This window comes from Notechis scutatus, chromosome 3 (assembly GCF_049901735.1).
Source record: "Notechis scutatus isolate UNSWTSFEM ecotype Mainland chromosome 3, rNotScu1.2, whole genome shotgun sequence".
NCBI classification, from domain to species: domain Eukaryota; kingdom Metazoa; phylum Chordata; class Lepidosauria; order Squamata; family Elapidae; genus Notechis; species Notechis scutatus.
The window spans coordinates 170,184,999-170,304,577 of NC_142011.1; the positions used below are offsets into that span (position 1 = coordinate 170,184,999).

Here is a 119,579-nt window from a genome sequence, read left to right on the forward strand (position 1 = left end):
CTCCTAGCCATATTTTATCTAATTCTTGTGGGATGATATTAAAGCCAAATTGTTCTCTTTCTTTTTTATAATGGGTTTGTATTTGTGCAAAGGGCCACTATGCTATCTCCTTTCCTTGAATTTGTATTTGGTTCCTATTTTTAAGCTCTCCAGTATCATATAGTAAATCTTTATACCTGACAATATTTTCATAATCCAATAGACTGCTTCCAATGTAGATAGCCACAGTGGAACCTTTGGGTAGTGTTTTTTTAAAAATCTTTCCCCAGATATTGAACAACACATTTCTTACATGGTGCCTTTGGAAATATGAATGTTGTTTAGACTTTCCATCCCACATGAAGGCGTGCCAGCCAAGTTGGAGATCAAAACCTTCTAATACTAATAACCTCTAATACTAAAAACTTACATTCGAGTCCTGTTAAGCCATAGAAACTAATTGAGTGATAGACAACACTATCCCTCAACCCAGAGTTCTTTTGTGGGAGAAAAAATTATGGAATAAATGCAACCCTGAACGCACCCCAAAACCAAACAAATAGGATATAAAGGTAAAAAAATAGGTTGGTAAAAATGAATACTAATATCCTGACATATTAATATATAAATAGAGGAAAAAATAATTCACATTTCTAGGGAAGTTAAGCACTAGACTTTATTTTTTTTTTTAAATTAAGTTTTTATTCAAGAAAAAATATTTTAAAAAGAGAATCACGTTCTCACATTTTACAGTGTTTTCATAACAGTGTACATCTCGATTAGTGTTAATTGAAATCATTTACTACAATAATATCTTAAATCTAATTCCTAATTTCTTACTTATCTATGTTATTAATACGTCGTGATACATTGTTCGTTTTTCTATGTTACTACACTACTACACCTATATACATAGCTATACATTTATCCTTATTTCTGTTCCATAATATCTCTTTAATCATTTTCAATATACATCTTTATTTCCTTTTCATTTAACCATTTGTACCATGTATTCCATGTTGTAAAAAATTCTCCCTCTTCCTTGTTTTTTAATATTATAGTTAATCTAATCATTTCTGCGCATTGGTAAATTTTGTTGATTACTGCTAGATCTGTGGGTACCATTGTTAATTTCCAATTTTGGGCAAAGGCTATTCTTGCTGCTGTGATGAAGTGTAGTATTAGATGCTGTTGTTTTTTTACTCCATGACAGTTCTGATATTCCCAATAAAAAGATCTCTGGATTGAGTTTGATCTTTAATTTTGTCATCTCTAGACATTTTTAAACTAACTTTTAACTAACAAGTGTTGTGATTTTATTTTATCCTTTAGAAAGGGCAATCTTTTACTCAAGAATTGAACATAATGACAATTTACTGTAGATCTTCAGATAATGTAATATTTTAAGAGACTGAAACACTATAGAACTTTATAAATGAAGCTTAATTTTTCACAGCTGTGCCCTGTTGCAGCAGATTTTATTTTTAAATACCAAAGCAATGCCTTTTCATTTTCTTTTTTGCTAAATGCAGCCTCAGAAGAAAAGGCCAATTGCTGTGCCAATTGTTCAATGATCAATACACATCCTCTTCAATGTTTTCAGAGGATTGTGGCATTAGAATTATTATTCAGCAACTTGTTTTCTTCTGTTGAGAAGACTAGTCATCAAAAAGATATTCTGTGTCAGAGCCCCAGAACCTAATTTATCTTACATAAATGCATTTATGAAACAATGAATATCAGTTAGATCCATTACAACGAAGAGAACACTATCTGTTAGATTTTACTAGGCAGAATAATGCATACAATTCAACATTCAAGAGTTCTTTCTCCATTCAGATCGACTATCTGAAGATGCCAACGAAGAGCCATTTCCTCACACACAGTGCTATTGTCTGCAATATTTCCATTCCTCTTCAGAAGTATTTATTTATTTATTTATTTGATTTGCCAATTGTTTACAAGATAATAAGTATAAGTGTATACATAGTTGTGAATACATGAAATGGGTACATATAAGAAAAATAAAAGAAGAATAAGAGAAACAATAGGACAGGGACGGTAGGCACGTTGGTGCGCTTATGCACGCCCCCTACAGACCTCTTAGGAAAGGGGTGAGGTCAGGCATGAAGACTGGCTTTTCACGGAGTCACCAGTGCAATTTGGAAAAACCAAACCACACACAAATATTGGTGATATCTCCTACCCAGGAGATGTCAAATAAATCATGCTTCTGAATATTGTACATTTTATTAATCTCATTCAAGCCTTATTTTTTTGAAATAATTTCTAAAATCAAATAATTTCTTTTATGTAGTAAATTTCTACATATTTACTGTTTTTTCGAACCATGTAATCTGGTGAGATCTAGAAGAGTTGGTTTTCTTGAATTACTGCCATCTACAAAGGATTGAGTAGCTAAGGTTGACCCTTCCTATAATAGCACCCCTTTTTTGCAAAAGCTTGCTCCGATTATCCAAATCTCACTCATATTCTGAAAGACTGTAAATACATGGTTCTTCAGAAGAATATTTGGACATATATTATGCTTTTTATTACTTTTTCTTTCATTGCTGAAATTCATTGTCTTTTTAATTTAATGTATTATTTATTTGTGAACATAAGTTGCTCATAGCCTTTGGAAATTGAGTGACATCAATTTATATTTAGTGCAGTAAATAACATCTATTATAATACTGAATATCTTTCTCATTAAATAGTGAGTTTTTCTATCTCTGGTTTGATTTGGCACAAGTGCAATCCATTGAACTTACCCAGTGCAGGAAATTCATTACCATTAAATCCCCAAGAATCTCTCCTTCAGTCTCTACATAAAAATATTCAACAAAGGCCACTCCTATTTATTTATTTAATACATTTATATGGTGACCCAATTCACACACATTGACTCTAACATCTCCTGCCATAGTGTTTTCATTGTTAAACAGCTGTTACTCTGACAAAAAGTTTCCTAGCATTCAGCCAAAATCTCTTTCCCCTGGAAGAATTCAGAACAATCTTTCTTTTTTTTTCTATGTGAGCCATTTGAATATTAGAAGACTTCTATCATTTCTCTTCACTGTCTTTCATTCTTCAAGCTGAAATTATTCAGTGCCTCCAACTATCTCTCAAAAGTTTCTTTTCTGTAGGCCTTTTGGGGTGGGGTTGCTCTCCTTTTTGACATACTCCAATTTGTAAATATCCATCCTAAAATGTTACAAAAGAACATAGACAATATTCTAGGTATTGTCTGCTCAACTCATAATGAATCTTGATCTTGACATTATAATGTGATTGATTCAGTCTAACATGCCCTTGGCTTTTCTGCAGCTGCATTATACTGCCGGCTCATTTCATCTTGTGATCAAGAGTCTCAGATAATTTTTTCACTAATCTTCATTCATTCCTATTATTACTACTATCCAGATGCAGGATATTGTATTTGTCCCCTTTGAATTTTATCTTGTTTTTTTACCAATTTTCTGGCTCATGTTGATATTTTCTTCTTAATTTTTTGATAGAATGACTATCTTTTGTGTCATCTGAAAATTTGTTAATCATATTGTATAATTTCTCATTGAACAGCATAAGTGTAACTCAATTTCACAGTACGCCACAGTGCGCCACATAAAATTTCATATAGCTTGATGTTGAGTGATCTACATTTACTAGGAATCAGAGGTGGTACTCCATCGTTCACACCTAATCAGGCGAACCAGTAGTGGTTATTTGGTATGGGTCGCCGAACCAGTGGCGAACCCTGGCTGGCCATGCCCCCAACCTGGTCGCCCGGTCGCTCACTTGCGATTGCTCTCCCAGCTTTTCATTCCCCACATCCTCATTCTCCCTGGGGGAAAGGAAGAAAGCATGGATGCTGCAAGTATGTGAGTAAAGTGCCTGGAGTGAGAAAGAGTGCGGTCTGACAGAGGGGGTGGGCTGAATTGAGCCTTGGAGCACTTTTGCAACGTAAAAGAAATGCATTTTGGAAGCAGGTCCTTTAAAAACTTCTCCAAGGATTCCCCATGGACACTGCAAGTATCGCTTTCCCCTTGTGAGTTAAAGTGCTGGAGTGAGAAGGAGTGCAGTCTGACAGAGGGGGTGGGGGAATCCACTCCAGTCTTGGAGAAATTTAAAGGAGCTGCTTCCAAAATGCTTGTCTGTTAAGTGCTGTGTGTGTGTGTGTGTGTGTGTGTGTGAGAGAGAGAGAGAGAGAGAGAGAGAGAGAGAGAGAATAGGAAGAGAGAGAGAGAGATAAAACTCTGTCCTATTATTTTTAATTGTTCCATTATTTATCATGTGTTAATATTTCACACTGTCCCTACACCTAGAGTGATTTTTCTGCCTTTCTTTTGTTCAGGGCTACCACATATTTTTCAGGGTTTACATGCATTCAATGTCAATAGTCCAGAGCATAACATACACATGTGTTTACCAAGAGTTGAAAGGGACCTTGGAGGTCTTCTAGTCCAACCCCAAGCTCAGGCAAGAAAACTGAGGATGCCAAAATCTGAGTAGAAATCCTGGAAAAGGTGTCAGAATAATACTTAGAAGGGACCTTGGGGTGAACCCTATACCGTTTCAGAGAAATGGCTGTCCAGTCTTTTCTTAAAACTCCCATTGAGCACCCAGAACTTCTGGAGACAGGCAGTTCCACTGGTTAATTGTTCTCACTGTCAGGAAGTTTCTCCTTAGTTTTAGGTTGCTTCTCTCTGTTCAGTTTCCATCCATTGCTTCTTGTTTGCATTCTGCTTCTTTGGAAAATACATTGTCCCCCTTTCTTTGTGGCAGCCCCTTAAAAGCCTGTTGCCTATCACACCCTTGGGCAAAGCATGTGAGCCATTTCCTCCTTTCAGTGGTCCATGAAAGTACATCTATAGTATGCAGATAATAAAGTCAAACTTGAATTTTTACAGAACATAAATTGAGGCTGGGTGACAAGGAATGGCTGGGAGGGGAGGGGCCAGGTGAGGCACCCTTTGATGTGAGTGACATTGAGTTGGCCACGCCCACCCAGTCACATGACCACCAAGCCATGCCCACCTAGTCACATGACCACCAAGCCATGCCCACCCAGTCACATGGCCACCAAGCCACGCCCACCAAATAAGCCACGCCCACAGAACCGGTAGTAAAAAAAATTGAATTCCACTGCTGCTGGGAATGGCAGAGAGCTTTGTATCCATCTAATGGCAGCATAGGCCAATCCATAATTTGTCATCTTCTCTAATAAAATCCCATGGAATAATTTGTTGAATGCTTTGCTGAACGTGAGGTACACCATGTTCATCATTTTCCCATAGCAAGATCAATTGGTCTTTCTATGCAAAAGATCAAATTGGTTCGACATGGTTTATTTTTCATAAGCCCATAGTGGCTCTTGTCATTCTTTTATACCCATACTTACTATTTGTTAATCTGCTTCAGAGTTTTGCATGGTATTGAAGCCAAGCTCATAATCTGTAATAACTTGGTCTTCTTGTTTTCCTTATTGACTATAGGAATAACATTTATTTTTCTCCCAAGTTCTGGTATTATGCCCATTCTACTTGATTTCTCAAAGATCATAAAAAGAGGCTCCAAGAGAATAACCATAAGTTCTTTCATAACTCTTGGATGCTGGATCAGAGTCTTAATGCATGATAGGCAAATAATACTTGATACCTGATTCCCTAACTTTGGATTCCACTTTTTTCTTTTTTCAGTGTATTAATCTTAGGTTCATCCAAACACATTCTCCTGTGAGAGAGGAGACAAAGCAAAGTAGGAATTAACAATCTCTGTCTTCTTCGCAAAAACTCCTACCATTGGCTCATACTTTCCTTTCTTTATCCTTCTTTTTCTTTTGAGCTAGCCAAAGAAGCTCTTTTTATTATTGTTGGTCTTCCTTGAAAGCCTAGGTGAGCCTAGCTAGACCCCCTTGTCTCTGTTGCAAATGGAACACTCAACAATACAATGAAGATTCTGGATACATTGGTTTTTCAACCAATGTCTAAGTAGTTAATCTATCCTATTATTACTTTTGTCTCTTTTCCAATAACTTGTAATGCCCAAGAAGGCATTATCCAAATCTTAGGATAACCTTATCAATTTATAGAATATCTTCACAATAATATTCCTTGTATTTATATCCACATATTCTTGACTGAACCTTCATACTTAGATTTTTGAATCTCCATACTAGTGTACCCTTTGTTCACATATTATTCCTTGTATGTTTTCATTGGAATAAATTATGTTTTTCAATTGCAACATTCATTAGTTTTATCCCAATATACTAGTAATTTTTGCTAAATCAGAGTTGATATCCTTCATTCAGTCTTGTTCTTTCTCCTGTTTATCCCCATAGTATATGTATTTGTACAAAGAGATTGAATTCTTGGATCACATAATATGATCTATCTTTCCTGTATTTACATTCCAGTGGTTGGATCTCCACATTCTGTACACTCCTTCTCACCCAATTCTTTATATTTGGTACCATATCATTTCTACATTCTTTTCTTCCTTCCATACAAGGTCCAGAACTACATGAACATATTTTTCTAGTTGTCATGAGAGGCAGTCTATCTCTTGCCAGTAGTTCCTGATCTCAGATCTTGGCCTAGAGTTGATAGGTGTTCTCTTATTTATTTATTTATTTTTGCCTATTTTGACTTGTACGCCTAGTAGTACGGTATTGATAGATTGAACAGTTTTTTTCCTTTTGTATATAGATGCAAACAATGAATCAAGCAGTTCCACTTTCTCCCTTCTACCCATCAACTCATCCCGTTAGTGGACTGATCATTTGCCTGATTTTTTTTTCCTTGCTTCTTAATATGTTAAAAAACTTTTTAAAATTGTTTTTGGCATTTGTTGCATCTAAACTGCACCATCTGTGTAATCTGTTGTCCAATGCCGTTATTTTATTATTTTTATTATTTTTCTTCTTTCTTCATGGAGTGCAGCTTTCAACAGAAAAAAAGAGAACATGTTCTAAATGTTCTACAGGTACTGTCAGTGCTTTCACCCCTGCCCAATTCTTTATAGACCCTTGCAGTATTCTCCAGACTATGTATGCTTGGAGCATTCATTTCCACATGGATGAACAGAAAGGGATATCTGCCAATAGGCTTAAACTATCATTGGAATCTCTCTCCATCACTTTACAAAATGTGTTCCCCAGAAAGGCTTCTCTAGAAAGGCTGTGTGGATTATGAATTGCTATTTTAATTCCTCTCAGGGTGGTCTCTGATCAGCATCACCCATCACTGCTTCTTCAATGCAAAGGCAGGAATCCTTTCCTTTCCAGGAGGACTCTTTGAAATAGAATCTTCTTCCTTGGTCACCTGCATCTGTACCAGCTATTTTTTTATCCAGAAATCCCTAAACATCTTCAAGGTATTGTCTTCAAGATGCCGCTTTAGTCTTTGAAGTCCTGGAAAGCCTGTTCCAAAAGACAATTAGGAAATATTTGTAAGTTAAATTTGTAAGGGTGGTAAATTGGAACTGTTTTTTTTTTTAATTTAATAACTGATTTTAGAGGTTGCTTGGCTTAAAATATGCATACATTTCTGAATGCCATCTCTCTCTCTCTATTAATGAGATCCACCTTCAAAAACATTATTGTCTTCTGGGACAAGTATATATTGCCAACAAGAGAGTATATATTACATGAAGTGCAAGTATAAAAGAACCATCTAGTTTTCTTTGGATTAATTTTCAGGTAGTATAGACCTGATAAAAGGGGTTCCAGTTATATAGTAAGGGAATCAATGCAGTTTTATTTCAGATTCAAAAATCAATACGTTGAGAAATTGAAGATTCCTTTAGTGCAATACAAAAGCAGAAAAACTACTTAGCTGTGAGCAGATTTTGGTTTCTGATGTGATTAACTTTTGTGTTACTAATGTCTGTAATTTTTGCTGGCCAAGGAATGTACATGAAAAACAGATACAATAAACTGTCTATCTCTTCTCTTTCAAATAGCAGAGCTATCCAGATCCTGATCCACAATATATATGACTTTAACCACTTTCTCCCTTGAAATGAAGCTGGAAGCTAATTGGTAGCCATAAGAGCCACCTTAATTTACATGAGCAAATTTTGCCAACTGTTAGTTATTGCATATTGGACCAGATGAAGCTTCCAAGTGGTTTTAAAGAGCAGTCCTATATAGAGTAAACTGCAGTAGTTGATACACAAGATAATAATAATTAGACATAAGATTGATACTCTTTAAGTTACAAATCTTTTAGTTATCAATGTTTTGTTTAAACTAACAATGCTTAATTTCTTACTTTTTTAAAAAAACCTATCCTTTTTTCTGTTCTGTAAGAAACAATTTTGTTTTCCATTTACATTCTATTTTTATTTTTAAACGTGATCTGTCTCTGTAACAAAGATCCAGCAGAACTAAAGAAAGAGCTTGGTCCTTTCTTTGAAAATGTGGTTTTAATTTTATTTTCACCAGAATCTTGCACCATAATGAAAGCTATGGAAGAAAATGTCAATAAAGATTTTGAGCCATGTGTAGCCATATTCTTTACATCTCTGTGCACCTGCTGAAGATGATGTCTTTAACAGAGTGGCATTGCTTCAGATTTCTATTATGTAAGTGAATGGAGAAAAATCTTTATTGGCTTTCCATTCATTGATTCCAGATGGGAGTTCAGAGGACATATAATGGAAAGAGCTGAACTGATATCAAAACATTTGTTAGCTTAAAAATCAAAGAAATGACAGCCAGAACCTTACAATGCAAAGCTGATTGCAGACAACAAGCTCTGCTAAGTGCTGCCAAAAGTATGGGTTTGTCAGCATTTTAATTCCTAGTTAGTGTTCAGTCACATCTAGCATCTGTTTGTTTGGGATGTTTAGAAATGTCTTCTTAATAGAGATGAAGGAAACAGAGGGTCTGAAGCTTAGACTTCTATATTTTAATTTCATACATTGAAAAGAAAAGGAAGGAGGAAATTAAAACTATTGTTCCTACATCATCATTTTTTCCCAACCACCAGGCTGTATATCATTTATACTAAAATCGTGTCATTCAAAGAGGAAAGCTAAAATAGTTAAGCAAATCCCACGAAGAAACTTGATATTATACTTATGATATGTAATAAATCAATAAGAAATAATGGCTACAGAAATGACAAATATGTTCATTCAACAGCAAAACTGACATATTTTCCCTTTTGTGCATGTAAAAAAAGAGGGATATATTTCATTACACAAAAATGAACAAAAGCAATTCCAAGATGTAAAGCAAATACATGTATTTAATCAATAAAATTAATATTAAAATTAGTATTAATTTAAGATTTAAAAGTTTTACAATGATAAAAATAACATTATAAAAATTCAAAAGGTGAAAAATTCCAAGATGGGGGATTAGCAGTTGTCAATACCAGTGCGGGTTCTCATAGGGGCTGGCTAGCCCCACAGTTGTGTGGGCCAGTGTGTTGCTCAGGCAAAGCTGCACAGCCAAGTTCTGATCCCTTTGTGAAAGACCAAGAGATTTGGGGCTTTCCTCATCTCTAAGGACAGAGCTAGCAGCAGAGAAGGCCCTCTTCCTAGACCCCACCAGTTGATATTCTTTGACCAACAGGGTCTGCAGCATATTTTCCCTGCCTGAATAAATAGGATGGGCTGATAATATAGGGTGAAGCTGGTTCTATAGGTAACTGACCCTATGCCATGTAGGGATTTATAGATTATGACCAATACATTAAACTGCATCCAGAACCAAACTGGCACCCAGTGCAGTTTGAAGAACAAAGGTGTTATATGTGCCTTTCTTTGGACATCTAATATGGTTTGTGCAGCCACATTCTGTACCTGCTGAAGCTGGTTGGGTTGGCTTTCAAATAGGACTAGTTGTACATAATATCAATAAATGTCAGATATTTCTGAATATATTAAACCTGCAAGACTAACCTCTGTCTGTCTGTCTGTCTCTGTGTGTGTTTATGTGTTGTGGAGAAGTATTATTCGTACGCTCTTTCAACATATGCTGATGTAATTTGTTCTCTATCCTGTATTGTATTTCTAACTATTTTCATAAAAGTCTGAAAAAGACATCTGCCAGTTTTATCCACTTGATCTTTGCTTAGTTAATTTCATTATTCATCCTAAAATCTCAGAGATCCTCACTTAGTCATTGCACATGAGAATATATTTGTAATCTGAAAAAATGTTCCAAGACAGGCCAGAAGATCAGATTGCTTCTGATGTGTCAGTGAAATGAGTTAAATGGCATGTTATGAGATACAGCTTTTTGGAAGGAAACTTAAGGAATATAACTGGTGAGATAAGGTCAAATTTAGAAGACATTCCCCTACTGTGGCTTCATCCAAATGGAAAACTTTCCAGGCTTCTGATTTCTGCTTTGAGTTCCTGTTTTGTCTTTTTATGATTCATAGTTTGTTACAGAGAAATGAGGGCAATTCTAACTTCTGAGCAAAATCTTTATCAGCCTCAAATGTCACCATCAAATATCTGGCCATGAAGCAAAACCCATCAATTGCAAATAACTCTTCAAATAAAACATTTAACAGCAGCAATCTTTGTTGCCCTAAAGAATTGCTCATTCATATTAGGAATAGGAGTAATTATATTTTTGGGTACTTGCGCTATGATAGAAGCCCTTTTAGTTTTCCTTGATTTAATCTGATTTACATATATATTAAAGAGGCCAATTGTACTAGTTAAGACATCAGGTTGGAAATCCAGAGACTGAGTTTTAGTCTTGCCTTAGCCATGAAGCCAGCTGGGTGACTTTGGGCCCATCACTCTCTTTCTGTCTCAGGAAGACTAGAAGCCACTTCCAAAAATTTCTGTCACAAAAGCTTCAGAGAGCAGTTGCCACATGTCAAAACTGACTTGAAACACTAATTGTGGTTATGGTAGTGGTATACTGAATCAGACAAGCAAGTAGAATTCAAGTGAAAACTTGGCTTCTTATCCAGAATATTATTTATTCATAAATAATGTAGCAAATCAAAATACTGTCTTTATTTTTATTACATTGTAAATAACCATATTTGGTGAATTCTTCATGTCTCTGTCTATATGTAAAAGCTGGCACTAAATTATGTTTAAATATGAGACATGTGTGATGTAGTAGTTGACATTATGCATTACAGCCTACTAGGAAAAGAAGCCAAGTGACTCACTAGATATAAATTTTAAAATTCCAATATGGTAGAAATGGAATTTAAGAAGGGGAGGACTTTAGAAAATGATTGTATGTCATTTTACAGTAAATTGGCATATCTGCTAGCTATCATTCATCATTTTATGAACAACTAACATCTATACTTAGCTGTTCTAAGGTAATGAAATGGTCAAGTAAGAATCATGCACAAAATGAAAAATGTTACATTACATATTTTTGGAATTAGACTGGATTATTTTAGGCAGATTATATTTTGCACAACCATCCCACCATCCCAATGGCTATTTCAGGAGACAAACTGTATTAAATATTAATACACGAGATCATTATCATGGTGTCTTAATGTTAATCAAAATGAATCTTTTAATTTGTGCCATATATGGCAAGCTATTTTATTATGAGATTAAAATCACTTTAAAATCTATGTTAAATGTTAAAAATAATGTGAAATGTTCTATTTTTTTAAAGGACAACTTTTCACTTCTTTTTTAACTGTTCTTATTAACATAATACATTATCTTAGTGTCTGGTTGCCAGAATTCAGAATTTTTGTAACTTTACCTTTACACGTTATGACACTTCATTCTAACATATGGTGAGAATTGACTATTTAATACTGAGTCATTAGTCACTATCACTTATATATATTCTCATTAGCACCAAAAACTATGTTCCTATGTGAATTAGCTCCTGGTAATGTTACAAAGTGAGAAATCAGTTTTAGCTTTAGTATAGCACCTGTATCACATTTAGCATTCCAAATAAGATTTATTTGCTATGTGTTAAAATGACTTGATCTAATTGTATTCATTCTATATGCCAGATTCTATTCAACATTGAAGAGCATGAAATAAACTTTATAACCACCACTATTTATCCATGCAGTAAATGGTCATTTCCATATCTAACAATAAGAATAGAAAATATTGCCAGATACACACTGCAATATATTTTAAACATTGGCACTTGCATTAAACAACTCTTGAGTATGTTTTAAATATTGAGTAAATTTCAGTAAACATGCAGCTAACTATATGTTTTGTCAAAAAGTAGATCAAATATAGTCAGTTTGAGTTTTACATCAAATCAAGTGTGTAATTTTAAGGTACATCAGAACTTGAATATATAAATCTATCTTTCCAAAGCCAAAGGGAATTAAATGGAAATTTTAGAATTATACAGGATGATAAGCAGTGGTGGGATTCAATTTTTTTTACTACTGGTTCTGTGGGCATGGCAGGGGAAGGATACTGTAAAATCTCCACTCAGAGGTGGTATTTGCCAGTTCTCCAAACTACTCAAAATTTCTGCTACTGGTTCTCCAGAACTGGTCAGAACCTGCTGAATACCACCTCTGATGATAAGGCCACATTTAAGAACAGCAGTCCCCAACCTTTGCAGCTTGGTGGCCCATCTGGGGAGAGGGGAACTGGGCCACGCAAATGGCGGGCCAGTACGTGCATGTGCGTACACATGCAACCCATGCACAAGTGGCAGGCTGGCATGCACACAGGCAGTTCAACCTGTATGAGCAGTAGGCTGGCACGCACACATGCGAGTGGTCACCGGCCCACTTCTTCAGCAAGTAGAGCTTGCATGCATAGACACTTACCAGCCAATCACTCATGCAACCCATTTCTGAATAGACCATGGCCTGGTAGTGGGCTTTGGCCTGGGGAGTTGGAGACCCCTGCTTTAGAAGACTTAGCAAAATTAGTGCTATCTGGAGTTATTGGAAAGTTTCCATGTCAGGCAATTGACACTGATCCATAACTTTGGATCCCAAATCTAGACACTTCCAGAAGTTGAAAATAGAAGATGTTTGGGGGTTGATGTCAAATACTCCCTAGGATGCATGTTTTTATAAAGTTTCAGTAAGTATTTCAGTAAATATTAGAGAAAGAAATCCTATTCTCTTCCATTTCATTGGATGTAGTGCAAAAGCATTGGCCTAAAAACCAGCAGGGAGTAGGTTCCTTAGCCATGAAGGCCAGCTGGGTGACATTGAGACAATCACTCTCTCTCAATCCAACTCACCTCAGAGGGTTATTGTTGTAGGGAAAATTAGCTGTGCTCAGGGGTGGGATTCAAAAAATTTTAACAACCGGTTCTGTGGACGTGGCTTAGGTGGTGGGCGTGGCTTGGTGGTCATGTGACTGGGTGGACATGGCTTGGTGGTCATGTTATTGGCTGGGTGTGGCCAACTCAATATCACTCACATCGAGGCATGCATCTCCTTGCCTGGCTTCTCATGACTGCAGTGATGCTGCAACAGTCATAAGTGTGAAAAATGGTCATAAGTCACTTTTTTCAATGCCATTGTCACTTTAAATGGTCACTCCACACAAGCAAAGTACCAGCAAAGGAGGGAAAAAAAACCTCCAGAGAAGTTCCTGAGACAGAAAGTCTAGTCCTGCCAAGAATGTAATAAGGGTTAATGGAGAGGCAGTTTCTGTAAGCAACACCAGAAAGCTTCCTTCCTGCCTTCCTTACAGGATTAGGCTAGTAATTTCTTCTAACAGCCGGTTCTCTGAACTGCTTAGAATGTTATCGACCGGTTCTAGCGAATAGGTGTGAACTGGTAGAATCCCACCCCTGGCTGTGCTCTCTACCTATGAGTTGACCAAATAAATAAGCAGAATAAAAATCTAATCATCTTCATTGTCATTATCTTCATTTTTAACAATCATCATTTCTTTCTTTCCCTTCCCACTCTCTTTCTTAAACCACTTATAATGTGAATTGCATTTTACCACTCATTTTTATTTATTTGGATGAGAATACCAGATAGAATCATCCCTTATGCTTTGGATGCACTAGAAATAAATTTGCCACAACTGGCAAATATAATTTATTTAATCAATTTCTGACCCTAATTAATTTATAGGTACTGAGCTCTTGCTTCCAAGCAGATGTCGAAAAGCAAACACAAAGAAGTATACTAATGCTTGGAAAATTGCTTGCTCCAGATTTTATTTCTAAAAGTAATAATGATAATTTTAAGCCAGTACCTTTCAAAATGCTTGTATAAATTCAGATTGGTTTTAACTAATTCTTTTGAATTTTCTTTGAATTAACTTTCAGAATAATAGTAAAGATAGATTTGTCTTTTACTGGAAAGGAAAACAGTGATGATGAACACAAAAAGACCCCCAATATGGCATAACAAAAGGAGAAAGCCTTGGGATTCACAACCTTGGGATATGCACAACGAAGCTTTCTGCTCACTATCTGCTGTGATATTCTTGTGCAAACAAACATGTAAATATGTGCTATGATATTTCCAGAATTTATATAGCATTGAATCATAAAACTGAAAAAGTAATACATCTGATGTTGCATGTACTTTGACCTTTATTGTTTAGACCATAAAACCTTGTTAATATCCTGACTTATGTTCAGTGAAATTTTGGAATGAGAATGCTTTACTTCAGGCTTATCTTATCTTCAGGTCAAGATAAATTTGGGGTATTTCAATGAGATAAAAATATAATAATATATTAAAATAAATCCTTATTTCTGAGTGAAGGAATCACAGGTGAACTTTAGAAATAGGCACAAAAATATCTTTACATTTTAAGTGCTAAATAATCTCCCTTCAATTTTTTAAAAAAAGAATAACTGTAAAGTCTATTTGCTGCATATAGCTTTCCACAATACTTGACATACTTTATGAATTAAGTTTTTCAGTAGTGAACAATTATTACAATGAAAACAAGAAAATATGAATAATTGAATGGTCTGTTACAAGGCTCTATCACAAGTAGGTAACCATTTTAATTTGCTTAAACAAGTGGTGGAAAATAAAAGAATTGCAAAACTCTTGTGAAATGAAAAAGAAATATTAATTTCTATGGCCATATCTAGATATTACTAGAAAGCTTTATAGTTGGCATTTATTTCTCAATTGCATCCTCAGGTTTATTCTTTAAGGTCCCAATACTATATTGACTGCTTCTTCCAATTATTTGATTGCTTTGACTGTATTTGACTGAAATGTTGTTACCTATTTAAGCAATTCTACATGGATTAGAAAGTGTAGAATACACGTATTAAACAGCACCAGCAACATGCCTCCTCTACCAGATCCGATGGGACAGGCAGATATAATCGAGGAGAGGTGGCCAACAGATAACCTGGCCCAATGCCATGAAGGGCTTTAAAGCTTAAAACCAACAACTTTCCCCCCCTCTTTTTAATATATTTCTTTATTGTGTAGTTGTATAAGTTTACTTGTTTAATATAATCTTTTAATAAAATTATTGGGGGGCAAATCAGCACAATGAATTTGACCTGGAAGCAAATTGGCAACCAATGCATCTTGCGTAGGAGAAGTATATCACCTTCTGTTCTAGAAGTACACATACCTGCCTGCACCGCTACATTCTGCATCAGAGGAATCCAGATTCTCTGCCAGGGCATTCTGTGTGAAGCACATTTATATTGGTAGAATTGGGAGGTGACTAGAACATGTGTGACTGTGAAAAGAGCCCCCTGATCTGGGAAGGGACACAATCGTACACAACACAAAGATATGCAAAAGGTCCAACTGTCACCTGCTCTTTGAGAAGGTTCCCCAGATTTTGCATTGGGTCTGTCTGGACATTGCAAACCCATCCAGCACCAAAGATGGCATAGCCCTAGAAGTGGCAGACAAAACCTCCTTATCACTCAGGTTCAATCTGTTGTTTCCCATCCAGACCCTCAAAGACTCCACACACCAGGATACGATATTCACAGCATTGTTTAAGTTATTACGAGCAGCCATGTATAGCTGGGTATCATTAAGGTACTGATGAAACCTCACCCATGGAGGCAAATAAGCTCACCCACCTCACATTAGATGTGGAATAGGAGAGTGCACCAAACTTTGCAGTACTCAACATAGCAGGGGCCAAAGATGGGACCCACCCCCCAAAAAAAGCAATAATAACTGGATAAACACTGGAAAAAGGATACCAACCACACAACACTGTGCCACCCATCCCCAATCCTCTGAGTCAATCGAAAAGGCTAACATGATCAATAATATTGAAAGCTGCAGAGAGGTCAAGTAGGACAAGGATGGTGCACAGCCCAATCCCACCCTCACTAGAGTTCATCCAAAAGTGTGACCAATGCTGTTTTTGTCCCATATTTAGGTCTTCGTACCTACTGAAAAGATCCAGATAATCTTCTCTTTTCAAGGCCCTGCAAACCTGCTCTGCAACCACTTTCTCAACCACATGTATGCATTCTACATACAAGAATTTAACTAAGAAAACATAACAAGTTGTTTTCACAATTTCAAAGACACTTAATCTCTACTATCATGTCCTATTCATGTAGGCCTGTTAATAGGATAGCTGAGAAATTGCCTATTGTAGCAAATTTACAGCCAAAAGCAAAACAGACTAAAAAAACATTAAATTGTGCTGCAGTGCCACCTAATGGACTATATATATTGTGAATTGTATGAATATTTTTTTTGTATTTTAACAAATTACATGTAAGTGATATATACCCTACCTTAGCAAAAACAGTTAGCAAAATACTCATGCATATTTTTAGTACTTCAGCATCTGCATAGTTGTTTGAATTTTAATTAAAAAAACACAATAGCAACATTAATTTAAACTGCTTTGCCATGTCACGTTTTAGTGCATCCTTCCAAGATTTTTGGATAACAGTGCTTTCTCTTTTCTGGGAAAATAGTAATTACTTGGGATTGTGGTGGGATTGGGGATGAGGGAAGAGAAAAATAAAAACCCTTCAGTTATTTTTGGGGAAACTCACAACCTGACCAATTTTCTTGCTCTTCTTTGTATTTAATCAGAACTGTCTTGCTATATGGTTTAACAGAATAATACAATATTTCAACAGAAGTGTCTTATATTCAGCCTGTTTGACTATAAAATTAATTCAAAAGGACATTAAAAAGGGAAATAATTCCATATAATTCTTTCAAATAGTGGTACAGATAAAAATATTTGGTTATTATAGACTGTATCAAAAGAATTCTAGTATATCTTGTAGTGCATCTTAAAGAGGTGACATCAATCATGAAAGCCTGATAGTGTTTCTCTTTTTCTCCTCCTGATACTGAGAAGAATCAAGGCAAAGCACCGAGAAAAAGTAATTATTAAAGCTGAAAATCTTAAGTTTAAAGGAAACCAAGGCAAACAAGCAAACAATGATAAATATAATTATCATTGGCACTCAAGATGAGTAAGAGTTCCTTAAAATGACTTAATAAAGACACAGTTATAATCAATCTGATCATAGAAAAAGGTACAAGAATGGTAGTTGATCACGAATATGATCCAATGAGCTACATGGCTGTAAAAAAAGGCAAATTCAGGTGTCATAAAGACAAACATAATTCCCAAACAATTCTAACTTATTCTGCTTTGATTTAGTCTGGGATGTAATGTTAGGTTTCATGTACTGTACTTTCAGGGGAAACTAGAGAAATTGTAACAGTCTCAGAGATGGTAAATAACAATGATCAATACTAAAAACAAAGTTCTATAAAAAGAGACTGAAGAGTTTTATGTTTTAGCCTTGAAAAAAGCTCGCTGAGGGTGTCAAAATGATGCTTTCTTCAAATACCTGAAAAGATGCTGCTAGAAGAAAGATAAAATCTGTTCCTATACATTGAATAATAGAGAATATGAAATAATGGTTATAAGAAGGCAGATTATGACTGAATATTAGAAAAAACTTTTCAACAGTAGGAATAGTAGAACCACCAATCCTGAAAAGTGGCAAATACTAGTCAGCCATTTATTAGGCTGTTCACCTTGAATTCCTGCATTGAGCAGAAAGTTGGACTAGATCTTTCCAAATGTTTGTTCGTGTTCAGTATATATTTGAGTATATATGTATATCAGTCCATTATTATTTTGATTTTATAAATCTTAACCAAATATTAAATATATTGTCCAGAATCACTAGGACATTGGATTTGAATTTATAAGATAAAGCATTTTTCACTTGAACAAGTAGGCAAACAAGGAATATGGATCGAATATAATAACACCGGCATAATAAGGCCATCAAAATTGGGAATTTAGCTAAATTTATGCCCATGTTGAAATATGAATGTTTTAAACAAATTTTCATCTTAATCTTCAGATTTTTTCCATAAAATGTTCTAGTTCTCCCACAATTCATCTGTTGAAGGGTAGCACATAGTGTGTCTTTAATTGAATTCTGAGTCTTTGGGGATTGAGGTGTGTGTGTGTGTGTGTGTGTGTGTGTGTGTGTGTGTGTGTGTGTGTATTTCAAGCTGTTATATAATATTGTTGTCTTATCTTACTGCTAATATACCACTACAGTTTCTGCCTGTAGGATAATTTTTTGTCTTGTAAGTTTTAATCAGTTCATTACAGTTATGTTTGTTAAATAAATATTTTCAATAGTTAAAAGTTCCCCTGGGTCTTTAGATTCCTGTTACAAAAAGTTATTTATCATATTGCAATATTCTAGCATAATTCTTTGTTTGATAGATCCACTGGAAGAAAACATACACAGGATTGCACATAATGTGGGCCTTTCTAGTAGAAGTGTAATGAGATTATGCATGTTTTTTTTCAAAAGTGTCCATCTTCATTAATGGCATGTCCTATATTTATTGTCCTTCCTTTTCCTGTAGGTCTTACTGCAGCAGCATCTCTAGTATCCTTGGCATGGGCACTGGCTTCATATCAAAAAGCTCTTCGTGACTCCCGGGATGACAAGAAACCTATCAGCTACATGGCTGTAATTATTCAATTCTGTTGGCATTTTTTCACAATCGCAGCCAGGGTGATTACTTTTGCTCTCTTTGCCTCTGTTTTTCAACTGTACTTTGGGATCTTCATAGTCCTTCATTGGTGTATCATGACTTTCTGGATTGTCCATTGTGAAACAGAATTCTGCATTACAAAGTGGGAAGAGATTGTGTTTGACATGGTTGTTGGAATTATTTACATCTTTAGTTGGTTCAACGTCAAGGAGGGAAGAACACGTTGTAGGCTTTTCATTTACTATTTTGTGATCCTTTTGGAAAACACCGCCTTGAGTGCTCTTTGGTATCTGTACAAGGCTCCTATGATTTCTGATGCATTTGCCATACCGGCACTATGTGTGGTGTTCAGCAGCTTTTTAACTGGCATTGTTTTTATGCTGATGTACTATGCCTTCTTTCATCCTAATGGACCACGCTTTGGGCAGTCACCAAGCTGTGCTTGTGAGGATACTGTAGCTACCTTCACTCTTCCTGCTGAAGTAGCATCAAGTACTTTAAGGTCTATTTCTAATAATCGGAGTGTCACAAGTGACCGGGATCAAAAATTTGCTGAGAGAGACGGGTGTGTACCTGTCTTTCAAGTGAGGCCAACTGCACCTTCAACCCCTTCATCCCGACCACCAAGGATTGAAGAATCCGTCATTAAAATTGATTTGTTCAGGAATAGGTATCCAGCATGGGAAAGACATGTATTGGACAGGAGCCTCAGAAAGGCCATTTTAGCTTTTGAATGTTCTCCTGCTCCCCCACGACTACAGTATAAAGATGACGCCCTTATACAGGAGCGATTGGAATATGAAACAACACTATAAATACAATGAATAAAGAAAACTCAGTGCAACGGCTCTGATGCATCCAAATAAAAGGGTAATAATAGGGCCGTGGCAATAACTTAATTTCATTCTACAGCAGATCAGGAAGCTATAGCAGTGTCCTTAGTCTGACTACCATCATGATTATCATTTGATCCACTGTACCACAGTCTATCTCAGTAAGCCTAAAAGAAGCAGCATGCAAAAACCTCAAAGAATCATTATTTTTGACTGAGAAATAGACTTAGTCTGATTATTCTGATTTTAAAGTGCATTATACGGAATTTAAAAATAAGGCAGGAAGGGTTGAATGAGTGACATCCAAAACACTAGTGAGTGGGGTTTTCTTTTCTTTTTTTCCTTTTTAGATAAATCCCTACATATATTTTAAGCTGAGTATGTTTGCATACTTATTTACAAAATAAAGCAGCAGTTTAGAAAAAATCGTCAGAATAACTAAATTCATACAAGGCAATGTTACTGTTATATGAATTCTAGTTTCTATGTAAGAAATTAATGTAATTATCTTGCATAGGTAAATCATGAAACATTTTCAAATGAGAGACATTGAACAAGGCATTAATAATTTTCTGTGAAGGTTACATTCAAAACAGCAGTAAAAGAGAATAGGTGTTTTAATCTACTACATATGAATAAAACATCACAGAATGCTATAACTTTTTAGTGCCAAATATCATGTAATTACAAAATTAATATAATATTATGGTTTGAAGAAGAGATAATGTGTTACATGTCCTAAAGAAGTTGGAAATAATACATTGTACTTTCTATAAATACAGTCAATGGTGTTTAAGCAAAAAAATATTCCCTGGTTTGTAAGCATATAAACTACAGTATATACTTTATAAATACTGTAATCTACAGTAATGTACCTTATGCACAAGTTTTTCTTGAAGGAGGTAAAACCACTTTCATTGTACTTGGACATAATACAACATTGTGTTTCAGTTTCACAAAATTGTGTTTCAGTGAGCCTTGGATTTAATGCTACTCCACCTCTTGTCAACTGACAGGACATCTAATAAGATCAAAAGTGTCCATTTCTATTCTAGATGAAGCGCTATTTCACTTGCCATGTTAAGGTTAGTTAAAACAAATTATTTTCATGTGTAGCTTAATGTTCAATGTTTTTCCAACTACACATATTTCTGATTAATAACATTAAACTAGTCTTTGATTAGCTAGAAAAAATAAAATTAACATAAATTTCATTTTAGTATTTTTTAAAACAAGTTAAAAGTTAACACAAGCTAATAAAAAGTAAGGAAGAAAATAAACCAAAAGCAAAGAAAAGCAAAAGATGCATAAAAAATGCACTCAGAAATAATCTAAAATTTCAGTACTCCCATCATAGGTAAATTAAAAGAAGGAAAATACATAAATCCAAAGTTTACTGTGGCTCACTTTTGTACAGCTAAACTATACTTTAGCCTTATATCCAAACCAGCTAACTGTCAAAAATTAGTTTTGCAAATAGATATCTGGGTACGATTCCAAGAAATATCTTTTCTTATGTTAAAAGTATCCTTGATGGTGCTTTTGGTTGCATTAAAGGTGCAAGTCAAAATTTGATAGTATTTTTTTTAACAAAAATTGGTGCAAACTGGAATAACTCATGGATTATATCAATATTTTTGTAAAGCAAAAACTCAGTACGCAAGTTGTTACTTTTATAGGCAGAATCTTTTCACCTGTAATTCATTCTCTTTATTAACTTAAAGTTTCAAAATTAGTCCATAATTATATCTGCTAGTCCTTTGTAAATTAATATAACTGCATAGTCTTGACGCTATATTAGTTTGTTTCACAATATCATGCAATATGAAAATATCCATTGCTACCTTCAGAATATTTCAAAACAGTGAAAAACTTCAGATAAGCGCTTCAGATTTAATGCACTGTGTACAGTGGATGCTTTATAATGAATTCTGATGAACTCTAAACAATGAATCAGCATTTTCCAATCTGGAATTCTCCAATGTTGTTGGGAACACAATTTCAGAAGGTGAAGCCACAGCAGTGGAGAATTGCAGATTGGAAAAAGCCAATTTATAATTAGGTTTAGCGTGCAATTTTGTAGATTCATTAGTGAGATTATAGTTTGTTCATTTTACTTCAGTTAATCTCCGGATAGTGGCAGGCTCTATTTTCATAATGTTTCTGCAGTATATTAGAAACTTCAAAAAGTGAGGTGGTTCGTTGTGTTATTCTTGGGCAGAGGTATAATCGCCTATTGCAAATGTCAGCAAGTTGTTTATGAATATAAGCAGCTTCAATAAGCGGGTAGTGAAACAGATTTTTGTACAGTTGTATTGACAGAAAACAACTTTCCCTCCAAAAAATAACTCTACGTAAATATGCCTGTACTCCCTTCCAACTGAAAATTTCCTACTTCAATTTAATTAACTCTTTAATATTATGGCATGTTGAATTTGCACTGTTTCAAGCCATGGTGCAATTATATTGGCAAAACCTATCTCGTTATTTTAATAGACATACGAGTTGAAATTGTGGGATCAATAAGCTTTCAATACAAATTCAACAGGTATGGGTGGGCAATACTGGTCCATTACTAATTTCAAGTGGCCCTCAGTCTGGTTTCAAAAATGAAAACATCTGACAAGAATGGTCCATCCTTTTCCTGAAAACTTGCTGCTTAGGGTGAAAGAGAGGCAGCATGTGCAAAACAGCGAGAGGAGGGGAAAAGATGAAATGTGTCATCTTACACTCTTGCCTGCCCCTGACATCCATTGTTTCAGCTTTACCAAAGTTCCCCAAGAAATTTTTGTGAAAAGAGGACAGCCTTTAACAGCACAAGGATCACCTCATCTGTATGTGCTGCATGAATTTCAGCAAAGCTCCTCTCCATCAACAGTCTTGCATTTGTGATTCTTTTCATAGCATGTCTTCTGCATCTTCCATTATAATGTGTGAAACAAGATACAGTATAAGAGAAGAGGAGGTTTGAGTTTTGCAAAGTTTGTTCAAAAGTAATTAACATCATGTTTGGATAGAAAAGCAGGATGCTTGTTTCTCGTTGGGTTTTTTATAGTAAAGAATATGAACATTTTGTTTTTATTTGTGAGGTCTTCCATGTCTTAAGATTGAACGAATGGATCCTGCATAAGATATATTTGCATGTTTTAGTCATAGCTATCTTATACAGTAAAAGACAATTTATCAATTCAGAGGTATAATTCATTACAATGTAATTTACCCCCACTATGGACAATTTTCAGAGTTCCATGAAGACAATCTCTTCTCTTCTTTAGCTAGGAAGGAGCCTTTATATTCACAGAATGCCCCTTCTTGATATACCACAGTGTTTAATTAATTCTGTCTTGATATGGCTGGAGTTGCCTACATGATTTTTTGATTCTAATATACATAATTCTGTTGTAATACTGTGCAGAGTCAATACAGTAGACAATACAGTCCACGACATACTCTTCTCTCTTGAAAACAGGATTCAGTTTTTCTTCTTCAGTGTTATGATGATGTATAATTATTTTACATGATGTCCTTGAACTTATTTAATTGGTGTAATTTTACAGGAATAATGTTATTATTCTACCGTTTTCATGTTTCCCATTTCATTTCAAGGGAACCAATGGCAATATAAACTTTCACAAAACTAATTCTGGTGCATTCTAGGCAATCTTTTAACATGTAAGGCTCAGCCAATGCCTTCCTGCTACCTGCACCTCCTTCTTTTCCACCGACAAGTAAGAAAAGAAAAATGACCAAACTTTTCCTATTACCTATCCTTAGAATGCAAAAAGTGAAACTTTTAATTCACATACAATTTGCTACCATTTTTTTCCCATTCCCAAAGTGGACTAAACTTTGGGCTAGTGGATTTTAAAGAGGCAAAATGACTACTTGCTTCCACCCCTTCCTCCAAGGAAGGTTCATTTTGCATCCTGGCCTCACCCACTTTTGGAAAGTAGCTCTCAATAGCTGTGTAAATACCAGGCAGACCCACAAGCCAAAGGATGTTTCATAACTCTAATATGCCTTCCTGGGCTGCCACCATGTTGACATACAGTGGTCCTGTTTGTATAATCTGTTTAACTAGATTGGGACAGGGATGTTAACATCTTGCATGGAGTCAACCTTGGGATGCTTTTTTGTTCTGCCAATGCTAAAATGGTTTGGGGCTAAGTTAACTTTCCCCAGTTTGCTACATCATATGAACAAATATAAAGGGATGAATAGAAATGTAACCCTTTCTTTCTGTCTTAGAAAGGTAGTCATTAAATGGTATTATCTAATTAGAGCTTCAGAAAAATATCATCTTTTCATTCATTCTACTATTCACATTTGGTACAGTAAGTACATGAAAGGGCAAGTTGTCTAAATTCCCCTCTGCATCAGCAATAGTTCTGATCTCACTTCACCAAATAGTTTTGGTTATTTTTCTTAATTATTTTTTTAAAAAGTAATAATAAAATTAAAGGCTTCTTACTATGTTTGCATAAGATAGGAAACCAGTCATTATTTGACCAATGCCTTCCTACTATCTGTTATTTGTATTACTTAGCATATATCCAGTTGTACAATTGTACCGTTTCTTACAGACAAATCACTACATCAATGTGGTTTTGTCAGAAATGCTCCTTCCAAATCAAGCCAGTTCAACTTCCAGTTTGCTTCCTCAGCTCCATTTCTTTTCTTTAACACATCTACCTCTGGCTCCATTGACATAAAAACCTCAGTCCTAGTCCTGAAGGTAGCATTATCTCCTGAAATACTCTGACAAAGAAGTAGTTGCATTATCTGACTGCTCTGCTATCTTTAGAAATTTGTTTGCTCTTTTCCACTATTTGGCTGCTATGTGAAAGGATAGCAGGCAGTGGCAAACCTTTAAGACCTTCAGTCTCCAGCCCTTTGCATTGTCACTAAACACTGGCAAGAACTACCTCTGTGTCCCTCACCTGAAGTTTGCTACATGCAACATATACAGAGACACATGGAGGACCAACAAGCCACATTTGCTCTCCCACAGTGATGGTGGCCTCTGTTTCCAGGATTTTTACAGCAGGTTTCCAGAGTATGCAAAAGTCAAAAGTGTTTTTTATTTGTTTGTTTGTTTACCATAGACTGCAGCTTTCCATGAAGTTGCTTAGACATTAGTTCCCCTTATCCCAAGCTTCCAGTTAAAATACAATAAGAATCATAACCTAGTTGTGCTTTCTTCATGATTTTGGGGCTCAGTTATTGTGACAATAAAACTAAAGGGCTTGAGGTTCCTAAAGCAAAAGTAGTATATACGTATAATAAAAACTAAAACAAAATAAATGAATAAATAAACTTTGTAGGACTGCTTACATTACCCTCCTGGATCCTCTAGTACAAATAGGCTCATTATTATCATACTTGTTCTTTGCATGGCCATGGTGATAGAGCTGCTTTCAGTTGGTAGAAGCTATGATTTTGCAGTGTGAACTTGTAAGGACAGTATCTTTGCTACTCAGAGTTGATGGGATGCATGGCACTGCTATTGCTGCTTAATGGCTTATCTATGTTGGCATTCCTAACAGTCAAGGGCTAATATGAGGGGAGACATAGCAGAATCCTCAAAGACAAGAGCTGAAGCTGACCACCAGCAAGTCCAGAATATAGAATGGAAGAAATTAAGGAAAATTCAGTAAGATGGAAAATGAACTGAAAGTTTGTTTTGTTTTGTTTCAACAAAAAAAAACTGAATTTATTTTTTTCTGAAAAGAAAAAAAAACTCTTCATCCTCCCTATGCAGTGCTCCCCAATATTTATCCTAATGATTCTAATGAGTGAAAGGGATAGAAAAAAATTCAAAATACACATTGAAACAGAGTTGTTCTGAAGATTAATAATCTTGTAAAAGTCTATGTAAATTACATACACATATTTTTTTTTTCTGGAAAATGTGTAGGAATTTCTGCCAAAACTCTACTTAATGGGCATTATCTTGCAATTGCTGGTTCAAATGGAAGTGTCATTTTGATATGTTAACCACTATTCTAGTACTGTGTTTTTGTTACCTTGTATTTCAATGTTTGGCGTGATGCCTTCTAGATAGATTGAACTTCAGACTTAAGAATTTCAATCTGTATGGTCACTGTTCCCATTAACTATGGATTCTGTAACCAAAGGCATAATGCATTTTACTGATATAAAATATCTGTAAAAACATGCATATGTACCACAACATATTTTGGGACCATAACAATATAATATATCTACAGTAAATGTTTGCATAGGGCATCATCCAAGAAACATGAAAAATCGACAAGACCTTGATGGGCTCTTATGAAATGTTAAAAACATTTGAGATGCAGAAAACAGACAGGGCTTAATATATTAATTTTGCTTACTTGTGAAGTTCTAATAATGCAAAGCCATTTTATAATTACATTTCCAAGAGTTGGAAACTTATACCACTATTTGTCTGGCTATGTTTAAAATCTGCATTTTTTTACAGTAGACTACCTCAGTAAGCTTTAATTTTCATTCTTTTTACAATTTATGACATTTGGAAAACAAAATGTTTTTTCAAAATTATGCCAATTAGTATTTAGAAAGAATAATCTGGAGGAGGAAAAATACCTACCCTAGATCATTAAGGAATATGGAATACACTTCCTCACCGTGAAGCATTTATGATGATGTTTGCAGGCAGACCAGTTTCTGTATTTATTTTATATCTTTTATAAGAAAGAAAATACTGGTTGCATCTAATTGCTGGGTCTGAAGTGAAAACTTGAGCAAAACCCAAAATCATACCACCCTTCATCCACTTGGTGGCAGAAGCATACAGCTTTTCTCCCTTTTTAAAAAATAACAGGAATATGCTGGTATCAGAATTCACTGTGTCCTCCATCTGGATTACTAGATTTTGATGTCCAGCTCAGTATCCATATAGCTGATTTAGGAGTGTGAGTCTATGACATGCAGTTGAAATATCAAGGAACCAACTCATATAAGCTGCTTGTATATGCTTACTTTGTCTTAAGAGTTGTATTTTTCCTATTTATAAATTAAGGGTTTCCCCTCACTTTGTTTATCCCGTATCAGTAATCTATTTATAAGAAATACCAGGAAAAAGTAATGAAAAGTTACCCTTTGCAGAGTAGAAAATGGCCAATAATTTCTCAGCTCCTGTTGTAAACTGTTGCATTTTAAGCAGATTGTGCTAATTGTAACTGTGCTTTTACTCAATAGTTACCATTATCAGATCATCTTTATGTTGATGGGAACCATGTAGATATATTTCCCTCAAGCACAGTGACTTGAGTTGAATGATATTCATGACAGTGCTTGTGCTATGACCTGTAAACATTGTACAAATGTACTTGGTATTTCGTTTGAAATGAAGACTCAAATAGATAATGGAACAGAAATCCTTCCTGTAAATACCTATATTCAAGACTCCATGTATACAAACATTCCTTTTGAGTCCTGATTGTGAAGAGTGTCTTGATTGGCTAGAGACCATTGCCTTTCACTGACAGTGGTTAAATGTGCTATAGTAAAGAACACAGTGTGTGAAGTATTTGGTGTACTACAGTACCATAGTTCTTTTGGTCTGTTAAGTAAGTTACAATTTGTGATGAAATGAAATTCATACTTAAACATTTCTTTGAATACAACTTGATTTTTCTTGTAAAACTTTAAAAGAAAACTTGAAAAATTTTATATATTTGGATTTTGTAGATTTTTTTTATTTTATTGCAACAAGAAGTACCAAATCATTAAATAAAGTACACTGTGGTCATTTTACTGACACTATGGAGTCTTTTTACCACAATGTTGGCCCAGCCCAAAGCTGGTTGGTTCATTTCACCTGGTACGAGTTAGCCAATAATCACACAAAGGTGGATGGGAACATATAAAAATGTTTATTTCTGTGCAGAAGTAGAGAAATCAGCTCTGGGGTTAAAGTCTCAAAACAAGCACTCGCTGTGTCCCCTCACATTTATTTATACATAATCGATTGCATCAGCAGTTTTGATTGCGTGAATATATTTACCTCACCACACACTTTAACTCTTGGCAGGCAGATTTTCCTAGCTCCTAACGAGGGCAACTAGGTAACTTTTTTCTTTCTAGGAACTTCCAACCACCTCTTGTGGTACCATGACAATGCCTCATTTTAGTTAAATATGCAATAATAAATACAGTATATGGACCTGTATATGAGTGCAGTATTTACAACAATGTGCATATTGTATTTTGATCTTTAGGTCACATCCACACTAGGGGAGTCCTCATAACTTTGTTCTCTTTGGGGTACATGAGACTCTTCCAAGCAAAGTTCTGGCTGCACCTGGCGCTCATTTTTTATTGGCTTAGGGACACATTTTCTGCCAAAGGAATTCTTCAAAATAAAGGTGATGAAATGCATCTTTCCCATTGTTACAATCTGTGAAAGAATATCTGGATAAGAAAGTATGGCAGACTTAATTACACCCTGAAATACTATTTGGTAATTCCACTTTTAAGCTGTAACATTCCAATAACATACATTTTACTGCTATTTTGTTGGCGAGTTACATTGTTCTTTGAGGTGTCAGTCTGCCCAAACTGTGCTTACACTTATACCATAGACACGGCAGTGACTAAACTAATAAATGATGCTGCCTGTTCTTGTGTCCATGACCAAATAACAAAGTAATGTTCTTATATGGTTTGCAACAGGTTTAGTCTAACCCTGCTGTCCATGTGCCACATGGAAAAAAAGATGAAGGTTCTTATAAAAGCCTCTGTGCTATTAGTTCTTTTTGTTCTTATTATCTAGAAATTCAGAATACAAAGCAAATGCAGATTACAACATTCAGTGTTCAATATTCAGTGTGAGAGAGGCTTTACAGTCTCTGTCACACATTCACTCAGACCCCGCTCAAAATATACCTGGCCAGGCTAGAATCAAAGTGGGAAGCATGGTACTTTGTTCTGTGTGATGGCTCTGATATATTACATTTCCCATCACTTTTATAAGTTCTGGCAAGGTTTAGATAGTCATAATTTCCACTAAAGTATCATTGTTCTATCCATTAAAGCACTGAAGGAGCAATGTCTTCCAGAAGATATGGTGCAACTCTTTCAAACTTTTATCCACCCAAAAAAAAACTTCTTCTGGGATACAGAGACAATTGGAAAAAGCTTTTAAAGCAGCCATTTGAAGTTTTCAGAAAATGTGACTTTTTAATGTCTTTACATTTAGAAGTGACATCTCACTAATGCTAAAGTGTCTTGGAGGCTCGAGTCCTAGTATTTAATACTACTGAAAACATATAAATTCTATATATTATTGTTTCTCTTTATTTATTTCATTTATCGTCTATCTTGTTTCAAGTGACTCTTGCTTGCTTCCATTTGATAGTTTTATCTATATGGTCTTTTTCTTCAATGAATATGGTATTCAAGAAAAAAACCACTAAGAACAATAGAAAGCACAAAGTAATTTAATTACTAATTTAATATGTAGGAGATATTTTCTAGTTGTTACTTCAATTTTATTCAATAGATATTTTACATCACATGATATAGAACTAAAGAAAACAATATGAAATAATGCAATTAAAATATATTTGTAAATAAAACAAAAAATAAAACAACATTTCAGTGTTACTATCATTTAAGTGATTTAAAAGTGTTACTCAGAAAAAAATATCCAGCAGTAACCATAACCCTGATCTCAAGATATTTGTCAGTTTCCTAGTTCACTCCTGGAAGTGCCTTACAAATACTTTACTTTTTAATAATCCAAATATTGACTAATCATCATGAAGGAAAATAAACAACAAATGAAATTAAAAATAACTTAATGTAAAGCCATACATTTTGCAATAACATAACGTTCAAAAAGCTATTAATTTCAATGAACAGAAACTGTTTTCCTAAATGTAAGTATTGGTCTCTTCTTTACCTGTTGGATTTCTGCTCTATCTTTTTAACACTTTGCACAAATCATTACAGTAGTGACTATTTCCTGGGTACAGTTGCCATGATAATTATCAAAAGATCACAATACCAATTTGCTTTGTACAATTTCCTTTTAATGTCTTAAAGGGCAATTAAACACATTAAAAAGATATTTAAAAAGGGCTATGTGATAGCCTAAAAGTGAGGACCTTCTTCTGCCACCTGGAAGGTTGAGAGTTCAATTCTAGGCAGTGACAGATGTTTCTCTATCAGGGCTCAAAGAGAAAATATATGCTGCATACTCCATGTAAGGCATTACAAAGGGCATCTGGGCAATAAATGCTCAGCTTGATTCAGTTGCCTTAACCCTACGCCAAACCAAGGGATTGCAGAGTCCAGGTATATCGTGAATTAAAATGATAAGTCAACCCAAACTTACTTCTAAGTACAATCCAATTAATCCAATTTAAGTACTTTTCATAAAAAAATTAATATAAGCTTGATTTGATAGAGAAATCAAAGACAACCTCTACTACATTGGAGAATGCATGGAACAGAAAAGAAATCCAAATTTTAAGAAAAATATCAAATTTAGTATGAAACAGTTAAAGCTTACATACTAGAAATAAGCTATAAATTTCATACATTTTCAAAAATCCTAAAAAATAAATTTTATATCTTATTCCAAATCAGGATTATGTTTTTTAAACTATAGTTTTATGTTTGTAAAAAAACAGTTGTACCTGTATTAAAAGATTTACAGGTAATCCATAGCTTGCAATAATTCTTTTAGTGAATGTTCAAAGTTATAGAAGCACATAAAAAGTAACATGACCATTTTTCACACTTATGACCATAGTCATGTAATCAAAATTCGGTTGCATAGCAACTGGCATGAAATTTATGAAAATTGCAGTGCCCTGGAATCATGTGATCACTATTGTAACCTTTCCAGCCAGGTTCCAACAAGGAAAGTCAACGGGATCATGTGATTTACTTAACAACTGCAGTGATTGAGTTAACAAATCTGGCAAAAAGATCATAAAATAGAGCAAAACTCACTTAATAACTCCCTTGATTAGCAATGGAAATTTTGAGCACAATTGTTGTAAGTCAAGGACTACTTGTACTTTCCTGAGTCATACATGTAACGATGGTTTTTAAAGCCTACCTTTTAATAAAATTATACATTTGTACAGGAAATAAAAAAGTATTATAACAATTCATAAATAATACATTACATTAAAATATCATTCAAAAATTCTTCACAATGATTTGCCAAAGTTATTCATTGTCTTGTTTCTCTGTTGCAACTCGTTCCATTAAAGCTCTCCGTACATTTCCTGGTATTTTCTGATGCTTATCTATTAAACACCGTAGTGCATTCTTCATCTGTGATGAGAACAAGGGGTAAGAAATAAAAATAATCCATTATGATTCCATCGTCCAATGGTAAATTACATTTAAAATCAAAAGCAATAATGAATTATTTTCAAACTACAGTATAATATTAACCAGACATTCAATAATTTAACCCTGAAATTACCAAATCCACATGAATTCAAAATATACAGAACTCTGTGTATGAAAATTAGTTTTCATCCTACAACCAATTCTTTAAGCACTAGACTTGACTTGACTAGACTAGACTAGACTAGACTAGACTAGACTAGAATAGAGTAGAATAGACTAGACTAGACTAGACTAGACTAGAATAGAATAGAATAGAATAGAATAGAATAGAATAGAATAGAATAGAATAGAATAGAATAGAATAGAACAGAACAGAACAGAACAGAACAGAATAGCTTTATTGGCCAAGTGTGATTTGGACACACAAGGAATTTGTCTTGGTGTAAATACTCTCAGTATAAAGAAAAGATACATTCGTTAAGAATCAAGAATCATAATGTACAACACTTAATGATAGTCATAGGGTACAATCAACAATCAAATCATACTAGGAAACAGTCAATATAAAAATCAAATAATAAATCAAATACAAAATCAAAATCAAATAATAAACAGAAGGACTTTGCTTCAGCCATGCTGATCCTGGAATGCTCTGATTTTGTGCTTGTTAAAAAGGAATCTCTGCCCTTTGCTGAACAGCAAGGAATTCTGAAACTCCAAGCTCCACTGAGCAACGTGAAATCTTTAGGATCAAACTATTCTTAGCCCATGATTCTGTATTAAACCTTACATGCTTGATAAAAATAACAAGTTATTTATCTACGAAAGATAACCAGTTAATTTTAGAAGACTTCATATAGTTTCATACTCTCTCCCACATTTTCACTGAAAAAAGTGTTAATGACCAAAGACACACAATAATCTAGAAAAAAAATCAATAAAAGTAAACTATAAGCAGGGTGGGACCTATCACTTCTAGTCCATCAGAAAGTTTCTGAGACTTTCAGATTAATATGACCATAGGGTCATATTAATTAGGGACAGAATCTTTTTTGTAATGGTTCCAATATCACTGAATTGTTTCCCTAATGATGTGCAGCTCTCTGTGTCACTTGTATTTTTTAAAAACAGTTTGCAGAAACATATAATATGATTGAAGAAAGAACAAACTTCGAACCAAGGTCAAATTTCCTGACTGTGAGAAAAATTAATCAATGGAATGGCTTACCTTTGGCAATTACGTGTGCTCCATCACTGGAAGTTTTCAGAAAGAGACTGTACAGCCATTTGTCCAAAATGGCAAAGATTTTCCTGTTCAGCAGGAGGTTGGACTAGAACAGGGGTCTCCAACTTTGGCAACTTTAAGACTTGTGGACTTCAACTCCCAGAATTCCTCAGCCAGCTAGGAGTTGAAGTCCACAAGTCTTAAAGTTGCCAAGGTTGGAGACCTCTGGACTAGAAGACCTGCAAATTCACTTCCAATCCTTTTATTCTATGTTCTATATTCTATATCTTTTGAATGACACTTGACTGCTGAGTTTCATTATCATGCTGTTGATAACTGATACTTTATTCTTTGGCCTATAGAAATATTTTTTTCTGCTATGTAAACCATCTTATTTGGTTTTTATATGACTGAACTGTAAAATATACTATATGTTTTGTACTTTTTAATTTGTATGCTACCTTCCAAAACAAAAATAATTCCAAATAGTTCAGAATCAATTCATTAAAGAATGTTTAAACTCAGTATCTAAATATTTATACTAAAAAGAGATGTGTATCAAGCATTTAAAAAACAACTGTATGTGGAAATTAAAAAGGACTGGAAAATACTGCTGCAACATAAATACTGAATAAAACACAAGAATGTCTTGTAATTTGAGAACTTTACCCAGAAATATTGTTGATATTGACAGAAATTCTCTAATCTTTCATTCAGCTTCATTTTCAATCAATTCCATCATTTTGGTACTGTTTATGCCAATCACAATTTGCATGTTTTGATCCACAATTTAAGTCACAAAAATGTTCTCTGAACATCCATTGATATAATATACCACTGAAAGTATCTCAGCAATTCATCCAGGAGTCTTTATCTTAGCCCAATGAGTTGGGATCAATCTATTAATACTTTGAAAGGAAAATCTTACTTTTTTGGCCAATTCTTCTGCTGTTATGTTTGGATCATACGGAATAGGATCTCCAAAATATGCCTGCAGTTTAACTGGAAAGTTTCCATACAAAGGAAATATTGGCAAACGAAGATACTCATATATCAGTCTTAATAATTCTGATTAATTGAAAAAAGAGGGGTTAATAGGATAGCAAGGACAATTATGTATTTTTACTCACTTATTCATTTTAAACAATCTGAGCATTCACAAATTTATATAAAGTTACTTCCTGACACAAATCTGAACACCTTGGAATTATTTGCGTGCTTCCAGTGTCATCTTCAGTTCTGCATTAGGAATTTAAAGCTGCATGGCAGATTAGTAAAACTGTTAAAGGATCCTGTTGTGGTTCACCAGCAGCAGGTGTGGATGACTGAGGTCTCGGAGAGTGAGGACTCAGATTAGGGGCCTGCGTGTGATGCAGGGATGGAGCCAGGACCATCAGGGAGTGGAATGCTGCCTTCGGAGATTGTGGAGGCTGGCAGCAGTGATGAAGAGGTCCCCGAGGAGCCTGTGCCCAGTGCGCGTGTACGCAGGGCTGCTCACAGGAAAGAGCAGCTGCAGCAGCACGGGCAACTCGGGAGTAAAGCTGCAAGGTAATGGCCCCTCCCTTAAGAGATAAAAGCCAGCTGAGAAACCGGAGTTATTTGCAGGAAGAAAAGAAGTTTTTGCACTCAAGCCTTGTGGACGTTCAGAAGATCTTGGTTGGTGTTTGTGTTTGCCTTTGTGTTTGAAATATTTTTTAATAACTTTATCTAATATTCTTGGCAGCCTTGCACATCCTTGGCAAGGCTCGTTCTTATCAGAGATAATTTGAAACAGCCTTTTAGCCGTGAAGGAATGGAATTCATAAAGAATCATTAAAAGGTTTTTCTGTTACCTCTGTTTCATGTTTGTTTCCTTGGGTCAGAACAGATGCCAAGCTAAAAGATAATAAGCTAAAAAACTAGTGAAATGGGTAGAGATCAGAACAGAAGTAACTGCAATAAGCAGTGCTTGCAATTAATTATTATATTGATGTGGAATGGTCTGAAACAATTTTGAAAGTGGTCTTCATGGAAGACATCATCTCTGGCTTAACCTAAAAGGACTGGTTCATCATACTGAACAAATAAGGAAGCAAAAGTCACAAATGAAGCTAAAGAAATGAAATAATGTAAAGATAAGTCAACTAATTCTTGAGTTACGAATGCAATGGAGTTTGACAATTAGGGCCAGATATCAATATAAATGCTAAATGAACTGCCTCAAGTAAATGACAAGTCATCCCTTAAATGAATTAAATGAATGTATGTCATTCCTTAAGTGAATGTATGGGTTTTTAAGTGGAGACTGGGGTGCATCAGGGTTGGGAGAGATTGAAGGTACAATGCAGGTACAGGCCCACCTACTTTGGGCATCCCCAAGGCCTTCTCCAACCCTGAGACACCCCTTGGGATTCCACATGTTCTTCCCACATTCATTGCTATTACCTTTTACCATAAACCACTTGTGGAAGCTCCATAGAATGAGAGCAAGCTGTTCCTCTCTTGGTATCTCTAGAACACATTCTAGAGGGGGAGAAAGTGGGGGGGGGGACACTGCAGCATCCCCATAATCAGTTGTAAGGATGAAAAGAAGAGAATACTAGATCTCATAATGTCCCAGATTCTAGTTAAGCACCTTTACTATACTAACCTGGCCTTGAGTTCAATGGTTGTTTTTTTTTCAAACAATAATCTCTCAAAAGAGAAATATCAAACCTCAAAAAAAAATGTTAAAAATTCTACATGCCCACACTGTAATGTAGTGCAGGTTAATGAGATGAATTTAATTCATCTGGAGTACTTAAATTTAGGTCTGTCTTTCATGTAGATTGCTGGCAACTCTGGATTGAGATAGATTCATATATTTCACAATACTATTAATCTGGAAATAAAAACAGAGGAAATCCAGGTATGTTGCTTTGAGCTGTGAGACAAAGATAAAATATAAAAGAAATAATGGTTTCTTTTATAGAACAGACCAATTTATTTATATATTAGAATATGGTAATAAAAATCATGTCCACCAGTACTGGCAAGAAATGTAGCCAAAACAAGCTCCGATCAGAAGGAACAAAATGTAATCATAGATGATTTAATATGAAGTTGCTTACTTATTTGTCCTCCAATTATTCTAATATTTTCCCGAATATTCTGTGTGAATGTAGGAATGATGGGCTGAAAAAAACAAGAGTGATCAAAATATACATTAAGAATTTACAATATTTCCCTTAATTTACTTCCCTCAGAAGTATCTGCTTTTTGTGGCCTGCAGAAAAGTTGGAGAACATTTCAGAAAAACTTTTGAAAGATGACATGAACTGTTTTTGTTTCTTTTTTAAATCATGCATTAAATGATTAAAATGTAAATTAAAATTGTTTAGGTAAAAAAGCATGCCAAATCAAGAAAGAAATTAATGTGTTCAAGAAACATGTTTCATTGCAGTTTCTGAAAATTCATGGAAATTGTTTTTAAAAAGAATAAGAGTGAAACCTGATATCCCAGATTTTTTAAAGCAGAAAAAACTATAGTCTGAGACTTGCATATTTTTCTCCTCTACACCAATAGTGAACTACTGGTTTACTTAACAGCCATTGTGTTCACTTAATAGCTGTGGCAGTCACTTTACAGGTAACTTAAAATTGCCTTTAAAAAGGTAACAAAATCAGGTGGGTCATGTGACTGACTTATTTTACGACCATCAGGACTTATGACCATGATGGGCAGGCTCCATTAGTCATAGACTATATTTCTAAGCATAGCACACAAAAATAGTTATAACATTATCCTATTATACCAATACAATATTTACCACTTTCGCATCAATGGCCACTTGAGCAAATCCTTTACGATTTCTCCATATAATAGTGTAATTTTCATCACTGAATAGTGCTTCCCGTACTCCCCCTGGTGAAATTATCAACAATTCTCCATTCTCTAATACTTTTCTACATTCTTCTTGAGATCCAGGCATAAATTGTAATACATCAGATACTAACTTCACACCTGAAATTCATTAGAAACCATTGTAAGATTACATTGGTATAAAATTATGATCTCTCCATAGTCATTATAGCCAGAGAAACATGGAGAAAACAGTGAATAACAAAGTAGATGTAAATAAACCCACAAGAAAACTACATTTTCCCATATTTGTAGCAAATTATCAATTCTATACTTATACTTTCCATTACAGGTATACCTTGAGCTACACCATTTGTTCAGTAGTTATTCGAAGTTATGATGGCACCGAACGAAATAATGTACAATAGATCTTCAAATTTCTGGCTGTTGCAGTGTCACCAAAATAAAATTCAGGCACTTGGCAGCTAGCTAGCACTGATGACCAGTTGCACCATCCCAAGTTTATCCCATGGTTATGTGGGACCTAGATGACTGAGAATCTCCACAGACATCCCTTGCTTATGTGATGTCCAACATTTTCATGACTTCCCAGGAGCAAAGTCAATGGAAAGCTGGCAGCGAAAGTTGCACGGACCACACCTTACTTTTCCTTTTGTCACTTGCAATCTCCTTTCCAGCCCCACCCCCCTGTGCTCACACACGCACACACACACACACACACTACACCTTTTCTCTGGCCAGTGTGCATTGACATGCACCCCACACTCTCTTTCCTATACACCCTCTTTCTTACAACTCCTGGCACTTGCATAAACACATCATGTGCTCTTTTCTTAGCCTGGCACTTGCATAAACACATCATGTGCTCTTTTCTTAGCTTTCCTGCAGTTGAACACATGGAACACATATCCCACATCTTTTCTCAACCTTCCTGGACTCATACGCATACATTTCATGCCCTCTCCCTGGCAGACCAGAGCTCAATCACACTGCAGTCTGTCCCCCTCCCCCAAATCTTGCATGGCCTATGCTGGCATAGCATTGCACCCACTCCCATCTTATATCACTCCTGCAAGAGCTCTGTGCTGCTTAGTTTCAACTCCCCCCATTTCCCACTTAATGATGTTCATGCCTTGGGGTTAGAACAATAATCAAGACTGACTGGATTGTTGTTGCTAAGTGATGTGGTCAAGAGATGTTGTGCTTTACAACTGCTTTACTACATTGGAAAAAATTTAACTAGAATGTAGCTGCAAAAGACTGTGTGATAAGTAAGTTGAAATACAATAACAGAATAACAGAGTTGGAAGGGAAGTTGCAGGTCTTCTAGTCCAAACTCTCGCTCAAGCAGGAAAACCTATACAGTTTCAGACAAATGGTTGTCCAATCTCCTCTTAAAAACCTCCAGTGTTAGAATACTCACAACTACTGAAAGCAAGTCGTTACACTGATTAATTGTTCTAATTGTCAGGAAATTTCTTCTTAGTTCTAAGTTGTTTCTATCCTTGATTAGTTCCCTTATATTGCTTTTTGTCATGTCTTCAGGTACTCTGGAGAATAGATTGATCCCCTTGTGACAGCCCTCAAATCTTGTCACCTCTTAGTCCTTTTTTTCAGACATATCCTATTCCTGCAATTGTTCTTTGTATGTTTTATCCTTCAGTCCCCTAGTCATCTTTTTATCCTTTACACTTTTCTTTGTCTCAACACCATTTTTTATATTGTGACAGCCAAAAAGCCAGTACAATGGTATACATTAAGTTACACAGAAATCCACTTTTCTTTTTAATATAGTGCAGCTAAATAAGGCTCCAAGATAAGAAATTAAGTTTAATGTACCAGAATACTTGACCAATTAATAGCAGAATGCACTGTTATTTAAAAGAAGAAAACAATTTAGTTTACTGGAGTTTTTCAATATATATCTTAATACCTATCTATTCATCCTTACCTACACATTAAATAAGATGTACAAATAATTATGTTCATTTTTTCAAAACAATTACCTGGGATTGAAAAGATAAAACGATCAGCAACTACGTGGAGGAGTTTTTTCTTCCTGATAAAAATAAAGACCGACAAGTACAAGATGTCTAAGAAAGTTGCTCCATGATAATGAATAATCAGTGCTGGTCCATCTGGTAATTTTTCCAGGCCATGCACCTCATAACCTATTATGGACAGAAACATTTAAGACTAGTATTTGAATAACAAAAATTATTCAGATATTAAAATTATGAATCACATGATTACAGGTACATTTAAAACTCCAGAAATTGCCACAGAGACCCAAGAAAATATAAAACATACAATCATACCATAGACCAGAAAACACAGAATCCAGAATCAGAACGAACTGAAAGCAGAAGGCAGCCCTAAAAATAAAAAATAAAAAAACTAAAGCAGGACCAAACCATTACCATTCTCACAGCACACAAATGCTGAATCATGGTTATTGTGGACAGAACACAATATATACAAAGAGCCAAGGAATTACTGGAGGACAAAAAAACCCACTACATTTTAGTAAGCACCAACCCAGTACAGAAACTAGACAATGCGATCAAGAGAATCATCAATGACTTAACAGATAGCAGATAATCAGAGTTGGAAGGGACCTTGTAGGTCATTTAGTCCAGTGTTCTAGTCTGTCAAGATCCATCTGGATCTTCAGCCGATCTTCTTGGGTGTTAGCTATTCCTGCCAGCTTAGTATCATCTGCAAATTTGGTAAGTTCCCCTTCTATTCCCTCATCTAAGTCGTTAATGAAGATATTGAAGAGTAACTGGGCCTAAGATGGAACCTTGTGGCACCCCACTGCTTACTTCCCTCCATGTAGACTTAGACCCATTAAGGACTACTCATTGAGTATGGTTTATCAGCCAGTTGTGAGTCCATCTAGTGGTGGTACTATCTATTCCACTTTTTTCTAGCTTACTAAGAAGTAGGTTGTAGTCTACTTGGCAGATCTGTTTTTTAATTATCTTTTCCAGTATCTCCCCAGATACTTAAATAAGAAAGGTCAAATCACAAAAGAAGAACAGTATGACACCTTTGTCATAATAAAAAAGTAACAATTAGGGAAGTCACATGAAACAATCAACCACACTTTTAAAGGAATACAATTCACAAAAAACAACCATACTATCCTTTCTGCATATCCTCAACAGCAGAGGCAAATTAGAAATACAAATCAACCTAGAAACAACCCGCACTCAACAAGTGTTCCATTATTAAACAACTCAACTTCCCACAAGCTAAGCTTCATAAGAACATTATTCACATGAGTGTAAATGCATTGCAGCAACTCAGAAGACCCCCCCAAAAAAGAAAGCAGACCACCTATACAGTGTTTTGCAACAAAATGGATACCCACATAACTTTATCAAAAAGTGCCTGGCCACTCAAACTTTTGCAGCACAATTAGCACAAACTATCAAAAGGATAAATCTACCATATAGATAACTTTCTGATACACAGCCAACCGATTATTGCACAAAATGGTATCACTATAGCATACAAGCCAACTAAATCAGCCCTTATTCTTAACACTAGTACATCACAGGGTTGCATGTTGAGTCCCTTACTCTATAGTCTTTATGTGCATGACTGCATTCCCACTCACGCTAGTAAAACTATTGCTAAATTTGCAGATGATACAACAGTGGTGGGACTTATCTCCAGGGGGGATGAGTCTGCCTACCAAGATGAGGTGGACCAGTTGCTTTTGTGGTGTGGAGACAATAACTTGGTCCTCAACACTAATAAGACCAAGGAGCTTATAGTGGATTATAGAAGGAACAGATCATACATCCAGCCCTTGCTTATCAATGGAAACTGAGTGGAGCAAGTGGCCAGTTTTAAGTTTCTGGGTGTTACCCTAAAAGAGGACCTGACCTGGGGTGCCCATATTGCAGCCCTGGTCAAAAGGACCCAGCAGAGATTATACTACCTGAGACTTCTCAGAAAACAACTGAATGAGAAACTGCCGGTGACCTTCTACCGCTGCACCATAGAGAGCATTTTAACTTACTGCACCTCTGTATGGTTTGCCAATTGCACAGTGGCAGATAGGAAAGCACTCCAGAGGGTTAATGTCATTGCCCAGAAGATCATTGGTTGACCTCTCCCCTCTTTGGAAGAGCTTTATAGCTCCAACTGCCTTAAGAAAGTTCAAAACATTCTCAAAGATCCATCTCATCCTGGGAACCCTTTTTTTGAACTATTACCATCTGGCAGACGGTACAGAATAATAAAAACAAGGACAAATAGGCTGAAAAACAGCTTCTATCCCAGGGCAGTAGCTCTTTTGAATTCTGCTGTATAGTGCAGTGTTGGTGCGGTGTTGGGGGTTTCTGGTTCAATGTGTGAAGGGTGAAGGATGTGTGTTTGTGTTTATTTTCATGGTCATGATGTACACTGAAGATGGTTTTTGATTTCGTTGTACGATGTGCAATGACAATAAAGTAAACTAAACTAAACTAAAGCTCTCAAAACATCTCAGGCAAACCAAAGACCCAGTACCCAAGAAGAAAAATCAGGAACCCACAACATACAGTAGGAAGATTGTAACAGCCACTATGTAAGACAGAAGGCAGGAAACTCACAGAGCATATCCATGAATAACCAGCAATCAGAAGTTGTGATGAAAATTCCTTAATCCCATAACACATGGGCAGGCTCAACCATAATTTCAACTGGAAAATTATGACCATGCCAGAAGAAGCCAAATACAAAAACACCACAGAATCCCTGGAAACTTGGAATTCAGAAATATCATCCATTAATCAACATAGAGATAAAGCACATTTTTAACTTTGCATTATTAACCTTATGGAACATTGTTAATTGAATAATGTACAAGTGGTGACAATCAAAAAAAGGGAAGGTTTAAGAATATAATGTTTAAGAATATATCATGTTTAAGAATTCCTGTTCATCCCAGCTAATTACAGTGATGAGAACTGTAGAACCAATTAACTGAAGGATAACATTGAGAAACGGTAAGTCTATATTATATACATAGTAAGCATTCCCCAAACATTAAAATTCAGAACAATATAAAATAATATGACACTAAAAGCAATACTTTCAAAATTCCAGGAAAATGGAAATAAGCACCATTAAATTACCCATTGACTTAATATTTGCCCTTAAGTGTGAGGATAATTTAGTTCACAACTCTCATGCATAAGAAGAATGGTAGGATGCTTACCATTCCATATTCTTGCATAAACATACCATGCAGTTGCCAACAATTGTCTTACATCATTCGGGAAATCATTCAAACCTTCATTTAGGTTTGTCTTTATTTTGTAAATATAGACAAAAATAGCACTAATAAAAAAGAAAAGGAAAATAACCGATGGAAGTAGAAAACCTATAAGTAGTAGTACAAGGAGGCATGTGATCAGGTAATTCAGGTATTCTTCCAATCGTTCTACTCCAGTCCATTCTTCTAATAAATAAAGCAGGCATCCTAAATAGGATGTTGATATCCACTCTGCATCACAGAATTCTTTTTGGATTATCATGTTCTCTTTAAAAAGGAAATAAAAACAAAGAAATTTAAAAATTTTGACTGCCATATACTTGCTCTGTTAATTTCATTTTCAACTCTTCATTTGAACCGTCAGACATTTTTCACGAGTGAGAACACAATAGGGCAAACCTATGTACATAGCTTGAAAACTGAGCTAGATTAAATATAATACTATTTAATAAAAAAAAAATCCAGGCAAGTGAATATAGAATTGTTGTCTTCCATTGTAAACAACTGCAATATTAACTGCAGTCGTTGCCAAGTGATTCTTACCTGAGAAAAAAATTAATTTGGGATTTTGACATATTTGCTTAGCTCTTGATTCTAATTTCATGTGCTACTGAGTAGAGTACAAAGTTTTCTAAAATATTTTGTGTCAAGCTTTCTTGTAACATCCAGAATACTATATAAAAAGTAAACTCCATACCCCTACAAATGTAAGAACATAGCTTTAAAAAAAAATGCATGTATACATGCAATACTTCAATTCACGCAAGGCAAAGCTGTAAACCGCTCAAAAGGAGACTGAATTGGTGATACATTGTTAAGGTTGCTGCTTTGCAGCAAAACCACAAAGAATCCTGAGGCACCTTAAAAGATTTCCAATTACCACATAATTTTTTGTGGGCTACAGTCTATCAGAGGCAACATCAGACAAGGTCGGTTATGATCTGCAGAAAACTATAAATAACACCTTTGTTTATGGTTGGCATGTTTTGGACAGAGGCTGGATTGCCACCTGTCAGGAATTCTTTGAGGAACTTTTGCATGGAGCAGGAAGCTATAAGATTCCTTCTGATAGATGCAATTATGAGGAGTCAAGACTGATTCAAAGGTCCACCAGAACATCTGAGATTACTGGCTGGTCCTGCTCACTATGAAAAAGTAATCTGGCAACATATCAGGAGGGTAACAGCTGGTTTATGTATATGCTTAATTTCGAGAAAGAAAGATGATCAGGTGTAGCTTCTCCTTTAAAAACCTATCTGGTACTAATTTTTCCCCAGCTTTATCTGTCCTGAAAAGGAGTAGATTCACAGGTTAATATTAAAGCCGGGGTGAGCTGAGAAGGAGAAGGGGCTTCTATTTTTTTCTTTTGATCCTACCAAAAGTAAGGCCTGGAAAGCTTTGAATATGACCGTTTCTTCACACCGGCATCCGGAGGATTACTCTCCAAGCGGCAGGGGAAGAACACCCTCGGGACTCTCGCCTTTATAACGAATTTTCCTGGGAGCCTTCAAGAAGCAGAGCCGCCTCCCGTCAGGTTGTATCTGCGGGATTTTCTTCTGACCGGGGAGTAGGGAACCACAGAGAAGAGCTTCAGGACAGACGGACAGGGAAAGGACCGGAGCTCCGCGGGAATCAAGAGGGTGGGGAAAAGGCTTTGGTCACAGAGCCGCCGCCGGTCAACCGAAAACAACCCAATGCCAGTGCTGTCCCCCTCAGCGGCCGGCATTCACTAACCTGGTCCAGTCCAACCAGGAAGACTGGCCCATCCGACTCCCTCGCTCTCTTTCAAAGGCCGCAAACGCTTCGCCCTCCGAAAGACCCTAGCTTCTCTTCCCCACGCCTCTTACCCTATAGCGCCTCCAAGGCTTCGCTTCACCACCATAAGCAGAACGTAAGAAACGTATTGTTTTTCTACAAAGGGGGGCGGGGGCGGAGTGAAAGCAGCCTTAAGTCTGACCTAATTAAATGAACCAATAACCCCGATATCTCGCCTTTCTCCAGACAGCATACCGGTTTTCCTCATTCCGGTTGTTTGTTTCTGCAAAGTTGTTGGCGCCGCCTCGTTAGTCCACAGATGAAATGACAGCATGACAAATCGTGTTGCCTGAACCCGCCAATCCGTGAACTCGAACTGTGATGAACGAATTAAATATTTTGCCTGATCTGTAATCACCTTGTGCACAAGACTTTGAATCAGCCGGCCTATTTTAGCTAAAAGAGTTGTGCGATCGCAGTCTCACTCAGCCAATGTGTTAACTGTAATTCCATAATCAAATCACGTTGCCACCCTAATTTCAGTTTCGCTGGGTCATCGTTTAAGACGTTTTTACTCTAAACAGGTCTATAGAATAACGTGGGCGAGCAAAATAAGCAGGGAGGTATTTTCTACTTCCTACCTGTTTCCCCACTGACTTAGCTTGTTGGAAGCTTGCAGGAAAAAAAGAAGCATCCGTAAAATATGTGCTGTCCAGACAGTTTAGAGTTAATGGGATTTGGGATAGTTAGGAATTGAGAGCTGTCCCTTAAAGGGAATGCATCATGGTAAATGTAGTTAAGATATCCTGGGAAATGTAGTACATGTCATGTGGTGACATCTGTAACCCTGATTGGTCACTGAATTGACCCTTGGTGGGTTGGGGGAGGTTTGTTTCACTCTTGCCTGAACATATAAGCCTCGTGGTAGCAGCTCTACCCCCTGCCTCTACAACTTTGGGATGAAATATGGGATAGAAAGATTACTATAATTTACACTACAATTTCAACTATGCAAAGAATTGGACACTAGATGCATGTCGACGTAAATGTGAGTTACCTTGATAGAATCCAACAAAAGAAACTTTGTATGGAAGAATTTGTAGAGTTATCTATCTGTCTTTATATTCAGCAAGTGAACCAAAAGACAGGATAAAATATATATTCTCTTACAAAGTCCAACTTTAATTTTCATTGAAACATTGAACCATCTCTTTTCACACAATTATCTTGTATTTATTTTACCTTTGTTTGTTCATTTATTCAAAATGTCTGCTTAAGTTTAATCAGAAGACTATTTGCGCAGTCTGCTACATGGAGACTCTGCAAGTTGTAGATGGAAAGGGGCCACATTAATAAATTAAAAAATATAGGTTGTCTGCAAAGAAATAGATGACCTGCCAATCAGGTGGAGATAGCGGAATTAGTGAGGCCTAGAGGTGTTGGAGGCAGTGTGATTTTGTGGTAATGGTGGCAGATCCTTCCTGGTGATGAATTTATTTTTTATTATTAAAGAAAAACAGGGCCACACATGGCTGAATTAAGGCCATATCTCATGCTCTACATGCTTATCCAGACAGATCATCATTTTGAATTTCTAAAATTTCTTTCCACTTCTTTACAGCACCATAAAAATTTAATTTTTGGTGAAATAAATATTGCTTCAAGATAGTCAAAGATTCCCTGCTTCACAAGATCCCAATAGTTTCTTCAAAACATCGGAGGGCAGGACAAGAAACAATGGCTGGAAACTAATCAAACTAATCAAAGAGAGAAGCAACCTGGAGTTAAGGAGAAACTTCCAAAAATGAGGACAATTAACCAGTGGAACGGCTTGTCTTCAGAAATTGTGGGTGCTTCATCACTGGAGATTTTTAAGAAAAGAGTGGACAGCCGCTTATCTGAAATGGTATAGGGTCTCCCCCTTGAGCAGGGGGCGTGGATTAGAACAGAGGTCCCCAAACTTGGCAACTTTAAGACTTGTGGACTTCAACTCCCAGAATTCTCCAGCCAGCATAGCTGAAGTCCACAAGTCTTAAAGTTGTCAAGTTTGGAGACCTCTGGATTAGAAGACCTCCAAGGTCCCTTTCAGCTTCTATTCTATTCTGCATTCACCAGTTTTTTGGCTAAAAAGTCAGCAAATGTGATCTTTTAGAAAGGGGGAAAGGGCTTGTTCCAGCCAGCTTCTTTGAAAGCCAACAGGATTGCTTCAGGATTACTGCTACCTTGCATGGAGTAAAATCCATTTGATAGGTAGCCCTGTTGCTCTCAACTACATGAGGGAAAAGTCCATAATTAAAAGCTAAGCAGGATTTTAGCATGAGACTCTTGAAGGATGGGATTTTTGAACCCAGCCTAATTTCAAAGTTCTATGCTGCAAGAAACCCAGACTAACTCTCTTGGCTTTTACTATGGACTTTTCAGCGGGCATCTTTGAAGGTAGCTGTGCTGTTTTACAGGGCAAAATCAATTAGGCAGGCAACCCTTCCGCATTCAGAAAAGGCTGGCTGAATAAGGTCCTTTCCAAAATGTCTCCTGGTGGACCTTTTTTCAGGAAATTCCTAGGAACCAGAGGGAGAACTACAACAGCAGCTTGCCACATGCCCAGTCAGCTTCCCTGTTGACTTTCTGAGGAAGCAGCAGAGAAGATTGAAAATAATGATCACATGATTGTGGAGGGCTTGGCAACCCCATTGTAAATATGAATGGATTGCGACCAGATCACAATCACATGACCATGGAAGCACTGTAACGTCTGTAGGTTCAGGCACGATCATGTCCCTTTGTTCAATACCCTCATAATTTTGAACAGTCACTGAATGACTGTAAATTAAGGATTGATTGATTTATAAAATCCTTCTTGTGTTGGCAGACCCACTCCACCACATATTGCAGTGAGGCACAACACAAGTGTCACCTTATTCAATATGTCTTTTAATATTTTTGTACAAATATGATTTATATAGCTGCCCATCTCACAATAGTGACTCTGTGTGGCTTACAATGTTTACAAACAATACAATAACGCACGATATAAACATCAGCTAAGGAATCAAACCAGTCTAAAACAGCTATTATATGTAGGTTTGATTAGTGTGATTAATGAACCCAATGTAATGGTTGCATTATTCAAATTCGTATGTTTAATAAAATCATAGAGAAGCTGTAGAAAGCAAAATAAAAACAACACAAAAAACCCCTTCCCTAAATTTGTATATTCAATCATCTCATCCTATTTTAGCATTGCTATGACTTGGGTTCATTTTGTTCACCTACATCAAATATTTACTTTAATTAAACTTTTATAATTTATAATTTATTTGTAATTAAACTTCTTGTGATAGAATGTCTTATCTCCATTTTGTATACATGAAGATGAGCAGTGTCTAAAACCACAATCACAGCTGCATACCCGAAGCCTCTCATTAACTGAAATTTATATATATATATATATATATATATATATATATATATAGGATCTTTGTTTCGTTTTCTCCGCTATTGGAAGTATCTTTGATGAAGTCTCATCTCATCTAGGCTTCTGTCTTCAACTCTGTGCTTCTCAGAGTTGAAGACAGAAGCCTAAGATGATGATGAGACTATCTATCTATCTAATCTCGGAGACATATCCACATACAAATACGCAGAACCTCAGAAAATTTATATATATATATATATATATATATATATATATATATATCATTAAATGCAACCTCAAATCAAATTACAATTCACACTAAGTTGAACATTTTAACATTCAGATGCTCACTAGTCATGACCTACCTGTGACTACATCAAAGTCTCTGACTAACATTCCAATCTGGGAAATACACCATGTCTTAAAAGCCTTGTGAAAAGCCACTTAAATTCTTTTTTGCATGCAAATGAAAAATTGCATAATACTTTATTCTTTCATAGCCTGAAAAAGTATAATACTAAATTAGAAATTAATTTTGATGTCCTTTTTTGATTCCAAAAATCATAAGTAACAATGTGCTACCTCACTTGACCTAATCATAACATTTGACCTATTTACTCCTTTTTCTTTTCTTTTGAAATCTTTCTATAAAAGCATGATAGATGCTTCCAGGAATTTGCTGATACTTTCTAATTATTTATTGGAGTGCAATTTTGGCCTGAAAATAAAAGTTAAAAAAAGGAAGACATCACAACAACAATAATAATAACAACAACATCACAATGTTGGCAATGGAGAGTTTACTGGTAGAACAAATGATACGTTTAATAAAAATTACATCCTTGCATTTTCAAATTCAACTAATATCTAGGCCCACTCCTTTATTCTGTGTACCACAAGGCTGGGAGCAAAGGGAGGGTATTATATAAAATTATTGCTGCTACTTAACTTGTTTATTCTCATAGGAAAATATATAGTTAGGAATATCTTGAGATATGAGGTGGGCGGGGGGGCAGTGTCCTGTCTCTGGTTTCCATGTGTAGGCTGCATAAGGTTTATCAGATTACAGCTCTTCTTTACAGAACAGCCACAAGCACAGATTTAGAATTATGCTCCATTTCCCAAGTGGTGGTGTACATGTACAAATCACTATCATCATTAAAAAGAATAGCTTCAAATACTTATACATTGACAACCTCCACGCCCTGAAAATTGCTGAAACAAGCTCAAAAATGTTTTTTTTGAATAGGCTAAGTAAGTTTGTAAACTAAATTTGATTTTTAGAAGCTAATTACATGGATTATATATGATTTAATATATTTCAAGAGCTTCTAAAATTGTAATATGAGCTGCAGAGGCAAATAGACTGGCTTCAATGAGACATGCTTTATGTTTCTTTTTAAAGTATTCTTTATAATTCACCAATATAACTTTTAAATTTTATATCATGGTTTCTTAATATGGACTTGCTTACTGACATAGGCTTCCTTTAGTGATTTTGAACAATCACTTATTGAATTAAGTACCTTGCTTGGTGAGATTTCCTAACCAACTGTCATTGTAAGAAATCTAGATACCTAGATAATATCTGAGAATTAACCAGATATCCAGCATAGAAATATTATCTTTTATTATTTCTAGAGTTTTTCCAGTAGAAATTCTTCAGAGCAATGATTTATGACTCTTATGGACACATTAATTAGGCCTATTTAAAACACAGAAATCTTACCATGTGGATCAGCTGCTAGTTACAAAGTTATAAAGTGCTAAAGTTTTAGTACAGCACGTATATCACACTTGGCATTCAAAATCAGTTTTATCTGATATATGTTAATATGTGACTTGATCTAATTGCAATTATTCAAGATTCTGTTCAACACAGGAAGAGTAAAAAAATAGTTTTCATAATATCACCATTTAACCATTGTAATAAATGGATATCACCACATCTAATTCTAAGAATAGGAAGATTGTCAGATGCACATTGCAATTTTTTTACATATTAGTATTTGCATAAGAAACTCTTGAATATGTAATAAAAATAGAGTAAATCTGAATAAATATAGAATGGAATATATTTATTGTAAAAAAAGTGAAATTCAAAAATTATCAGTTTGATTTTTACACCAAACCAAGCATGTAATCTAAGGTGTATCAGAATCTGAACATATAAAAATACCTTACCAGAGCCAATTAAATGGGAATCATGGTATTCTATAGTGTGACAAGATACACTTTAGAAGATGTAACAAATTAGTGCCTTCTATAGGTATCGGGTAGTTTCCATGTAACACAATTCAAACTGACCCATAAATATGGACCTCCAACTCTACCTCCCAGAAGAAGCTTAAGATGTAAGTTGTTTGAGGGCTAATACCAAATGTTCTCTGGGATGGAAATTTTTGTATTTTTTTTTCCTTATAAGTTTTTGCATTTTGTATTTTTTGACAGGATACAATGGAATAAATAATGAGATAAATACATATATGTCACATGCTGAGATGGCATTCCTTGTTAAATATACGTTGGAATATGGGGGTGAAGAGGGGGTGCTTGAATATGATTGGTAAATTTTGGGATATGTTCTGTTCAGCAGCTCTCTTTTTATGTGAGTATATGCGGTGTAATCATTTCAGAGATATTTCTTTACTAGTTTCCTCAATGCCTTTAATATTGACAGAACTTCTAATGTGTTTGAAAAGTTCTTAAAAATTCAGGGAAATATTTGGAGATAATCTGCCTTGAAAATTTCTTTTCAGGAATCAAGGATCCCACATTTTGGAAACGTTCTGTAAGTTAGCCCATTTGACATACTAGTGGGAATATGATGTTTAGTGTTCAGAGAACAATGGTGGAAAAGAAAAACAAGAACTTTGTAATGAATGGCTTTCCAAAATTGCTGAGTTTTATAACATTGCTCCAGACAAAACGTATACTTTTCATCATTGTAAGTATTAAGGTTAAAATTGAGATGGGGATGGAAATCTAGGGAATGTGCATCACACTGATAAATGGAATGGAATGCAATAGAGGAGAGGAGAGGAGAGAGGAGAGAGGAGAGGAGAGGAGAGGAGAGGAGAGGAGAGGAGAGGAGAGGAAAAGAGAAGAGAAGAGAAGAGAAGAGAAGAGAAGAGAAGAGAAGAGAAGAGAAGCTGTTCTACTGGTTAATTTTCGAAGCTGTTCTACTGGTTAATTTTCCTCATGGTAAGGAAGTTTCTCCTTAATTCCAGGTTGCATGTCTCCTTCATTAGTTTCCATCCATTGTTTTTTGTCCTGCCCTCTGGTGCTTTGGAAAATAATTTGACCCCCTCTTCTTTGTGGCAGCCCCTCAAATACTGGAATATTGCTTTCATGTCACCCCCAATCCAACTTTTCTCTAGACTAGTCACACTCACATTCTGCAACTGTTCTTCATATGTTTTAGCCTCCAGGCCTTTAATCATCTTAGTTGCTCTTCTCTGCACTTTTTCCAAAGTCTCAATATCCTTTTTGTGGTGTGGTAACTAAAACTGGATGCAGTATTCCAGGTGTAGTCTTACTAGGGTTTTATAAAGTGATACTAGTACTTCACATGATTTTGATTCTATGTCTCTGTTTATACAACTGCTGGTTTCAACAACAATAAAAAAAAAACCCTCCGATGTGACTTTACTCCCACTTATCCTCAGGACTGTCAAAGGAATTGATCTATTTGAAGATTTATTTATATTAATTTTTTTATGCCATCCAACACACATGTAAGGTGATTTATGTTAGGAGAAATTATGTGTGGTCCTCGTTGGGGAGGTTGGAAGGGCTGGTAAATAATGTGGACCCTGCTTTATATTTAGCCTCCACTTCAAATCCTGGTTGATAGTTAACCTGACCACTTTAAGAACTAAAAGGGGAATCTTCAGAGAACATTCAAAAGGCATCATTAGGGTTTAATAGATTGTGGTACTATGTATTAAAATGATATTTTAATATCATTCTTGATATTAACTACTACTGGGTGTCCTTTTTGATTATAGTGATATATGAAAGTAACCAATCACTCTCTCTCTCTGTTTGTGTGTGTATGTATAAACATAATGTATATTGGTACATATTTAATCAGTTCATATATTTATTTTTACCTATGATAAAGACAATATTCAAAAACAGAAACATCACTAAACAATTTTGTTCCAAATGTTCTTACTCTTAAAAAACAAAGAAATAAACTTTGTACCTTTGAACAAAGAAGCCTTATTGCAGTGTAGATGTAGCAGTGTGTTATTACCATGCTTGTTTATAATATAATTATCTATCTTAAATTTTCTACCTTAAATTATAATTACCTAGCCCTAAATTATCACACCTAATTATGTGATATAGTGTTGTTTTGAAAGTTATTACTCAATCACAAAACAAAAACTTCCCAGAGAGAATGCCAATCAATAGTATTAATTCAGAAGAGCTTTTGCACAACTGGATAGGTTGGCTACTGGGAAAAGGATTAGGAGGAGTTCTATTATTGCAATAATGCTGTATCTGGGCTACCCTTGAAAAGTATCTGGATGCTTCAGTTGGTATAGAATGTGGCCATGTGAGCAATCTTGTGCACCCAAAGAACAACACATGTAACACCTCTGCTGTGCAACCTGCATTGGGTGGGGTTTGCTTCTGCATCCAATTCAAGGTATTGGCAAGACCTTTAAAGCCCTACATGGCATGGAACCAGATTACCTACAGAAGTGTCTTCACCTCATTATATAAGCACCTCCCACCTGGTCAATGCCAGGAATGTATATTGCGGAAGTTAAAGAATACTGATTTGTGGAGTCCAGAAAGAAAGCCTTCTCTACTCTTGTACCTCTCCTTTGGGTGATGCGAGGGATGGGATGGGCCCATAGACTCTTAGCTTTTTGGAAATGACACTATTATGTTGCTCTGGGGGCATAGGGAGAGCACACAGCTGTGGGGATGGTTAGCACTGTGACGGCTCTCCTCCCACCTTTTAATTAACAATGTTGGATTTTAACTATCCTTGTCTGGTAATTAAAATTTTTATGTGTATATATATATATAAATTATTCTATCATAACGTGTGTGTGTGTCTGTATTTTTATAGTTTTTTGTTTTAATATTTTATTTGTACATTGCTCAAACTCCCTCTGAGGGAGATGGACAATTTCTATATTTCATAAATAAATAAAATCTCAATTGGTCCACAGTTTCACTGCTTTCCATTCTTCAGTTAAATTACAAGAAAAGACTTTAACATGATTCTCTTATCCACGTTAAAGGGGAGGTCTGCTTTTGAGAAACTGCTGCAGAATTTCACTTTTCTGTGAAAAAATATAAGAAAAATTCTGCAATTTATTTAGGGAATGTGTAATTGTGGTTTCTTTGCCAATCATTTTTCAGAAATTTCAGAGACATTTCTGCTCAGCTCTTCGATTAAAGTCATTGCACACCCTACCATTAAACCCACCCTACCATAAAACCTGGATTTTATTTTATTTATTTATTTAATTTATATTGCCGCCTATTTGCCCATGGTGACTCAAGGCGGCTTACACAATGTAAAACCTTATTTAAAACAAAATAAAAAATAAAAAAAATAAAAACTTTAACAAAAAGAATCAAATTAATAAAGTACAATAGAACAAAATCTGGAAAAAAAATCACCCCCCAACTCCCACCCCCTGCCCCAATGACAGCAAATCACACTAGCCATTTGATGGGCTCTATCCCACTCTGGGTTCCCCAGGCCCGCTGGCAAAACCAGGTCTTCGGTGTCTTTCGAAAGAGTGCTAGAGTAGGGGCCATTCCAATCTCTGGTGGAATGATATTCCAGAAAGAGGAAGCCACCATGGAGAAGGCCCTTCTTCTGGGTCCCACCAAGTGTATCTCTCTCAGGGATGGGATCTGCAACATTCCCTGCCTCCCCATTCTAATGGCTCAGCTAGATGTGACCGGCAAGAGACGTTGCCTCAGATAACCCAGTCCCAAGCCATGAAGGGCTTTAAAGGTGACAACCAGCACCTTGAATTGCAGCCAGAAGAAAATTGGCACCCAATGCAGCTTCTGCAGGAGAGGTGGCACATGTGCACATTGGGGTCTGCACAAAATCATGTGGGCTGCTGCATTTTGCACCAACTGGAGCTTCCGGATGCTCTTCAAGGGCAGCCCCATGCAGAGCATGTTGCAATAATCAAGAGAGGAAGTGACCAGGGCATGAGTGACAGTGAGTAGGGACTGTTGGTCCAGGAAAGGGCATAACTGGTGCACAACCGCAGTTGCACAAAGGCCCTCCTAGCCACAACTGCCACCTGCTATTCGAGCAGTAGTCATGAGTCCAAGAAAACCCCTAGATTACACACAGGGTCTGTTTGGGTAGTGCCACTCCATCCAAGACCAAAGGTGGCAATTCTCCCTGAGCCAACAAACCCCAAACCCAGAGCCACTCAGTCTTGCAAGAGTTTAGTTTCAACTCATTGCTCTCCATCCAGCCCCTAACAGCCTCCAGGCACTGCGAGAGGGAGGACGACACAGCAACACTTAACTCACCACGGGCCGAGACATACAGCTGAGTATCATCAGCATATTGGTGATACCTCAGTCCATGGTGACGGATGATCTCACTCAGCAGCTTCATATAAATGTTGAACAGGAGCGGAGAGAGTACTGAGCCCTACAGAACCATGTAAAGCAGTGGGTGAGGGCTGGATCTCTCCCCTCCTATCAACACTGACTGAGAGCGGCCGCAGAGGAAGGAAGTGAACTAAGACAGCACAAGGCTTCCCACTCCCATCCCCTGAAGCCGCCCCAGGAGAATCCCATGGTCAATGGTATCAAAAGCCGTGAGAGATCAAGTAGAGCAAGGATGGATGCAGTACTCCCATCCCGCTCCAGCCAAAGATCATCCAAAAGTACGACTAATGCCATTTCTGTCCCAAATCCAGGCATGTATCCTGACTGATAGGGGTTGAGATAATCCGTTTCATCTGGAAACCTCTGGAGCTGCTGCGCAACCTTCCCCAAAAAGGAAGATTGGAGACAGGTTGGAAATTTTCCAACTGGGTGGCATCCAGTGATAGCTTCTTAAGAAGAGGGCAGACCACAATTTTGCAGGTGTTCCTCAAAAAACTGACAATTGGATTAGACAATATTATATAGCTATTATATATTAAATATTATATATTAAATATATATTAAATATTATATAACTGAGATCATATGGAAAAGCAGGAAACTGCACTAATTACCATCTGTCAAGTGAACAAAAATGGAGAACCAAGATGTCAGTAGAGACCAGCAATTATTGTGACATATGTATGGAAGTGAAAAAGTTGAAAAAGAAAGCAAGGGAAGAAACTGGAAGGTTCTTGATGTGGAGAAATGTAGTAAAAAGATGGAAAGCATGAGTTGAGGTTTGAAGGGAGATGATGATGTATCCTAAACATTTTAAGGATTTGTTACAAATTGCTTCTATAAATTATGCTATCAATTTTTTTCTCTATCAAGAAATTGTACCCTATTACAGAGTACGAGATCCCTGAATATTCCTCCCAGAGCACCCCTACCTGCGGTGGGATTCAAATTTTTTTACTACCGGTTTTGTGGGCATGGCTTGGTGGGTGTGGTTTGGTGGACGTGGCAAGGGAAGGTTACTGCAAAATCCCATTCCCTCCCCACCCCACTAACCTCTTTTCCAGCTCTGTTCTCCTATGCAGGGCAACAAAAGAAGACCCAGCCAATCAGCTTGGACTCAGGAAGCAGAGTATCAATGGGGGCGGGACCAGTTAGAGGTGGTATTTGCCGGTTCTCCAAACTACTCAAAATTTCCGCTACCGGTTCTCCAGAACTGGTCGGAACCTGCTGAATACCACCTCTGACCCCCACATAGCCCCCTTAACTCTGTGGTGTAAGTCTCCCTGCCCAATCACATGGGCACTAAGTTGTAAGATAAACACATACGCACACTTAGCAGCAGGCCTCAGCCTTAGCTTCTAGGGATAATATTTTAAAGGCTTCACAATCTGCTAGGCCTTATGGAATGAGATAAATTTTTGCATATTTAGTTACATTTAGAGCATAACTGTGTGAATAAATAACCATTACCTTGGACATTCTGGTTTATCTATGGGAAACTAGAAAGCGTTTTTTGATTCTGAAAGAAGAAAATTAGATAAACAAGAGCAAATTGTTTGGAATTACAATTGTGAATATTTGTTTTATTTTCAGGCTAATTTTTAGCTTCTATTTTAATATTTCAATAATTATTTATAAAAACTTATACCCAATGTTCTAGGATAGAATTTCCCCAATTTATTTTGGTAGACTATTTGAAACTCTTGAAGATTCAAGCCAAATGGCACCAGTATTCTGTTTCTCTGCATCTGAGTGAATAGTACAACTGGAACATTCATTTGTTTTGGCCACATACTTTTAAATAATTTAAATATATTTGTTTTTATTTGAAACCATGATGGAAGAGCATACATACCTAATGTCAAGCTATTTCAATTGAAATCATAAATGGTTTTGTTATTTTCAGACTTTTTTTCAGATAAGATAATTCATAAACTACGAAGCATTTAATCCCATTTTACTAAATGATTTCAGGAGATTTCTTTGATTTTCATGATGGTTCATTCCACTCAATTATAAAGGCATAGGAATCTGTCTATTCCCATTTGGTATTTCCTAGCCCTACTTTCCAAAAACTATTTCATTTAGTTCTCAGGATGTTTAGTAATGACATTGCTGAAATGTATTGTAACTAATTCCTTACTGATGTAACTAAGTACTGTATTTCACTAACATCTAATCCAGTTTGGGCTCTGCCTAATTCTGACCTTTGTAAATACTTGATCAGGTTTTGGTCTTTTGCAAGGTTCTTGACATGAACCAATGCCAAATCAAGATTCAGAAAAACAGGACTGTTTCTTTATAGGTAGCCAAAAAATAGATATGTTTTTTATACAGAATTTTCTAAATTCTAAACTAAAGAATTTAGCTATACAATATACATGTGGCTGTTACACGTGTTACATGGGAATTAACTTAAAAACCCTCCACATTATTTTTATCCTCTGCTTATAAATAAAGATTAAAAAATACTTATTTTATTTACCTTATTTGACTAATTAGTAACTGGATTGTTATTTAAAATAAGAAAATAATTTAGTTCACTGAAGTCTTTTAATATATATTTTAACATAAATATGAAGTAAATACAGTATATTATTTGAGATGTACAAATAATTTCTCTTAATTGTTTAAGACAATTACCTGGGATTGAAAATACATAATAATCAGCAACTATATGGAGAATTTTTTTTCTTTCTGATAAGAACAATGGCCACTAAGTAGACAAAGTCTAAGAAAGTTGCTCCATGATAATGAACAATCATCGCTGATCCTTCTGGTATTTTTTCTAGACCATGGACCTCATAAAATGTTATGGACAGAGACATTCAAAATTAGAAGTTGATATTAAGTTTGAATAGCAAAACATTTTTCAGATATTAAAGTTATGAAACTGAGTACAACTGAACTGCCTTGACTATAAACTTAGCAGTCGTGCTCACAATGTATGTATTGCGGTGGTATGTATTGCAGGCTACTTCCGCTGCTGGCTGCCTGCAGTTTGGCAGTTCGAATCTCATCAGGCTCAAGGTTGACTCAGCCTTCCATGCTTCTGAGGCTGGTAAAATGAGGACCCAGATTGTTGAGGGCAATATGCTAACTCTGCAAACTGTTTAGAGGGGGCTATAAATCACTGTAAAGTGGTATATAAGTCTAAGTCAGGCAGTATCAAATTCAAGGCCCATGAGCTGGATTCAAGGCCCATGAGGTGTTTATATCTGGCAAGAAACAGCGAAGGACCGACCTGTGGGGCCTTGGCCCTTCCCAAGCCAACCAGGCACTGATCTGCAATTGGTGACAGCCATCTGGGCCAGGCAGTGGCCAACCTTACATCCGCAGCACCATCTCAGCCCCGCCCCATGGGTGTGCGCACAGAAGGTAGCAAATGCGCGGGACCTGGCCTCCTTGGGGACTGCATTCTGAGTGCTTTCCTTTCACCCAGGACTCCAGCTCTCACGGACTTGCAGCCTCCTATGTGCACACTTAAGGGGCAGTGCCTCAGATTTGTTAATTGAACGATGTACAAGAAAATAAGTTAATAAATAAGTAAAAAACATGGAAGGTGTTTTCTAGAAAATAAGCTAACTTGTTTAAGAATGTAATTACTACTCATCCCAGCCAATAACACTGATAAGAACTGTAGAACCAATTAACTGAAGGATAATATTGAGAAACAGTAAGTCTATATTATATACATAGTAAGCCTCCCCCAAACACTAAGATTCAGAACAATATAAAATGACATGATACTAAAAGCAATACTTTCAAAAATTCCAGGGAACTGGAAACTTTATTCAAGTATCCACTTTATGAATATCCATCCTTAAGTCTGAAGATAATTTAGTTCACAACTTTCATGCATAAGAAGAATGGTAGGATGCTTACCATTCCATATTCTTGCATGAACATACCATACAGTTGCCAAAAATTGTCTTACACCATCCCAGAAATCATTCATGTAACCTTGTGTGTCTGTCTTTCTTTTGTAAATATGAACAGTGATAGCACAAATAAAAACAAGGATGAAAGTGACTGCTGGAAATAGCAAAGCTATAAATAGTGGTACAAGGAGGCATGTGATCAGGTAATTCAGATATTCTTCCAAGCGTTCCACTCCAGTCCATTCTTCTAACAAATAAAGCAGGCATCTTAAATAGGATGTGGATATCTGTTCTGCACCACAGAATTCATTTTGGCTTATCATGTTCTCTTTAAAAAAGAAATAAAACAACAGTTTTAGACAATCATATATTAGTTCCTAAAGTGAATTTCTTTCAATTATTTTAATTATAACTTTTAAGAGAAAAACACCATCACACAAATATATGCACATACCCTAAGAAATGATCCCAATTAATAAAGCTTAGTTCCAGTAAATGAATATATAATTGCTGTCTTAATAGGAAATAACTAAAACACGAGTGTAATTGTAGGAAAAATGAATTTGAGATTTTGACATATTGGCTTAGCTTGAAATTATTGATTCCAACTTCATATTCTTTATGTTCTTCACTTATGACATTACTTAGTTTGGTAATGAAACATCTACCAACTCAGATTCTACTAAACAGTAATACAGTATTTGGTAATATATTTTGAGCAAAGCTTTCTTTAATCCTTTGCTTTAATGTGGTCTAATATTATTTTCCATTATGCTGCATCAAAAAGGCAGTTTGGGCAATAAAACTTGAAACATTCAAGAACATTATATAAAACATTCAAAAACATTATATAACACCACATCCTACAAGTACAAGAACATAACTTTTTAAAAATATGCACTTGTAAACAAAATAGTGCAATTTGTGCAACGCTGAGCTGTAAAACCCTTGAGACTGAATTGATGATACATTCTTGAAATGCTCTCCTATAACCTCTTGCATTTTTTTCAATCTGTAAGAGCTTTTAAAAAGTTGCTTACTTTACAGCAAAACCACAAAGAAACCTGTGGCCCTTTTCCAAGTTATTTTGACATATTTTTTGTGGGCTACAATCTATCAGAGGCAACATCACTCAAGAGTTTATTATGATCTGCAGAGGAGTAAAATAATGCATTTGTTCATGCTGGCAAGTTTTGGATAGGGATTGGATTGCCACCTGTCAGGAAAGTTACTACCAGTCAAAACTGACTCAAATGTGCACAAAACATTCTTTGATGGCTCTCCTCCCTTTGATATTACTGGGAAGAAGTTAGGGGAGAGTAACAGAGAGAAGCATATGCTTAATCTCAACTAAGAAAGATAATCAGATAGTTTCTCCTCTTCTTTTTCTCCAGGTTTATCTGTGCTGAAAAGGAGCAGGTTAACATTTTAATACTAAAGCCAAGGTGAGCAGAAGAGAAGATGGAGAAAGAGGAAAAGTGACATTAGAGGAGATGGGGATTCTGTTGTTTTTCCTTTGATCCTGCCAAAACCCTACCAAAGTAAGGCCCGAATCCACAGGATTACTCTCCCACTAGCAGCTTTTACGACATTATGAACGCCCCTGGAAGCCTTCAAAAAGCAGAGCCGCCTCCCGTCAGGGTTTATCGGCAGGGTTATCTTCCGACCGGGGAGGGAGAAGAACTTCAGGCCAGACGGAGAAGGAAGGGTCCGGAGCTTCATGGGAATCAAGGGGCAAAGGAAAGGCTTTGGCCACAGAGGGTGCAATGATGCAGGTCAGCCGAAAAAAGCCCAATGCCGGTCCTGTTCCCCTCACGGCCGGGATTCACTAACCGACAGCAGCTAGGCCTGGATTCACTAACCGACGGCAGCTAGGAAGAGAGCCTCATTAATCTCCCCCGCCCTCTTTTTAACCACAGGGATCGCTTCGCTCTCTGCAAGACCCGACCTTTCCTTCTGCTTTTCCTTCCCACGCCCAAGAGGGCGGGATTAAGAGGATGCGCTTCGAGAGACGCTCCGACCACCAGCATCGCCCCATTGGTCCACGAAAGAACATACCGTGTCTTCAAGAACCTGCCAATCCGTGTTCTTAAACTTTGGTTTAACGAATGAAGTATTTTGGCTGATTTTTTTTCATGACTTTTAAGCGTGCACAAGATATTGAAAGTGCAAAAAGACGGCCTCCTTTAGAAACTAGAGTTCCGCGATCGAAGCTAGTGAGTTGCTATAATTCCATAGCAAATCGTCTTGTCACTCTTAATTTCTGTCTCAAGTCCAAGATCCCTGGATGCTGCCGAAAGTAAGGCAAGACTTTGGCATATGCTCTTTTCGTTCTTTCAAACTTGCTGTTTTTCCATTTGCTTGGCGCATTTTTGCGCCCGGGCTTGAATATATAACGCAATTTTTTTTAAAGATCTGTGCTTTGTTTGCATTTAGATGTGTGCTTTGTTTAAGATGACTACTGTATTACTCACAATGTAACAGTTCCAAAACCATGAAAAGTTTTATGACTTTTATGTTATAATTTGGAAGGGTAGGTGGTACTGTATCTGTGTTTTATATTTCATGTTTACTTTCTCATATGCAATTTTCTTTATGCATTTTAAATTAAAATGTCTTCTATCGCTTATATGAGGTTCTGGACAAGGATACAGAGACCACTACAAAGATCATTAGCAAACTAGGTTACATCAGGTAAGCCCTATCAGCCGTCCCGCATTCATGCTGCGAATACATGTTGTGTAAACCGCGAATTATAGGATTCCTATTGTGGGGGAGATGGACAATTTCCATATTTGGTAAATAAAATCTCCATTGGTCCAGTCTCTCTGCTTCCGACGCTTGTTAAATCACAAAAGAAGACTTTTAAGGCTGATTCTCTTATCTATATCAAAGGGGAGTTCTGCTCTTGAGGAACTGCTGCAGAATTTGACTTTTCCTTGAAGAAATTAAGAGATTGTGTAATTTATTTAGGAAAGTGTAATTGTGGTTCTCTGACATTCATTTTTTTAGGAATTGCAGAGAACCATTTCTGCTCAGCTCTTCTCCAATCAAAGTTATTGCATACCCTGCCACATGAAACTTTAATTTTGTAGGTGAAATATGTTCCTCAAAAAACTGATAGCTAATTCTAGACATTATACATGTATAAAACAGATAATATGCAAATCAGGAAACTACCTACCAACTGCCAGGTGGCAAAAGATACAGAACCAAGAGGTCAGTAGAAACTATCAATTAGTGTCACATATGTATGGAATGAAAAAGTTGAAAAAGAGAGCAAGGGAAGAACATTGGAAAGCTCTTGATGTGGAAAGGAAGAGAAATTGATAGCCAGTTTGGTCTAATGGTTAAGGCACCAAGCTAGGAAGCAAGAGGCCGAGTTTAAGTCCTACCTTAACTATGAAAGCCAGCGGGTGGCTTTACAGGCAGCCAGTCTCTCTCAGCTGAACTTAAGAGAGTTTTTGTGGGGAAAATAAGTGGAAGTTGCATTAAATAATTGTAAGGTTCTCATTTTTTCTCAAATGGCAACTGAACTTTCTTGGTTTTTTCCTTTGAAAATGTGTTGCTTCTCATCCAAGAAGCTTTGTCTAACTAACTGATGGGGAATAGAAGAATTTATATTCTGTGCAGTCATCTGGTTGTTAGCACACTGAGTCAGTCATTAGCTTTCTGAGAGTCCTTGAGGCCACTTGGGAGTTTATCTGTATCCTCAGAGTCACCTGAGTCAGAGTGCAATTGGGTGTGAAATCTTCTTTGGACTGTTGAAAAGACTGCATTGTAAACAGGAAATAGGTGATATTGTACCCCTTTCCCTCTGTTGATGCAGAACTATTCAATTTTAATACAGCCTTTCAACAAACACAATATACATGCACACTTTAAATCCAGAATACATTATGGCAGAAGCTTGTCTATCCCAAGGACAAAACACACAGATACAAATAGAATAATGTTGATATGCGGTGCAATGCCTGGAATGCACTACCTGACCCTGTTGTTACATCCTCAAACCCCCACTCCTTTACCTTCAAACTATCCACTATTGACCTCACCCCATTCCTAAGTCTGTAAGGGATATGCATAAGTGAACAATTGTGCCTACCGTCCCTGTCCTATTGTCCCCATTTATTTGTACCTATTTCCTGTATTTACAGTCATGTTTATTCTTATACCTATGATCTTGTAAAAGATTGACAAAATCAAATAAATAAAATCAAATAAATAAAAAATAAATGCAGTGAGATATGTGTGGACCTGGGCAAACTAAACAACCACTTCACAAACACATGGCACAGGAGAGCAAAGTCATCAGGAAAGGATTCAGCAGTCCATCTTCATCTGAAAGACAAGGTTAACTCTTTTGAAGGCAGCAAGGTTCACATTCTGGACAGAGAGGGCCACAGTTTAAAAGAGGACTCGAAGAGACTGTATTAATAGAGGGGGAAAGGATACAAATTAACCTATCTCCCACTTACAACACAGTCCTTTTAGCAATCCCAAGAAGGTTCCATACCTGTTTGCATTCTGATTCAGGTGACTCTGAGGCTACTGTTAAATCCCCAAGTGGCCTGAACTACTCTGAGAGTGGTAATGACCAGATGGTTGCAAAGAATATAGGTAAATCTTTCTATTCCCTACCAGTTAGAACTAAAAAAAAGCTTTTGGGATAAGAAGTAAAATGTTTTCAAAGGAAAAAACCAAGAAAGTCCAGTTGCCTTTTGAAGACAAAAAGGGTCAACCATGATCTGGATAATTGAGAATTTCCACGTGTTTGGATATGTTCATTGCCTTGAGTTATTTGTATTTGTAATAATTTATATTTGTAATATAAAATAAAGACAGGCTATAATGAAATGTAAATGATGAATTAATGGTAGAAAATCAATAGGTTAAAGTTAGGGAAGATGATGTTGTATCTTAAAGGCATTAAGGAGAGAAATAGCTATCCTTTGTGGTGCTGAAGAAGGATTTGCTACAAATTTGCTACAAATCACTCTCATAAGTTATTCTTGCTCTTACTCTTCCAGAAAACATATACAACTTTTTCAAGGTTTTATTCACACACAAAAAAAGACTTTTCCTGGACATAGACACAGAGACACAACTGGGAAAAATCTTTAAAGCAGGCATTTGAGAATAACTTTACTAATGCTAAAAAAAATAACTTATGAAGGCTCTCCAGGCTCTAGTATTTAATACTAAAACATATGATTTCTTTTTCTTCAGTATTCAAGAAAAAAAAACTAAGAGCAGTAGAATGCACACAGTAATATAATATGTAGGGATATTTTCTAGTTGTCACTTCTGCTTTATTCAGTAGATATTTTTCATCACATGACATAAAAATAAAGAAAACAATAAGAAATAAGTGCAGATAAAATATGTTTAAATATTCTTTAAAATGAACAATATTTCAATCTGTTACTATGATTTAAAAGTATTATTCTGAAAAAAATATCCAGCAATATCCACAACCCCAATCTCAAAATATTTATAGGTTAGTTTCTTATATTACTCCTGGAAATACCTTACAAACACTTTTTAATAATCTAAACATTGAGTAATCGGTCTGAAAGAAAATAATTAAACATTAAATGAAATTGTAAATGTTAATTTAAGTAAAATTAATTAATTTAATTTAATTAGTTAATTTAAGTAAAAGCAATACATTTTACAACAGCAACAGAGCTAAAAAAACTTAAATGGGCAGAAAAGGTTTTCCTAAATATGGACATTGATCCCTTCTTTACCTATTTCTCTATCTCTTTAATATTTTTCACAAATCATTATAGTGGTGACTATTTCTAGTCTTAACTTTTTAATGATAATTATCAAACGGTCATCATAACAGCTTGTTTCCTTTTAAGATCTTAAGGGAGTTGAAAAGTAAGGCTAAATGTGATCATATAAAATTAGATTTACATTTACCATGTACAGTAGATTCAGTTGGATAATAAGAAAGAAAATATTTGTTATTATTTATTATGAATAAATAGTTAAAGTAGTACACATAGCAATTAAAGAAAATACTTTTTTTCTGGAAGTAGAATTATATCAAACATAAGATTTCCAGTCCTATTTTCATTACTATTGGACACATTTCAATGCTCAGAAATGTCTACCCCACTTCAGAAAATCCTGAGAGAGATATAGGCTCATGGTAAAGCACTCTAGCTTCACATGGCATCTTCTTAAAAATTTTGGGAAGGAGTTCCTTATGCATGCTAAAATTTGAAAAAAGACATAATAAAGCTAATTTTCTAGTTAATTTTTTAAAGAAAGAAAGTCCTGCTTTGTGGATTATAATGGTTACTACTACATAATAGTTTTCAATTAAGAGCTCTGGAGAACTATCCTTTTGCCATCAAAAGTAAAAATATTACTCAGAACATTCTCAAATATACCCTCCCCCCAGTTTTATGTTATTTTGCATTATTGAAAACAACAAAATAAATGTCCTATCATAAATAAGCTACTCATAAGTAGGTCTGGGCAGTTATAAATCTGCACAATAAACATATATGGAATGTTTAAAACAGAATCTAACCTTAAAAATGGATTCAAGACTATGAGGAACCTAAAAAATGCTCAGAGTTGCAATATTATCTATGAAAAAGGATCCCTGCAGATTTTACTCTGCTAGTTGTTGCTGACCAAGGGCACTGTAAGAAAAGTTGTTGTCAATAATCATTCACTCATAGGTTTGAGCATATAGTAAGGCACAATGACATGAAAATGACAACATGTACACTGCAAATGATGCAGTAAAGAACTTGTGTCATGCTGTTTAACTAATTCAACCATTTGACTAGAGACATCCTTGATTTACAATACGTGAATTGACCTATTCATTAATACTTAGCCCACTCTATATATTAACTGCAACCAAAGTGGAGAATACTGAAACATGTTCTTAGGAGACAGATACTTCCCAATAAAAGAATTATCATTTCAACTTCCTATGCAAATGTTCTCACTTTGATGGCATTATAAACTGCTATGTAAGCCTCTGTTTGAATGATTATTGATCCCAGAATTATTATAGTTAATAAAGCACATCTTGGTGGCTTCGCATTGCCTTGGCACAGAAGTATACCTATAACTATGAATTTTAATTTCCAGGAACACAAGCTCATAATAAATTAGTAGTTTGTCCAAAAATGTACTACTTGCTGGGAAATAGCAAAACAATTAATTTCTACAGCAGAAATTCTTCTCTATGCAGTGCCAATTCACATTATTTACAAAGCCTTAAATTAATTAACTTTCTGTATTTAAGTACCAATATAAGTAGTACTGGTCAGTAATATAAAACTAAATTCTACATATAGTTCTAAGTATTAATGAATACAGATACTGGATCTTTCTTGCTCATATGAATAAGCTTCTGCATACATAAATTTAATTACTTTAAACTTTTGGTAAAGAAACATAATTAAAATCTGTAGTATACACTGTAATTTTGCTGTTTTTGTACATTTTACATTTTTTCTACATTTTCTATGAAACACTTATGAACACACATTAAAGTAGGAGAGAGGAAAGTCAATTAAGTAAAGTAAAAAGGGTATAAAATTAATCTTGCCTATGGGGAGATTGCACTAGATATCAGATGACCTGTAAAAGGAAGAATATCTGTTGTTGCAACTGGAGAATATATGGAATTTTAAAAATCCAAGTTTTACAAAAATACGAAATTTAATCCCAATTCATTTATAGTTCACATTTACTTTAAGAAGCACTAGAAAAATGCTACGTATTTGATCAATTTCAAAAAGCCTAAAAAATCATTTTTACATCTTATTCCTAATTAGGATTGTGGTTTTTAAACTATAGTGAAATATATTTCTGTGAACACACAGAGTTGTATTTATAGTGAAAGATTTACTTTCCTGAACAATACGTAACAATAATCTTCAAAGCCTGGTTTTCTGTAAAATTATACATTTGCACAGCAAATAAAAAAAACTATAGTAACAATTCTTAAATCATATATCACACTAAAATATCATTCAATTTTTTTCACAATGATTTGCCAAAGTTATTCATTGTCTTGTTTCCCTGTTACAATTCGTTCCATCAAAGCCCTCCACACATTTCCTGGTATTTTCTGATGTTTGTCTATTAAGCATTGTAGTGCATCCTTTGCCTATGAAGGGAGTGAAGATGAGAAATATAGATTATTCATTATGATTGCATTGTTCAATAATAAATTACATTTAAAAAAAATAAAAAGCCACAATGAATCCTTTTCAAATTACAGTATAACATTAACCAGTTAATCAATAATTTAATCTTGAAATTACAGAACCCACACAAATACAAAATATATAGATTTCTCATTGTGGAAATTAGTTTTCATCAGACAATTTATACTTTAGATACTACAAAATCAAATAATAAAGATGTAGATTTCAGCCACGTTCTCCTGGGCTGCTCTGATTTTGCGTTAGTTAAAAGGAAATTCTGCCCTCTGCTGAATGACAAGGCATTCTGAAACTCCAAGCTCTATTGAGCAATGAAAAATCCTTCAGGATCAAGCTATTCTTAGGACATTAATTCTGTTATTAAACCATACGTGCTTGATAAAAATCCCAAGTGATTTATGTATGAAAAGTAACTAGTTCCTTTTAGGAGACTTCATATAGTTTCATACTCTCCCACATCTTCACTGAAAAAAATGTTCATGATCAAAGACTAATCTAGCAAGAAGAATAAAATCATTATTTTCATAAAAGTGAATTAGTGCAAGTAGAGTGAGACTTCTGGTCCATTTGAAATTTTAATCTGACTGATAGACTTCAGGGACAGAATTTTTTTGTAAATGGTTCCAAACACAGTGAATTGCCTCCCAAAGGATATGCAGCTGTCCCTCCCTCTAATGGCTGTTGATTGCTGAGTTTTACTATCATATTGTTGATAGCTGATCTTTTATTTTTTGGCTCTAGAAAAATTCTTTAAGCGATGCAAATTACATCATAATGTACTTTTGCTTTTATATGAGTGAACCAGAGGTGGTATTCATCAGGTCCTGACCAGTTCTGGAGAACCTGTAGCAGAAATTTTGAGTAGTTCGGAGATCTGGTAAATACCACCTCTGACTGGCCCTGCCCCCATCTATTCTCTGCCTCCCAAGTCCCAGTTGATCAGCTGGGTCTTCTTTTGCTGCCCTGCACAGGAGAACAGAGCTGGAAAGCAGGTTAGTGGGGTGGGGAGGGCATGGGATTTTGCAGTAACCTTCCCCCAGGAGTGGGGTGGAAATGGAGATTTCACGGTATCCTTCCCCTGCCACACCCACAGAACTGGTAGTAAAAAAATTTGAATCCCACCACTGAATTGAATTGAACTGTAAAATACATTTTTATTTCTATAATTTTAATGAACTCATAAATTAATATGCTACCTTTTAAAACAAAAAAGAATTCCTAATAGTTCAAAATCAATTCATAAAAACATTTAAAAGCAGTACCTTAATATTTAAACTATAGACAATTTACCACTATGCATTTAAGAATAAGACATTTAAGAGAACTGGAGAATATGGCTGCTACATAAATAATGAATAAAAATAATTCCTTGTACTTTGGGAACTTTGCCTTGAAAACAAACCAACAGATATTGACAGAATTTCCGTAACCTTTCAGTCAGCTTAATTTTCAAACAACCCGGTGTTTTTTGTACTATTTATTTGAATCAAAATTTATGTTTTGTCATGTCAGAATATTCATGAATTGGCAGAAGCATGGTAACAAAGTCAGCCAATGAGGACTGTTAGGAAACTGAAACTAGGAGGAGCCTAAGCATGGCTCTGTATTAAGCTCTGAGCTCTGAAGCTGCTAACTAGTCTGCAACTCTGAATCAAAACTGAAATTGTTCTCTGCTGTTCTCTCCTCTGCTTGTGTATTGCCTGTAACTGCTACCACGTTGAAAGAATCTGCTGTTAGTATTGTAAGTTTACTTCATGTTGTAAGTTTACTTCATATTGTAAGTTTACTTCATCTATATAAAGAAGTTAATGAATCCTGCTGAATCAGTTATCTGGGTGTGCTTTTTGGATTTGATTTTCTGCAACAACCTCTGATATTTTTTGATTCACAATTTAAATCACAAAAAATGTTCTCTGAACATCCGTATAATATGAGCTGAAAGTATTTTGGCAATACATCCAGGAGTCTTTATTGTAATCTTGTGAGCTATTAATATTCAAAAAGGAAGATCTTACTTTTTCTGTCAGTTCTTCTGCTGTTATGTTTGGATCATATAGAATAGGATCTCCCAAATATGTCTTCAATTTAACTGGAAAGTTTCCATACAGAAGAACTGGTGGCAAACGAAAATACTCATATATCGATCTTAATAATTCTGATTAATTAAAAAAAGAGAGGTTAATAGGGTAGCAGGAACAATTATGTATTTTTACCCACTTCATTTCATTTTAAAAAATCAAAAAAGTACTAATTCAATCACAAATCTGTATAAAATTGCTTCCTAACACAAATCTGAACAGCAAGTTAGTGCCATCATCTTGACTTCTGCATTAGAGCGTTGCAGGAGGCCGCTGCAGCCAAAAATAGAACTCAGAAGCCCGTTTTCACCGGCAGAGCTCTCAGGTCAGCACAGGTGCCCAGACACGAGTGATGTCAAGCTGGCCATGCCCATCCTAGCCACGCCCACCGCAGTCCCCCAAGGCCAAACACAACCCTGATGCGGCCCTCAATGAAATCAAGTTTGACACCCCTGCTGTAGATGTATCGGTTGGCTACTAAATGGCTGCTTTTTGCTTGATCAAGAACTGTTCTTATGAGTTAAATTTGTCAATAATTTTGATTTATATCTGCTTCATTTTATATAGCAAAGGTACTTGACATAATGTTGATGCCTCATATTTTCCCCACAACAATCCTGTGATATGAGAGACTGAGCTACAATCACCTAATTGGGTTTTATGCCGAAAAGAATACTAGAACTCAGAGTGGTGCAGTTTCTAGTCAATCACCTTAACCACTATACTAAACAGGCCTTGTAATTGAGTTTGTCAATGTTTTCAGGTTTTTATTTTGTAAAACTAATCGCTCAAAGAGAAATATCAAACCTCAAAAGCAAATGATAAAAAATTCTCTATTGTCATGCAGAACAGCCAACAAATTCTACATATCCATACTTAATTGTGTGTCTGTCCTTTATGCAGATCTCAGGACAACTTTACATTGAGACAGATTGATATATTCCACAGTATTGTTGATCTGTCCTTAAAAACAGGTATGTTGCTTTCAGCTGATGCAGAAAGACAATATATAAATGAAATAACAGTTTTCTCTTGTAGAACAAGCCAAGCAACTTATTTATATATTAGAACACATTAATAAAAACCATAGCATTTTATTTAAAATCATTTCAAAATGACTCTAATCAGGGACTTCCGGTTTGCCAGGGTTCGGTGGCGGCAGGGATTCGCGATCCAGCGCGATCCCTGTCGCGCTAGCCGTCTTGGTGCCTCCAATCCCAACGGGTCTGGAGGATAAGGCTGCCACGTAGAGGCAGCTGAAGACAGGGGGGATCCGGATAGGGGTTTGGGGGTGTCGCAGACCCCTCCCCACCCAGCAAAACCCCCTTCTCTCAAGGCGGTGGAGCGGCGGTCAGTAATGGCCGCCACAAAGAAGCCGGCAACTGGATAAGAATGTGCAGGAGGAAGAAGGAGAAAGTTTGGAAAGTTTTAAAGTGAAAGTTTTTTTGGCTACCGGGACTTTAAGATATATCTAATATCCTGAAAACTACATTTTTTTTGGAATGATACATTGTTTCCAGAGGAGATTCTAAAAGCGGCGAATAGTGCTGAAAGGGAAAGTTTACTTTCCTTCCCTACGGACTTAACAAAGGGACATTGAAAAATCTGCTTTTCTAAAGAAGGTAAAATTTAAAGCTCTTTGTTATAAGTGGGAAGGGAGATGACTAAAACCTGTATAAAGATCTTGTTGGAGGAGATGCCTTGGAGATTTTGAGACTAGAAGCTAAGTGCAATAAGGCTTTAAAGTACAGACTGGGCTCTTTTTTTCTTTCTTAACTGATATTACCCCAGGAGGAGAAAGTGTAAAGGGAAGAACTTTCTGCTCTGTTTGGATGCTTGATGACTTTGGGACTTTGGGGAACTGTTTTTTAAGTTTTGAAACATCTTGGTTGTTCTAAGAAGAAGAAGAGGGGAAAAAAAGAAGAAGAAAGGTTTACAATGGCTCTATCTATTGATGAACTAAGAAAGGAATATGGAAAAACAAAGAAAGAAAGCAAGGACTCTTTGAGAGACATCTTTCACTTTTTAGAAATGGCGCTTGCTACTTATCAGCAAATACAACAACAAATGGAGGAAACAGAAGAAGAAGAAGAAGCCATCTTTAATGAATTAAAAAATCTGACTAAGAAAGAGAAGAGAAAGAGAGGAAGGAAAATAAAGGACTTAAGACCTAAAAAAACACCCAAGAAAGAGAAAAATGAGATGCAAAACCAATACAATGCTAGAAAGCAAAAGAAAAGAGAAATACAACAGAGAGGGGAAGCCAAAAAGGCGAAGGTTAGGAGAGGGGATGTGTGAAAAGACTAGGTGGGATAAGAAAGGAAGGGAAAAGGGGGGGAAAGCCATAAAGGTGTAAAACAAGATGGGAAAAAGAATTTTTTTTTTAGGGACAAAGGGTAATGTATAATTTATTAAAAAAAAGGATCTGCAAAAGTACATAAGATAGTATTGTAGTATTTGTATTAGAAATAGAAAACTAGAATTTTATAAGAACTAATAAAATATTAAAATATCAAAATGCTTAATAATGATAGACTTTATGATTTAATAAAATATTAAAGGGAATGTTTAAAATATAGAGTTTATTGGCTATTGTGTTAATGTTACTACAAATGTATTATTGTAGCATTTGTTTTTGAAGTAGACAATTGGAATATTACAAGATTTAATAAATCAAATATTACAATGTTTAAGATTTAATGATAGATCTTAACATTTAATATTATTGAGAAGGTGTAAAATGCTTAAGATTTAATGACAGAGCTTAATTTGTTATTCCCTTAATGTTATCACAACTTTTTTTTTATTCTCTCTTTTTTTTAATGTCTTCAGTTTAAAATGTACTATTTAAAATGTACTAAAAAAGTAGAATGGTAATTATGTACTTAATTATTTTATAGATTTATTATTCTCTCTTTTTTTTTTTTTTCTTAAAATTTAATAGGTAGATTGTACTAAGCAGAATCAGATTGGGAACTAGGTATTATCTTAAATGTTAATCTAAGGGATAGAAAGGCATCATACTTCGATCAGTGATTCCAGGAGAAATCTTTTTTTTATATATTAAAGAGAATGAGATAAATGGACAATTGGAAAAGAATGGACAAAAGATACAAGGATAATGATTTAAAGTAAGACAAAATAAATAAAATAGAATTAAGAAGAGTGAAAAGCAGGGAGAAGTTATATAGAAGATATAGAATGGTTAATAAGATAAGTAATGGTATATAAGATGAGCATGAATTTAATTGAAGTCCATACAAAGAGAGGTATTCTGGGGCCAAGCCACTTTCTAAAAAGAAGCTTTATGTTTTTTGTGTTTTGTGTGTTTATGTTTGATTAAGAATTAATAAAACCTTGGAGGAATGTTAGTCGAGAATATTTGTAAACAAGTCAGATGAAAATATTAATATGACGGTTATAAAATAGACGAATATAGAAAAGAAATGTAATTGAATAAAAGTAAAGAGAAATAATGACTAAAGAGACTAAAGAGAAATAATTTTTGCTAAAAGATATTTATCTGTTTATAAGGAAATGGGATAAATTAGAATTATGCTGTATAAAATAATCTTTTGTCTGCCTTGTAAAAATTTACAATGGAAAGAGGTTTTATGTTTGTAATGTTTAATGATGTTTTGTTTGTCTTTAAAACTAATAAAATTTGTTTCAAAAAAAAATGACTCTAATCAGGGTGAACAAAATGTAATTATAATTGATAATACAATACAATCCAAATAAAGTTGCATACTTATTTGTCCTCCAACTATTCGAATATTTTCCCGAATATTTCGTGTGAACATAGGAATGATGGGCTGAAAGATTAATGGAGATATCTTTTAATAATTTATTTCTCATAATCAACTGATTTTTTTTACTAAATCACAAAGTTATATACTTGGATCAAAAAGCAAATAAAATCGGTTAAGTTAAAAATGAAGAGAAAGAAGTATAGGGAAATATTTCTTAGTCACATTTCCATCTAGTAGTTGATCTAAGAAACTAAAGTATCCTTTTCTTTTTCTGCAAGCATTCAGTGGGTGAATTTGTAACTTACAGGGAATTTGTTAGTCATTCTGAATCCAACCTTCTCACTACAAAGTTAGATAAGTCTCCTATTATTGCAACTTTAGTCTTCAATTTATAGGGATTATAGGTCTGCATTCTGAGAATATTTGAGCTAGAATGTTAAGCAAATTAATTTTTTGCACTGCTCTATATACCTGCAATTTTATGTATGAAGTTCTCCATATTTCAGAAAAGCAACCTTTTCCTGCAAGCAATTAACAAAATAGAAAATTATCTAAGATCTTGTCAAATGTTCCTCTTTCATCAAAGTCGTTATGGAGAAATCTGAGATGCTGGTAATAATCATTTTATCTGCATTAAGAATGGGAAAGGCATTTTTCAAAATCTATTAGCACAAGCAAAGCATTCGTGCTTGAAAGCATTCATTCAGCTGCTCAGACAACTTGAAGAATTTCTTAGGTTGTCTACAAATGTAGGTGAAGCAATACTTTAAGTGGCAATACCCTCAAAACAAAGCAGCTGTGCATATACATCTGGGAAGGTTCCTGAAAACCCACAGAAGCTTCTGAGGGCTGTATCTGCTTCAGTGCTTTAAAAAACAGGGAGTTTGCTGATGCCAACTGGCATTCCAATGTGATGCCAACTGGCATTCCAATGTGAAGACTGCATTTGAAACAGTGATGCACTTGTCCCTACAAAAGCATCATACCAACCAAAGGAAATATAAGATAAGCCCCAGAAAGAGTATATTAGAATTTGATTCATAAGATTTGGGAGTACCAGTATTTGAATTGTTCAATGTAAGCTGCTAATTAGCATTAACCTAGTGTTAAGTAAAAATTACCACATTACATAATGCCATAGTATTTATATAAATATTATGGGAAATTTGTATTGAGAAATCTGAACAGATACATTCTCACCTTGCCCTTTTTAATGCATAAATAGTAATGACTTTTTTAAAAATGTATATACAGTTATAGAAGGATTACATCAGCTGTTTTTATATGGCAAGAAAAGCCAAACAGAGGAGCAGACTAGAAAACAGCTCCTTTCCCATGCATTGCCCAATGCCAAAACCACTTTTCTCCTAACTTTTTTTCTGAAAAGTTGAAGAAATTTGAAAAAATGAATTATTTTTAATTGATTTTTTAAAAATAATATATTAAGTTGGGGGTGTTAAACTCATGGCCCCAGGGCTGGATGTGTCACAAGCTGGCTCCAACCTCACCTGGTTTAGCAAAGGGGAAAAAAGTCCCGATACGTCACGTGACACTGCCGTGACAATGTGAGTTTGACATCCCTGTATTAAGTGATTAAAATGTAAATTAAATTGGTTTACATAAGGAAGCATACCAAATCAATACAGAAACTAACATGCTCAAGGAACACATTTCATTAGTTTCTAGAAATATGTGGAATTATTTTTTTTTAAATCGGAGTAAGTAGAACCTGATACCTCAGATTCTGTAAAGCAAAGAGACACTGTAAATAAACTCTATAGATACAGTCTACTTGTGTGTCTCTTTCTCTTCCCTCCCCTCAACAGCCGATATAGTGATGTATAAAGTAAAAAATACATTATTTTTTAAAAAACTACACGGTTTTTAACATTAATATTCCCCTTTCCATGCTTCTAAGCCTGTCATACATAAACACCTCTAATCATATATTCTAGTTATTCCCACAAAATACTTACCACTTTTGCTTCAACGGCCACTTGAGCAAATCCTTTACGATTTTTCCACATAATAGTATAATTTTCGTCACTGAACAGTGCTTCCCGTACTCCCCCTGGTGAAATTACCACCAGTCCTCCATTTTCTAATATTTTTTTACATTCTTCCTTAGTTCCATGCAGAACATGGAACACATTAATTAATAACTGTATACCTGAAATTCATAAGAATCTGTTGTAAGACTAATATTGATATAAAATTATGATCTCTCCATAGATACTATATTTTATCAGAAAAATATAGAATAAATAGTTACAAAGGTGTAAATTATGAGAAAGACAAAAAGGATTAGGTTTTCATCAATCCATATCTAATCAAAATACTTTCAAATCAAGAATCAGTGATAAGAATTATAAATTTATAATTTTTATAATGAAAATTTATCCTGATAAGAAATCTACCAATTAACATCCAATAATAAGATATTGTTATATAGTTTATGCAGTGTATATTTTCTTCTATAAAGTCTACATCATATTGATTATTTAAAAAGCACTTTCTCTCTGTTTGCTATAATAGAAGTGAATATTTTATAATCAGTATTTAGAAGTGAAATCGGCCTGTAATTGTTTATATATCTGGGATCTGTATCCTCCTTCGGGATCAGCGAAATCAGTGCCCCCCTCCATGAGTCCGGCATCCTGGCTGCTAGTAAAACGTCATTAAAAACTTCCACCATAAGTGGTCCGATTTGATCTGCTATTGCTTTGTACAGCTCCCCTGGGATCCCGTCTGGGCCCGGGGTTTTATTATTTTTCTGGCTCTCTATTGCTGATTTCAATTCCGATTCAGTAATGTCTTTATTTAATAGTTCAGCCATTTCTTCCCCAATTGCCTTATCCTTTACTTCATCTAGATAATTCCTTATTCTATCTTCACTGACATCCTCTCTTTTGTATAAATCTTCAAAGTATTTATGAATGATTTCTTTTTCTGTTCTATTTCCTGGTATGTATCTCCTTTGCTATCTATTAACTGGTATATCAATCTCTTCTCTTTCTTTTTTTCAATTTATAAGATAGCCATCTTCCTGGCTTGTTGGCATGTTCAAAATAGATTTGTCTGGTTAAGTTCAAATTCATAGTCATTTTCTCTTGATCAATTAAATTCAGTTTGTGTTTGGCTATACTTATCTGATTTTGCAGTTTGGATTCTTTTGGGTTATTTTGTAGAAGGGTTTCTAGCTCCTTAATTCTTTGTTGTAATTTGTTTTGTTGGGAATATTTTTCCTTGTTTCTCTTGGCATTATAAGAGATTGTTGTGCCTCTTATAACCGCCTTCATCGTATCCCAGACATTTTGTTTCGTGGTTTCTCCATTATCATTTTCTTTAATAAAAAAATTCAATTCCTCCTTTAATTTATTAATGTATTCTTTCTCTCTTATTAATTGAGTGTTTAAGGATTGCTAAACTTGTATATACATGAAGATCAAAACGGATTCCTTCCAACTAGGCAAATAAAGAATAATCTAAGAATAGTATTAGACGTACTAGAATTTTATGAAGCCCACCCAGAGAGACAAGTAGCACTCATGTTCCTAGATGCAGAAAAAGCTTTCGATAATTTGAATTGGCAATTTTTAATTCAAAAAATTTATAATTTGAATCTGGGTACCAAATTTGAAAATATTATAACAACTATATATGATACACAACAAGCTAATATAATAGTGAATGGGGAATGCACCCACCCAATAAAGATAGAAAAAGGAGTGAGACAGGGGTGCCCACTCTCTCCCCTGCTCTTCATATTAGCATTAGAGACATTATTAACACGAATTAGACGGAATTCAGATATAAAGGGATTAACAGTTAAGAAAGAGGAATATAAATTGCAAGCGTTTGCGGACTACATGATTTTCTTCCTTGAAGAACCAAAAGACAGGGGACCAAAATTGATGAGTGAATTAGAGAAATTTGGAGCAGTAGCGGGACTTAAAATAAACAAAAAAAAAAACCAAATTAATGACCAAAAACCTAACAGAAAAACAGAAAATAGAACTAGAAGAAATAATGCATATACAAGTGACAAAGAAAGTGAAATACTTAGGAATTTGGCTAACCCCACACTGTAAGACACTTAAAGAAAACAATTATGATAAACTGATACACCAGGTAAAGAAAGATTTAGAATCGTGGGGGAAACTTCAAATTTCACTACCAGGCCGAATTGCTACTATTAAAATGAACATTCTCCCTAAATTCTTGTACCTATTCCAAACGATCCCAATTAAATTACATAAAAAGTTTTTTGAAGAAAAAAAATAAAAAGCACTTTCTCTCAACTATCACTACCCAGAAACAATTTAACTACAAGGTAGCTACAAAAGGCTTCATGATAAGAAATTTGAAATCCAAAGGCAATATAATGGTATACCTAAGTTTCATGGGAATCCATTTTTCTTTTAAATAGAGGGCAACGGTATAAGACTTCGGGATAGGAAATTAAATCTTAAGCCAAAATACTTTATTAATTAGTAACTGAAATGATTTATTTAAAATAAGAAAATAATTTACCGTATTTTTCAGTATGTAAGATGCATTTCCCCTCCCCCAAAAGTGACTGGAAACAACTATGCATCTTATACAGCAAATGTTGCCAAAGCACTGCCCACCCACCAGTTTACACGCTTAGGGCCTCTGACACCCAGCAATTTGCCTCCTTGCAGCAAACAGCAAACATCCTGGTCAGCTTTAGCACAGCCTGATTTAGCACAAGCAGCTGATTATTGGTTGGATCTGCCTCCCTACGATCAACTGTTTCAGGCTGCAGGGATCGCCATTGCCTATTGCCACCTCTGCACTCCCCATTTTCTGCCTCCACACCCTGTTTTTGGCTCTATCCGATCCTGCCACCTGGAACAGGCCGAAAATGGCATACGGAGGCCAAAAACAGAATGCGGAGGCCGAAAATGAGGTGCAGAGAGGTGGCAATAGGCGATAGCGATCACTGCAGCCTGAAACAGCTGATCATCGGAAGGCAGTTCCATCCGACAATCAGCTGCTTGTGCTAAATCAGGCTGTGCTGAAGCTGACCAGGATGTTTGCTGCAAGGAGGCAAATTTCTGGGAGGCAGATTTTTTTCCCCCTTGTTTTCCTCCCCAAAAACTAGGTACATCTTATACTTCGAAGCATCTTATAGTCCGAAAAGTACAGTAGTTTACTGCTATCTTTCAGTATATAACACAACCTAAATATGAAGTAAAGCTTATCCATACAGTACATTATTTGAGATGTATAATTTTTCTTAATTGCTCAGGACAAATACCTGGAATTGAAAACACAAAATGATCAGCAACTATATGGAGGATTCTTTTTTTCTTGATTAAAATAGTGGCTACCAAGTAGAAAAAGTCTATGGGAGTTGCTCCATGATAAAAGATAATTAGTGCTGGCCCATTTGGTAGTTTTTCAAGACCGTGCACCTCATAACCTGTTATGGACAAAAACATTCAAGGTTAGCATTTCATACCAAGTTAATTTAACAAAATATTATTGAGATATTAAAATTATGAAACTGCTGGGTAACTATAAATACATTACAATATAAATAAATATAAATCAACTATAAATACATTACAATGCATGGCAGTTATTCGTTACATTACAACCCCACTTCAGTTGAACATCTTTGTATTAATGTTCAGTGATTCATTCATGCCAATCAGATATGTTGGCATGTTCACTCATGCCAAACAGATATATGGTTTTCTTGTTTTGAAGAATTATCATCACAATGAATTTGGGCTAGCTGATGAAAAATAATTGATTCTGGATTTACATGGTTTACAAAGATACCAAAATCATAAATTAACTTAAATTGAATTTGTTAGCTTCTTGTATAGCAAGTAATCCAGTTTCACAAAATCTTGGTCATTTTGTGATAAATGATATATTTTAAAAACATTTTCAAAATTATTCCTATTCTATATAGGAAGTAAATATAGCATGACAGAAAAAATGTAATGGCTTTCCTCTTAGCAAACAAGACCAAAAGAGGGAATCCAAATGGTGAATCTCTTAGAACTATATTATTATTGGTTTGCTGCATAGTCAGTGAGTTGTTACGTGGCAGGTGCCTGACTGCTCGAATTCTAAAGTCCTAGAGTAATTTATTTTCTTCATTTACTATGATTTTATCTTTTTAATGGTCCCACCCGTTCTTAGTTGCAGGCAAATGATATTTCTTGCCCTTCAGATTGATAATTTGGTTCACAACTGTCATGCACAAGAATGGTGGGATACTTACCATTCCATATTCTTGCGTGAGCATACCACATAGTTGCTAACATTTGTCTTGCACCATCCCAGAAATCATTCAAATAACCTTCTTTTATGTCTGTCTTTCTTTTGTAAATATGAACAATGATAGCAGAAATATAAAGGAGAAGGAGAATAACTGCTGGAAGCAGAAAACCTAACAGTAGTGGCATAAATAGCCATGTGAGATAGATGAGGTAACTCAGATATTCTCCCAAGCGTTCCACTCCAGTCCATTCTTCTAATATATAAAGTATGCATGATAAATAGGATATGGATATCTGTTCTGTACCACAGGATTCATTTTGGTGTATCATGTTCTGTTTAAAAAAGGAAATAAAACAAAGCATTTAAAAGTCTAGACTATCCTATATTTGTCCTTGAATTGTTACTTTGACTTATAATTATTAATTCAAATCATTAGAGAGAAAAATGAAAGAATGCTAATCTACACATCTCCTAAGAAATGAGTACAATTAAACTTAATAAAGCTTAATTCCAAACAAATGATTATAGAATGGCAGAATATACCACATTGTATATAATAAATAAACATAAACTATAGTCATGTTTACCATGATTATATGGCCAAGTGTACCATACATAAGAAAAACATATTTTGAGATTTTGACATACTTGCTTAGCTTGAAATTCTTGATTCTAACTTCAAGTACTACTAAATAGCAATACGGGTTTTGTAACAAATATTATGCAAAGCTTTGGTGTGATCCCTTATTTTAATATTGTACTCACACATCACTCTTCACTGTATCAAAAGGAAATCACTTCAAGCAATGAAACTTCTAATATCCAAGAAGATATAAAAAGTCAAACCCACATCCCTACAAATGTAAGAACATACTCTTATTTTTAAATATGCTTTTTATACACAATAGTCCAATTAATGCAAGGCCAAACTATTGAACACTCGAAAGGAGACTGAATTGGTGATAATGTTCTTGAAACGACCTATCTCTGCTTGCCAATTTCTCTATCTATAAAAGTTTGAAAAGGTTGCTTCCTTACAACAGAACCACAAAGAATCCTGTGGCACCTTAAAAATTTCCAAATTATTACCACATAATTTTTTCTGGGCTATTAGTGGCAACATCAGTCAAGAAACTGATTATGTATACACAATAAATTTGTTCATGATTGGCAGGTTTTGGACAGGGGCAGCCACTTGTCAGAAATTATTTTGGGAACTTTTGTACTGAGCAAGTCAAGATCTGTTCTGATTGATACATGCATTAAATAATCTAGGTCCATTGGGAATTAAGAGAGCACCAACGTGCCTACCGTCCCTGTCCTACTGTTCATTTTTATTTTTCTTATATGTATCCATTTCATGTATTCATAACTATGTTTATACTTATACCTGTTATCTTATAATCACTTGACAAATAAAATAAATAAATAAAAATAAATAAAGTATTCTTTGATGGTTTTCCTCCACCTGGGATTAATGGCTGGTCATGCTTACTGGGAAGAATTAATGTTGCAACTCATCAGGAGGGTAACAGACAGGGAAAACTGCCTGTTGGGTATGCTTAATTTCAAGAAAGGTGATCAGATGCAGCTTCTCCTCAGCTCTTCCAAAATCTGTGACCGGTATTGTTTCTTCTCCAGATTCACTTGTCCTATAAAGGAGTAGATTCACATTTTAATACTAAAGCCGGGGTGAGCTGAGAAAAGAAGAAGTGCCTTCATTTGTTTTTCCTTTGATCCTACCAAAATCCTAAGAAAAGTAAGGCCTGCAAAGTTTTGAATATGACCGTTTCTTCACACCGGCATCCGGAGGATTACTCTCCAAGCGGCAGGGGAAGAACACCCTCGGGACTCTCGCCTTTATAACGAATTTTCCTGGGAGCCTTCAAGAAGCAGAGCCGCCTCCCGTCAGGTTGTATCGGTAGGATTTTCTTCCGACCGGGGAGAGGTTAGCCACAGAGAAGAGCTTCAGGACAGACGGACAGGGAAAGGTCCGGAGCTCCGCGGGAATCAAGAGGGTGGGAAAAAGTCTTTGGCCACAGAGCCGCCGCCGGTCAACCGAAAACAACCCAATGCCAGTGCTGTGCCCCTCAGCGGCCGGCATTCACTAACCCGGATCAATTCAACCAGGAAAACCGGCCCGCCCGACACCTTCGCTCTCTTTCAAAGACAGCAAACGCTTCGCCGGCCGAAAGACCCGAGCTTTCCTTCTGCTTTTTCTCCCCACCCTCAGAAGGGCGGTATTGGGAGTGCGCGCTTCGAATGGGCACCGAGGCTCCTATGAAGCAAGGCAGCCCAACCAGCCTCCTACCCTACCGTGCTTCCCAGATGGGGGCATGCAAGCACGCGCCTCGGAGGGCTCGCCATAAGTAGGTGCGTTGTAAAGATCCGCTGTCTTTCTACAAAGGGTGGGAAAGGCGGCCGGCGTGAAACCACCCTTAAGTGGGACCGAATTAAATGAACGAGTTACCCCGATATCTCCCCTTTGCCCACAAGCCCCAAACAGCATACCAGTTTACCCCACTCCAGTTGTATCCTTCTACAAAGTTGTTGGCGCCGCCCCGTTGGTCCACAGATGAAAGCGTGTTGTACGAATTGGCCAATCAGTGTACACAAATTGTGGTTTAATGAATTAAGTACGTTGCCTGGTCTGTAATTAACCTACGTGGGCACAAGACTCTGAATTAGGAGGCAAGAGACCTCTTTCAGTGAATACCAAAAAAAAAAAAAAAAAAATCAGATCGGAGCCTGTTACTTATGGTAGTCTATCGTCTTGTCACTCTACTAATTTCTGGCTCTATCAAGTCCCGAGGACCCCGGACGCTACCGAAAAGACAGCGCATGCTCGTTTTGTTCTGTGGCACTTCCTGTTTTTCATTTGCTTGACGCTTTTGTTCGCCGGGGCGTGAGTACGTTTATGACCTTTATGTTATAATTGGGGAAGGTCTGTTTTATCTGCTTTTATATTTCGTATTTACTGCACAATCTTCTGTAGGCAGTTATTTTAGATTACAGTGTCTTCTGTTGCTTATATTCTGTTTCTGGACGAAGACCTTGAATTAGTAAAACTTACAATTCAGAATGAAGCAGATGAGCCTAAAACCTTTTGGCTTGTGTACCTTTTAAATTGCTCTAGCAAGAAGATACATAACTGACTAGAAGACTATCATCTCCCCCTTTTCTGGTTCCACTTCAAAGCGCTGCTGCTGAGCATGAATTGGAGGTCTCTAGAAAAACATAGTAAGTTTACTATTACTGAGTTGCTGCAGGAATGCCTCACTCATCCTCATTTCTCTTAACCAACCATGGGTTGCAGGAACAGAAGGGAAGGTAGTGGTATAATCTGTATCAAAAGACCTGCTGGCCCCAGCTTTATCACATGGAATTTCCATAACTATCCAAATATCTAGTTAGACCTCTAGTAGTCCTGAATGGCCCTGCAAGGAGTGTTAGGCAGAGAAGCATCAGCTCATGCTCAGAGCTTTGACCTACAAGTCAACAAGGAGAGTGATAGGGAGAAAATGGAATTCCAGGTAAAGCATTCTGCGGTCTGGGGGGAAAGGATGAGAAGACACATTTCTCCTCTTTTCCTGATGTCTTGCCTTTTGTTGTTTCTTTTCCTAGGAACCGGAAGGCAGTTCTGAAAAAGCAAGCGTGGCCAGAGTGGAATGAAAAAACAATGTTCCTGCCTTCATTTAAATAGTTAAAATAGAGATATTTCTATAATTGGAACATTAAAATAACACTTAAAATGAGCTCTCGTTACTGTACTTAGGTTTCCACATATAATGGCTGCTATTCACTATATTTTACCAATACTTGACATGCTTTAAAAGCCTCTGCCTCACTTTGCTTCTTAGCTGAAACCCTGATAGTCTTTCTACCTTTTCATTCGTCTTAAATGAAATATTACTGGAAAAATTACAGGTAGTCTTTGATTAATGCCTGGTTGCTTAATGACCATTTGAAGTTATGATGGCCTCCAAAAGGTTACTTTGTCACACAGTAGCCCCACAGTCATTTGACTACAGGTGTATGCAACCCATTCAATGTAGTGCTCCATGGTCATGTGTCTGATTTGCAACATTTTTTTGCTGCATATACTGAATGTTTTAGAATATCTCAATTTATTCATAAATATAAAGATTAACAACATGACTAAAGGATAATAATTCCAATTACTAATGAAAGAAGTATCCATAAATACATTATCTTACAAAGCCCAACGTCAGTAGCTTTAGATCAGATTGGTTTCCACACAATTATATTTTATTTATTTCAGCTTTTTTATTCGTTTATCAGCCAAAATGTCTGCTGAAGTCCTTTCTTAAGACTATTTGGATAACCTGCTACATCAGAGCTACATAAGTTGTAGATGGAAATGGGCCATGTTACTAAATTAAAAATATTAGCTGTCTGCAAAGAAATAGCTGGTATGCTAATTATAGGTACTCCTCAACTTACATCCATAATTGAGTCCAAAACATTTGTTGTAAACTGAAACATTTGTTAAGTGCATTTCCCCCCATTCTACAACCTTTCTTGTCAGTTGTTAAGTGAATCACTTCAATTGTCAAATTAGTAACAATTGTTAAGCGAATCTGGTTTTCCCATTGACTGTCAGAAGGTCACAAAAGGTAATCACATGACACTGCAATAGTCATAAAAGTCAGTTCCCAAGTGTCTCAGTTTTGATCATGTGACCATGAGGATGCTACTACAGTGGTGTGAAAAACTGTCATAAATTACTTTTTTCAGTGCCATTGTGAATTTGAACGGTCACTAAGTGGTCTGCTGTAAGTTGAGGAGTACCAGTCTGATGGCTGGTAGAGCAGCAACAGAGCTGGTGGCATTGGTAAGCTTGGATGTGTTGGAGCAGTGTGGTAATGGTTGCAGATCATTCCTGATAGAAGTAAAATTATTTTTTTATTATTAAAAGAAATATGCAGGCCATGTCTTGTACCAGCCTGCTGTACATGCTTTTCCAGACAGATCATATCAGTTTGAATATGATTAATACCAACCAAATTCTCTAAGAATTCCTTCCACTCAAAATACATCCCATAAAAATTAAAAATGTCTGGTGAAATATTGCTTCAAGATCGCCTAAAAAGATTGCCTGTTTCACAAAAACCCAATAGTGATATTCTTTGCCATTAAATTTATATATATATATATATTATATATATATATATATATATAAATATTTTTTATTAATTTTCAATAAACAAACATACACGAACAAAACACAAAACATGAAAACATAAAACTTCTTTTTGGAAAGCGGCTTAGTCCCGGGTTACATCTTTTTGTACAGACATAAATCAAATTCATGCTCACTTTATATACCATTTCATATCTTATTTACCATTCTACATTTTCTATATAGCTTCTCCCCTCTTTTCACTCTCTTAATTCTATTTTATTTATTTCATCTCAATTTAAATAATTAAACTTGTATCTTTTGTCTGTTCTATTTCAATTATCTATTATCTTTTCTCATTAACACAAAATTTCTCCTGTAATCACTAATTGAAGTATGACGCCTTTATATCTTTCCCCTAAATTTAGCACTTAAAATAATATATAATTTTCATTCTGAATCTGCTTAGTACATTCTAAAGCTACGTACTATATTTTAAAATAGGAAAATAATAAGTTTATAATATAATTAAAACAATAATCCATAGCAAATTAAACTATATCATTAAATCTTAAGCATTTTACACATTCCTTTGTAATATTTTATCCCATTTTATAATCATATAATGTTCCAGTTTTCTAACATTATTTCAAATACAAATACCACAATACAGTCCTATGTACTTTTGCAGAATCTCTTTTTTAATTATATTTTTACCCATTATCTCTGAATAAATCCTGTTTCTTTACATCTTGTTTCAAATCTTTGTAACTTCTCTTCCCTTTTTCCCTTACTTTCTTCTCCAATCTAGCCTTTTACCCCCCCGTCTCTTGATCTCCACCCTTTAATCTCCACCCTCTTTTCTGTTGCTTTCTGACATTGTATCGATTTTTCACCTTATTTTTCCCTTTTTGGTTGTTTTTTTAAGTCTTAAATTCTCCATTCTCTTTCCCTTTTCTTCCCCAGCTAAAGTTGTTTGTTCATTAAAGATGGCTTCTTCTTCTTCATCCCAACTTTCTTGTTCTTGTAATTTCTGATAGGTAGAAATCGCCATTTCTAAGAAATGAAAAACAGATCCAGAAGAGCCCTTCCCTTCTTGTTCCTCTTCTTTTAGCTTTTTAAATTCCATTTTCAGCTCATCAGTAATGCCATTGTGAAAAATTTTTAAACAACCCAAATGTTTTTAGTCTTTCAAATAATAATTTCCAAAGGTCCCAAAGTCACCAAGCAATCCAAATAGACACAAACTGTTTCATTTAGCACTTTCTTCTTTTTATACTTTCTCTTCCTGGGGTACAGTTCAATTGCAAAGTTCCAAAGTATATCTTTTAGAAGTCTTGTTACAATTTAACTCTGATCTTATAAGTTCCAAGCAGCCTCCTCCAGCAAAATCTTAATATTAATTCTTTTCCTCTCCCTTCCCACTTATAGCAAAAAAAATTTTTTTTTTAATTCCAATGTTCAGAAATCTTTAATGTCCCCTTGGCTTTAATTTTCAAATTTAATTACCTGCTGGTGCCAAAATGGGTTTTTCCGATTTCCATCTGCTATCACCGTAAGGAAGGAGAGTGAAAAAAAACCAAACTTTCCCTTTTAATTTTCATCCGCCGCTTTTTCCAATCTTCGTTGGGAACAATGTATCTTTAATGAAATTAAAATTCCAGGGTATTTAAATGTTACTTGTTATCCCGGTTCAGCCAAAAACTTTCACTTTCTCAGCTTCCTCCTGAACATTCTTGTCCAGATGAAAGCTTCTTTGTGGCGGCCATTGCTGACCGCCGCTCCACCGCTTTTGGAAAAGGGAGTTAAGCCAGCTGAGGAGGGGGGTTGCGATTCCCTCAGACCCCTGCTGGATCTCCCCTATCTTCAGTTACCTCTATGGGGTAACTATTAGCCCCCAAATCCAGCTGGATCGGGGGCACTCCAGCGGCGAGCGCAGCAGGAACCGTGCATGATCGTGGATTCCTCCCGCTGCCGAAGCCTTGCAAACCGGAAGTCCGCCATTAAATATATATTGATGGGTCCACTCCAATATATATTGCAGTGAAGCACAACACAGATGGCATTCAATATAATTTTAATATTTTTTAAAAAATATTTCTTGGATTTATACAACTGCCGTATCTCACATTAGCAATTCTGGATGTCTTACAATGTTTAAAAACAATACAGTAGTGAAATGCACAATATAAACAGCAGCCAAGAAAACAAATCAGTCTAAAAAGTGTTATTGATTAGTGTGCTTAATGAATCCAATGAAATGGTTGCATTATTCAAATTCATATATTTAATAAAATTACAGAATAATTATAGAAAACAAAAAATAATTATTCCTAAATTATTCCTAATTTAGGATTGCTATGATTATGTTCATGTCATTCAATTACAGCAATATTTGTTCTAATTACACTTGCACTGTTTTTCTTTGACAGACTGCCTTTTATCCATTTTGCAGATGAAGAGTGTCTAAAATCACCACCACGATTGCACATGTGTAGCCTCGCCTTAACTGATTTTTGGATCTCCTTATATGCAACTTCACAAATTGCAACTCAGTCTAGTCTTGTATCATTCACTAATCATGACCTACCCGTAAGCACATCAGTCTCTAAGTAACACTTTAACCTTAAAATACACCCATGTTTTAAAAGCCTTATAAACAGCTATTTAAGTACTTTTTGCATGCAAATGAAAAAAAATCACATTTTATCCATTTTTTACCGAAAAAATACAATACTAAATTAGAAAATAATATAAATTAAATTTTTTGATATCCTGTATGATTGTCAAAATCATAATTAGCAGTGTGCTGCCTCGCTTGGCTTAAAACATTTGACCAAATTACTCCTTTTTCTTTTCTTTGTGAAATCTTTCCAATAAAGCCCGGCAGATGCTTCCAGGAATTTGCTGGTGCTTTCTAATTAATGACTGGAGTGCAATTTGGGTCTGAAAATGAAAGTAAAGAAAAAGGAAGAAATGATAAAACATTTCATTATCACAATTATATTGGTAATAAGGGTTCACTAGAAGAATAAATGATAAATTTATGAAAGAAACATCCTTGGTACTCTCAAATCCAAGTACTATCTAAGCCCAATCCTTTGTTCTGTGGCCCCAAAAGGTTCGGAACAAATAGAGGCATTATATAAAAGTATAGCTGCTGTTTAACTTTTTAATTTTCATAGAAAAGTATACAGACTGGAAATATTTTGATAAATTATTTGGGGGTCCCTTCTCCCTCCAATTCCCAGATCTAGACTAAATAAGGTCTATGACTCTTATAAATCTAAGAAGATTACAACTCTTCTTTTTTATATATATTTTTAAATCCCTTTTATTCTACCACCTCTTACTATATTTGACAAAAGTATCAGCAGTATAGTTCTTCAGGTTTTGTGATTCTATAATCCAAGTACTTGAGGTGGACACTTAACATTAGAACCATTATTAGAAAGGCACAATAAAAAAAATGTTCTTCCTGCATCAGCTCAGGAAATTCAAGCTGCCCCAGGGGTTTGACACAGTTTTACAGAGGAATTATTAAATCTTGTCATTTGTACTTCTGTACTGGTACAGCAACTAAATAGGACAGTTAGATACTCCAATTGAAAGACTGCAGAATTAACAATTGCAAGCAGTCTGCTTTCCATAGAAGACCTGTATATTGCGCAAGGAGGCTGAAAATATATCTATTTAGAACCCTCACATCCTGAACTTAAACTGTTTCAACTCTTCCCTTTGGGACAGTGCTGTAGGGCAGTGGCCCCCAACCTTTTTTGTGCCACGGCCCAGTACCGGCATCACAAAATGATCTGCGGCCCGGTACTGGCATCACAAAATCATCCATGGTCTGGTACCGGCATCAGCACGCATGGCAAGGCGAGCCGAGCGACCGGCCAGCCAGCCATCCCCCGCTTCTCCCCGCCACCTTCAACTCCTCCTTTGTACCTTTGTCGATGGGCTTCGGGACAGCTTCGGGACGGTCGCTCGGCTCGTCTTGCCTTGGGTGCTGAAAGAATCCTCGCGCCTTAGTTTTGTTTGAAGCCGCCCCCCCCCCTTCGATGAAACTAAGGCGCGAGGATTCCTTAAGGACCCAAACGCCGCTTTCCAACCAGAAAAGCTCACCGGAAGCACTTTCTCATCAAAACAAGGTGGCGGCGCCCAGCAAACCGGCGGCCCGGTAGAAAATGTTCCACGGACCGGTAGCGGTCCGCGGCCCGGTGGTTGGGGACCCCTGCTGTAGGGCATTACATACCAAAATAACTAGACACAGGGACAGTTTTTTCCATTGTGCTATCTGCTAAACACCTAATTTTCACAGTGCTGTCTAATAGCTACATGTATTTACCCATGTAATATGTATACTGCTGTAGTATTATTAAAAGAAAAAAAGAGTAGCTCCAAATACATATTTCAACCTTTATTTATATATTATACTTATTTCAATCATGCTTAATAAGCCTTTTAAAAGTGTAAACAATACAATATAATTTAGGTAGCTTAGATATTTTGTTTGTTTCAAACAAGATCATGAATGGATACACTAACGGGAAGCTCCAAACTAAATTTAATTTTAGAAATTGTTTAATTAAATTGATTATATTTGCCTTAATACATTTGAAGTCCTTCTAAATATGGGCTGCTGAGGCAGATAGGCTGGCTTCAATGTGATGGTTTTTTATGTTTCTTTTTAAAGCATTCTCCAAAGTTTTATCAATATAATTTACAAAACAATGTATCATGATTTTTAATATGGAATTGCTTGCTAAAATATGCTTACTTCAGTGTTTTTGAATAAGCACGTCTTTGAAATTAATTAAGTGCCAGACTTCCTAACCAACTGTCACTGCAAGAAACCTAGGTAGCCTCTGAGAACTAGCCAGGAATCCGTATTGGAAATAAGATCTTTTACCTCCTACTGTTTCCAGAATTTTTACAGAGATTTCCTTCCAATGATTATTTATTACTCTTATGGACATGCATTAGCTAGGAGTACAGGCAGCCTTCTGGTTAAGAACACATTCCATTCTTAACTCTGTCTTTAACCTGATTTTGTATTTAAGTTGAATTTCATACTGGCTACCTGTTGCTAGAAGTGGCAGGTGGTATTCTCCTTCCTTAAACTAGTGAACTACTGGCGCAACTTGTTGCTTTCAGAAACCACAGAAAACAGGCTCTATATTGAAAGAGTATGGCTTCAGCCTTCTGTTGGCTTGTGTCTTCCACCATTTTTGGTGATGGATAGCCTGTTTGGATGTCAGGATTTTCTTTAAGTAAGGCATTCTTAGCCCGGCGATTGTGTAAATTTAACATCAAGTTTGTTATTATGCAGCCACTTTATTTCCCCAACTAAATTTATAAAGAATTAAGATTTCTAAATATATTTGTTACTATAGAAACCCTAACAAGGAGGTAACGATAGAATAACTGCAATTGCATTCATGGACTTCAATAAGGCACCACTAATTTGGGCGCCTCCAGAGGAGGTATGGAGAACTGAATTTCACAAAGCCAATGGCCATGGCAAATCCAAGGAATTGGTGAGAAGACCAGTTCCTTAGAATCTCTCTGGATAAAGAGAAGGCAAGAGATTGTGCATATATACCCTGGGTGGCTGCTCTTTGTGAGACTTCAGGAGGCAGTTTTGTGGGTTTGGGTGCTGAGAAAAATAGGGATCAGTTGTGAAAGATCAGCACCCAACGCTTGGTTTTCAAAACGAGCCTGGGAATCTTGCTCTGCCAATTGGCCTGATGCCCCAAGGGGCTTTATGAAATATTTTAATATTATCACTATATTTCTTTTACTAAGCCACCTAAAGTTCCCTTTTGGTAAGATGGGTGGCATATCAGTTTCATAATAAATAAATAATAATAAAAACATCACTAATTTTAACTATAAATTTATGAAGGCACAAAAGCTTCATACATTAATCTATAAATCATAACATTAATCTATAAATAAACCTGGAGTCTTGAATGTGTTAAGGGTCCCGTTTCCTGGTTGTATTGCTAACTGGCCAAGTATCTCAGCTGCTATGTATATATTTTTAATGTTTTTATTGTTTCTTATTGTTTTAAAATGTTTTTAGTTTTTTAACTAATCTGTTTTTTGAGTTGTAAGCTGCCCAGAATCAGAATGAAATGGACAGCTATAGAAAGTGAAAAAGTAATAAAGATGATAAAATAAGAAAATAAAATATAAAATAAAGTGTAATTTCCACAATTTAGTTACAGAATTTGGTCATGACTAGATCTTACTTGCACTGTTTTAAAAATACAAAAAGAAAATACTTTTCCAGGAATAATTTGAATTATATTAGTCTTATAAAAAGCTATGAGACATTAAATTAATGTTGTACATTAATTTAAAATATATTCTTGAAATTTGTTGACAAGCAAGAATTGAAGATGTTTAAACTGATAAACAAATCATACTTTTGCAGCTAATTCCTCAGCAGTTACATTTGGATTATACAGAATGGGTTCTCCAATGTAAGTACGAAATTTGACTGGAAATCCACCGCACACTGGAAGGAAGGGGATTCGGCTATATTCATATAGCCTCCTAGCTAAAGCTCCTGTGAAAGAAAGAAGTTAAAACGAAAATATAATATGAATCAGATTAAATATCTAAACTACATGTTATTGGAATCACTTTATAGAACTGTAGTTGCTCTTCAGCTGCAATATAGCCATAAAGCTAATCATTTAAATAAAAATAACACACCTGCATATACATGTGCGCACACACATACACAATTTCTGTGCAAGCAAAAAATTAAAACATGGGTTTCTATTTAGTATTGCATCCTAAATTCACTCCCTTAAAAGGGGTTTTGACAAAATCCATTGCTTCAGCTGGAGAACAAGGAATCTGTATAGCAGATTAACAGGAAAAAAATGCTGTAAGAGACCATATTCCCTATCTCCTGGGTTGTATGTTGGCTGGTTATTTTACAGTTAGAAAAGTTTCATGAAGAGCTTTTATAGACATTGGACTTCAGCAGAAGCCTGGAACCAAAGAGAAAAGGGGCATAGGGAAGACTGCTTTTCCTTAAGACCTTCCTCAGGCAATGCTTAATTTACCTAAGGCTTCCTCTGGATTCAACCAAGATTTCACCAGAATATAGTCAATTTCTCCTTGTTAACATTTGAATTAGCAGATGCCCATATACCATGCCTCTACCTTTAGATTCAAAAGACTGAGTATTTTAGCTAAATAATTGATTACATGGGCAATTAAACTAGTAATTATGAAAATACTCTGCAAAGGAAAAAAATCCCACAGACAGAAATATATATGCTTATTAGAGGAGCCTTTGTGGCTCAGTGGTTAGAGTGCAGTACTGCAAGCTACTACTACTGCAATTTGGCAGATCGAATCCCACCAGGCTCAAGGTTGACTCAACCTTCCATCCTTCCGAGGTGGGTAAAACGAGGACCCAAATTGTTGTGGGCAATATACTGACTCTAAAACTGTTTTGAGAGGGCTATAAAGCACTATAAAGTGGTATATAAGTCTAAGTGCTATTGCTATTGTAGTTTGATTTCCTCTTTTTTTTCAAAATATGAGTACTTAAACTGCTATTTTTAAAATAATTATATATGCTTACACATTCAACTTAGAGATCTGTGAGAGATAGAATCTGACTCAAGATTCTTATACTCTAAGACTCTCAGTTTTGCTACATGTTTATGCCTTAAATCATACTGTTTTCTTCATAGGAACTACAAGAATTATAAATTTGGTTAGCATTGAGAATACTATCTCAAGAATATAATCTTTCTCTACTTGATTTTACTTTATTAGTATAATTTAAGATGAAAACTGCCAACACAATTCTTCTAAGGCAGGGCATGATAGTCTTTTCAGCTGCTAGATTTTATTAAAAATGTAATTTGAAAGATCTATAGATAATATCTGGAGGTGCTGTTGGTACTCTTATGCCTGAGGATGTCCTCCTTTTTCAGCATATCAGATTATCTGCTATCCAAGTGGGATGTTCTTCACACCGAGTTAGCGTTAATAAAGAAGCAGAAATTTAAAAACTTAAGTGAAGATTAGGACATTTCATTAACAATGTTAAAGCAACAATTTTCTCAGCAGCAATTTATAATTGAGAAACATCAGTAGGTTTGGTTACTAGGAATAGCATGTATCAATGTAATAAGAACCACTGGTCTATCAGTCCTGATCTAAGTAAACTTTTCCTGTACTCTTGAATTTATAAACAAAAAGCAGAAATTCACTCTGAATGTTGTTACAAACTAATGTAAGCTAAAAAAAAAAAAGCTGCCTTGACAATATTAGAACATAGAATCATAGGCTAGAAGGGACCATGGAGGTCTTCTAGACTAACCCCCTGCTCAAGGCAAGACACTTTATACTATCCTGGTCAACTGGTTATCCAGTCTATTTTTGAAAATCTTCAGTGATGCAGAACCCACAGCTCCAGGGGACAAGCTATACATTGATTAATTGTTCTCAGTGTCAGAAAATTTCTCCTCCTAGGTTTCATCTCTCTTTAACAAGCTTCCACTCATTATTCCTGTCCTGCTCTCTGGTGCTTTAGAAAATAACTCAATCCTCTCTTTTCTGTGACAGCCCTTCAAGTACTGAAAGGCTGTCGTCATATTCCCCTTAATCCTTTCCTTTGATAAGCTAGACATACCTAGCTCCCTCAGCTGGTCATCATATCATTTAGCCTTCAGACTCTTCATCATCTTCATTGCTCTTTGCAGAGAAGAGTATGCATTTTCTAGGGCCTCACAACCTTATTTGATTATGAATGCAGTATTCCTAGTGCAGTACAGAACTGTTATCATTTCTCACGATCTTGATGCTATCTCTCTGTGGGTGCATTATAGGATTGCATTGGACTTTTTGACAGCTGCAGCACTTTGCTACTCATACTTTAGTGGTGGTCCCCTAGGACACTTAAGATTTCCTCTCACAGTTACTATTGTTGAGGCACAAACAATTCTGTACCTAAGCATTTGTTTTTTCCTACTTAACTGCAAGACCTTACTGTTTTCACAATTGAATTGCATCTTGCTAGATATGGCCCAATGCTCAAGTCTGCCAAGAGCCTTCTGAATCTTGGCTGTATCTTCCAAAGTGTTAGAAATTTCCCCCAGCTCGATGTCATCTGCAAATTTGATGAGCTCCCTTTCTATCCCTTCATCTAGGTTACCTAAGAAGCTATTGAAGAATACTGGATCCAAGACAAAACCTTGACGTACTCTACTGCAAGCTTCCATCCATGTAGATGTTGACCCATTGTGGACTACATACTGGGTATAGACGATCAGCCAATTGAAAATCCATCTGGTGGTGGTTACTATCTATCCTGCATTGTTTTATCTTACCAAGAAATAGATTGTGGTCTACTTTTTCAAAGTCCTTATTAAAGCCCAAGTATTCTGTGTCCATAGCATTTTGCTACTCCCCTAATTTAGTCACTTTATCAAAGAAGGCAGTACGGTTTGTCTGGCATGATTTTTTTTTCCAACAAATCTATGCTGGCTTCTAGCAATCACCAAGTTCATTTGTAGGTGCTCACAAATCCTTTGCTTGATTTTCTTTTCATTGATTTTCCCAGGTACTTCATATCAAACTAGTTAACCTATAATTTCCTAGACCCATTCGCCCCCTCCCTTTTTTGTAGATTTGAACCATATCAGCTCTTTTCCAATCATCTGTTACTTCCCTGTGCTACAGGGGTTTGAAAGATTACAGTCAGTGGCTCTGAAATTATTTCTGCCTGCTCCGATGGCAGATAGATTGATCACTGAATGATTCTGTGAGCAACTCAATCTGCCTGCTTTGCCTGATTTTGGGTAAAAGTTGCTCTTTTTTTAAAATAAAAAATTCAATATTTACATGCATGGTGTGTTGTGAGTTAATTTTGTGAGTTTGCTTGATAGCAAATTTTATGAGGTTGCTTGCAAGCAAATTTTATGTGACAGACTGAGCTAGCCAATGGCAGATAGATAGATCTCTGAATGAATCTGTGATTCTGTGAGCAATTCAATGTGCCTGCTTTGCCTGATTTTGGGTAAAAGTTTCTCTTTTTTATAAAAAAAATTCAATATTTATATAAATATTTATAATATTTACATACAAGCCATGCCCAGCCAGTCACATAACCACCAAGCCACATCCACAAATTAGGCCACACCCACAGAACCGGTTAGTGGTCCCTGGGATCTAAAATTATGAGTTTGGTCGTCCCTGAGGTCCAAAAGGCTGGCGACCCCTGATCTAGAACAAGTAATTTATAGTTCCCCAGGCTGGATATCAATACTGATTCCTCACCTATTTTGCAGATTCAAGCTACTTTCTGGTTTTCTGTTTTGGTTATATTCCCCTCTTTCCATTTTTCATACTTGACTTTTTTGTATGGTGCTTTTTTGTTTTTCTTTCTCTGTGGTATTGTTTTTTCTTGCAACTTCATTATCTTATTTTCTCAGTTGATTTTCTCAGGCTAGTTAAAGTCCCCCCATAACTACAGTGGTTTCTTGTACAGCTCAGCTAACTGAGTATCAAAGAGTTCATCTATTCCTCTGGTTTGTTGGGTGGCCTGCAGTCCATACTTATAGTTATTTCTTTTTCATCTGATGTTTACCCAAATATCTTCAAGGAGTCTTTAATCCCTAATAATGTGCAGTAATTTCCTACGTACAAGTTTCAGTAATAGCTACATCATATTTGCTCTCATAAACTAGGATTTCGTGCTATCCCACTTGTTTCCTATACTTTGGGCACTGGTATTCAGGCATTTGAACACTTTATGATTGACTATAGTTTTGCTTCCTTTATCTTCTGATTTGTACTTGTGTGTCCCTTGTTCATTATTCCCTTTCTTGTTATCTGGTTTGCTGTGTTGGGTTTAGTCCTATGAAATAATTTCCTTCCTCCTCCAGTTTTAGTTTAAAGCCCTTCAGATGGTCTGAGCCAATTGTTTCCCAAACACTTACTTGCTGGTCTTTGTGAGGTGCAATCTATCTCTTGCTATAAGCCTTTCCTATAAGTAGTATAATCTAGATGGTACCATTATTTAGCCAGAAATTTACATCTACTATGTTCCCTCAGAATGTTGACCTTTTTGTTGGATATACAGATGAGAACACCAGTTGCACTCCTGTCTCTGGTTTTCCTGACTAATTGCTCACAGTTCGTTAGAATTGTTTTCAGGCTCTTAGTTGTATTATTTGTTCCAACGTGACTGAGGAGAAAGAGATAGCAATCTGTAGGCTTGATTATTTCTGTCATATTTTTAATCTTTGCAACAATGTCTTAAGGGACGTATGTAGACAACATACTTCCTTCAAGAAATTGTCTGGTCTACAAATTGATGAATCTGTTCATCTGATATTGAGTCATCACACATCTTTTTTCTTTGGGAAAGTCTGAGCTACTTTATTTCTTATTATCGAAACCTTATTTATCACTGAAACATTTGAGAAATTTTTCTTGTCTTTTCTTCAGCTGTCTATGTGTTTCCTTCCTGGGGAACGCTATGAAAGTTTCAGTTGGGTTACCTTCTCAATCTTTGTTCTTTACCTGACATACTACCTTTCCCTTGCCCTTCTTCTTGTTTGGATAGAGACTTCTGATTTTAACAGTTCATGATCTTCATCTTCACTATTGAAACTTGCCTAAAGCGTAAGATGGGTGGCAAATAAATTTGATAAATTAACTTGAAAGTGTTTAGTGTGGGATTGTCAGTAGTTTTAGTGGCTTGACTTGCCTTTAAATTTTTTACCTTTTATTCAAGTAATCTAACTAATTTACACCTATTGCAAGTATCATTTGAGTCCTCCATAGGTAGGAATAGAAACATTGTGTACACATTGCATGTAACAATGTTACTAGACTCTTTCCCCATGGCTTTGTTATTTTTCATACAAAAATTTATTTTATAGTATTTTTTATAACTCCACAAGAAGTAGACAAATAGTTTTTCTCTTGTTTATAAGTCCTCAAGAAGTAGAGCAGTCTTTATAAAAAAAGTAGAAAACATACGGTATATAAAAGAAAATCAAGAAATAAATGAGTTTTATCAAAAGAGTTATAATATGTATAAAAATAATAAAAAATGAAAAAATGACATACATACATATACATATATACATATAGATATATATATATGACATAAAACAGAAAAATACAGAAAAGACTGCTATTGAATATCTCTTGTTTTCTTCATTTCCAACAAAAAGACATGTTTCAAATGCCATTTAAAAAAACAGAATATAGAAGGTGGGTTGTAGCTTGAAAGTCAAAGAAACATGGTCAGGGGATTTATTTGGAATGAATTTAAGTCTCCAGGGTCAAATTAATTGCATTCTAGATACTGAAGGAGCTTGCCAATAATCTGATCAAGTTAACAATCAAGTAAGAAAAGATTTCTGCAAGTGGTAACAAGCTGATCAGAAGCTTACCAACAGTGCAAAGATTCAAATGAAAAGAGATTGCATAGCAGGATGGTGGAGCTAAGTAATAAATTTGTTTAGCTCCTGGCTTAGTTAACACTGTGAGAACTGATAAATTTGGTTCTGATTTCATACTGCCACAAAAATTCTGAATGGGAATGCTACAATTAAGTCCTAACAAGACAGAAAGCAGATTAACAATTTATAGCATAAGATGATGGGGAGGTTCAGGGTATAGATGAATGAATAAGAAATCTGGGATGTAAAGAAATCCCATATATCAATGGAAGAAATTCAATATATCATGTAGGAGATGATAGATTGAACCAGAGGGAGACGTCAAGTGCATCATCAGTCTCAAATCTCTGTACCCACAAGGGATCTAAGTCCAGTCCACCTGGAATTCTGTTGACTCTTATCTACCACCAATTCATTTTGACCATTAATAGTTCAGGTTCTTAGAGTGTTAGCCTGCAATAAACGTATATTCATTTGAATCAACTTGGCTCCTGATTTCCTGTGCTTCACATGCTTCACTTTGCTACATTTTTATTTCAAATATTGCTCTTCAGTTATCAGCAATGAGCAGAGAACAGGGTGTAGCAAATTGTAATAGGGTTACAACATCTCTTTGCAAAGCACTCTGAAGACTTGATGCATATCACTCTTGTGATTAAAAGCTATAATTATTATGCAGATTCCCACCTTCCTGCTTCATTTTCCAAATAGGAAAAAGGATAAACAAAGCATCTATTTTTTATGGATCCTCTGACAATCTAAAATGCTACTGTTTGGAATGGTGTGAAGCTAAACAACGAAGCACAGTGGTGACTGTGTACCATGCAATACATTGTTTTAGTTTCCCAAGAAAAGTTTGTCAACATCAAGGCAATTAAAAGTGCAACAGAGTAAAAATACTTTATCATTCTATTACACTGGTGGACTCAACCATGAACTGAGCTAAATTCTGCTTCACAAAAAGAATGAGGCTATGGACCTCTTTGTGTTTTATACTCTATCTAGATGCTATACAAAACATAGAGCTATAGACTGAACTACAAATAATTTTCAAATTAAAATATGTAATATAAGTATGCCTTACTTGATTGCCCAAAGATCCAATATCCTTCTCGAATATTTTGGGTACACATGGGTATAATAGGCTAAAAAAAGAGATACGTTTAAAAATATTTAATTATATTAAAGTATTAAGAGACCATCAGTCCCTATTTTATTTATTTATTATTATACAGGTAGTCTTCAATTTCCAACAATTAATTTAGGGACTGAAGTTACAACAGGATTGAAAAAAGTTACTTGGACCGTTTTTACACTTACAACCATTGCAACAACCCCATGGTCACTTGATCAAAAATAAGACATTTGGCAACTGGCTCATATTTATGACGTTTGCAGGGTCCCAGGTCATATGATCACCATTTGTGACTTTCTGACAAGAAAAGTCAATGAGGAAGCAAGATTCACTTAACAACAGTGTTATTAACTTAAGAACTGCAATGATTCATTTAACAACTGTGGCAAAGAAAGTTGTAAAGTGGGGAAAAGCTCATTTGACAACTGTCTTGTTTAGCAACAGAAGTTTTGGACTCAATTGTGGTCATAAGTCAAGGACTACCTGTACTTCATATTTCTTAATCTCCCATTTCCCTTGGAGAGGGATCTGGGGAGTACATGATATCATCAATACAATAAAACATTAAAATCAGAATAATTAAAAATTTTAAAATTATAAAAACATTATTATAAAAAATTCAGAAGGTGAAGAATTAGTCCAAGAAGCACAGGTGGCTGTTTTGAATATGTATGAGAGGAGCCAAGTTCTTCATCATTTTAAGCTACTCTTTGTACAAAAGTTGGGATAAACATTGAACTCTTGGGCAGCCCTTATTTTGATACCCTGAGGTCTTTTCACAGAGCAGGTATCAATTTCTTACTGATCTTGCTTAGTTATAATGCACACATAACATTCTTATCTTTTCTGACTCAATCTGCACTTAAAGTATGCCTATTTATTGTCACTCATTAACTGGAGTTTTTCTTTAATATTTAAGAAAATTATTTCTTTATATTTCTTTAAGCCTCATAATCTTTCATTTCTATATGCTTAAAACAAATATAAGGCTAGCAACACCAATCATAATGTAGTAATGTCTGGACAAATAATTTTATTACATTTTGCAAAGCATACACATAAAAAAAACAAATTAACAATCAAGAAAAAAGATAAAGAGTAAAAAGAGAATAGGGATAGAAAAGTATAAAGAAAAAGAAAGGAAAACACAAATATATACAAACAATGATACTTAGCTGTTTCCAAGGATATGAAAAACTTTTTTTATGTTCCCTTTTATTTTGGGAAGAAAATGGACATTTTGTTACGGTCTTAAACTAAGAATTGAATATAATGTAGTAATGTTTGTATTGCAAGTCAATCACCCATGCTAAATGTCAATCTATTCAGTCATGTAGCAGGAAGTTCTGGATTATACCTTACATTTGTCTGTGTTTAACATCCATAATATATTTGGTTATTCACAGTGTTCCTCCTATGTAGTATGCATCTCATGAACCAGAATGGCTTTTTTTTCCAAGCACAAATTATAAAGAGAAACTCAGATAAATATAGAACAGGCAGTACTAAAATAAACACTCCTTCTAAAATGGAAGCAATAATGTTATTACCCAGAAAAAAAATCAGGGAACTTTTTAGGGCCAATGGCACAGAGGAAATTTGAACACTTGCAGCAAATACTTTCATAGTTTCCTGTTGCACCTTCAGAAAATAGCTTCCATGTGGATATGACAGGTCACAAAAAGCCCTATTTATTACAATGGGACTTTTTAAAATTGCTGTGATGTTCTCTATAATCCTAGGTTTGTTTCTGTACCATCATCATCTCCACCATCCCATTGCTTTGTTGAGAAACATCTATGTTAAATCTTCCAGCACTTAACTAGCCATCCAGTTATTTGATGAGTGACCATATATATTTCTTTTTCATTTCTTTTCTAAGAAAAGTTATGAGAGGTCTAAACAAGTTTCTAGAAATATACAATAGCCTGGAATTTTGGATTCCTGGCATGCCCATTTTCTATTTTCTAAAAATAGTAGGTAAGTCCTACTTGATTGTCTGTAGACTGCTTTAACTCAAACATTTCTTCTACTAACAAGTTAGTGTTGCACATGATCACAATTATTTCATAGGCCTCTTTAATAATGGCCTCTGGGATTTGTTGCCCACACATGATAGCTCATTGGTTGTTTTCATTCTGTGCTTTCACATCCAGTGCTTTCACTACCGGTTCTGTGGGCGGGGCTTGGTGGGTGTGGCAGGGGAAGGATACTGTAAAATCTCCAGTCAGAGGTGGTACTTGCTAGTTCTCCAAACTACTCAAAATTTCTGCTACTGGTTCTCCAGAACTGGTCAGAACCTGCTGAATACCACCTCTGTATTTTATACACGTATTTCAAGACGACTCTCTTTGATACTCACTATTTAATCTCTGAAGTATACTCAAGACAGAGCATCTGTAATTTTACTTAATCTTTGTTTAGGTTAAAACTGAAGTCAAAGCCTTACCACCGAAATGTCAAAAACTGTTGGATTCTGAGTGCAGTGTTAATTAGTCTCTCTTCTTATATTGGAGATTGGTTTTCATCTTAAACTTTCTTCTATGCATGGATAAACTCTTACTAATCATTCAATTATTTTGGTTTAATTTGGTAGACATAATCTGAAAATAAAATTTTATTACTTTACTTTTTTCATGTCCCACATGAAGTCTCAAATTTCTGCAATAGGATTTAAAAGGCATTGCTTTCTCAATCCCTGAGTATAAATGTATTATACAATTCAAGGAAATCTGCTCCAGCCATTGCCTAGAATTTTCTATGTGATCTTTTTTTCATGGCAGCTAATTGCTGTCATGTAATCCTTCCTGTCAAAAAATCCTTGCTGGAAGCATTTCCTTTGATTTCCCAGGAAACTTCAAGTTTAGCAATGATTCCAGAGTATCTTTTTTTAAAAAAAAGAAGAGGAGGAAGAAGAAGCTAACAGCAAAAAAGCACTATTCTGTAAAGGTTGTTTGGTAATGTTGCAACTGATCTTCCAGTCTTTTGCTGATTCTGTTTTACAGTGCAACAATAATCCCTGTAAAACAATGTAAACACTGTAAAACAGGTTTAATAAATCTTTTATTAAAAATCAGAAAGTTTTAAAAAATGTTTGGTTTTGGTTTTAATCAAACTTTGGACTCTAGCATCCATTACTGCTGCAAAATAATTCATTTCTGAACACCATGTGTTGTTCATTAACAGGAAAGCTATGGTATGGTGGAAAAGAAGATAATTTAAAACTGATGGGGTAGAACTATCAGCAGGTCACATGGCAAACATTTACACCAGTTACAAGTACCTGGTATCCCACAATTACATGGGAATCACATGGCAGGCAAAGAAGACAGCAACATTTGAGTACCATCAAAGGATAACACAGGTCCTGAAGAGCCAATACAATGGGAAGAACAAGATACACACCATCAATGTGTGTGTGTGTGTCCTGCCAGTCATCCAATACCCTAACAGTATAGTGAACTGGCCAAAGCAGGACATGCCGCTGTAAAGTTCTGGAAGTTTCTCATAATGTTTGGATGAGAAAGAGAAGAGAAGGAATCTGGTGTCAAAGTAATTGTTGTGGATGAAACTCAGAATATTCAAGTGTACATCAGTAAGAGGACACCAAAAGATGAGATCCTGAAAAAAATGCCTGAAGCAGAAACAGATATGGAAGATATCTGATATCAGATATCAAGCAGAGGAAGTGCCATGGCAAGGCAAGGCCCTGCATTGGATGCATCATTAACATCTGGGCAATCCTACTTGCATTGATGTACTGATCATAGCAGCACAATAGTAACTAAGCAATAGATTCATAAAAGCATGAACCAAGGATAGTAGACAGGTTCAGACTATGCAAAGAGGACACAGTTGAGGTTCAGACTATGCAAAGAGAGGACACAGAAGATTTCATTTATTCCCCTTTCATCCAAGTCACTATTTTCTATGTGCTAGTCAGTCCCAGATAGGCCCATAGATACTTAACTACCTTGCCTTGGTCAATTGAGAATTTTACATAACGCTTTTAAATAAGGTGATAATAACAATTAGATTATCAGTTTTAGTCATGCTTGTGACAAATGCAGCATTCACTACTAATGGTAAAATCAGCTGGTAATTTTGGCCAGAGTACCATAAATGGAAACAAAGTCCCACTTTAATTCTCTGTTCTAACAAGTAAGATAGCCTTGTTGCAGTGTATAGCTAAACTTAGTAAACTTATTTTTGGATAAAAATTAAGTGAACTGTAAATGGCTGAATAAGATTAGAATGCCTCCCCTACTCTTGATTATTAAAAAATAAAAAATACTGGGTCTGAAGGGATAGAATGAAAAAAACCCCCACCAGGGAACAAAAAAGAGTTGAAATTCTAGGAATCTTAGCAAAAATGACCCAACTGTTTGAGATTTAATTTTCTCTCCAAGTTCTGTACAGTGATACCTCAGTACTCATCATTGTTTCCAGAAGGTGTGATGAGTACCAGAAACGATGAGTACCAAACAATTTTTCCCATAAAGAATAATAAAGTGAGTCACAAGGCAGCCTGCACTGTCAGTTCTAGCTTGTATGTTAAGTACCAAACAAACAACGAGTACCAGGACAAAAATTTTCCCATCAAGATGTATTGAGTACCAAATTCGATGAGTTTCAAAGCAGTTGAGTACCAAGGTACCACTATTTTTTAAAATTATTTCTATTTGCATGATTAGCTTCATTAAACATTCTAAAATGGCCCTTACTTAATGTTTTTGAACTTTCCCTCCATATTGGATACCTGTATCAATCATTATTATGTATACACAAAATAAAAAAAAACCTTTGGAATAGGTCAGGGCTTCTCATTTTTTAACTGAATGAATATCTAAGAGGCTTAAAAATATAAAAATTGTAGTTGTGAAATAATTGAATATTAAGAAAATATTTGATATATTGAAATATTTATCATTAAGATAATGGAAGAACAATATTTTCTTTCATAGCAGTAAAGTCACAGAAGCAAAGATAGTATTCAGCAGGTTCTGACCAGTTCTGGAGAACCGGTAGCGGAAATTTTGAGTAGTTTGGACAACCAGCAAATACCACCTCTGACTGGAGATTTTACATTATCCTTCCCCTGCCACACCCACCAAGCCACGCCCACAGAACCGGTATTAAAAAATATTGAATCCTACGACTGCACAGAATATATGATATAAGCAGTAGGGGAGTACAATATGGACCTAAGTTATTGAAGGAAAAGAGTTCTACTGTCATGACCATGAAGAAGTAAGTCAAAAATGATTCATTTTGTTCCAAAATTGGAAAATATGAAATAGGCTACCATTATAGTACTTCTTTAACTCTCAAACAGCAGTTACAATAAATATACTTTATGAGCTGCTATCCTCAAGAAAACCTATTACCTTCTTTAAAAAAAACTAAGTTTTCCAGTTGTTTAACATCATGTTTTGTCTGATAAAACATATTCAGCAAAGATTTAATAATGAAATGAACACCATACTTACCACTTTCATATCTACAGCTAATTGAGCAAAACCTTTACGCTTATGCCATATGAGCTTGTATGATTTATCACTAAAGAGTGCTTCTCTCATTCCTCCTGGAGAAATTCCAAGTAGCTTGCCTTTCTTGAGAACATTTAAACACTCTTCCTTTTTATTTTGAATAATACCTGTCACACCAGTTAATGCTTGAACACCTGAAAGAAAGTGCAATATTATAAATAATATGCTATGTGTAAAGATCTTTGAAGTTGCATTAATGATTTACCTTAAGGTAATAGAGGGGATCAAATCAGAATTTTAAAGTGTGTGGGTCTGATTGGGTTTCTGTGTAAGGAGAAAGATATTTTTAGTCTTCATTTATTTTTATTTTTATTTAACCTGAAGGCTGAAATATCAGTTTTATGAAAATATACTTTCAATTAAATAACATACCGTACTTTTAATTAATTTTCTATGTTAAAAGGTGCAGAACCTATTTCAAACTGATACTTTTAAATTATTTTTAATACATGTAAGTCATTATGGAAATATTTCACATGTTTGGCCAAATAAAAGCATTTTCAAAATTTATACTATTAAAGAATTTATTAAGACATTGAAAATTAATCAGTAATACAAAAATTGTGTCCATACTATAGATTTAAAAAGAAAGCTAAGAAATGGGCAATGTCACAGCATAATTTTATATTACTTTGTTAACTGTGTTGCCTAATCATGTACTTGTGTGGAAAATTTGAAATTTGTATGGAACTGTGTTTTTTTAAAATGAGCCTAATTTAGAGTATAAAAGAGCAATTCAGCACTACGCCAATGGAAGATGAGGTGCATTATGCCTGAACTACCTAATTTACAGTTTTTTCCCTTGTTTGTGGAAATGAATTAAAGGAATTAAACACTACCCCTAAACTCAATTCAGGTCACTCTAAGCGTTTGTTCCATGTGTTCTCTATGCTAAAAACTCAGTTCATCAACAGTGTTTCTGCAAAACATCCAGAACTGCAGTATGTTTGTTTGAGGTTAGTTTTGTGTAACACTTCTACTAATGACCTATTCTCTATTATTTCATTTTCTTTTCATGAGCAACCTATTCTAAGAACTGATTAGATTATGTCAGAGGCCTATGTAGAACTGTTACTTTCATATATAGATAAGAATATGATTCAATACTTTTTTCTACTCTTTTGTTTAACATCCTTCTAAATCATTTTATAGCTAATACTAGCTAACAACTTTTAGCAAATTAGAAAGACAGCCACTGGCTCCCAACACAGGAAACTGATTGTATAAAAAATCCATATTTCAAGCTTCCCAAAGTTTTGAAAAACAAACTGAATGAAACATTTTACCATCATACATATTAATATAACTTATAAACATCACCTGGAAATACGAAAAGACAATCATCTGCTATTGAGTAACAACACCTGCGCTTCAGAATAAAAATTTTAGCCAGAAAATACAAGTAGTCCAAGGGAAGCGCTCCATGGTAATAAATAATTAGCCCTGGTCCATCTGGTATGTTTTCAATGCCATGTAGCTCATACCCTGTTTGAAATGGAAAGTATAAATCAATGGTTATTATGCAATATAACCCAATAATGCACTAATTAAAATATTTACTACATGAATGTTTCTATTGCAAAATATCAAATTTTAAATATGATTAACTAGTAAGTATCAAAGTCACAATCAAACAACTGCCTGAAATTCCCATGTACTGAAGCTGCCATCTACAGTCAAACATAGTTTGAATTATGAGTATATTTTCTGTGGAATTAAGAACTTCTTTCATTTATGGAGTCATAGCAAATGGTGGCAACTAATTGACCTGGGTTGATTAGACCTAATTAGTACTTAAGTGAAAACTAATAAGAATTTCCAGACCTGTAGTCTGCTTCAGAAAAATTAGGCATGCCTCAGACTTCACTAATACAACTTCTGTAACGTTGCTAAGAAAACTGTATTGCACATGTCTAGTATGATGTTGGGGAAGTGCCAGGGGTGGGTTTCTATTGGTTCTGTCCACCTCTGTAGAACCGGTTGCTCCAAAGAGCAGCAGACATAGAACCGGTTCTATGTCTGCTGCTATTTTGGCCCGCCCGGCCACCCGGGCTGTTACCCGACCTTTATTTCCTGCTTTTTCAACTGCAGCTGCTTTGCACAACACAGCTGCAGTTGAAAAAACAGGAAACAAGGGCTTTTCCAACCGCTGCGCACTTGCACACAGCGCTGCTCAGCTGTCCGGGCAGCTCAGCAGGTTGTAAACTTGTAAATATTAGTCCGTGGTGCTAATAGACAGAACCGGTAGTTATACCAGCCAGATCCCATCCCTGGGAAGTGCTAACCATTCAAAAAAGAGTTTTCCAAAAATCCATTCACTGAAACATTCCAGTGAGTGAGCAAGAGAGAAGGCATTTTCTTCAATTAACTGGTCTTTTTGCATCCCAAGATCTATCCACAACTTGTATCTACCCTGCTCCCACCTTCTGTACCCATGGTACAGTTTGCTACAGATTTTACAGGGAGGAAAGAACCAGCAAATACTACTGCCTCACTTATTTATTCAGAGCACCCACAGCAGAATTCTTATGAGATGTCTTCAATGATAGATTCCTGTGCTAGAAATGAACTGTCTGAGGAACACTTGGCAGTAGGGAAAAGGCTATGCTATGGTGCATAAACTTGAGCATCTGCAGATAACAAGCCTGTCACTCAAGTGCTTCGACTCAACAATTAGAGCATCCTTCTCAGTTGGTAATAACAAGGATGCTGCAATTTGTTTTTATAATCACACCACAAGATACTACTGGAGCAGATGTATTTGTAAATCTGTAGCCCTCACAGAGAACTGTGGCAATGACCCGTTGTTCCTCCTGACCAAAAGCAGAGCGTTGTAAATAATCAACTGTTTGGTGTTGGTTGGTTTCATTTTTGTACCAAAATGCAAATGTTTTCTACTACAAAAAGGTGAAATAAAATTACACTGCTTGTATTTTTGTGTTTATGTTTGTGACAAGTCTCACTTTCCAGGCATGTAATGAAGGCTATACTGTCTTTGGGCTCGTTTACTGAATCATAACATCCAATCATAATGGATTAGTAGAAGTTGAAAGAAAAAACAAGACCGGAGTCTCCTCCAGTGACTCTCTTTTTCCTTTCAGTGCAGAAAAATGCTTCAGCAATACTAGTTGCTTGAAAAATGGCATTTCTCAAGTAGCAAAAAGCCAGAACTAATTATAATGGTAGGCATATTATGGTAGTTGTGGTACCAGTAGGAAACATAACTCTTAACACACACTATCATTCACTATTAGATTTGCAACCATCAGGAACTGAAATTTGACATTATTTGAAGGATAAGTAATTGCCCAACCCTATATACTGCAGGGCTGGGTGATTTCTGATCCTTCAAACAGCTAGTGACAAAATCCAAAGAAAGAAGAAACATCAAGTAAAGTGACACAATTATTTAAGAAATAAGTAAAGTATATTAAGTACTAAAATATTATTTGTGAGCACACTCTGGATGTTGGTCAATGTTCCCAATTTCAGTAGTTTTGTATAATGCATATTGACAATTGGAGAGCTAGCTAATAATAGCTATTTGTTTAAAAACAAATATTGTTTTAACTGTTGGTTCTTCACATCCAGAACCATGTTCAGTGATATAGGCAGCCATATACATTTATTAAGTGAATAATTTATGGAAGATTTTATTACAAAATACTGTGAGTTAAACATCCATTATCTCAGTAAGTACAGTTATGCTGATATAATCCAACAAATCTAGATAATTCTGTAACAGATCTAAGTTTCTCACTAATACATATTTGCTTACCATGCCATAATCTTCCACATCCATCCAATATGATTGCTATTATTAGCCTCACAGGATCCCATATATTACTAGAATAATTTCCATTCAGTTTGCGAATCCTTTCATACAGGAGGAGGAATAAACCAGAAAAATAGAAAAATAATACAATGGCAAGTGGAACGGCAAATAATATAGTAGCAAGCAGTAGCACTGAGTAAACAACTATATAAAGAAGATTGTTAAGAAGCCATTCTTCCAAAAGATATTGAAGGCATGTAGAAAAGATCATTGTTGACTCTCAAGGCAAGCAGTATTTAGTCACATTCTTTCCACAGCACTACTGCATCTTCATCCCACTGAAAATAATTCAAGTGCCCAGTCAGAAACATCACAGAGGTCTAAATATGCTAGCTATGCAACAATCAAAATAATCTTGATAAAACACACCCAAATCTAAATCAACTAATCCAAATGGTAGATCCAGTTCAAGTTTATGGAGCACAAAATTAATTACTGGGAAAGGGAATATTCCTGATATATGCAGTTGGACGTGGAGAAAAAAAATGGAAAACATTTGTTAGGAGAAGAGAGATGAAGTCAGCTAGAATAATACTTCTCTAAAATGTATTATTTGGCTGTGTCCTAAAACAGGACAAAATGTTTCCATCAAGTAGCAAAAATACATTTTTTCCAAATTCCATATATACTGGATGACCATGAGAGAGCAACAAAGCCTTTCTATCTTTTAGCTGCTCCCTATGGATCCTCTTGATTTCTTCAGTTCAGATCTAGCAGTCCTTCTGCAGACCAGTATTTCTCAATTTTAACATGGGTAGATTTCAGCCCCCAGAATTTCCCAGCCAGTACAGGGAAAGCAAAGCTAATTTATTGTTGACAGTGTCGCATATTTAAATATATATTTTCATCAAAATATAACAAATCTTAACAGAAGAACTATATGCCACATAGATTTTCTCCACGATCTATTTCTAATGTATTATTTCAAGTCTTATCGAAATCGTTTCAAACCATAGCTGACCTTACCTGCAAAACATCTCAGATGTCCATCCATATACATTTATAACCAGGCAGTATAACCACGCACAAAAGCACCAGCATTAAGGTTACAAAATTCAGAGGACCGCTAAATAGAATTTTCAAATTAAGAGTTATCGTAGCCTTTTGCTTTTCTCCCTCGGCCGTAGGGATTTTCTGCAGCCCGGACGCTTTAGTATTAACCAGCACAAACTTGTAAATTATGTACTCAAGAAGGTGAAAAAACATTTCTTCTCTTTAACATGCAAAGTGGGCTCAGCGTATTTAATTTCGAAGGAAATGAGCGACAAGGATTTCCAGAAAATATTTAGTAGATGATATGGGCACAGTACTACATCCCCAATGTGGTGCCTCCAGATGTATGGGGGGAGGGCGGTTCCCAGGTTGGGAATTCTGTGACCTGAAGTTCAACACACGTGGATGACCTGCTCAGAGGAAGAGGTTCCGTCTCATAGCCACTCATTAAACCAGTTATGCCATTTTCCTCCTCCATTACGCCCCTTTCTTTTTCAAGCTTTGTTTTTATCGTTCGCCAAAATATGCAAACAGAAAGCCTGTCCTAACCACGCAAACCTACGGAAGCTCCCAGGCGACCCCAGCGGTATTTCCTTGCCTCGACTTCACTTGCCGGCTCGTCATCGCTGCTTCTTTCCCTTTCCATCGCTCGTCCCGCGGCAGCTCCTTGTCAGTCTTATACTCGGTTTGTACCGGAGGAAAAGAAAAGAAAAAAAATCAGGGTTCCAAGCAAAAAGAAACTTGGCAACCACGGGTGAGGACTACAGAATGGAAGCAGAGACCCACGATGCTCTAGAGAGCGAGGGTTGGTCCTTTACACCTCAATCTTACTGATCCAGTCTGAAGATGTTGCGTTTTTTTTCCCCTCAGAGAATAAAACACCCACTGAGCTCGCACTTCCTTCGATAGTAAATTTTCGCAACGTTTTCATGAAACCCGCCTGAGGAAAATCCGTACAGGTTACGCTGGTTACAGAAACGTTGTTCAGGAGCTGAACCGGAATTCGGCTGGCACGAACCTCTGTGTAACATAGGGGCTATCAGAAGCATCTCCAGGCATTACAAGCGTTGAAGTAAAATCAGTTACTTTAAGAATAGAAACCCTCTCTGAAGTATTTTTATCAACACCCCAGAATCTTGCGGATGAGGGTAGAATGACTCCCAATGCCTATATCACAAATGTGGGATTATCCTGGAGTAGAATTAGAATATTTGTTTCATAAGAACCTATTTATTTATTTATTTATTTATTTATTGATTGATTGATTGATTGATTGCCATAAAGTTGTTTTCAGTTCTTAGGGGCCATGTAGATTTTCTCTATGATTCTAACACATTCTTTCATGTCTTCCAACAGTTCATTCATCACCACTGTAACTGAGCCCCATCCAGATTGCTGCTAGTCATCTTCTTTTTCCTTTTTCTTCCACCTTACCAACATTAGAGACTTCTCTAGGGAGCTAGTCTTTTTTCTGATGTGCCCCAAATAGGATCATTTTAACTTAGTCATTTGTGCCTTGAGTGAAATGTCTAGATCAGGGGTGGGCAAACTACGGCCCGCGGGCCACATCCGGCCCGTTGGTCTGTCCAATCCGGCCTGCCCCTGAAAAAAAATCGCTGGGCATGGCGTATTGCCCTGTGCTGCGTGGCCCCCAAAGCTGCAAAACAGTGCGGAGCGCTCTCAGGGTAGGAAAGAAAAGAACTTTGCAAAGGCCTCGGCTGGGAGTTCGAAATCACCTTCGAGTGCGACTTCTCCGAAGGTGAGTCCCTGCCAATCCCCCTTTTTTTTCCGGGGCTTCCAGGCTTAAACTTTGCAAAGGCAAAGTTTGCAGGCTGGAGCGTCTTCCCGCCGAGGAGCGGGAAGGGTTCCGCCCAGTGGGCGGGCGGGCTGCTTGGAGCGGGCTGCTTGGAGCCACCTAAAGCTAGGCTGCTGCTGGTGGAGCCTTGCCCTGCCTTGGTGCCCCATTTCCCGGCTCGGCGGTCCTGCTCGGGCGGCACTTTAAAAGCCTGCTCCCAGCACCCGAGCAACTTCCCAGCAACTTTCGGGTTCCTTTTAACTCATGGGCGCTCGTGCCTGCCCCCGAGCCACGCGGCAGAGGGGAAGCCCGGCGGGCGGGCGGGCTGCTTGGAGGAGGCGACCCGGCGGCGCTCTGGGCTTCCCCTCCGCCACACGGCTCGGGGCCAGGCGCGAGCGCCTGCGAGTTAAATGGAAGCCGAAAGTTGCTGGGAAGTTGCTCGGGTTTCCGGGGCTTCCAGGCTTAAACTTTGCACAGGCAAAGTTTGCAGGCGGGAGCGTCTTCCCGCCAAGGAGCGGGAAGGGTTCCGCCCAGCGGGCGGGCGGGCTGCTTGGAGGAGGCAACCCGGCGGCGCTCCGGGTTTCCCCTCCGCCGCGCGGCTCGAGTTAAAAGGAAGCCGAAAGTTGCTGGGAAGTTGCTCGGGTGCTGGGAGCAGGCTTTTAAGAGCTGCGCCCCAAGGAGCAACTGGCGGCCGGAGCGGGGGGAAAGGCAGGCGAAAGCCCACACACACACACACCTCGGCAAGCGGTTTGCAGGGTTAGCCAGCAGTTTCTCGCAAGAGACTGAAGGCCGGTCTGCTCCCCGCAATTAGATGTTGGTTCAAGAGGGAGGGTCAGCCCTGCTGATGTATATGTATCGTATCTTGTGCTGACCCGGCCCGTCTGTCAAATTTTAAAAGTCAATGTGGCCCCCGAGCCAAAAAGTTTGCCCACCCCTGGTCTAGATTGATTTGTTTGATGATCCATCGGTTTGGGGTGGGGGTTGGCTGTCCATAGTATTGGGGAGGGGGGCATGATGGCTGAGTGGTTAAAGACGTTGAGGTTGACAGCTGGAAAGCTAATGGTCTGCGTTCAAGATCCAAGCACCGTGTGATGGGATGACCTCCCATGTTCCTGCCTCAACTCCTGTCACCCAGCAGTTCAAAATGGTGGTGAGCGCTGTCCCCAAAGTCAGACACAACTGGATAGAGGAAACCTTTTTAGTATTCCCATGAGTCTTTTCTAATACCAAAGATCAAAGTCATCTGTACTTCTTATCCTGCTTCTTTAATTTCCGATTTTTGCATCCATAGGATGTCACAAGGAATACTTTGGCTTGCACATAAAAAAAACAAAAACAAAGCTTCAAATTATCAGAAATCCTGGTAAAATCTATATTTCAGGAAATGGGTCAGCCAATTATGTTAAGCAGCTTGCCATTAATTTTCAAATAAAAATATTGTGTGGAGAATTTGAAATTTGTATGGAACTATGTGTGAAATAATATTGATAGCATCTATGAGGCCTGATGATTTCATTTGGAAAGGCATTTTGGAGTGTGAATGCAACACTTTTTGGTGACTCATGGAAACAACTGTATTTGTTTACCAGATCTGATAGCAGATTTGGAATGAAATCCTCTTTATAACAACTATAAGATCCTACAGAGTGACATGATTTGCATTCCTGACTTGTACAAATATTCCTTGATTTATGACTACAATTGAGCCCAAAATTTCTCTTGCTAAACAAAACATTTGTTAAGTGAATTTTGTCACATTTCACGACCTTTCTTCCCTTGTTGTTTGATTCACTTGTTAATCACTGCAGACATTAAATGAGTAATGCAGTTGTTAAGTGAATTTGGCTTCTCCATTGACTTTGCTTATAAGAAGGTCGCAAAAGTGGATTGAGGACGCTGCAACCCTCATAAATATGAATTATTTGTCATCTATTTGGATTTTGATCATGTGACCAAGGCGACACTGAAATAGTCATAAGTGTGAAAAATAATCATAAGCCACTTTTTCAGTGACATTATAACTGAATGGTCACAAAATGAACTGTTGTAAGTCAAGGACTACTTGTAATGAATTGCAGGCACCTGCTACATTCCTATTCTTCTGAATTAAATCTTACAAGAAAATCCACAAAAAACCAATATACCAATATTCTTGAAAAAGCTAATATTCTTGAAAAAGCTAATCAAAAGGAATAAACATTAAATAAACAGGCTGTTCATAGATATGTAAGAAAAATCTAGATTTTTCTGGAATCTTTAGACAGAGATGTGCTTTCTGTGATAAATTTTAGTATGTATTGCTTTAAAGCCTTCTAATTCCATTTTATTGGTAAATTAACTGTGTGCCAGAATAAAAATGTATTTTTATTAGATTTGACTGATTGTGAACTAGTGTTCTTATCTTGTCATGGGGGAGTATTGTTACATGATGAATAGAAATACAACATTGAAAAAATATTTTAAAATAATGTATTTATTCATCTGTAATATAATAATAATAATCTCCAAATTAGAAAATGAAGTAAATTCCATTTAATTTACTTCAGTTATTTCACCTTCAATTTCTCCATTTCTATCATTTATATTTAGGGTGTTTGTGTCGGTAGTCCTCATTTAGTAACTGCCCCAGATGACAGTTGTTCGCAGTGATGACAATAATTGAAAAGTAACTTTGCAACTAGTCCTTCTTGTATTTACAACCTTTGCAGATCTATAAAGGAAAGGAAAACTGACATAAGATCATCAGCACAGTCACAATGTCACTTAGTGACCACTTTGCTTAATAACTGAGTAGCCAGTCCTAATTGTGGTCGTTAAACAAGGACAACCTGTATGTAGAAACTCAGAGGCCTTCTTCTGTCTGTGTAGTAAATTCCATACTTTTATAGGATGTCTTTTAATCATTTTATGCTGTGCATTGTCATTATGAAAGTGAGAATACTTTCTCATTCTGTTCTTAAGTAATGTCATTTATTTCAGTAGAGCTAACTATTAAATGGAAATAAAACTGGTCTGTGAGTTCTGCACCATTTCAACATTGTAAGATAGAAAGCAAAATAGATTCATTTTAAATTCAAGCAAAGAATACTTTCTAAATTCTACTCAGTTAATTTTATGATGTACTGCACAACTTGTTACCCATTGGGTCATAATTTTGGAGGTATTTCCTTACCCAAACAGAGAAACAGAAGGAATTGCATGGATAAAAAAAAAAAAAAAGCAGTGGGAGCAGGAGTGACTTCCAATTTTCTGTTGGCTTTGGGGAATATTTCCAAAATGATGACCCAACAGGTAATGGGTTGTGTAGTATGTCATAAAATTCCCCATTGATTTTGCTTGTGGGAAGCTGGCAGAGAGCATTGGAAATCATGATCACATGACCACAGTTAACTATGGTGATGCTGCAGGAACTTTGCGAACAAACTTCTTACAGTAATATCCTAATAGTCATTCAAGAGGAATAATGGATTCTGAATTTTTAATGCATTTTTAAGTTATTGGATTTGAGGTAGATTGATTCAAAATTCTTTGCACTATGATGCAATTTTTGGGTTAATTGAAGGTTAGAAAGAGACAAAAAGTTTAAGTAGTATATAGATGTTAAGTTTCAATTCATAAAGTATATGAAAAGTTTGATTTCAGTTGTAAAGAATATGATAATGGGAGTTGATGAGAGAAGTCTCTATTCTTTCTCTTTTTTGTTCTAATCCTCATTTTGTTTTGACAAATTTGTGCTTAGGTGTTCCTATTCACTTTGTTCTGTTTTTATTCATACCACTTCCTAAAGGACTAACAATTACATGTCTTGCTCTTCCCATTTAGAAACCACAAATCACAATTGCACAGTTACTCCTACACCTAATAGATCAGAAGCAATTTCTCAATTCTTGAATTCATCAAGAACTCTCCAAAAGATTGGTGACTTCTAGTCACTGAATACCAACTGCCCATTTTCCACCTACATGATTATTACTGCCATTAAGATTAATAAAATTCTACTTACTGATCAAGAACAGTCAGTTTCATGCCTTGTGTGATTACCTCCTACTGAAACACACGCTCAAACACCATTCATTCTATTTAGCATGGCTATAATATTTACTGTTCCGGATTACACTTCTTCATATTATTTGAATAAATACATACATAATGGCTGGTTCTGACCATTAGTTCCCTTTTAACTTAGCTGAGTACCTGATATCAAATTAGTCATCACAATTATTAAATGTTTACAGAGTTTAACATACTAATTTAATGGAAGGAGGAAATAAAAGGTAAGGAAAGAATGTCATGAGAAAATGTCTGTGAAGATGTACATAAGGTGGAGTACTGCCATTTCTGTATTCTGATTTTAAATTCTGACTTCATCAACATCTCAGAGGAAGGATCAGGTAGATTAGCAGTTTTGCAAAAAGCAGAAACTAGTGGGCTGGTTTGCTACAATTGGCAAACTGCAGACTCATCATGTTCCTTTTTCATTCAGTACCTCTTCCCTTTTGTAGAGACTGAGGGAGATGACATTAACAAAGAGGGATGAAATATCCTTTAAGTCCAGGGAAACAAAATAAACGCCTCCCTGAGCCACTGGGGTAAAAGAAAGGGGAAAAGTGTAGCACAATCAGACTTGTAAGATTTTATTATTATAGCCAATCTCAGTGAAGTGTTTTAAACTTTCATTGGAATTTACTTTATGGACTAATCTACCTGTTGGGTCTCACACCTTTTAAACAGTGATGGGACTCAAATTTTTTTTACTACCAGTTCTGTGGGCTTGGTGGGCGTGGCACGAGAAGGATACTGTAAAATATCCAGTCAGAGGTGGAATTTGGCGGTTCTCCAAATTACTCAAAATTTCCGCTACCAGTTCTCCAGAACTGGTCAGAACCTGCTGAATACCACCTCTGCTTTTAAAGCTTATTTTGTATAAAATAATGATTAATACTCATCCCTCTCATTGATCTTATACCCCACTTCTCCATATATGAGGCAAGTATTTATCTTTTTTTAAAATTTGTCATATTCTATATATGTCTGTAGTTAGCTACTAAGTTTCTTCTTTAGCTTGCACTATGTTATCTAAAACAAAACACCAAGTAGAAATTGACATGATATCTATACATAATTTCAATAATCATCCAATTAATTTCTTATGTTTCCTATGATTCTTCCAACTCTCTTTAAACCTTAGCTTTTTTTTTTTCACATGTTACTTCCATTGATTAAAATATTCTAACTTTGTAGTTTTCAACCTTTGTCATCTCATAACACACATCTTATAGTTGGGACTTCTGGGTCACAAACCCAGAAGTCCCATGACATCCAACACATGTATTCTATTGCCTGGATTAATAGACAGCAGGTCTTCTATTTTCTTTCACAACCTTGGCATCTTTAACATGTGTGATCTTCAGCTCTAGAATTCCCCATCCAGCACTTTAAAAGTTGCCAACACTGTTCTATATAACATCCTTCCAAAGTATCTTTTGAATATTATATGTTTCAGTTCATAGTTCTGTTTATAATAATTATTTGCTTTAGCTCAGATCAGTGTGTAGGCAGAAGAGTACACTATCAGAGAAGAAATATCTCTTTATGTTATTATTTCTCCCACATCTTGAAGGCGTATGCTGATGTTTTTCTTCATAACAGCTGTGAAAGATAAAGACAAAATTGCTACTTTATGAATCAGAGCATACTTTTCATACAATGACGTGAAAAGCAATTATATTCAGTTACATCACTTCTATTATCCTTAATATGATAGGAAAAGGAAAGAGCACCTTTTAAAAATGATTAGTTAGATTAGATTCCATTCTACTTATTTTGAACAGCCTCATATTTTAAAGTAATTTGTGGGTAAAAAAAAAAAAAAAAGGCTGGCTATATAATAAATGGCTTACCTGAAATAAATAACTTGTATTGAAGGTTTCAGAATCTTCTGGACATAGACGATTCTATAATTAATTATTTACATGGATGCAAATAATTAACAATCCAGTAAGCTTTTAGCCTGGCTTTTCCTCCCTGAATTGAGGTTAAGGTATTTCTTTTAGCCATGTTGCCTGGTTGGGGAGTTCAAGTACAGCATACACTTTTTAAAAAAATGAATTGAGAATATTCATCAAGTAGTGTTGTTGGTTGGACATCATTGATCTCACAATAATAGAACCAGGCCTTGAGAGTCACAGAACTCTGGTGAAGGAACTCCTGAGCTGTAATGTTTGAGGTCTGATATTGAAGAAAGCCAGCTGTCAGATAGTGGTAAAGCTCCACATAATGCTGCATTCTGCAGAAATGTTCCTTCTGATGAAACATTAGCAAATACTTTTTTAAACAACTGAATCATGCTAAAACTTAGCTATGATAATGAGAAACTGGAAAACAGAAGACGTTAATAGGAACAATTGGCTGGGATCAAAATCAATAATATCTGGTTTGACCAAAATTTATTAAAAACCAAGAAAGAATCTTACTTAACTAAGCACATTTAGCAGTGGTGGGATTCCAAAAATTTTGCTACCGGTTCTGTAGGCATGACTTGGGGGTGTGCTGTGGCTTGGTGGGCATGGCAGTGGAAGGATACTATAAAATCCCATTCCTCCCCACCCTACTAACCTGCTTTCCAGCTCTGTTCTCCTGTGTAGGGCAACAAAAAAAGACCTAGCCAATCAGCTGGGACTCAGGAGGCAGAGAATAGATGGGGTCGGGCCAGTCAGAGGTGGTATTTGCCGGTTCTCTGAACTATTCAAAATTTCCACTACCAGTTCTCCAGAACTGGTCAGAACCGGCTGAATACCACCTCTGACATTTAGCCTAAAACACAAATGTGTAGCCTTTCCCTTCTTTTACTGAAAACAGATATGTTTGTGAGTTTCAGAATTGATTGGACAAAATATAGACTACAAGAGCCTACAATTGTTTTTCTTTAGTTGCAAAACAAGGACAGAAAAATATCATTTTCCCTAAAAGGTGTATTATTCTAGTTAACAAGACAAATGGAATTTCACTAATACGTATAAACTGCCAGTCCTTCAAGGTAACCAATGTCAAAACAGCCTAATAATTGCTACGTTATTGTTGCAAGGTACAGTGATGTTTGTCCATCATGTTCAAAGAGGATCTTGACATCTAACAGGTTGTGGGCTGTCCACCATGTGTCTGCAGGTGACTGGTATGAAATGTACTGCCACATGTTGGCAGACGTGTGGGCACCATTGTTGATGTATGGTGTATGGGGTGTTCAGGGAGGGATAGCACCTCTGGTGTAGGGGCATGCCGTGTCCTTTTAGGGTATCTTATTTTAGGGCAGCGTTTAAGGCAGCTCATCCATCTTTGGTCCCCACCTGTCACTCAGCCCTCACCTGTGACTCCTAGTAGCTGTAGCACGTGCAGCGGACACACTCCATAAAACAGCTTCAATAGGCTGGCCAAACCAGGTTGAGAGTAGCCGTTGGGTCATTGACCTTCAGTGAGAGAGGGACTTGTCTATCCCAAGCAAGGTACAATAGCAAAGACTTGAAAACCCACCAGAGTTTTCCTCTGCCCTTCTTACACCAGACAGGGTTATTTCTTTCTGACACCTTCTTATTTCTCAGGACCAACTTATCTTTTGTTTTTCCATTACTTTTTTCTGCATGACTTCTTAAAGATTATCTCTATCTTCTTCTAAAGAAGATCTATAGTCTTCCTACTTCTCTTTCCTCCAGGTTATGTCTTCAAAATGGTTTTGCACTACCTTTCTGAAATTAAGTAACCCTGGGCAATAATATCCTTTCTGATAAAAGGACAACATTGTCTCTGTCCTAAAATGCAGTTACCAATAGTTTTTCAAAGAATTATTCAAAGATTGTACTTACAATTTAGCTTCCTGTCTCTTATAACTAACAATATCTTCTTGAATCCCTTTGCAATCTGCATCTGTTCATCAGCCAAAGACTGCATAAGTTCCACTTTGCTAATTACCATCTTATTTCTTTCTTTCTTTGTCTAGCTTCCTCACAAGTGATCTTCTGTCAGCTTCTTAGTCCATTTCACCTGCCATTTCCTAACAGGAACCATGCTACAGACCTTCTAAAAGTTTTCTAGAATATTCTTTAAAGTCTTTTTAAGAATTTTCTTACACAAATGTAAGAGTCATTCATTGCCTTAATCCCTTTTTTAATGAAGGTGTATGAGGTCACTGCACATTTTTCCATTGCCTTGGAAGTAGTCTACAGTACATGATAAAGAAGAAACAATTATTATCTGAGAGTGTATAAAGCAATGTATGTATATAATATACATTTCTTTATAAGTGAATAAATAAATCTATAAATAAAATGTAGACTTCTTTATATGCATATAAAGAAATTTAAGTGAGAAATAAAAAAGAATCTCTCTTATAACTCAAATAATCCTGTTCAGAAGCATGATTCAGTTCTTAAAGTAACTCAAAAGGGCCAAAAGGGACACAAATGAGTATCAAATGTCTGACTTCTGAAGAGGAAGACAGAGTTACTGAGTAATCTCTGGATGCTGTGGACGGAAGCAAGAATAATATCAGAAGATATAAAATGAAATAGGCTTGTGAAAGGTGAAATAAAGAAGAGCCTCCCTTAATATCTGCCAATCTTGTAGGTTGGAATTTGATTCAAATGCCATCTGTCAGGACTTCAGAAGTCCACCTTTTGTAATGGAATGAGGAAAAGATCTTGGGAGACTGGGTGAAGAGGAGCTGCCAAGAGAATGGTCAGATAAAAGACAGCATAGCCTGCAGCTGGATAATGGGCAGAACAAGAGGCCCAGGGAAGACATGCCCTAGTTTCTCAATCTGTAAAGGAGATGAGATGAGAAGAAGAGAAATGTACTTTAAGATTTGCAAGATTCTGTCAATGTAGCTTTATAATGAAGTAGTATTAGCTCGGGTAGTAATGTTTCCTATCTGGTTTGCCATGCTAGGCTATCCCAATCTTGCAAGTCTGGAAGTACAATTCTCCCCCATCTTCTTTCCCACTGTTAGCCACTTCCAGAAAGGTTGGTAACTGCCTTGCCTACTAATGTGCATATGTATGTATGTACTGGTCATGTGATACTCTGCCTTGCCATGTCTCTTCATTGGTCTTTCATGTAGGCCAGTTTGTTCAGTCCAGTACTTGTCAATGGAGATTATCAATCATCCAGGTCATGGTTGTCTTGGACTTTCTTGGTGTTTTGTTTTTCTTTGAAAAAGTTTTGCTTCTCACCCAAGAACTGCAGAAACTTTTGGATGAGAAGCAAAGTGTTTTCAAAAAGAAAGAAAAAAAACAAGAAAGTCTAGTTTCCTTTGGGACAGCCCAGTATTCAGTAAACCTTCATGGTACCCTACCTTCAATGCATTTTCTTCACTGTCCATCATGAAGTGCATTCTTCCAGTGCCCTTTTTTCTTCTGCAATTAACTGGTGTACAGGTAGTCCTTGACTTATGATCACAATTGAGTCCAAAATTTCTGTTTCTAAGCAAGACCATTGTTAAATGAATTCCACCACCCCCACCCATTTTATGCCCTTTCTTGCCACAATTGTTAACTGAATCACTACAGTTGTTAAGTTAGGAATGCGTTTGTTAAGTGAATCTGGCTTCCCTGTTGACTTTGCTTGTCAGAAGGCCACAAAGGGAGAGTGCATGATCTGGGGACAACTATAAATGTGAATCAGTTGCCAAGCACCTGAACTTTGACATGTGACCATGGGTTGTAAGTGTGAAAAATAATCATAAGTCACTTTTTTCAGTACTGTTGTAACTTTAAATGGTCACTAAAAGAGCTCTTGTCAGTCAAGGACTACCTGTATTTACAACATTCCATGCCCATCTATGCTCTTTGGTAAGTAGAGTTTCTCAATGATTCATTCTAATCCGTTTTTTCAATCCAAGGCTTTTAGTTCTGCTTGAGTCCATTCCATTATTCTAGTTGTGTATCTAATGACTGGAAATGTCCCAGATGTTAATTGCCCTGATGGTATTCAACCCACTTTTCTTTTATTGGTCCTATAGAGCTGCTGGCTCTGGTTGTTCAGCCAAGAGTCCTGAATCCTAACCCATTTGTCACCAGATGTCCAAAACTTCAACACCTAGGGCAGTGGTGGCAAACCTTTTTCGGGTCCTGTGCTGATAATTGCGTGTGCGCTCATGTGCCAGCACCCAGAAGGCAATGTGTGCTGGGCCCGCCCACCCCCCTGCGCATGCGTGTGCAATCCCCTTGCAGTGCGCCACATGTCTGCACATGTGCACGCAATCACCTTGCAGCACTCTGTGCGTCTGTGCATGCGTGCGCGATCATCCCCCTACACCATCCATCTGCACATGTGTGTGCGACCCCCCAGTGCAGGCTGCACATTTCTGCTCCCCCCCAATCACACCAGATACCTGACAATCAGCTGTCAGGCAGCAGCGGCACAAGTGCATGCGCAGTGGGGCTCTTCTGGGCGAGTTCTCTCGCGTGCCAGGGGAAATTGCTTTGCATGCCACTTCCGGCACATGTGCCATATGTTCGCCAGATGTACCTTGTTGACCTGAGTGGGAATCAATCTGGTAAGAATTTCTAAAAATTACGTCTCACTATATTGATTATTATTACCTTGAACATCTCTGTCAACATCTGACATATCTACTGATATCTGAGTCAGGCCAAATATTAATGCTTTCATATCAAGGGAAGGTTTTTTAGTTTTGGGTTTGGTATAGAAAGTATTTACTCAACCAAGAAGGTAAGAGTAAGAAATATTAATAATTATAGAAATAGAGCAAAATGAAGAAATCCTTGAAGATGAATGTTGTTTATCTATTTCCAGTCCAGTCTGCTGCAATACCAGTTCTATTGCTTCTTGCCATCTAAGTCCAATGCAGTAAATTTGAGAATAGATTAATATGTATTATAAAATTACTGCTAATATATTCAAGAAAGTTAAGTACTTTCTTCACTAACTTATAATTCCCCCAGCTGTCAGTTCAATTTAAGTTTCCATAAATCTCGGCTATGATGGTCAATGGAGATGTTTTCTGAGTTTTGAAGTTACTGTCCAATATATCTAAATCCAATCACGTCAGGTGTCAAAAGGGTCTCCATGTGATAATGTTTATGTATATATGTGTGTGTGTGTATATGTGTGTGTGTGTGTGTGTGTGTGTGTGTGTGTGTGTGTGTATCATTCCCAGAACATTATCTCTTCTGGATCTTGCTGAGAAAGGGAAAGTTCTGGAACATTATGACTTCCACATCCATTGTTACTAGCAATGTAATTTGTTTCATAAAAATCATTCTGCAAATCAAATGTATTGTGAATGTTGA

At 36.1% G+C, this 119,579-nt stretch overlaps 4 protein-coding genes, 2 long non-coding RNA genes and 1 pseudogene across 20 annotated transcripts in view; 3 read left to right on the forward strand and 4 right to left on the reverse strand.

Moving 5' to 3' along the window:
- XKR4 (XK related 4) overlaps positions 1-27,841 on the forward strand; it is an 85,334-nt gene extending 57,493 nt beyond the window's left edge. Inside the window, exon 3 of the mRNA XM_026670302.2 lies at positions 18,774-27,841. Within this exon, the coding sequence (XP_026526087.1) occupies positions 18,774-19,720 (947 nt within the window). The 3' untranslated portion in view covers positions 19,721-27,841. The remainder of the gene's footprint in view (positions 1-18,773) is intronic.
- Positions 27,842-29,191: 1,350 nt separating this feature from the next.
- Positions 29,192-43,480, reverse strand: LOC113413855 (DGAT1/2-independent enzyme synthesizing storage lipids-like). 4 transcript variants are annotated; one of them, XM_087961754.1, is made up of 7 exons: positions 43,133-43,480; positions 41,342-41,665; positions 38,133-38,297; positions 36,074-36,267; positions 35,375-35,438; positions 33,214-33,287; positions 29,192-31,039 (listed from the first exon to the last, which is right to left on the reverse strand). In XM_087961754.1, exons 2-7 carry the CDS (start codon positions 41,658-41,660, stop codon positions 30,932-30,934), a joined length of 924 nt encoding a protein of 307 aa, XP_087817880.1. In that variant the 5' UTR covers positions 41,661-41,665; positions 43,133-43,480; the 3' UTR covers positions 29,192-30,931. The 4 variants fall into 4 exon arrangements, with proteins under 4 accessions (XP_087817880.1, XP_087817879.1, XP_087817881.1 ...); XM_087961753.1 differs by having other exon boundaries at positions 33,214-33,353; positions 43,356-43,473; XM_087961755.1 differs by having other exon boundaries at positions 33,214-33,353; positions 41,507-41,665; positions 43,133-43,473.
- Positions 43,481-50,679: 7,199 nt separating this feature from the next.
- LOC148131470 (uncharacterized) lies at positions 50,680-53,040 on the reverse strand (annotated as a pseudogene).
- A 5,953-nt stretch (positions 53,041-58,993) lies between these two features.
- On the forward strand, positions 58,994-102,980 carry LOC148131471 (uncharacterized). Its single transcript, XR_015748904.1, has 3 exons — positions 58,994-59,366; positions 68,259-68,329; positions 99,291-102,980. It is a non-coding gene; the product is annotated as an uncharacterized LOC148131471 (long non-coding RNA).
- LOC113413854 (DGAT1/2-independent enzyme synthesizing storage lipids-like) lies at positions 62,358-80,112 on the reverse strand. Of its 11 annotated transcripts, none has more exons than XM_087961750.1 (9): positions 79,883-79,934; positions 78,867-79,023; positions 78,137-78,225; positions 77,373-77,703; positions 76,392-76,556; positions 73,084-73,277; positions 71,107-71,170; positions 67,293-67,432; positions 62,358-65,219 (listed from the first exon to the last, which is right to left on the reverse strand). In XM_087961750.1, exons 4-9 carry the CDS (start codon positions 77,698-77,700, stop codon positions 65,112-65,114), a joined length of 999 nt encoding a protein of 332 aa, XP_087817876.1. In that variant the 5' UTR covers positions 77,701-77,703; positions 78,137-78,225; positions 78,867-79,023; positions 79,883-79,934; the 3' UTR covers positions 62,358-65,111. The 11 variants fall into 11 exon arrangements, with proteins under 11 accessions (XP_087817876.1, XP_087817873.1, XP_087817875.1 ...); XM_087961747.1 differs by having other exon boundaries at positions 79,842-79,934; XM_087961749.1 differs by having other exon boundaries at positions 79,484-79,934.
- Positions 80,229-92,022, forward strand: LOC113413857 (uncharacterized). Of its 2 annotated transcripts, XR_015748902.1 has the most exons (4): positions 80,229-80,611; positions 80,996-81,073; positions 84,970-85,106; positions 91,703-92,022. It is a non-coding gene; the product is annotated as an uncharacterized LOC113413857 (long non-coding RNA). The 2 variants fall into 2 exon arrangements; XR_015748903.1 differs by lacking the exons at positions 80,996-81,073; positions 84,970-85,106.
- On the reverse strand, positions 85,356-105,699 carry LOC113413856 (DGAT1/2-independent enzyme synthesizing storage lipids-like). The gene is made up of 6 exons (XM_026670446.2): positions 105,432-105,699; positions 102,974-103,138; positions 101,594-101,787; positions 96,054-96,114; positions 88,949-89,088; positions 85,356-85,460 (listed from the first exon to the last, which is right to left on the reverse strand). The coding sequence occupies exons 1-6, from the start codon at positions 105,697-105,699 to the stop codon at positions 85,356-85,358; spliced, it is 933 nt and encodes a 310-aa protein (XP_026526231.2).
- Positions 105,700-119,579: the final 13,880 nt, after the last annotated feature.

What these genes read in the sequence shown, in the direction of transcription:
- LOC113413855 (XM_087961753.1), bottom strand. Translation starts at nt 41,660, where the DNA reads ATGATAATCCAAAAAGAATTCTGTGATGCAGAGTGGATATCAACATCC. An exon ending in TTATGCAAGAATATGGAATG is followed by an intron (nt 38,298 to 41,341) that starts GTAAGCATCCTA and finishes TGTCCATAATAG; the next exon opens with GTTATGAGGTGCATGGCCTG. An exon ending in TGGCCATTGATGCGAAAGTG is followed by an intron (nt 35,439 to 36,073) that starts GTAAATATTGTA and finishes TGTTTTTTTCAG; the next exon opens with CCCATCATTCCTACATTCAC.
- LOC113413854 (XM_087961746.1), bottom strand. Translation starts at nt 77,700, where the DNA reads ATGATACACCAAAATGAATCCTGTGGTACAGAACAGATATCCATATCC. An exon ending in TTTTGTGTTTTCAATTCCAG is followed by an intron (nt 73,278 to 76,391) that starts GTATTTGTCCTG and finishes TATGAATTTCAG; the next exon opens with GTATACAGTTATTAATTAAT. An exon ending in CAGAAGAACTGACAGAAAAA is followed by an intron (nt 65,220 to 67,292) that starts GTAAGATCTTCC and finishes CTCCCTTCATAG; the next exon opens with GCAAAGGATGCACTACAATG.
- LOC113413856 (XM_026670446.2), bottom strand. Translation starts at nt 105,699, where the DNA reads ATGATCTTTTCTACATGCCTTCAATATCTTTTGGAAGAATGGCTTCTT. An exon ending in TTGGATCTTTGGGCAATCAA is followed by an intron (nt 89,089 to 96,053) that starts GTAAGGCATACT and finishes CTTTCACAGGAG; the next exon opens with CTTTAGCTAGGAGGCTATAT. An exon ending in CTGAGGAATTAGCTGCAAAA is followed by an intron (nt 85,461 to 88,948) that starts GTATGATTTGTT and finishes TTTCATTTTCAG; the next exon opens with ACCCAAATTGCACTCCAGTC.